At 33.5% G+C, this 143,210-nt stretch overlaps 12 protein-coding genes, 1 long non-coding RNA gene and 1 pseudogene across 23 annotated transcripts; 8 read left to right on the top strand and 6 right to left on the bottom strand.

Moving 5' to 3' along the window:
- Positions 1-735: 735 nt before the first annotated feature.
- On the bottom strand, positions 736-2,486 carry LOC112705729 (peroxidase 42). The gene is made up of 4 exons (XM_025756657.3): positions 2,100-2,486; positions 1,841-2,029; positions 1,579-1,744; positions 736-1,491 (listed from the first exon to the last, which is right to left on the bottom strand). The coding sequence occupies exons 1-4, from the start codon at positions 2,322-2,324 to the stop codon at positions 1,064-1,066; spliced, it is 1,008 nt and encodes a 335-aa protein (XP_025612442.1). The 5' UTR covers positions 2,325-2,486; the 3' UTR covers positions 736-1,063.
- A 2,901-nt stretch (positions 2,487-5,387) lies between these two features.
- Positions 5,388-11,699, bottom strand: LOC112705737 (tRNA wybutosine-synthesizing protein 2/3/4). 4 transcript variants are annotated; one of them, XR_003811171.2, is made up of 9 exons: positions 10,895-11,699; positions 10,266-10,662; positions 8,688-9,884; positions 8,426-8,555; positions 7,783-8,028; positions 7,459-7,594; positions 6,853-6,929; positions 6,146-6,252; positions 5,388-6,022 (listed from the first exon to the last, which is right to left on the bottom strand). XR_003811171.2 is itself a non-coding variant. In XM_072209127.1 (9 exons), exons 1-9 carry the CDS (start codon positions 11,643-11,645, stop codon positions 5,916-5,918), a joined length of 3,174 nt encoding a protein of 1,057 aa, XP_072065228.1. In that variant the 5' UTR covers positions 11,646-11,698; the 3' UTR covers positions 5,388-5,915. The 4 variants fall into 4 exon arrangements, 2 of the variants coding, with proteins under 2 accessions (XP_072065228.1, XP_025612454.1); XR_011868481.1 differs by having other exon boundaries at positions 6,110-6,252; XM_072209127.1 differs by having other exon boundaries at positions 6,110-6,252; positions 7,783-8,018; positions 10,895-11,698.
- Positions 11,700-11,858: 159 nt separating this feature from the next.
- LOC112705746 (uncharacterized) lies at positions 11,859-14,289 on the top strand (annotated as a pseudogene).
- A 3,152-nt stretch (positions 14,290-17,441) lies between these two features.
- Positions 17,442-28,319, top strand: LOC112705751 (starch synthase 3, chloroplastic/amyloplastic). Its single transcript, XM_025756694.3, has 16 exons — positions 17,442-17,886; positions 18,075-18,132; positions 18,223-19,404; positions 20,026-20,240; positions 20,981-21,251; positions 21,743-21,918; positions 22,339-22,446; positions 22,779-22,888; positions 23,911-24,016; positions 24,438-24,608; positions 25,083-25,211; positions 25,682-25,864; positions 26,570-26,701; positions 26,791-26,902; positions 27,187-27,310; positions 27,682-28,319. Exons 1-16 carry the CDS (start codon positions 17,749-17,751, stop codon positions 27,836-27,838), a joined length of 3,372 nt encoding a protein of 1,123 aa, XP_025612479.1. The 5' UTR covers positions 17,442-17,748; the 3' UTR covers positions 27,839-28,319.
- A 5,282-nt stretch (positions 28,320-33,601) lies between these two features.
- On the bottom strand, positions 33,602-38,892 carry LOC112705757 (putative pentatricopeptide repeat-containing protein At1g69350, mitochondrial). Of its 2 annotated transcripts, none has more exons than XM_025756708.3 (3): positions 38,434-38,892; positions 36,817-36,910; positions 33,602-36,569 (listed from the first exon to the last, which is right to left on the bottom strand). In XM_025756708.3, the coding sequence occupies exon 3, from the start codon at positions 36,314-36,316 to the stop codon at positions 33,890-33,892; it is 2,427 nt and encodes an 808-aa protein (XP_025612493.1). In that variant the 5' UTR covers positions 36,317-36,569; positions 36,817-36,910; positions 38,434-38,892; the 3' UTR covers positions 33,602-33,889. The 2 variants fall into 2 exon arrangements, with proteins under 2 accessions (XP_025612493.1, XP_025612503.1); XM_025756718.3 differs by having other exon boundaries at positions 36,817-36,974; positions 38,434-38,842.
- Positions 38,893-41,658: 2,766 nt separating this feature from the next.
- On the top strand, positions 41,659-44,931 carry LOC112705765 (uncharacterized). The gene is made up of 3 exons (XM_025756727.3): positions 41,659-41,998; positions 42,186-44,599; positions 44,711-44,931. Exons 1-3 carry the CDS (start codon positions 41,815-41,817, stop codon positions 44,786-44,788), a joined length of 2,676 nt encoding a protein of 891 aa, XP_025612512.1. The 5' UTR covers positions 41,659-41,814; the 3' UTR covers positions 44,789-44,931.
- Positions 44,932-52,454: 7,523 nt separating this feature from the next.
- Positions 52,455-54,792, top strand: LOC112705771 (protein S40-4). 3 transcript variants are annotated; one of them, XM_025756743.3, is made up of 3 exons: positions 52,455-53,069; positions 53,310-53,385; positions 53,807-54,792. In XM_025756743.3, exon 3 carries the CDS (start codon positions 53,827-53,829, stop codon positions 54,355-54,357), a length of 531 nt encoding a protein of 176 aa, XP_025612528.1. In that variant the 5' UTR covers positions 52,455-53,069; positions 53,310-53,385; positions 53,807-53,826; the 3' UTR covers positions 54,358-54,792. The 3 variants fall into 3 exon arrangements, with proteins under 3 accessions (XP_025612528.1, XP_025612519.1, XP_025612537.1); XM_025756734.3 differs by having other exon boundaries at positions 52,459-53,069; positions 53,310-53,510; XM_025756752.3 differs by lacking the exons at positions 52,455-53,069; positions 53,310-53,385 and adding an exon at positions 53,543-53,719.
- Positions 54,793-55,958: 1,166 nt separating this feature from the next.
- LOC112705790 (probable beta-1,3-galactosyltransferase 2) lies at positions 55,959-60,741 on the top strand. 4 transcript variants are annotated; one of them, XM_072201605.1, is made up of 12 exons: positions 55,959-56,785; positions 56,923-57,064; positions 57,552-57,645; positions 58,135-58,196; positions 58,379-58,498; positions 58,587-58,650; positions 59,045-59,117; positions 59,217-59,337; positions 59,576-59,663; positions 59,740-59,865; positions 59,994-60,103; positions 60,293-60,741. In XM_072201605.1, the coding sequence occupies exons 4-12, from the start codon at positions 58,187-58,189 to the stop codon at positions 60,439-60,441; spliced, it is 861 nt and encodes a 286-aa protein (XP_072057706.1). In that variant the 5' UTR covers positions 55,959-56,785; positions 56,923-57,064; positions 57,552-57,645; positions 58,135-58,186; the 3' UTR covers positions 60,442-60,741. The 4 variants fall into 4 exon arrangements, with proteins under 4 accessions (XP_072057706.1, XP_072057705.1, XP_029143836.2 ...); XM_072201604.1 differs by having other exon boundaries at positions 56,316-56,785; positions 58,135-58,205; XM_029288003.2 differs by lacking the exons at positions 55,959-56,785; positions 56,923-57,064; positions 57,552-57,645; positions 58,135-58,196 and adding an exon at positions 58,290-58,294.
- An 18,869-nt stretch (positions 60,742-79,610) lies between these two features.
- LOC112705799 (autophagy-related protein 8C) lies at positions 79,611-81,796 on the top strand. The gene is made up of 6 exons (XM_025756768.3): positions 79,611-79,847; positions 79,958-80,014; positions 80,460-80,515; positions 80,607-80,659; positions 81,284-81,402; positions 81,483-81,796. Exons 2-6 carry the CDS (start codon positions 79,978-79,980, stop codon positions 81,575-81,577), a joined length of 360 nt encoding a protein of 119 aa, XP_025612553.1. The 5' UTR covers positions 79,611-79,847; positions 79,958-79,977; the 3' UTR covers positions 81,578-81,796.
- Positions 81,797-82,446: 650 nt separating this feature from the next.
- Positions 82,447-83,786, bottom strand: LOC112705810 (uncharacterized). Its single transcript, XR_003155574.3, has 2 exons — positions 83,299-83,786; positions 82,447-82,973 (listed from the first exon to the last, which is right to left on the bottom strand). It is a non-coding gene; the product is annotated as an uncharacterized lncRNA (long non-coding RNA).
- Positions 83,787-87,461: 3,675 nt separating this feature from the next.
- LOC112705817 (uncharacterized) lies at positions 87,462-90,581 on the bottom strand. The gene is made up of 2 exons (XM_025756783.3): positions 88,775-90,581; positions 87,462-88,166 (listed from the first exon to the last, which is right to left on the bottom strand). Exons 1-2 carry the CDS (start codon positions 90,164-90,166, stop codon positions 87,804-87,806), a joined length of 1,755 nt encoding a protein of 584 aa, XP_025612568.1. The 5' UTR covers positions 90,167-90,581; the 3' UTR covers positions 87,462-87,803.
- Positions 90,582-124,360: 33,779 nt separating this feature from the next.
- Positions 124,361-129,701, top strand: LOC112705832 (arogenate dehydratase/prephenate dehydratase 1, chloroplastic). Of its 2 annotated transcripts, none has more exons than XM_025756810.3 (11): positions 124,361-125,064; positions 126,128-126,195; positions 126,277-126,369; positions 126,477-126,677; positions 126,829-126,909; positions 126,992-127,087; positions 127,630-127,707; positions 127,780-127,869; positions 127,948-128,015; positions 128,390-128,471; positions 129,244-129,701. In XM_025756810.3, the coding sequence occupies exons 1-11, from the start codon at positions 124,773-124,775 to the stop codon at positions 129,298-129,300; spliced, it is 1,206 nt and encodes a 401-aa protein (XP_025612595.1). In that variant the 5' UTR covers positions 124,361-124,772; the 3' UTR covers positions 129,301-129,701. The 2 variants fall into 2 exon arrangements, with proteins under 2 accessions (XP_025612595.1, XP_072065684.1); XM_072209583.1 differs by having other exon boundaries at positions 124,417-125,064; positions 126,477-126,662.
- A 286-nt stretch (positions 129,702-129,987) lies between these two features.
- Positions 129,988-132,030, bottom strand: LOC112705844 (lactoylglutathione lyase GLX1). The gene is made up of 7 exons (XM_025756821.2): positions 131,702-132,030; positions 131,496-131,620; positions 131,351-131,415; positions 131,049-131,261; positions 130,921-130,968; positions 130,424-130,684; positions 129,988-130,261 (listed from the first exon to the last, which is right to left on the bottom strand). Exons 1-7 carry the CDS (start codon positions 131,788-131,790, stop codon positions 130,220-130,222), a joined length of 843 nt encoding a protein of 280 aa, XP_025612606.1. The 5' UTR covers positions 131,791-132,030; the 3' UTR covers positions 129,988-130,219.
- A 1,457-nt stretch (positions 132,031-133,487) lies between these two features.
- On the top strand, positions 133,488-136,041 carry LOC112705822 (5'-adenylylsulfate reductase 3, chloroplastic). Its single transcript, XM_025756792.2, has 5 exons — positions 133,488-133,894; positions 133,985-134,143; positions 134,243-134,366; positions 134,547-135,348; positions 135,468-136,041. The coding sequence occupies exons 1-5, from the start codon at positions 133,813-133,815 to the stop codon at positions 135,696-135,698; spliced, it is 1,398 nt and encodes a 465-aa protein (XP_025612577.1). The 5' UTR covers positions 133,488-133,812; the 3' UTR covers positions 135,699-136,041.
- Positions 136,042-143,210: the final 7,169 nt, after the last annotated feature.

Raw genomic sequence — 143,210 nt, forward strand, 5'->3', positions numbered from 1 at the left:
CCTGACCCAACAAAGAAAATACGAAGTTATGTATACTTCGTAAAAATTGAACATTAGACAGAGTCAGACAGCTATGTAATTTAACGGAAATGAAAGGATTTCTTTTAGTAGTAATGTTAATTTGATGTTATGAGTTGAACAGTGGAATGTTGGGCCACCTGAACGATGATGGTGATTCCATTTTCTTGCTTGCACAGCTCTCCTAAGTCCTAAGTCACTTTCGAGTTTTGATTAATGCATTTAGCAGTGGGTCCACTACACAGTTCAAGGTAGGAAGATTCTTCATCTGTGATGTATCCCATTTTGCTTGTTTTCTTTCCTTAGTTTCCTACCAACTGCCAATAATGTAGTTCACTCCTAACTTTAAATAAACTGAAAATATGCATTTATTATTTTAATACATTCAAGTTTTTTTTTTATGAATCAAATTTAATCAAATTAAATAATAAAATTTAGAATAACATTAGTTATAATTAATTTTTGTTCTGTTAAATCAATGTATTTAGACTTAATTAACACAAATTTAAATGCAGAGCATTAATGCATCATATTAAATATTTTAAGCAAATAACCACTGTTGATTATTCTACCCGCCCTTGATTTCTGGTGCATTTAATACTGTTAATTAAAACTTGCTGAATTTTATGAACTTCAAATATAAGCAACAAATTTGGAATCTTATGCTTCTTTTGCCCCTTTTACCCGTACGTCTTTTTCTTCGTCCTTATCCGCATATAACAATGGAAGCTACGCTTGTATACTACAATAATGAATAAGCATGAATGGGAGCGAGAACTGATAGCACATACATTGAACTGTGACTGCCACGCACCCATGCCATGCCATGCATCATCACATACATACACATACACATACACGACAGGCCCCACATCACATGCGTACATTATCATCATCATCATCATTCATAAGCATCAACATAGCTATTACCCACTATCCTTATTGCATAAAGAAAGAAAAAAGAAAAGCATCTAATTTGTGCAGAGATCTTGAGACACAGCAGCAACAGCAGCTTATTATTTTCGCAGAATTAGGCTTAAGAAAGCTAAGGCTCGTCGTCGGTGGTACGGATCTTGTTGGCAAGATTGCACTGCTTTCTAATCTCACCTTTAGAGCCAGTGAGAGGGTTGTTCTCAGACAGAATGGTAATGGCTCTGGAGAATTCCTTGAAGAAATAGTCCTGACTCTTAGCCATTTTCTTCACAAAAGGCTTAGTCCTTTTGTCATGGGCCAATTGGTGATCCACCAGCAAGAGCCCCTTGTTGTCCAAGATGTTCCTGTAGTAGTTGTTGTCCAGAACCATGGGGGTACCACGGTCATTTCTCACATACTGTACGGCCTTTGGGTCCGGAATGGAGTCCGGGCACTTCTTCAGCATGTGCGGCACATGCTCTGGGTTCAGCGCTGAGTCTACCTCCGGGTACAAACGGTGCACCAACTTCACGCAGTGGGTTCGCCCAACGCTGTGTGCTCCTGTCTCACGTTTAACACAATAATAATGAACCATAATAATGGACTATTAACTCAACCCTCAACATAATAAAATAGAGCATAGTATACCAAGTAATGCAACTACGCCGGGAGTGTCGATTCCCATGGCGCCAAACTTGTCGAGAACGGAAGAAATGGATTCATTGTGGTCTGGAAGGTACTGTTCAACGACCTCAGCTCTGCTCCTTCTACCATCCCTTCTTCCTGTTTTTAGAGGGATGTAAGGACCTCCTAGCTGCAAAGATTTGTAACTTGGATGTAACTAACAAAAACGAAGCAAGAATGACAAAGAAAGAAAGAAAGAAGAAAGAAAGAATTAAAGAATTGTTACAGAAACAATGCCATCTCTGGCAGAAAGGACAAGGATATCAGCACAGGAAACAACTCCAGGGCACTCTCTCTCCACAGCTTCCTTGATGGTCTCAATGTACCTGAAGTTCCTCAGCCCGAAGCTTCGGTCAGTCTCCTTCTCAGACAAGGTTCTTCTTGTGGAGTCCAAAAGCAGCGATGCATCACACCTCTGCTCTCATAAAACAAGTGTAATTAGTTATGGAAATTGGAAAGGCTGATTATTGATGAGCGATTATTACCTGAACAGCACAGTCATGGAAAATGTTCCTGAGCCAGGAGAATGCAGTGTTCTTGTGGCGCTTGTAGAGAAGCTTCACTTGTTCTTTGATGATGTCTTCAGCCTGAGGGCATGTCTCCTTGTAGAAGTTCATAACAAGGCCAGGATCATCTTCTTCCGCAAAAGCCAGTACTGCTGAAAAGGATACTAAAGCTAAGAAGAAGAGGAAACAAGTTTTGGGAGCCATTACTCTTCACTCTCCACTCTTTCCGATCCCACTAAAGAGTAGTGACCTACTTTCACTGCTTTCTCTTCTCCTTCTTAAATAACAATAAGACAGATAAATCTGCTAATAAAATACACTACTCTGTCAAGGCTTTAATGAGTTTTTTATTTATTTATTATTACGGTAATATTAGAAAGATAAACAAATAAATAAAATTTATTTTATTTAATATTTGTTAATTATTATAATAATAAATAAATACTAAATAAAATAAATTTTAATTATTATTTATTAATTTTTTGTTGTTAAATATTAATTATTGAACAATGCTAGGAGACCAACAATATTTGTAATTGATAATCATCAACTAGTCATCAATGATGATTTAATGGTATGAAATTGGTGTGAGATTTTATCCAATGGCTCACATTTCTCTGCTGGTTACATGCTGGTCAAAATGTAATAAAATTAGTGGCTCCTAAATTTTTTCTTAATTATTATTATATGAAAGATGCCTTGGCTTTTGAATTTTCATTATAAGAAGTGTTAGGGAGCAACAATTTTTATGTTTTATAATTATTAATTAATTATTAATAATATTTTTAATAATATGAAATTACATTTAATAATAAAAGATATTTTTTTAATAATTAAGTACTAACTATAAAATACAAAAATTATTGGCCTAAACTTTCCCATTCCGTTATTATTATTTATGAAAGGTGCCTCGGCTTGTGAATTTGATGCCATGTAATAATGATCAAACGCTCGGTGGGACTTCTTATCCTATTTTCGGGTTTGGGTTTAGTTAATAAATGCTTTAAAAATATATGTTAAAGTTATTATTAAGGTTTATTTAGTTAAGATATTAAATAAAAATATTTTTATTAAAAATATAAAAGAGTTTAAATTGTATTTATTCTGTATCTATTAAATAAAAATATTTAAAATTTTTTATTAATGATAAGTTTATTCTGTGTCTTAAGAGCACATATTAACTAAATTTTTATTATTAATAAGAATTTTTATATTTTTATCTTAATAAATGAATAATAAATATATTAAATTTAAATTTTACATTCTTTTTGTACAAACTCTTTTAATTAATAATGCTTTGAAGTTATACTGATATTTTGGAAACTTAAAAAAAATGCTCCAGTGGGTTTTTGTGAAGCACTTACACTGTTACACAAAGGGCTGAAAACAATGGCTCATGAATGATGTGAAGAGTTTACTGTACCTTATTATTACTATTATGGGTTTTTGTGAAGTAGTATAAATAAATAAGGTGAATTTTATGGTGTTTTTGTCTAATTTCTCTTTTAAAATAAAAAATAAAATGTTTAAAGTAAAAAATAAATCATATAAAATTTATTAAATATTATTTATTTACCTTTTTTAGTAACTTAGGTATAAAGTAATAGGCACTATAGTATTCACCAATAAATAAAGTCAATTCTGTAATATAGACTATAGTGTTTAAATTGTCTAAATTATCTTTTAAAGTAAAAAAATTAAATATTTAAGATTTATTAAATATTAACTAGTTATTTATTTTGGCAAATTAGATACCATTTGTAAAGTACCATAACAATCATCAGTAAATAAATAGCATGAAGCTGTTTTCATGCATTCAAAATCTATATATATATAAAACTTATTTTGGTAAAAAAGTTGTTTTCAATCGACAAAGTGCAACCAACAAAGCCGAGAAATTACAAAATTATTTCTGATTTAGTGAGACCATGTTATTCCTTACCATTATTGCTTAAAAAATAGGTGACTCAATGCAAGCACATTCAGTTTTCAAATGCATAGTATTGGATTTACTTTACACGCTACGCGGGTGATGGTGTCTTTATTTTAATTGGGATCTTGGGACAAGGAATCAACTAGTATTATTTTAAGCCACAGTAAGATTCAACTGGATGATTAAGATATGAGCAAGGACATGGATGTAAATACAAGAGCTCAGAACAGAGGAGCCTTTATCCCAGTTCCAATGGCAAGCTCATAGAAGACGTGAGGACTGAAGAACCATCTAAAAATGGAAGCAGAAGAAAAGTGTCATCACTCCTAACTCCTAGGCCTGTAAGCCACCCATAACGCGATCACGTTGACAAAAAGATGGGATTCCCAGAATAGGAGGCGGCTAAATTTGGTGGCTGATGGCGCAGGTTTAGCTTGCTGGCTGCGAAGCCGTAGCAGTAAGCCGTTTTGATCACCGACAATCTCTGTGCAAATAATCAATGGTGTGGGACACCTCATCACATTCATCACCAAAAGTCGCTATTTCCACTTCCACACTGCCTTTCAACTTGGGAAAATGCCACTGTATGCTCTTTAATTTCAAACGATAAAAAACGTCTTTGTCAGATAACTTGACCTTATATGCTCGTATCCTATATAATGTTGGAAGAATTTTAAATATAAACATTATTTAATCGTTTTAATCGTTAATTTCAAATATAAAAATTATATATAATATATATTAATTAAAATTAATGGTTAAAAATTTAAAACTACGGAAATATAATCATTTGAAATTTTTTTATATTGTATACTTTATGCAGTTTTCAGTTTTGTGACATATGAATATGATGAAACGAAAATTGCAAGATAAGGTTATTCGTGGACTGACTTAATTGGATCCACGTTTTGTTATTCAATTATTCATTGACAAAATGTAAAGAAGGTGTTGTGTCTAAAATCAGGGCCCCAAACTTACATGCACAAGTAGACAACTCATTCATTGCAGGGAAGGGAGATAAGCCAAAAATATGAGCTAAGAATACTGCCATCAGACGTAACTACTAACTACGGAAACCTTACTCTTAAGTCTTAACAGTTAACACATCACAATTCACAGCTTTTGAGGACTATCTTCTATACCTAAAAACATGGTTATATATTGAGCCTAGTCGAGCTCCGAAGGAATACCAAACCTTACACGGAAAATTTATCACCGAGGGCTACGAGTGTTACAACGAAGTTATGGATAATTGGATAGCGTTCTACCTTTTTTTTTTCCTTTTGATCCGAGATACCGCTAGTTTTGGTTGCATACTGAGATACTATTGGCGATTTGACGTTATACCACTTATTGGACCCATTGTCCAACTTTATTGTACAGACATGAATGAATTATGTTGCAACAAAATCTTGGCCCTAACAACGGAACTTTGGGCTTTAACATGGGCCAAACTCTGCAGTGGAAACAGTTTTGATGTACTACCAGAGAATCCAGACCAAATGAAAAAAAAATTAACACAAACCTTATATCAATAAACCCCACAAACCAAAAACAAAGAAAACGGTACATCAATTTGGTGCAGAAAAAGATTCCCTCCCCTCTTCTCCCTCCTTTGATGGATAGGATTAACTATTCTAGAACAACAAACTGTATACTGAGAACAAGATGAATAACAGTTACAACATCAACTGTAACTCTGTAAGTATGCAGAACCTGGAATGAGACACAAGTATGCCAATGCATGCAACATCTGCCAGTCTGATAATTGTTGAAGTTGAACATATTATAGCAATTGCTTTTGCTATCCGCACTGATTGCATGAAGAAGGCAGTTTTAAACCTCAGACCACGTCCCAATAGCTATCTTCTGATCTGTCTGCATCTTACATCTGCAACGACATGGCGAATGTGCGGAGCATACCATTTCACCCTCTCTACATGTTCTATTGAAACCTCCCAACAATAACCTGTGGAAAATCATAATGGTGTTGGGTAATCAATATTAGTTCCAGAAATTACATCATCATTTTTGCATTGAGACAAGCTCACTGTACATTTATTTTCCTTTTTGTAATGAAGAAAGCTGCTACCTTCAGATCTAGCAATTTCATCTATGGACTTCAACACATGATCAGTCCACTGACGTTCTTCAGTGTCCTTTGTATTCCCATGGACGTGTAATATTCCACCCTCTCTCCTGCAACATTGATTTCACGAGAAAGAGTGGAATTAGTTACCAATGGCCCACAAGTAAATCTGAGCTGAATTAAGCTAGCTATTTATGCAATGTAAAGATTTTTCTTGATTGTTCTATACAAATTTTATTACCCCACAGCACAAGTAAAACAGAAATTCTATATGTTTTTAGCTAAATGCAATTTTCCAGATGCATAAGTTTCAATCATGCAATTGATAAGATGACAGATGAACCTAAACTTTAGTATCATTATGAATAGAGTTGGTGAATAAGAACGGCTTGGGAATCAGGACGTGCATACATCATCTCAGATAATTTGTATTCATACAATAATTTATTTATTGGATAAGAACGATAAAGTATTTCATAATCAAATTCAAGCTGAATGAATAACTTAGCAGCTAATTAGACAGTTTCTCCCTCATTTCATTCATACCTTGATACATAAATAATATGGCAATATTTTAGAGAAATATCAGCAACTTAAGAAAATTAAGTTTAAGAGCAGGGAACATAGTCCCACGGTCATTTCAATTTCAACCATCCTGGATAATCATTTTGTGAGAAGAATCAAGGCAAAGAAAGCAATCATGCAATTACCTTAAAGCCCTGACAGCTGTGACCCAGCTACACTCGCTAGATGGAAGGAGACCAAGAGACACTCTATCAGCCATGTTCTGTAAGCAAAAAAATAGTGAAAGAGTGTTTACAGTGACTCATTGAGAAAGGTAAACAGTCAATGGACCGCTAGCCACATGTTTTGTTCCTTTGATTAATCTTTTCATCCCGCAAAGCTGATTTTACTAAATCTTTTCAAGTAAAAAAGAGAAGATACTTTTGATATGTAAAAATAAAATTAAAGTTACTGTAACAATCATCCCCTGGTTTCCTCTGCACAATTTTCTTCCCTTCATCTTCATTCAGAAGAGTATCTCTGATAATATGTCAAAGAAGTGCTTATTTTTTCTTTTTCTCAAGCTAACTATAAATTATCTTCACCGCTAAACAAAAAACAGATCCTCTCTTGTTTTTTGGTCATTAGACATGCGATTCTTAGAATAAAGCAAACTATTATAGAAGATTTTTTCAGTTGCTTGTCTTTATTTCCAAATTTGATCCTCACTTGATGTAGTGAGTTGAGACTCTAGTATTGAATTATCAGGAGAAGAAAAAATAAAACGAAAAATAAAATAAAATACTATATACCTTGGGGGCCATAATTCGATTATCTCCCTCAAGCACAATACAACGGTCAGCTACAGAGTTAGCTTGTAGATTATGTTTGAGTGCTTCTACCGCATGGGGATTCCACTCACACGCATATACAAGTTTTGCATGGGCCCTGCATAAGACCATGCAATCACACTATAAATAAACACAGGTTAACAAAAATAATATTAGAGGGAATAAAAAGAACCCAAGGAGGTTAAATAGTATTTTTCTCAAATAATACCCCAAATCCTAAGACAGCAAATATTAGAAGAGATTCTGTATAAAACAATGGCATGCCAGTACCAAAACACAGAATACCTGACAAGAAAAGGCAGCACAAAGTAGCCAATGCCAGCAAAGAGATCTACTATAACCTCATCTTTACAATCTAGCCTGGCCATCCGGAGCTTCTCGGATAGATTGCCCCATGAGAACATGCACTTTGTAGCATCAAAAGAATAAAGTATTCCATTTTCTCGATGATTGACCCAACCATTATCTCCAACAAGAATTTGCAATTTGCTATCTCTTGTACCAGTAGCAGCAACAGGGCCCTATCATACACTATTTACTAGTCATTTCAAGATATTTTTTTCCCATTCCAAAGATCAATCACTACATAGATATTTAATAATAAGGACTGAAAATTCACTACCCTTAACTGAAACTACATACAATGATGATTTAATACATTTTTTAAGAGAAAAATGCCACATTTAGCCTTTATAATCCATTTTCTGTTGGTAATTTCAGTGTTTTCTATATCTGTCAAAGTCATATCAGGAAATCCTTATCCTTGACATAAATTTTATGCATGCCACTTCAAGAAGATATCTTTACAAAAAGGGAAAATAGAAGAAAGGATCATGTGCATGGAAAACAATAAATCAGTAGGATGAAGTTCGTGGAGGAAAAGGCAAGAATATAATATTTATGCATTTTTCATGCATGTATGATTTACTTGGCGAGCAAGACGATGGGCCTTAAGTGATTTGGCAACAATGGGCCAAAGCTCCTCTGCGATGGAGTCCCACAAGGAATCCTTGAAAGAAGCCACTGGAACTATGACAATATCTCCAAGCCGATCCCACCTATAAGTCATAAAAGATTACTAAATAAAATATACAAAATTAGAGGAAGCACATACAAGAACAAAAGACATAAAAGCACAAAAATAACTGTGAAGATAGCAATCATTAGAGAAACAATTTTAATGAAAGAACCTTGTTGGCAATTCCTCTAGAAGCAATTCCGGTAGGCCTTTATGTTTAATCAAAGATGTTACAGCTTCATTCATCACTTTCAAAGGGGACTTGGCAGCTTTTCTTACTTCAACAACCTCGTCTACCAACATAATTGCACCATATTCAACGAGAAGATTCAATCCTTCAGAACAGGACAACTCATTTAACGAGTATCCATCTCGATTATGTGGTTTTGAGAAGATAAGTTCATTATTTCCATTAATTGCATCAGCTGAATGATGAATCCTTTTATTAAATAAAGTAACAAATTCCTTACGAACAGGAAAACGGATATGCATTCCACCCTCTTCAGAGCATGCCTTCCTCCCCAAGTCTAACCATCCAAATTTCTTCAATATGTCCTTCCCTGATTTGGCATATTTCTTTTCTAGTTGCAGGACATAATGTGATGCAATCTTCTGACTTTGGTTACTTAAACAAAGTAAGGCACCATTAACATCTGATTTTTCATTTTCCAATACATTTGGTGCATGTACAGGTTGGGATCCTTTAGAATGTTCAATCATATTCCCGTTTGTCCGTTCCCTCTGTATATTCATATGGTTGTCCTGATTCTTGATGGGCAAAGGATCATCACGTGAACATGTTACATGGAGCAAGTTGACTTTTGCTGGCTCACTAAACTTGGTTCCAAATGCATAGCATGCTGCACCACCACCAACAATAACAAGGTCATTACCAACAACGTTAGCTGTACTACGCACAAACAAATCTTTACCAACAGAATTAAGGGTAACATGCTTCCATAGACAAAGCTTCAAATCAAGTAAAGCTAACTCCTGACAATTTTGTCTGACTGGGCAACCACCAATAATGCCAAGAAAATTTTTATTCACAAACATTGAGTGTGAGAACCTAGCATGTGGAATCCTTCCAGCAGTCTTTTCCTTCTTCCACTGACACTTCTGAACATCAAACCTATATAAATCTCCAAGTGCTTTCCCACCAGTGTATCCACCAAACATATAAATCTGAGAATCAGATGCCACCATTGCATGAGAGTGGCGTGCACAAGGCCAGTCCCCACTAACTGGTATCTCTTTCCATTGTAAATTTTGTGTGTCAAGAATATAAAAGGAAGAAAATATAATATCGGTGTCAAGTCCTCCAAATACATAGATATTTGAACCCACCACAGCTGCAGCATGACGATGTCTATACAAAAAAACATTAACCTTACACTGTTAAAATACACAGAAAATATTGTTGCCAAATCAAGCTACAGCAAAAATGTTGCTATACAACTTAGAGATTCAATAAGTTGTAAGCATTTATGGACAGAATTATAATGTATGATTCCATAACATATAAACCATAAACAATTATCCTGAATAATCTATCCCCCCCCCCCCCCAAGCATTTATGGACAGAATTATAATATATGATTCAATAACATATAAACCATAAACATTTATCCTGAATAATCTATCCCCCCCCCCCCCCTCCCCCAAAAAAAAAAAAACTAGACAGTTGCATCATAACTGGCTTTCGTTTGAACTGGAGAAGGTACAATAAAAGAAAACTGTAAATCATTACCTGGGAGGAAAGACACTACCGCCGCATTGATGCAACCTCCAATAATTCTTAGTTGTATCAAGGATCCATACATCACTCAGAATTTTATCAGGACCAGTCCGACCTCCAATCACAAACATGCAATCTCCAACCAAGGAAGCTGTATGGCCTAGTCGTGGGGATGGAGACTCACATGCAGGAGTGCTGATCATTTCAAGATTGCCAGAACATGGATCAAGCAGCAACAAATCATCTCTTCTTGCATGTCTCCCTGGCCCTCCAAAGCCACCAAATACAACCACCTTGCCATTATCCAATGCACAAGCTGAATGGCCCCATAGAAAAAGTTTCTCCACTGGTTCACCAACAACTTCAACATGTGTAATTGGCACATTACAAACAGGAGAACCAACAAATCCTGCCAACCATTCAAAGATTCAGACTTTTTGATTGATATTAAATGGAAAGTTGTCCTGCAATCAGATACATATCAATATGTATCAGTATAATTACCCACGCATTTCATTACCGTATGATATTAATCATAAAGTTAATATATCTATAAATGTGGTGCTACAAAACATAAGCAAACAGCAGCAGCAACATGATATTCTAATCATCAAATACCATCATACTGAAATATCAAATACCTGAATAGGTGTCTCCATTCTCGTTTCCTGACCGAGACTCATTCTCAACTTCATAATGATCACAATTTGGCAGTAAATGGTTACCGATATCCGCAACCACAGATCCCCCTCCAAAACCATTGGAATGCTGCAACACTGCAAGGAACCTCTCAGTTCTCTTCCTATTAGCTTCCATCTTGTCGTTTGCGACCTGAACAAGATACCTAACATACTCAGGGTTCACCATAATCTTGCCAGTGTCCCCTAACGGCACCTCCAACCGTATCGAACAGCGAATCGCTATGATTACACGCTTGCTGGCGTTAGTGATGCCAGATTCCCTGAAACCACATGATATTGCGAGCCACACCAGCGACTGAGCAGAAGAGAGATCTTTGCACTCGACGGCGATGATGAGGGGCTCGAATCTGAAGACGAGTTCGGAGGGAACGGGTGAGGACTGAGTTGACTCGGAGGTGGGGAAGAGGAGGGAAAGGACGGAATCGGTATCGGCAGGATCGTGGGAAACGAAGAGCCAGGTGCCGCCTCTGGCTTTCTTCTTGGGAAGCGTTGAAACGGCATCGTTTTGAAGAGGCTGAGAGAGGATTGAGATTCTGCCGGAGCAGGAGCTTGTAGTGAAGTAGAAAGGGTGGTTGTTGAGTGCATTGATGAGAGGTATTATTGGAATGTCCAAACTGCCCTTTGGAGACTTGTCGTGCTCGGTTGAGTTCAACGATGATAGTGTTGCCGCTTTTCTCTTCTCAAACTCCATGCTTGCTGCTCAGTCTTCAGCTGTAACTGTAAAGTGTAAAGTAAACCCACCAAAAACCTCTTATGAGGAAGATTGAATAAGCTCTTTATTGGGCTCAGTTTATGGGCTTCATTATCCAAGGCCCAATAAAAGAGAGAACTCTAGACTCTAGTCAATAACGTTGTTCTGAAATTGTTATGGACTCTTGGGTTTTCGCTTGATGCTTCCTGCCATCAATCATCTACAGTTTGGTTATGGGGTACTCCTTTCTTCCACTGTGCTGGCCACTTGTGACGGCATCTGCCGATTCTCTTTCGCGTAGCGTCTTCTTTCGTCTGGAACTATTTCCGGTGGAGTGGGTGTGCCCAACCCATTTCCTTGACCAAAAGAAAAAAAAGGAGAGCTCACTCTTTTTTGGCGGCAGAAGGAGCTTCTCAAGGTAATTCCTCAGCTAAAATTTAAACTTTTACTTCTTCCCTATTTTATATTCCTTAGTTTTATCCATTATGTATTTTCTCTTTAAAGATTTTTTTATAATTATTTTAATAAACAGTGTACGTAGTATTTGGCTGGCTATTCGATGAAGTGGTATGATTTTGAGTTTCTTTTCATCCAAAAGTCGTAACCATTTGGCTCGAGCTTTTCATTCTGGTAAGCGTTTCTTAAACCCAAGTTCTGGAGATATTGTTTTCAGAGCTATTTGTGTTAACTTGAAGCATAGGAGATGGAGTGTGTTGGAGCGACTATCCCCCAAGCTCACCAGCTCCTTGGTGAGCCGAGTTGTTTGCGAGTTCCAGAACTCGCCACAGTTGGCTTTAGATTTTTATAACTGGGTTGGAGGGTTGTTCTCTCACTCATTAGATTCCTGTTGCACTTTGGTTCATGTGCTGGTGAAGTCAAGAAGATTTGATGAGGCATTATTTCTTCTGAAAAACTTGATTACTGAAGAGGGCACTCCTCCATTGGTGTTGTTGGAAGTATTGATAGAGAGTTATCGAAGATGTTGCTCTAGTATTGCGGCTTTTGATGCATTGGTGAGGGCTTGTACTCAGGTTGGGGCTACTGAAGGTGCTTATGATGTCATCTATAATTTAAGGAGCCGGGATTGTTTCATTACTATTCATGCTTGGAACAATGTCCTAAATTACTTGTTGCAATTGAATGAAATCGATAGGTTTTGGAATTTGTATAGAGGAATGGGTTCTTTTGGTTACATGGAAAATGTGAATACTTTTAGTTTGGTTATCTATGCTCTGTGTAAGGAATGCCGACTAGTGGAAGCTATTTCAGTGTTATATAGGATGATGAAGGGTGGAATTTTCCCTAATGTAGCCTCGTTTAACATAATCATAGACGCGGCGTGCAAGATTGGCAACTTGGGTCTTTCCTTGAAACTTTTTAAAAAGATGACCATGATGTCAGGGGATTTTGTTTGGCCCAATTCTGTTACTTACAACTCCATAATCAACGGATTCTGCAAAAATGGGAAATTATTACTTGCAGAAGAGATGCTTCGTAAAATGGTCAAGGCAAGTAGAAAGCCGAGTGTTCGAACATATGCTACTTTGATAGATGGTTATGCTAGGTGGGGAAGTTTGGAGGAAGCACTGAGGCTCTGTGATGTAATGGTGGAAAGGGGATTGGTCCCTAATAATGTTGTTTACAATTCGATTTTACATTGGCTTTATCGTGAAGGAGGTATTGAGGAAGCTTCTTTGCTACTAGCTGACATGATTGATAAGCATATATGCCCTGATCAGTACTCTTATGCAATCCTTACCAAAGGTCTTTGCAGAAATGGATATCTGACTGAAGCTCTTAAGCTTCATAGTCAGATTTTAGAATATAATCTAATACAAGATTCTTTTTCTCACAACATACTTCTTAACTATATATGCAAAAGAAAAAATATGGCAGTAGCCAAGCAACTATTGGGCAGCATGATTACCCGTGGCCTGGCTCCTGATGTTTATACATACGGAACTGTGATTGATGGATACTATAAACTAGGTAACACAAATGACGCGCTTCAAGTTTTTTATTGGATGATAAAGATGGATGAGAAGCCTAACTTGACAATATACAATTCTGTCATTAATGGTCTGTGTAAAATAGCCTCAACAGATGCTGCAGAATACATAGTTGATGAATTACGAAAGATAAGATTATTTGATGCGATGACCTTAATACCTTAATTAGTGGATATTGCACTGGCGAACAGATTGATAAAGTGTTTAATTTGACTATGGAAATGAAGAGCTTGGGAATTTCTGCGAATAGAGTCACGTATAATACACTGATAAACCTTCTCTGCAAGTGTGATTGCGAGGAAGAAGCAAAAGAATTGATGAAGATGATGATTGTCCAGGGTATTCGTCCTAATTTTGTAACATACACTACACTTGTTACTCACTTCATCAAGACATGTAGTCCTGATGAGGTGATTGCATTGCATAACTACATGATTCTAAAGGGAGTAGTCCCTCACCAGAAAACATATGATACCATTGTAGCACCACTTCTTTTAGAAGAAGGAAGAAAGAAAAAGTCATAATACATATATAGCAGTGTAAAAGGTTGTTCGGTCTCACAGTTTGTGACTTTTCCTGTTTTCCATTTTTTTTAAATACTAACAGATCATACCATTCATTCTTTGGTGTACCAACCACATGCATTTCTGTTAATTCATATTATTTCATTTTAATTTTGATGTCCTACATTAGCTTATCTTCTCTTAATTATATATTAACTATTGTACATTGGAAGTGCATTTTGCTAATTTTTGATACATAAATTGATATGCAGCTTGATTTATTATGTATGATTTATAAATAAAAATATATTTTTTGAATAGTCTTAACAAACCAATTGAGGTAACATAGCTCTTATTGCTGGATTTTGATTCTTGAATAACATAATTTTTTTTTGTTTTAGCCATTTATTTATGTAAAGAACCTTCTATATTTATGCACTTAGCTGGAGGATTGTGAGCCACTGTATTTTCTATGGGAAAAATATATCTATATTCTTTAATGTTAGAATATTTACTCGATAAAGTAGAATGTAACAATGATGAGGGATTTAAATAATTTATACAAGTATGATTTTTTTTTTATAAATTTATCAAAAGGAATAGGTCAAATTCCAGATAATAAAATTATAATATATGTTAATATAATTATAGCTGATAGCAGTTATTGTAACATTTAGGCATTTTTGAGATAGGATAAAATTATAGAAAAATAAAAATTAGTCAATAATTAGTCAACATGAATTTTGGATGTACAGTTCTAAAAATTCGAATGTGTAGTTTTTGAAATTTTTGGATGTGCAAACTTTACATAAATAATTATAAACTAATAACTATGCATAATAGAATAAAATGACAATTATAACTGACTCAGACATAATCACATTCTGAAATGTAGTAATTCTAAAAATAATCGCCGCATATTTATTTTTGACCTCGTAATAATAGGAAAGTATAAATTGCTCAGAGCCTTTGAATAAAATCACACAGATCTCATGTAAACCAAAATAAGAGCACAGATTCGATTTCACTTATTTTTTTTCCAGTTAATTTAAGTGAATCTTTATGAAGCATAAAGTTTTAGTGCTAAATTTTAATTTTGTTTTTAATATCTGTATTTTTTTATTTCAAACATCTTATTTTATTTAATTTTAGTTTTGTTAAAATTAATTTTTTCCCAACATATTCATTTTTCTATTATTATTTTCTTTTAAATAACAGCAACAATCATAATTATAGGAACCATAATGGTAATTAGTGTTTAATAGTAAAAATAATAGAAGAATAAAAAAGAATAATAAAAGAAAAAAATAATATTCCGAAAAAAGATTTAAAAAATAAAAAATGTTTGAAAAAATATTTAATTTTGATTAAAATATAAAAATATGGCAATAAAATCTAGAAACAAAATAAAACTTAACCCAAAACTAACAAAAGGACAACAAAGAATAGTTTACCCATAAATTAATGCAAATAGGGAATTAATACATGTCTGGATTCGGCAATTGGCACAAACCTCGTGTGAAGTTCCCTACATAGCAAGCCTCCATTTGATGACATGAATCTAAATGACGATTTAATACTCAAAGTGATCTTTAAACTTTTAAACAAATTTTAATTTTTAGTTTTTAAATTTTATAAATATGATTCACATTTAAAAATGACAATAAAATTTTACAGGAGAAAATTCTTTCTCTCTTCTATTTTATTTAGTAAAATATTTTTTATTTTTATCTTACCTTATTATAGATTTTCGTTTATTTTCTTTCTGTAGAGGAAGCGAATACTCACAGGTATATAAAAATATTTTTTAATTTTTTTTTTGAAAAAAAATAACACAATCATAATTTATAGGTTTAGCTAACCTGTGTTCTAAAAACACCTAATAAACTTATTATTAGTGAAAAATTTCAAAGTTTTCATTTAACGAATATAAAATAAATACATTAAAAATTTAAATTTTTTATATTTTTAACAAAAAAAATTTTATTTTGTAGTCTTAACATATGTCTTTAGGATAAATAGTAGATACATCCTAGAATCAAATATTATTCAACTAAATATATCAAATTAGAATATAATCCAAACAAAAATTCAACATAATTAATATACACAAAATTTCCAACATACAAATTAAAATAAAATATAATAGAAAATTTTTTATTATAGTTTGATGATAGTATTCTCCTCTTGTAATAACACAAATTTAAATAATTAGCTATGATAAATTTAAATATTATATATATCATTAATTTATTTCTTAAAAAAACTTTAAAAAAAATAAAGGTCATTAAATATAAACTTATATAAAAATATTTAAGATTTTTTTTCGTGAGAATTGTATGGATCTCTTATGAAGTGAATATTTCAATCCTCACTTCGGTCTCCATTTATTTGCGGAATAAGTTTCCATCTTTATAGAGATTTGTAAATCTCATTACTTCCTGTTGGGTTTTTTTTTTTTGGCCATTCTTACTCACATTATCCCAAAAATGATATGTATCATATGTTTTCGTATTTTTTAATTTTGATTTTGGATTTATAGCAGTCTTTTTTAATAATGTGTAAAATTTGGTATTTTTTAATATGAAAATCACAAATCTAACCATTTGATTTATAAAGTTTAACTTTTTAAAAATTTAAAACACAAAATCAACCGTTTGATTTATGAACTTACACAAATCTGATCTTTAAATTTATAAATTTCCAAAATTTGAATTAAGCTCTTCTCAAACTAGACTATCAATTTTTTCTTCTTTAGTTAGATATCTTTAATTTATATTTTGGAATTTTAAAAAAAATTGCTTCATATTAATTAAAAACATACAAACTCAATACATCATGAAAATTCATATCCAAAAAATGAGTCTTGCTTTGGAAATTTTTTTTTAATAAATACTATCTATAATATTAATTGTTTTAAGTTATTTAAGTACCAAAATTAAATAATAATTCTTTTATAGAGTCTAATATAATATCCAATTATCAATGTCAATATTCTTTTAATATTTATGCATCAAAAGTATTTTAAAATATAATACAAGTCAAATTCATAAAATGTAGAAATTAAATAAATAAATTAAGATTTCATAAATTAAATTGAAATTTACGTGCAAATCGCAAATTGAGACCAATTCCTTCTCACCGTTGCTTTCTCTCACCACGTCAGCCAATCTCTGGTCTCCTCTACTCTACATCCAACCCCACGTTAACACCAATCACGAGATCACCATCTACCGTCAATTTCATCAATACAACATAACTAATGAGAAATCAACGATCCCCTTAACGCTCCAAAATCAATACCATGTGGCTAACATACAGAGTATCATAATCAACGTATGGCCCAGATACTACACTCTTCTCCGCCGTTATCAGTACCACTACAACTATATATGATTTCGTTCCCTAATTCTTACAGCATTACATTAATTTATTATTTATAATACGAAAGATTAACTGTTTTGGTTGCACAGATTCAAAGAGAGAATGATTGCTGGATGAATAATTGCTCGTATATTTAAATTTACGTAATAGTGTAGTTGTTGTGAGGAAGAATTATTGGAAGGAATAGGAAGGCGCATACTAATAGGAATGGAGATGTCGCTGCAACTGCAAGTGCACTGCAAAACGACGGCGTTTGGTGATAGAAGAAGCTTTTTTCAGCAGAAGAAGACGACGCCATTTGGTGCTCCGGCCTTCTTTTTCTTCTCTCCTCACGGAGCATCAACTGTCAGTCACTCCTTATTCCCGCGATATATATATTTATATTATTTGTTTGGTTTCTGAAGTCATTCCAATTTCATGCTTTCTTAATGCTAATTTAATTTAATCATTACGAACGGTGGTTTGTTAGATCTCGATTTCATGCATTTGCTAAATATCTCCGAATCACACTTTATTTGTTTCGGTGTTCACAGTGGAGACGTGACTTCAAGGCTGGTTGTGTTTCTTCTTGCATTAACGCTAGTTCTTCAGGTTTGTTCTTTTGCTTCGTCATACTTATATAGTGATGATGTCCCAAACTACCCGTTTTCGTTTCTGTAATTGGCCTTTGTCTTTTGTTAGATTTTCCGCGTAGGAGACAGAAGAGAGCGTCCCCTGCAAGGCCTAAGGGTGGGCCTGGTTCAAAGGGTTTCACACCTAAATCACCAATTGAAACAAGCAATCGGAAGAGGGATAAAAAAAGTACTGGAATCAAGGGTGATTCTTTGACCCCAACAGTTAGTGAGGTGTCAGGGGATGATAAGAAAACCCTTGATGTTAACATTGATGCCGAGGAAGACGGCGCCGTTGGAGAACATGCAGAAGTTTCTGCAATTGATGAGGGGAATGTTGTAGACACTTCCATTGGGGATGTTGCGAATGGAAAAGATAAAGAGGCAAAGCCACTAGACTATGAAGAAATTCATGTTGATGATGAAGTAAACGAAGAAGAAGCTTCACATCTTTTCAAGTTAGGGTTGGAAGCAAATTATCGTAAACAAGAAATAGAGACGATTGCAGAGGATAACATTTCACGGGGGAACAAGCTGTTTGTATATCCTGCCGTAGTTAAGCCCAATCAAGATATAGAACTGTTCCTTAACAGGAGTCTTTCAATTTTAAGTAATGAGCCAGATGTTCTGATTATGGGTGCATTTAATGATTGGAAGTGGAAGCCTTTTACTATAAGGTTAAATAAAACACATATTAATGGTGATTGGTGGTCTTGCCAGGTGCATGTTCCAATGGAAGCTTATAAGGTAGACTTTGTGTTCTTCAATGGGCAAAGTGTGTATGACAATAATGACAAAAATGATTACTCGATACCTGTTGTTGGTGGAATGAATGCAAATGCATTTGAAGATTTCTTACTTGACGAGAAACGAAAAGAATCAGAAAGGCTGGCAAAGGAACAGGCTGAAAGGGAAAGACAGGAAGAAGAGCAGAGGCGAATTGAAGCAGAGAGAATTGCTCAAGAAGAGGACAGGTCACTGGCTAGGGGGGAGATCGCGAAAAGGAGAGAAGTGTTGCAGCAATTGATGCAAAAGGCTGCGAAATCCGTCGACTCAGTTTGGTATGTGGAACCTAATGAATTTGAAGGCAAGGACTCGGTCAGATTATGTTATAACAGAAGCTCTGGACCTCTTACACATTCAAATGAAGTATGGATTCATGGCGGGTATAATGATTGGAAGGATGGATTGTCAATTGCTGAAAGGCTTCTCAAATCAGGTTCAGAAGATGGTGATTGGTGGTATGCTGATGGTATGCTGACTTACATCTTCTATTCCTTATCTTCTGTTCTTTTATATCTTGTTCATTGAAATTAATTTTTTAATGGGTACAGAAAGTGTAGGAAGTTAGGAACAACCGCTATGTGAGATCTGTTTATCTTAGAAACAGATCTGTAGACGTAATTGAAGTTAAAAAAACTATATAAATGTGTTGTAATGTAATGCTATATTTTATGGTTCTGTTGATACATGATTGTGTTTGCAGAGTTTAGGGTTAGGAGATTTATGTAGTTATCCTCCATCTTATTCAAAATTTGAATTTTAAAAATTGTATTAGCATTTCTAACTCATTATTTTGGTTTCTATTGTCCGCATTCTTGCTGACAAAGAGAGATACAAATTTCTTTTGTGAGGTGTCAAAATGTGATACTTTTGGAAGTGGCTTAGAATAAGTTATCAATGTTCAAAGCAGGTCGGAGTCACCAAAAAAAAAAAAAAAAGCAGGTCGGGTCAATTACTTGTTAAGGCCATAAGAAAAGATAAACAGCTATTGCAATGATATCCTTAATATTAAAAATGGGAATCTTGAGCTTTTCCTTAGAATTATCTTGATGTTAAAGCAACTTCTTTAGTTCTCTCTCATTTGATGCAGTTGTTGTGCCTGATGAAGCCGTTGTCCTGGATTGGGTCTTTGCTAATGGTCCTCCTGGCAAAGCAAATGTGTATGATAACAATTGCCGTCAAGACTTCCATGCTAGTGTCACAAAGTTCACACCTGATGAAGAGTATTGGGCTGGGGAAGAGCAGTTGGTATACCAAAAACTCCAGCAGGAAAGGAGGCTAAGGGAGGAAGCTATACGTGCCAAGGTTAGTCTTTACATGAAATGACTTCCAGATTACCATAATGAGGCTCTAGCTAACATACCATGTTGGCATAAATAAAATATTTAGGCTGTCTGTTTCTGCTTATGTTCTTTTCTATTTGAAAATATGGAAAAATTAGTGGGGAATGTATGATTGTAATGTGGTATCTCATGTACAGTATATGAAATTCACCATGTTGGTTTTGGTAAGGCTGATACTTTGAATTCTTAAGCTGTGATGGCTGTGCTATGCTAGATTGATCCTTAATGCACTGTTTATCTGAAATATAGATGTCACGGACAAGAATTCTAGTTTCCAGGTTGTTTGGAGATCCCTGGAATTGAATTTTATAAAGAATTTGAATTCAATTCCCTGGCCTGTAATTAAAATGCAAAGAGAATTCAATTATGTAAAAACGTTCAAAAGTAAATTAGACCAAGATAGGTCTAATTTGTTTCAGTAAGACTTACAATTTAAATTAATATATCCAAAACACCCTTAAACATTATCTAGTATGTTGCCTCTTTTATTCATGAAGGATGAGATATTCAAAATAAAGAATTCAATTAATTTCATATACAGTCCAAACAATATGGAATTGAATTTAATTATGTAATTTACCGGTGTATTTCAAATATAAGAACTCATTCATAATACAATTGAATTCGGTTTTTAATAGAATTGAATTTGATGACATCTGTTCAAGCCAGTAATCTTAGTTATTGGACTTTTTCTTGTTGCAGGCTGAAAAAACAGCTCTCATGAAAGCTGAAACTAAGGAAAGAACTTTGAAAAGATTTTTGCTTTCTCAAAAGCATATTGTCTTTACTGAGCCTCTTGATGTTCAAGCAGGGAGCACAGTGACAGTATTTTATAACCCCTCTAACACAAATCTGAATGGAAAACCAGAGGTTTGGTTTAGAGGCTCATTTAATCGTTGGACCCATCGAAATGGTCCATTGCCACCTCAGAGAATGTTGCCTGCAGAGAATACTACTCATGTCAAAGCCTCTGGTGAGTCTGTTCCTACTTTACATTTGACACATAATTTGAACCTATTAAACTGTCACGTATTAGTATTGGGGATTTTAATGTTTCTTTAGTTGCTTGGTCGTTTTTTATTATCTCCTGCTAGAATTAGCTGGTACAATTGTGGTTAGCAGATTCCTGGTCTTTCTATTTAATGGATTGTGTTCGTAAGGTGTTTTCCAAGCTGTAGTCTAGCCATTGATCTACATGCTGAGTGTTTTCTTGTGAAAGGTTATGAAGAAAGCTCTAGGGCATTTGTGAAATGCATGAGTTACTATCTATTGTCAGAATGGTTGTCCATGAACATTGTATCATATTACAATAGCATATTAAGATGGACAATTTCATAATATTTTTACGGGTTTAGGTCCATGACTTAAAGGAAATAATGTATTTCTTTTAAAATAAAAAAATGGAAATAATGTATGTGTCTGCCTTACCCTTATTGCTGAATAAGTTCTATGATGCTTTTTCAGTTAGGGTTCCACAAGATGCATACATGATGGACTTTGTATTTTCTGAGAGACAAGATGGTGGAATTTTTGACAATAAATTTGGAATGGATTATCATGTACCTGTTTTTGGAGGTATTGCGAAGGAACCACCTATGCATATCATCCATATTGCTGTTGAGATGGCTCCAATTGCAAAGGTAAGTTAGCTTGTTCATGTTATGTCTATCTTATCATTCTATTGTCAAATTTTTTTTTTTTTTGGAATTTACAAGGAAGAAACCTTACCATTTATCCTGTGTGCGAAGCAGAAAACATTTTTGTCATAGAGAATTATGCTCTGAGCTCTTTATTAAAGAAATCTTCACACCAGTTGCAGATTGTTTTTACTGTCTGCATGCCTGTCTATGACAAAGGGGAATTTCAAATGTTGTGTGATTGAAAAATTCTCACTTTTGTTGAGTTAGCATCTGGAAAGTTTTAGACTTTTAGGTGTCAATATATATACATATATATACATATGTGTGTGTATATATATATATAATTTTTTTTTGGGGGTTGGGGGGGGGGGGGGGGGGATGATTTGAACATCTAATTTTGATGGTCTGTATCTTTTGCAGGTTGGAGGCCTTGGTGATGTTGTCACTAGTCTGTCCAGGGCAGTTCAGGATTTAAATCACAATGTCGACATTGTTCTTCCAAAGTATGATTGTTTGAACCTGAGCAATGTAAGCCTTTTTCTATTGCCTTGACACTTGTTACATCTTAAAACTCCACATTAGATATTTAAATTCTCATGAGTTTTCTGGTCTGTTCTTTTCAAAGAGTGATATAGCTTAAATGAAATTAATTGATAATCGGCGGGGGTGGGGGAGGGGAAGACAAATTTTATGAGTTGAGCATGCCTTGCGGTTGACCTTCAAGCATCTCTTTTAGTGGTTCTGTTCAAAGTTATAGATGGCTAGAGATTTCTCCATATTGGATTGAAATCTATATAGTGTAAGTGTGTTCATGTTATTTTTATTCCTGTAATAGCTGTAACTTGTTTCTTTTGATTCAGGTAAAAGACTTTAATTTTCACAAAACCTATTTTTGGAATGGGACTGAAATAAAAGTCTGGCATGGAAAAGTGGAAGGCCTTTCTGTCTACTTTCTCGAGCCTCAAAATGGGTAAGTGTTTTAGTTCTCCAGCCTTGAAATTCTTACTTTTTGTGGTTTATTGGTTCAACTCATGAGTAGTTTTATACATACAAACATTGAAATTCTAAAGAGCTAGCACCTTCGATGATTTTAATCAGAGCAAAGTAAACTATATTGAATTCTTATCTGCCCTGAAGATGTGGAACTGAAATTACTTTGTAATTTATTAACAATCAATGGTGTGTAACCTTTGTATTTACTTTTAAATCCAGTGATTGATGAATTTTTATGCTAGAGTAATGCTTGCTTTGAGGCTTGATATGACATGCAAAGATAAGCTGCACTTACTATATTTTGTAGTTGAACTTGATATTTATTTATTAATAAATTTCCTTGATAACAACCTAAGGTTTGGATTCCATTAGAGATCATTTGATTGCATGTAAATAATGTAATCTTCCTGTTGGATGTCCATTCCTTTGATAGGGTTGGCACCATCTTTTTAGAAAATTGGTAGGGTGATGGTGATCAAACCATGCTTATGAGAAATTCGCTTGGTACACTTTCAACAAACTTAGGGAGATCTAAGCTACTTAATACCAAAAATGGGGACTAAATACTTTCACGTATTAGAAGATTCTGCTATTTAGGTGTGTCTCATTATGGAGTAATTTTTACAGAAGTACTCTTGCAGACATTAAGCAGTACAATAGAAGGTTGAATGATAGTTTTTGGGGAGCACCAACCATGGCCAATGAGATAATCTCTATCACCACTTCAAAATCAGTTGAATGCAGGAAGATATTTTCTTCATGTGGAAACATATTAAATCACAAGGAAACATGAAAAAACTGAAAAAAAAAATCCAATGTGGCATTATCACTTGTGAAAACCTCAGAAGTCTATATTGATAATTGGTTTTAAGATTGTATCTGCAATGTTTATGCCTTTATAAACACATCCAGTAAGTATATCTTTTTGAAGCATTTGTTACCTTCATGATCGTTGTTTTTAAGATGATCATTAACAAGATTATATATTCTTTTCTGCAGATTCTTCAATACTGGCTGTGTATATGGTTGTCAGAATGATGCTGAAAGATTTGGTTTTTTTTGTCATGCTGCTCTTGAATTTCTACTTCAAAATGGATTTCAGCCTGTAAGATATATCATTTTAGTGACTCAACTGTATTATAGATAACTTCCATGACACGTTTCTTCTTGTCATAAGAGTGGGACTTAAAGTGCGCATTTTATTGATACTGACTACTGACTCAACATTCTCTCTCATTCCACTAAAGCCAAAAATTAAAGTGCGGGAAATTATTATCTGGTTCATTAGCAGCCCTGCAGAGAGATAGTAGCTGAAAAGTAGATTTATTTGCATTTATTTGTGTAATTGAAACCAAAAGCTTCCTATACATAAAATAAATACAATGAAAGAATATGTATTATATGAGCAACAACTGCTTTACCAAATATCAATCCTTTGTTTGTCATTTTTTTGGCAGAAGACTACACTAATTTAATTAATAGTTTGTTTCCTACTTTGTATTTAATTGTCTCTTGACAATGGGCAGGATATAATCCACTGTCACGATTGGTCAAGTGCACCAGTTGCATGGCTATCTAAAGAACAGTATACACATTATGGTCTAAGTAAAGCAAAGGTTGTCTTTACAATTCATAACCTTGAATTTGGAGCCCAACTCATTGGAAAAGCTATGGCTTATGCTGACAAGGCTACAACTGTAAGTACTTGTTTGCTAACTTTCATGTTGCACTATTATTCAGCTTTAATATTTCCTTTATTCATTCTGAATTTCATATTTCTTCTCTCAATATGTTAGAGGAATTTGCAAGCATATAGTAGTGATTTCCCCCCTCTACCCCTGTAATGTTTAGATATTTAAAGCTCAATTTAATGGAAAGGGGAAAAAAATTCGATTTAATGGAAAGGGAAAAAAAAATAAGTTGGTTAGGAAAATATTGTGGACATATATCATCTCATCTAGCTAGAATTTGTTGTATCTCACACTTACAAATCTATGCTATGAAACGAAAATCTTTTCCACCTCATAATATACCTTCAATATAAATCTTGCCAACAGATGCACATTTGAATGTTAACACTAAAGAACCAGTAGTATTGGAAGGTAGGATAAGCTTGATTATTATTTTCCATCTTTTTGGTAATCTGATATTCTTAATGAACATATTGGCAGGTATCCCCCACTTACTCTAGGGAGGTTGCTGGAAATCCTGCAGTTGCTCCACATCTTCACAAGTTCCATGGTATAATAAATGGAATTGACCCAGATATATGGGATCCATATAATGATGATTTCATTCCTGTAAGTAAAAATCAGAGTTTCTTGTCTGTTTTTGTTTTATTTTATTTATGTCAAGTTTAAATCCAAACCCCAAAACTTTCTCCTTGATGTTTTGAAAGATTGTATAGATGTATGGATACTCAAATCTGTATACATATGCAACATAGGTGCTGAATAACCATCTGTTCTTCCTGTCTTTTTGTTTGTCTTAGATTAGATTGATGACTCCTATCTTATATTAGTTATTATCCGTGTCCCGAAAACAATGCAAACGGTCGTCATCTTATGTAACTCAAATGGACTGATGAAATAGTGTGTGCTGTTGAGTTCGGTAACAACCGCAATTAGTTGATAGCAATAACGTTAGTGTACCCCTTGTACCTGACCTGTACTAATTTTCTAGTTGGTTGTTTTATTAATTTTATGAGGATATTTACAGTTTCAATTATCTAGTTTTGAATAGTTCCAGTTCCAATATAACTTTTTTGCAGGTACCATATACATCAGAAAATGTTGTTGAAGGCAAAAAAGCTGCTAAAGAAGCCTTGCAACAAAGGCTTGGCTTGAAAAGAGGTGATCTTCCTTTAGTGGGAGTTATTTCCCGGTTAACTCATCAGAAAGGAATCCATCTCATCAAGCATGCCATGTGGCGCACCCTAGAACGTGGTGGACAGGTTGTCTCCTTTTTCTGTTTTATATCAACAGGCAACTATCATGTACACATGATGTCTGCATGATGGCAGAATGTTGACTTGCAACAATATTATTTTTGCTAGAATATAGTCAAGCTTTAAGATCAAGTAGTTCTTTGATAATTGACAAGGTATTAGTCGAAGCTTCTTTGACTAGGTTGTGTTAGGTTCATTCCTCATCATCCTATCACATATATAAGAAGCCAGTTTCGGGTTGTCTCGTAAGAGATCCAGATTTTAAACAGTTTAGGTTAGAGATGCTAACTGTAGATGATGAGTGGTATCTTCCCCTCAGACATCTTTCTGCATTGGGTATGTGATTATTTTGTTGTGATATTGATTATAACTTATAAGCCAAATGGGGGTAAGTCTTGTGGCAGTGGTTAACCTGGTAACTTAGAAGCTGTGGGTTTATTTCCCAGAACAGGCTCTTTGATTGTGGGGATAAAGTTGCATATATTTATCCTCTTTAAGAGTTAAGAGTTAAGGCTTAGGGCCTGACGAGATGAGAATCTACTAGGCCATCCTTGTTATTGATTATAATCAAAGGATTGATTTGAAAGCAAGGAATACTAATGTTTATTTAGCTTTCTACTTCAATGCTTTACCTTGGGATATGGAAAATTTTTTTATTTTGCTTTCTACTTCAAATGCTTTACCATGGGTTGTGAAAATAATTGAATGCAGGTTGTATTACTTGGTTCAGCTCCAGATCCTCGTATTCAACGCGAATTTGAGGATTTAGCCAGTCAATTGCAATCCGCTCATCATGACCATGCTAGATTCTGTCTTTCTTACAATGAGCCTCTGTCACACTTGGTAATTGAAAATCTTCGATAACATTTTACCTTGTTTTTATGTACGGCCTAATGGGGGCATTGATGCTCATTTGAACATTTTTGTTCTAGATATATGCTGGTGCAGATTTCATTCTAGTTCCTTCAATTTTTGAGCCATGTGGTCTTACTCAGCTCACAGCAATGAGATATGGCTCAATACCTGTAGTACGAAAAACTGGAGGTTTGTTCGTGTTTTATTATTATTATTCAGCTAAATAATAATTTTTCTTGTTGGCGTACCATCATTTTATATAACTTATGTGTGGTTGGTTTACGAGGTCCATATATCTTAACATGTGATATACAGTTTCATTTTTTCCTTGGTAATGCATCTGATAGTCTAGTTTTGCTTCTTTCAAGCAGTGATGTCCATCATATGAACAAATAGAAATGAATCTGTATTCAGCTTTCATGTTCTTTCCACTATGGTTTGGTACAGTTACACATCTGAATATAATTTTGCAGGACTTTACGATACTGTATTTGACGTTGATCATGACAAGGATAGAGCAGAGGCACAGGGTCATGAACCAAATGGGTTTAGTTTTGATGGAGCTGATGTTGGAGGTGTTGATTATGCTCTTAATAGGTGAGTTATATGCTGTACTGTGTGACCTGGCATCTGTATTTCAACTTGAGAAAACCAAATTTTTCAACAGTACAACTCCAATAGTTGACATTTCATTGTCAGAATTTTCAGAAGTAAAATCATCGCCATCATAATCCGTGATGGATTCTAAATTCTTTCAGGGCAAAACACTTGTAGGGACAAGGTCCTTATGTTATGCATGTCAAGCTCAATTATACACTTTCCTTGTTACATGCGTACAATTCATTCTTACTAAGAAATGGAATTTCCTTTTTTCTAATTACATTATTCGCGCAAACACACAGACACCTGCTTTCTAGTCCTATATTTTTTTGTGGTTGCAATATAAATTTTACAATGGATTATTTCAGGGCAATATCAGCTTGGTATGAGGCTCGTGATTGGTTTAACAGTTTATGCAAGGCAGTGATGGAGCAAGACTGGTCGTGGAACCGACCTGCTCTTGACTATCTGGAGCTTTATCATTCCGCATGCAAGTTAGTAGACGGAAAGGGAGGTGCAAATTAAGTTTCTTCTGTTTGTACAGGTTTCTAGTAAGTGGCAGTAGATAAATTGATTGCATATGGTGAATCCCACTCGAAAATAATTAAGAGGTGACGTGCTTTTACGGATGAGCTTCAAATGGTTCATTTTTATTAGCTTGCAATAAAATAAGTTTTCTTCTATGCCTTTAGACAAATTAGATTATTGAACCCCTGAATTGTGATGTAATAGTTTTACAGGTATAAGGTGTTCAAATTTTGCTTGAGCTTAAATAATGTCTATTGGCAACGAATAATGTTGTGTAGAGTAAAAAATTTTGACCGATACTTGCCATTCGACACTTGATCTGGAAGATCGAGCTATGCCTATACATTGTTAGAATGAGAGACTCCTATAAGTTGTGTAGTCTGTAGTGATTGCAATTATTTGGAGAATAAGACAATTATTCAGATGTTAACATTGAAATTGGGAAATTGCATGAATTCTTGTTGTTGCTGAATGTTAATTTGGAAGCTTTGTGATTCTCCTTTTTTTGGATTTGTAATGCAATTGTGACCCGTAACAAATTGTAACTATAAAATGGATTGCCTGAAGTCCAGCATGGATTCTCGATGTATGTTGAAAACTTTAAGGGGTTTCTATTATAAATAAATAAAATTTTATATTTACACTTATATACATTTTTGAAACTATTTATATTTTTACACTCTATTATCAACTTATTGCCATTGCAAATAAAATAGGTATATATGATAAAGGAGATATATGTATGTCTATATCGTTTGCACTTTGCAATGACAACTAAATAAGTAATAGAGTGTAGAAATATGAAAATTCTAAAAATATGTATGTAAATATAAATTTTAATCTCTTTTTTTTTAATCCAAGTTTAAGTGAATACCAAAAAATGGCTGTAATAAAAATAGTTGACACTTAGGATCTGTCTCAAGAAAGAAAAATTACATGTGTAACCTATGATTGCTTGTTATAAAATATAGTAAAAATACTCTTGTACTACGTGTACAGAAATTAAATCCATGTTAAAGAAGTCACCCAAAAAAAATTCATGTTAAAGAATATTGGATGCTAAATTATAATAATATTTAGAATTTAGTTAATATATGTTTTAAAGATATACGTTAAAATTATTCTTTAAGAAAATATTTATAAAATTATATAAAATTTAAGTTTTTAATATATTTATTATGCATATATCAAAATAAAAACTTTACACACTTTTATCAATATTAATTTTGGTACATGAGGACACATGTTAACTAAATTTTAATATTTATTATCTAATATTTGGGTGTCCGAAGCACAAACATGAATGATGCAACAACTGGGTTATAAGTTATAACCAACTCAGTTCTAAACTTTTATTTGCAATAGTTCTTACTTAAAGGGAAATATAGGACGAAATAGGTATAAAAATTTTGATAGGCAGTGAATACAAATTAAATTTTTATTTAAATCTACATTATTATTTATTATAATAATTTGACGATGATGCCAGTAATATTGCGTCCTTAGCAAATTACAATTTTATTTATTTTTTTTTTATCTAAGGTGAAAATTAACATGTAATTATATAAGATGGATCACTAGTTAAGTTCATAGAAATTACTTAGGATTAATTGTTAAATTGATTCTTAAAAAGATTATTTATTCTTTAAATTAATCTTTAAAAGTTTATCAATTAAATTGATTTTTTTAAAATTATAAATTAATTATTTTTGTCATTCGATCACTCACTTAACAATTTTCTTAATGATTAATTATATGAAATGTTCACATCATACATGACACCTAGGTTATACTAGGAATAAGGATAAGGTTTATTTAATTGAAAAAATAAACTAAATTGATAGATTTTTATAAAAACATTTGTTTAGCCTCTAATTAAACATATTAGGTCACCGTTAGTTAATGATTTATAATATCAATGAATCGTTCATAGAACTATTAACTTAGTAACATAAAGATAAAAATGATTAATTTATAATGTTTAAGAACTAATTTGATTGATAAAATTTTTTAAAATAAATTTAGATAATAACTCATTTTTTAAAAACTAATTTAAACATTATTTTAAATTACTTAATTAATTAAGATTATAAAAAAATAATTATTATTGTATTTAAAAAATTAATAAATTAATAATAAACTTAGTTCAATTTAAAATTTTTCTTCCTCACTCAAAAAGAATATTGATATTGATCCAGTGAGTACTAACATTGTACTCTCATTGAGAGTCATGACATTCAATTTATCGGAATGAAATTTTCATGTGCTTTGAACAACTGTAATTCGAACCTCTTTTAGACACAAGTTAATTATGTATCTGCTTTACTCCGATTGGGTCATTTCAAATTCACCGTGCTTATTTCATCTAATATATATTGGCCGCTTTTATTTGACTGGGTCGTTTAAGATTCACTTGTGCTTCAAGCCTTCAACTCAAGTGAAAAAAATTTCACCTTTTAGAGCATAAACTCTGGATATTAGAGATTGACTTATGCAATTCAGCTACTGTACTCATGCTAGGTTAGTTGTGTGACACATGTCTTCCTAATTTGTCTCACAAAGCTCCTCCACTAGCAAATGAATATGCTCGGATATTTGAGTTTGGCAATATTAATTAGTTTTGACTTTTGAATGAGAACATTGCCATGTTAAATATACCGTTGAATTTGAAAAGAAGTTTTTGGGTGGGAAAAATAAAAAAAATAAAGATGCATTTTATTCATTGATTTGTTCAAAGGAAAAGTATTACCAACCTGAAAGTCTTATAACATTGGTTTCACTCTTTTATTTTGTATCTATTTTTTTTGTCAGTATTATATTTTGATATTATAATATAAGGAGAAAAAATAGAACATGTATCAGAAAAACATTAATATCAGTACTTCCTCATCTTCAGATAATTTTAAATTGAACAAAATTTAATATCAATAATTTTTTTCCCAAATATAATGATAGAAAATGAGTCACTTTATTTTCTCAAAACAACTCAAGTAGTCTGTTACCAAATTTTGTGACTCACTATTATTCTTCATATCCAAATCAAATTTTTGTAAGGGCAACATCCACCTAATTAATTTAAGTTTTGATTTTCTGATAGATACTTTAGAATATATCACTATTTTGGAGCTTAATAAATATAATTTAAATTTGTCAAGAGCAAAAACAATAGGTAAAAACTCTTTTTTTTAGTGGTATAGTTGAATTAAGTCACATCTAAAAGTTTTGGAAGCATAAGTTATGGAATAAGAGATGCTACAATCATCCATGATAAAGTTTGAGGCATCACACATGATCTTAGAAGAAAGATTCCAATCCGAACTACTTGGAGCAGTGGTGAGTGCTTTCTTGAGCTTGTTGAATGCTTTCTTACAATCCTTTTTAAATTCAAATTCCACATTTTTTTTGAACAATTTTGAAGACAGTAGAACAATCTTGCTAAAGTCCTTAACGAACTTCCTATAAAAACGTATGTAATCAAAAAAAGAGAAAATTTCCACACCGTAGCAGAGTAAGACAAGCTAAAAATCACTTCAATCTTAGTCGGATTAACGAAAATTCCGCCACTAGATAAAAGATGAGAAGATTTTCCAAGGTTTGTCTGGTTATTTCTTCTCTTAATCGGATCTCTAATTTCCACAAGTTAGAACAAGTGTTTATGCCTTCTTATGTTTGCAAGGGATTGAATGAATATGATACTTTCCTTGTTGTAGGATTAAGAGAAGGATAATTAATAAATCATTACTCGAATATTACCAGGTTTATGTTTTCTTTAGTTATATTAATACTAAGCATAAATTTTGTCACAGGCTCTGAATTTTGATTATGCCTGGAAGCAAAGGTATTCCAGATTGGAATCAATTATCTTTTCCAAAAGAAGAAACCGTGAGCTTAAGGGTGTTATTTGTGCCGGTGTACCTAGGACAAATGAAAATTGATTCACACTTTTCTTTTTCTAGGGGGAAAAATATGGATGTGAGAAACTAACATAGTGGAATATACATCTGTAACAATCCTAGGCTGCCTCTCAATAAAAAACCAAAACTACGGTCAATGTACAAGCATCTTCCTCCAAGTTTCTTTGTTGTCTGATTACTTATGTCCAATCTTTGGCCGAGATTTCATGCTAGCACGTCTTGCAACATCTCATGCCTTTGTTGGAGCAAATACACCAAGTAGTGTGGCAAAAAATTACTCGCCACCAGGTGAATCGAAAGCAAACCCAGTATGCTTTTCTTTTCAGTTGTCGGCTTCCTTATTAGTCCACTCATACCACAGATGCAAGTGTCCATTAATAAAATGGGACACAGAAAAAATAAAAAGGTTATGTTGTGAAAGTGATTATCCTTAAAGCAAATGCAGCAAAGACTATCACGAATATAGTAAAATGTATATAGTTTTTGAAAGTGGAAATTGATAATAACATCGATATTTTGATTAAAGGACTCTTTTTTGTGACAATCAATGTATGTAATGTTTCATGCCAAAGTGATGCATCCTTATGTAAACTAGTCATGTATCCCCAATGGAGGAATGATACCTCCCACAAATAGCATGCATAGACAAGATATGAACAGAGAAAAAAGGCCATATAGCCACAACTCTCCACTTAAAAACTCATTTCTTGTTCCCTCCATGTATAGTTCAGGATACTTCTTGGACAGAGAAGCGCTGACATCCTGGCAAAGGTACAAGTAAATAATCAAAGCATGAAATTACGGGTTTACCGTAAAGCTGATACTAGTCAAACACTTAAGGCAATGGGAACAAGCAAATGGTGTGTGTTTCTACACAAGACAGTGCTACTAAAATTCTATTGCTTTATTTCCTGAAAGTTGTGTTGTTATCAGAAATAATGAGGGAGATAATATGCCACCTTGTCAAATAGTCCAACAATGATCACAGGCAGTGCTGTGAAGATGACATTATATGATGACTGAAACCAATCGTCATAGAATCTCTGGCCAGAAAACCCAGCTTGAAATGTAAACCAAAATTGGGTTAGAGTGAATGTGAGATTCACCTGAAACAACCAAATTCAAGGGTGTTAGAAACACTGAAACAGGAGAAAAAAGTCACATAAACAACTGTATAATTAGCAAAAATGTAACGCCTTGCATATTCGAAGATATGACCACCGGCCATGAACTAGAAGCAAGTCGGCAAGATATCGAAACTGGGCAATAGCAAAATCACTGGCCATCACAGCTTGCATCCCTCTAAGCCACTTATGCCAACACCAAGGTGAGCAGCTTGAATGATGCTAACATCATTGGCCCCATCGCCAATACTAAGTGTTATTTTCTGAGCACCTTTCTTGACCAAACAACTGACCTGTAAAGCACCATAATTGAAATCCAAACACCACCAATCCTACTGAGGCAAGTTACCCCAACCAGTACCTACTAACTAGACCCAAAATTGACTATCATGCTAAACAAAAGCTCTTAGCATAACGAAAATAAGGATTGCAAAATGACTTTAATTGCCTTCAGGCATAAGTTTACCTTAGTTTATTTTTAATATATTATAAATAGAAGCAGAATACTAGAAAAAAAAAATAAAAAAAAAACTTGCAGTAACATTCACATAAAATAGTTGGTGATGAAATTTGTCCAAGTAACATCTTTCATGTGACAAAAGCTTTAGCATGATGCAGCAGGAGATTGGTTCAAGTTTAGGGTTTCTCCATCTTATGAGGCATAATACTAACTGGTGCTAACCTCGTTTGAGTTAGGCGATAATACATATGCTACCTCTCTATTTGTAAATATATCTCATATCTTATTTAAATTATAGAACACTGTATTCTTGTATTTTATAGAATGTCACACTAAACATTACATTGGCCTCTTTTTTGGGGTGATCAATATAGGCATGAGCAATCAACGCATGTTGAGTGTAATGTTTCTTAACAAGGGAGCTTAATGTAATTTACCTAGGTATGATCAAGCAAGCATCAATCATTAACAATAACAAAAGGTTAAATTTGACTCTACTTCTAAAAGGTTTTGGAAAAGGTCCTTAAGTTTTTAAAGTATGCCATTATTTCTAAAGTGTGACCAATTTATTGCAAATATAACTACTAGCTTTTCTCTGCAAGCTCTTAACAGTATAATCCTCAGAAAATATACTATTATATCCTTCTATGTCACATAGTTGTCCCAAACTTCGTAAGTGTTCTTCAAACATGTAAATTTCTCTACATTCAGAAGCATCCCCAGCTCCAAATCTGTAGATTTTCCTATTAACCTCAACGGTGCTATACCCAGGAACCTTCTTTAGTCCCATCCCTTCCATCTTTGTTCTCACCGCTCTGGATTCTTGGAGGTATCCTCCTTCGGCATATATATTAGATAACAACGTATAGTACCCTGTATCATCTGTGCTTATTTCTTGAAGGTCTTTGTTGATTTGTCGAATCAGGTCTTTCCTACCGTGAATTCGGCATCCGTTAAGTAGAGCTCCCCATATGCTAGAATCTATAGGGAAGAGCATTGATTTAATTATTTTGTGCGCTCCATCAAGATCGCCAGCGCGGCTTAGGAGGTCGACTATAGAGGCAAAATGTTCTATGTTAGGCTCTATGCCATAATCCCTCATCGAGTTGAAATAGAATTTTCCAGCCTCCATTGATCCAGCATGCCTGCATGCAGATAAGATATTCATGAAGGTTACTTCATTTGGTCTGATGCCTGACTCTACCATTTTTGTGAAGAGTGAACCAGCCGCAATCATTTGACCGTGTACACCATAAGCAGCAATCATGGCACTCCATGTCACCACGCTTTTCTCTGGCATGATATCGAAAACTTGTTTGGCTGTTTGAAGGTCTCCAGATTTGGCATACATATCAATCAAAGCTGTATTAATATAAAGGTCACTCTGTACACCAAATACAATGATCTTATGATGAATCCATTTTCCCTCCTCAAGATAGCCCAAATTGGAACAAGCTTGAATTGCACATAACAAGGTTACTTCATCAATTTTCAGACAATTGAAGTACATCTGATCAAATAGTTTGAGTGCTGCTACCGAAAGCCCATTCTGAGAAAGCCCAGAAATCATGCAGTTCCATGTCACAATGCTTTTTTCTGTAATCTTGTCAAAAACCAGGTATGCCAAGTCTGCAAAGCCGCATTTTAAATACATGTCTATCAAGGAGTTCTGAACAAATTCATCTATGAAGCCTCTTTTCAAGGCATGGTTGTGTATCTGCTGTCCGAATTCTATCGAACCAATGCCCGCACTTGCTGAAATAGAACTTGCTAGGCTATATGAGTCCGGCATTAACCCCTTACCCAACATATTAGCAAAGAGTACCATTGCATTGTCATGTAAACCCTCCCTAGCATAAAACGATATAAGTATATTCCATGACACAATATTTTCAGTTATATAAAGAAGTTTATGACAACTACTTGGTTCCCAACATGCAGCATAAAACTCCACTAGCGGAGGACCGAGATCAAGATCTCCTAAATCCATTGCTTTTCTTAAAATAAAGCAATGAACTGACTTCCCCTCTTTCAACCGGCCTAATCTAGCACATGAATACAGAGCATTAATCATTGTCACTGCATTTGGTTCCACTTGTGACTCCTGCATCAGGATAAAACTCGCAAGTGCTTCTCTAAAGCACTCATTTCGATTATAGGACGAAATCATAGAAGTCCAACAGGCAGTACTTCGATCAGCGAGGAATTTAAAGAGCCCTTCTGCTCTTCGCAAGTGACCGCATTGGCCATACATAATGATAAGTGCATTACTCAAACTGGCATCACCAACCATGTCACTTCTGATTGCATACCCGTGGATTGATTTCACCAGCCTCAGGCAACCAACTTTAGCACAACCTTCGGCTACACTAAGCAAAGTGATCTTGTCAGGACTAATTTGCTCCGAAACCATCCCGCGAAACATCTTCAACCCTTCACTGGGCCTTCCATTCTCAACATAACAAGAGATAACAGAACTCCACGAAACCAAGTCCCTCTCAGGCATTTCATCGAACACCTTCTGGGCATCACCCAAACAGCACAATTCACCATACATACACAACAACGAGGTTCCAATTACAGCATCTGCTTCGAGGCCGGACTTAATCACCGTACCATGGACCTTTCTTCCGGTAACCAAGTCCCCAACACCAGAGACAGCCTTCAGAACAGAAGGGTACACAAAAACGAAGCTACCCATGTGAATGTGACTATGGTAGAGTGAAACCACTTGGTGAAAAAGGTGGTTCCAGAGATAACACTTGATGAGGACACCTAACATGAAGGAATCAGGAGATGGGTGGGTGTCAAAAACGAGCCTTGATGAATGGAGGGAACCCATTTGAGAATATGACTCAATGAGCTTTGTGGAGGGAAGTGGGTCGTTGTGGAGTCCAGTTACGATAAGGTGGGCATGGAGCTGGGTGAGTGATCTTAATGTAGAACATGTCCTGAACAATGGCATGTAGAGTGTCATCTTATATTTGTGTTATTTGGTTGCTAAAGTTAGAAGGTGAAGATAGAAAGAGAAACTAGAAAAGAAAGTGAAGAGGAAGAAGAACATCATAGAAGATGAGGTGAAAGGGGCTACAAGCTAGTGAGGCTAATGTGTTGTGCGCGCGAACTAAAAAAGCCTCCAATGGAGAGTGTGATTCGAAAACCAAAATTACTTCCATAATATCAATCTATTCTGGAAGTTGCTTAATATCAACCTCAAACAGGGACTGAACCTGAAATAAAAAAAAAAAGGAAATTAGTAACCTCGACTGTGATAAGGATGGCGGATCACAGCTCAGGGTAAAAATCCAAACGTCCACTAAAGTTACAATTAACCATTCTAGTTGATAACTCTATTATTCAGCAGCTGCAAATTTTTAAACACACATAATGCATTCTACTCTTATGGGGAAAAAAACTGCATTTTTGAACTATGTAGTAGTAAGAATCAACCAACCAAATTAGAACTCAATACTTAACTGTTATTGATGGCTGTTGTTGAACTGCTCATTGTTGCTGAAAGATTTGACAATGCTTGACTCTCTTGATGATTTTCTCTGGATTGCTTGTTTTGCTGAAATTGTTGATACTTAGATGTATTTATTTTGAATATTTGACACTTATGCATGCCAGTAGGGCTGTGCAAAAAATTTCAGATTTTGGATTTTAAACCCAATCCAAACCAGACCATTAAAAAAAACTCATATTAAATGAAAGAAATTCAAACTAAACAAAGTTCTAAGAACAGGACCGGTCATCAAACTGCTCTAGTCACTAGTTTACTGGTTCATTGGTCCAACCGATCCAACCGTGATTTAACTAAAAAAAACGTTTTAGAATAAAATAATAAATAAATTATATGCTGGACAGTGATAGTTCATAGTTAACTGAATATATCTTGTGATGCTGCATTATTTTAGAGCCTTTGTTTTAAATTATAGATGCAACTTTTGACAAGATAGTCGTTCTTCAGCATATGGATTAGTTTCAATTGCTTCAACATATCGGCTCCTGTGACATGGTTCTCGTTACTTTTAGTGCTTAATTGAGTTTATAAGTGTGCTGCAATTGCTACTTTACATGTTCCTTTCTCATAATAACAAAAGAATATTAGAATTAAGTGCAAAAAATTGTCAATTTCCAGAGTCATAACTTTGCCTACACAGACATTTCTTTCACTTTCATTACAATAAGTACAACAGAATGAAAAACTGTATCTAATTTATCTATGAAACCACATCAAAATGATATCAGAAGCATTTGTTTACTTCTGGATTCACCAATAATTTCTGCAAGAACATTCACCCTCTTTAAATATGTGAAATCATGCTCTATCACGCACAATGATCTCCCTACTATAAATTTTGGATATATTTTTAGCACAGCATGACAATCTACACATATTCTAAGGTTATTTCCAGCATTCAAAGGACAGCAAGAACAGAGTAGTCACAATCTAGGCATAATTAAGTCACAAAACAGAAACACAAAGCAGCACATCACCAGCAGCATATCACTACCCAAAAAATCATAAACCACACAACAACAGCAGAACAAAGCAGTCAGAGCTAATCAATAATCATTCAATAAAAACAAAACATTCAATGATTTCTGAAAAGACCATTAAAAAAAAACGAATAAGAAGCGACCACTGACTGCGGCGGACGAAGACTCAAATAAATCATCAACAAAAACCCTGAATCCCAAGTATGTAGCAGTACAAAATCTCAGCACAACAACACAGTACAATTTTTTCTACTCATCAAGATTTTCAGAACAATTTTAACAAAACCTCAGTGCATTATAACTAGTTGTAGGAATGTATTTAGCATGAGATAGAGTAATTTCACATTGTATGTGTACAGCAACCAGTGATGAATCCCCCCCCCCCCCCAGAAAAACACATTCAGAAACAGAGACACAAATTTTAACTGTGTAGTCATCTAAACCATGGGGTGACTAAGTAATTTCTGATCATGGGTTGCCAAGTTTCTAAACTGGCATGCATTTAGAATAATTTCTTTATTTGGTTCCAAATCTAGAACCACAAATCCGCCAAAAACATTTGCATTGAATCAAGATGAGTAAAGTTGTTACCTAAATTCCAAACTTGAAATTTAATGTTGACGAGACGACGAGGGACGGCGGGCGAAGCGCGAGTGAGCAGGAAGAGGGATTGGAGACTTGGAGCACACCGACTCAACGAGCACGACGAAGAAGCTGGAGATTGGCGAATGAGGAGAGAGGCTGGAGCATGAATAACAGACAAAGATTTTGAGCGCGATGGACAGCAGCAGTAAGAAGAACAGCGGCGGCGGTGGAGGAGGCTAGGGTTACTTTTGAGGGACGAGCTCTGAAGGTTTATTGAAGGTGAGGTGAGATTGTCACGATCGATACCTTCCGTTAGCGTTTATTGTCTCCGCCGCAGCCGGCACCGGAGTAACGGGGGTGAGGACTGAGGAGAACCTAGCGCGTTCTTTTTCTTTACAACGCGCAAAATGACGTCGCTTCACGAGAACCAGTTGGATCCCGGTTCAGTCTAACTAGCTGGTTCTTGGCCGGTTCATCAATTTTAGCCAGTTTTAAGGACATCAGTTTTTGACGTTGAGCCGAATAACATTGATGTCTGGTTTGTGATTAGACCGGTCAGCCAGTCCAATTTTTAGAATTATGGTTTTTTATCATTGTTGATTACTTGATTATTAGAAGTTATTATTGAAAATTTTTTTATTCTAAATTTTTATTGCTGATGTGATGAATATTATTGTTAATTACACAATTAAAATTTAGAAGTTAATTAGAAATTTTTTATTTTGTAAATTTTTAATGATAAAATATGAATAAGTCATTAAGTGAAATTGTAATTTTAAATTTTATTAGTTTAAAAATCATTGAATTTGAATATTTAAAATTATATATTGAATTTTTAATAATTTTATTGTATATTTAATTAAATCGGTTCAACTAAGTTCGACTCTAATTAGACCATTAAACTCAGTTCAATGAACGGTTCAATTCTCTTAACCTTGGTTTTCACACTAACCAAGGTCTCACTGCACAAAAGGGCCACGCATGCACGATTTTGCTTCTAACTAGCCTTGCGCGCGCATAAAAAGGTTGTGCAAGCAACGATTCGCTACTGACCGTTTTTTTTTTAAATAGGGAATAAGAAACATTCTAACATATTCTAACACATGTATACACTCTAAAACAAATTCTAACAGATTAAGCAAATTAAACCTATAACCAAGCAAATGAAAATTAAAGTGGTTCAAAAATTAAAGAAATCTATGAACATAAAAAGATTGAAAGATATTACCATAATGAGATGTCTTTCACTTAACACTTTTGTTTATTATTCTTAAGTTGGACATCCATAAATTTCAATGCATCTCCTTAGATGTATTTTTCAAAAAAAACACCTCAACTTCCTTATTGTGATGTTGTTTGTAGTAGAGTTTCACCGGAAGTCCAATGATTAAGAAAGTTGTTTCACTTGAAGGTGGTTCAATTCTATCACTCCATAAGGCGTGACCTTCTCCACCTTATATGGCCTGTCCCATATTGATCTCAATTTACTCGACATCAACCAAAATCTTAAATTATAGAGCAACACTCTATCACTAACCGAAAAATATTTTCTCTAAATGTTAAGATCATAAAATATCTTGGCTTTATCTTTGTAAAGTCTAGCATTTTTATAGGCTTCTAGCCTTGGGCATGCCAATTCCTTCCATTGAAGCTTCCTGTCAATGCCCACCTTCTTTAAGTCTATATTTCACTCTTTTACCGTTTAATAGATCTTGTGCTCTATTTTTAGTGAACAATGACAAGCTTTGCCATAAATAATCCAGAATGAGCTCATTTCAGTTGGTATTTTGTAAGTAGTTTAGTATGTCTATGGAGCATCTTTTAACTCTTGATTTTTCTATTTGATATCTCCGCTTGGCCATTTGTTTGAGGTGATAGAGTGGTTCACATGCCTCTATTTTTCTATTACAAAAGTCGATTTCTTAATCACTCATAATTACTCGTGGTGATTCAGAACGACAAATAACATTGTTTCTTACAAAAGATACAACGATGTTAGCATCATCACTGTGGATTGAAATTAGTTCCACCCACTTTAAAATATAGTCAACAAATGACATTGTTTCTTACAAAAGATACAACGATGTTAGCATCATCATTGTTGATTGAAATTAGTTCCACCCACTTTAAAATATAGTCAACCATTAACAAGATGTAAAAAAATCCATTTGAACTAAAAAATGGTCCCATGAAATCAATTTTTTAAATATCAAAGATTTCACAAACCAACATAGGTTGTTGGGACATTTTATCATTTTAGGATGTATTTTCAAATTTTTGACATTAATGCAAAATTAACAAAAGTGGTTTGCATCTTTGAATAGTTTGAGCCACCAAAATTTACAATCTAATATCTTTCTAGTAGTTCTTTGAGGTCAAAGTGGTCTCCAATCTCAAATGAATGACGAAATTGAAGAATGAATTGGAATTTGATTTTTGACGCACACTTTTGAATTATTTGATCTGTTCTACATCTCCGCAAGTAAGATCATTATTACTCTTCAACTTATCTTTTTAATGTTTTGAAAATTTTGGAGGAAAGATATGAGATATAAAATAATTTGTAAAAGGTGCAAACTATGGAGTATTATGAGAATTGCATACAAATTATAAAAGACGGACTAAATCAATTAACACGTTGTCTGTAAAATCGATAATTAAAAGTCGTTAGATAATAATTTAGTTAAATATGTTAAATTATCTAACGATTTTTAAATAAAAAATTATATTATTTTTATTAGGATAAAGTATTTTTTTGTCTTTAAAATTTGTTAAAAATCTAAAAAATGCCCCTAAATTTTATTTTGTTTCAATTTTGTCTCAGAAATTTTCGATTTACATCAAATATATTTCTGGTGACTAATTTTTCAAAAAAAAAACTAGGATGAATTTAGTAACAACTTCACAAGAATAACTTTTTATACAAGCAAATTAGACATAGATATCATGTATTATTGTTGAATTAATCCTAAATTTTTTAAAATTTTTAAAAATTTAGTTGTCAATAGTATATTTAGTACAAATAAAAAATTTTAAGGACAAAATTAAAATAGAATAAAAAAATATACTTTTTTACTATTATTATTATTATTATTATTATTATTATTAATTTGGAAGGAATTGCAATATTATTTGCATGTGCAACGGCTGCATTGTCAGTGTATAAGCCCAGCCCATATGAAAAAGTTAGCCTCTACCCTCTATTCCTTCAACGGCTAGCTTATTCCAACCGTTCAGATTTGTTGACCGTTTAAATTTCCAGAGTCAAATTTAAATTCTCGTTTGGAAAATATAGACGTTACAATTATATCCCAGTCGAGAATTTCTCAAATCCTCCTCCTCCTTCTTCGTCGTCACTATCATTCTGTTCCTACTCAATTCGTGGCCATGCCTTCTAACAACAAGTCCTTGCCATCAGTGGCATCAAATTCAAGCCCTAGAAGAAGTTCAGAAATCAGCAACCCTATCAGGAAGAGTTTTATCGGAAACCCATTCTCTAAGCCCTCCCTAGTCGCAAACCCTACTAGTTCTAGATCCGTTTTCCCCAACACTCCCGCCAACAGTCCTTCAGGTTCCTTTCCTTTTTTCCTTTCCTCTTTTATTTTTTCCCCCTCCTATTTACTTATTACTGGTTATTTGAAATCTGCTTAGATTTATGTTCAAAAGATTTTAGCTTTCTCAAAAGTCAAAACATTTTAGGGTTTCCGATTCACTACTTAATCTTCAATTTGTGGTTTTGGACTTTTGGTATCCTGTAGATTTTCAGGTAAGGAACAGTGTTGCGGGCAGAGAAAGTGGGGGGTCTTTGCGGTACGTTGATGACAAAGAAAATGGGAAAGATCAGACATTGAAGCCCGGGAAGGTTCGATCACCAGCTGCTTGCTTGAAGGGCTCAAAGAATTTCATGTCTCCTACCATCTCTGCTTCCTGCAAGATTATTGAATCTCCGAGGAAAAAAGTGCTGTTTGAGAGGAATGGGCCAGTTCCAGATTCTGTTCCATCTGCAGAGGCCAAAAGCAACGTTCGCAAGGTAACTTTTGCAGAACCCTTGGAATGTGGTGGCTTGCAATCAGACCACCTTGATCTAGTAGAAGAGAGAAAACTAGATTCTATATTTGACGTGGTTCCAAATTTTGAGGAATCACATAGTAGCCGCTCTAGTTTGACATCTGAGGAAGATTTGAGTGATGAAAGTGAAACTGTCCATGATATCAGTGTTCCTTTGGTTCCAAATAATGACACTGATGTGTCATTTGAGGCTGAACATGATCTGAATGTTCCTTTGGTTCTAGAGGATGATAACATTGAGACAGAACCTTCATTTGAAACTGTTTCCCTCGATCATGATTGTGTTAACCTTGACCCAACTTTCAAGCTTAGTCCTACCCCACCTCCAGCTTCATCCACAGCAACCATCTTAGCTCCTCTTGATGCCGATCCCTTGATGCCACCTTACGATCCTAAAACAAACTATCTCTCCCCTAGACCGAAGTTTCTTCATTACAAACCTAGACCAAGGATGGAACTTTGCAGTGAGAGTATCATATCTGGTAGCTTCTCTGATACAGAAGTTACAGAGGATTCTCAGTCCGAAGGTTCACAGAAGGAAGCAGAGGAGGTCTCTTCGGATGAGGCAGTTATGGAGGAAGAAGAAAGCCAAGGTTCTGATGAACCAAGTCCTGCTGAGGGAACCATTGAAGCCAACCCTAAGCGCCGCTTCTCTATGAAATCATTGGCTTTTGGTCTGATTATTCTCCTCTCATTTGCTGTTCTCTCCATCTCAGTCATCAATTCTCCGGTGGTTCATCATACAGTGTTTGAAGACATGTATGAGGCTTATGAAGCGTCTCAACTTTCAGATTTTGCAAGGGCCAACTTTGATCAATTCACCCAGTTTGCAAAAGCAAAATTCGATTGGTTAGCTCAGAATCTCCATATCCGGTTTATTAAGTCCTTAACATCAATATCTGAGCTGATATCCAAAGTTAGAGGACTACAAATTCATAGTTTGGCCCAGTTGCAATACTACAACTTGACCGTTGTGCCGGATCATGTTGTGGTTAATCAGTACCATGTATTTCGTAGGGGCAAAAATGAAGTTGTTGATGCCGAAATCCAATCAACAGTACTTCACATTCAAGAAAGTGAAGTCATCTCAGACATTGATGCTGATGATGAGGATGATAGTGAAGATATTTCAGAAGAGCATTATGAGATATATGAAGAACAAGTTCAGCAAGAACTGGAAGTAATTACTGAAGCTGAAAGTGCTTTAGATGCTCCACAACCAGAGCAGTCTTTGCAACTTACTGAAGCCGGAAATTCAGATGCAAAGCAAGAACAAGAAGGCAACGTTTATTTCAATGTTGAAGGTGTTTCAGAATTGGATGACGTACTTAAGGGCCAAGCAGGAATTATACCAGAGCAGGCTTTGCAACTGGCTGAAGCAGAAATTTCAGAAGCAATGCATGCACAAGAAGAGGATGCTCACTTCTTCAATGTTGAATCTGATATCCATATTGATGTGAAGCAGACACTAGGAGATGGTGCCAGGTTTTTCAATATTGAAAAACCAAGTAACGAAGGTCTAGAGAATTTGCCTAGTTTAGGCTCAGAAGTTGAAAAAATTCATGCTGAAGTCTATGATGAAGAAGCAGAGGCAAATTATGCAACAGTAGATGCTGCAATCACCAGGAATGAAAAGAGATCTGAAACAACTGACATAACTCCACGTATGATGCTATATTTGCTGCTCTGTGGAGGTGCACTTATAATTGCTCTTGTATCTTTCAACTTTTCAAGGAAAGGTAAAATCGGAAGCAAAAGGGTCACCAGCTCTGTGGAGCAACCTTTGATTGGTAAGGAGTTGCATGCCAACAACTCATTGCAAACTCTGAACAAAAAGCAAATTTCTCCAGAGAAGTCATCTCTCAGGAATGGACCCACAGAAATGGACGTGCTTGAAGAGCATTGCCCTTCAGAAATGAGCAGCTTTCAGCAGGGTTCATCCCAAGGTGATAAAGCAATAAACCAGTCGGATGAAGATCATAGCGTAGAGAAGAAGAGCAAGAAGCACTATAGGAGAGAATCTTGGGCCTCTTCAGACTATTCCATGGGTTCGACATCATCCTATGGAAGCTTAACAGTGTACGAGAAAATTCCAAGCAAGCAGGTATGTATTTTATTTCCCTTTATTTTATTGTCACAATCTAACAAAACAATATATCTTTCATCCACTATAAATTTGTTTCTTATGTGTTTTTTCATTGCATTGTTTTTGCAGGGAGATGGGGATGTGGGAATAGTAACTCCTGTTAGGCGTTCAAGTAGGATCAGAAATCTTGCTACTTCTCCTTCATGAACCTTGTGATACCTTTTTTAAGTTCTCTTTTGTATTGTTAGTTTGTAAGCAGAAGTGTCCTATCTTCTGAATCTCATGTTCTTGACTCTGTAGCTTAACAAGTTTGTTGTTGAATGACTATTGTCAATGAGTTATATTATTAATCTTTGTGTTGCTTCCTTTTGTAACTTTTATCTATTTAAACTCTCCATTAGATTACAACTATTTTGGCCGCTGATCATATGGCACTATACGATTACCAACATCGTTTTCAAGCTATACTATATCTGTATCATGCATGTAGACAAAGGAGGGAAGTGAGTGGGTGATATCTTTTATGTGGAAACATATTACATGGGACACGTCAATGACCTAAATTTCTAATCGGATAGGTGGCATCTAAGTTAATTGTTTAGGAAGGTCCCCTATCTTGCCACTTACCACTAAAGTTTGTTCATATTTGGGAGTGCATTGAAGCGACAAAAGGCTATGTGGAAATGATAGATGTGTGACTAACAGGGACGGCTTGCTATGTATATAGTCTGAGAGCAAATTAAATGGAGGATCTTCAATTGCTTATTATTGGTTTCTGCTTTTGAGCTGCCACTTTTCCTCCGTTTATTTATTAGGTAGTGCTCGTCAATAAAATGAGAAAAAAAAGTTGGACCAGTCACAGTTGTGCTTCATTATCAAATATTGTATATTATAATATTATATATATGGGAAATCATGGAACTAAGGAACGGTTTACCATGATTAGAAATGAGCTTACTTATCAAATATTAGAGGATTCGTTAGTGGTGGTTAAGTCAGAAGTGGTTAATTGGCCCACTTGGTAAGTGATTTCAAATAATTATAAGTGACCTCAAAATGCATTAGAACTGTGAAGTTTGTGGCCCGTAAACTTTCTTTCCACTTGAGCTGTTATTTAAAAAAAAATAGAGTTAAACTAAAAAGATAAGTTTTTTCTGTTAACATCAGTTTATTTTTAAAAATTTTAAATTTTAAATTTTAAATTTTATTTTTAAATTTTCTAAAAAATAAGAATTAAAAAATAATTTTATAATAAAAAATTAATTAATATTAACTACTTAAAAATACCCATATTACCCAAATTAGTTTCGAAAAATTATAAAAGCATACATTTTAGTTTTCAAAAAAAATTAATATACAAAAACATTTTTAAAATTTTACTCCGGCACAAATCAGTCCTCGATCATTTTTTGGCAGAATAATTATCCAAAAATTATAAAATCGATCATTTTAGTCCCTAAAAAAAATTAATATACAGATCAATTCCAATATTTTTTTCCGTCAAATATAACAATCTGCCATCCCATTCTTTAGCAATCTGCCGTCCCATTCTTTTGCATGACTTAATAAATTTTTCAAATATTTATTAGAAAAAAATATTAATAGATATTATAATCAAATTAACTTTTAAGGGTTAAATTAAACTTATTTGATTTCTAATATGGTATTTTTCAAAAAACTTATTATTGAATCATCTTCACTACAAATACAATTTCAAATTCAACAAAAAGAGATGTACAAAGTCTCATATTATCTTAAACTAAAAGCATATTATTATGGTTTGTTTAGTTTTATGTCTTGTTGTTTGTATGTTTTATTTTGTTATGTTGAGAAGTGGTCTGAACATAGATTATATACATGTGTATGCACTATATAAAATTGTAAGTAGATATGCTCATACAATCATCATCACCAAATACACATTCAATAACATTTATTAGTATCAATTACACCACATAAAAAAATAAAATAAAACAAAATAATTATTATTAATTATATATTAATACTGTACCATTATTTTTTGTATGTTTTTTGACAAAAAATAATAATTCATTTATTCATTAGATATATATATATATATATATATATATATAGGGATAAGTACTTTTTTCGTCCCCAAGATCTGGGGTCAAAATCAAAATCGTCCCGATCTTTTTTTTCTTATTAAAATTATCCTTAACGTTACAAAACGTTATAAAATCGTCCTTTTCAACTTCAATTTTTTTTACCAAATTACCTTTCATTATTAAAAAATTATAAAATAAAATAAATATAAAATAAATAAAAAACAGAAAAAAGGGGGTGGGGAGAAAAAGAAAGGGGGGCGCGAGAAAAAAAGGGGGGAGGAGGGGGGAGAGAAGGGGGACCGCCGCCCTGCCCTGCCGCTTTGCCGTCCTGTCGCACAGCTGCCCTGCCGTCCTGCCCCACCGCACCGCACCACCGCACGACCTTCTTCTTCTTCTTCTTATCCATACCGCCGCACCACCGCACCGCCATCCTGCCACCCTGTCGCCCTACCGCACCGCACCACCGCTTCTTCTTCTTTTTCTTCTTCTTCTTCTGCGAACTGAATTTTTTGTGAAATTTCTGAATTTTTGATGAAATTTGTTGTTGCTGAAATTTGAATTTCTAGATTTTTGATAAAATTTGTTGTTGTTGATAAAATTTGTTGATGATGATGATGATGACCATGAAGAGAGGGGCATGAGGAAGGGGGGTGGGGGGGTTACAGTGAGGGAGTAGGGTGAGGGGGTGGGGGGTTACGGTGAGGGAGTGGGGTGAGGGATGGGGGTTACTTCTTTCTAGCTTTCTGTTTCTGCTTCTTGGTTTGGTGTTGTTGCTGTTGTTTGGTGGTGGTGGTGGTGGTGGTGGTGTTGGTGTTGGTGTTCGTGAGTGAGGAAGGTGAAGAGGAGAATGATGATGATGAGGGTATTTTGGTCCAAGAATTCGAAAAAAGACGATTTTATAACGTTTTGTAATGTTGAGGATGATTTTAATAAGAAAAAAGGTCGGAAAAGATTTTGATTTTGACCCCAGATCTTAGAGATGAAAAAAGTACTTATCCCTATAATAATAATAATAATAATAATAATAATAATAATAATAATAATAATAATGGTTAAGTATGATTTTGGTTCCTAAGGTAGGGATTGAAAAGTTATTTCATCCCCAGTCTTTTTTTCGCTATAAAATGGTCCCAAATATTTAACTTAGTATTAAAATCGTCTTTCGGACAAAAGTACCCTCCCCTTCTTCCCCAAAATCACCCAGAAATAGAACAGAAGCTGAAGCTGAACTAGAACCCACCACCACCACCATCTTCATCGAAGCATGAGTAACAACAACAATCCAACAATATAATAAACATTAAAAAAAAACAACCAGAAGTAGAAGCAGAAATAATGGAATTAGAATCAAAACTAAAACCAGAAGTACAAACAACCAGAAGCAGGTGCATAATGAAATTGAATTAGAAGCAAAATCAGAACCAAAAGCACAAGCAACCAGAACTATAAACACAAGCAACCAGAAGCAGAACCAGAACTAGAAGCAGAATGAAATTAGAAATATAATCAGCAGAAATTAACAAAATCAACAAACGGCGAGGAGCATAATCAGAAATCAATGTAATTAACAAAATCCACAAATCAAACAAATTCAACAATATAAATAACAAAAACGGTGAGTAGCAGAAACGGGGAGGAGAAGAAACGGCCAAGGAGAAGAAACGGACGGTGAGGAGCAACGATGACCGGCGACTGAGCGAGGAGGAGCAGCAAAAATGGTGAGAGGCGCGCGACATCCAACCTCTCGGATCTGCTGGCGTCGACGGCGAACAAGGGAGAGGAGCAGCGACGAGATCTGGCGGTGAGATCTAGCGACGATCGAGGACCGAACGACAAGGAACAACGGCAGCGAAGGCGGCGAGGAGCAGCAGCGGCGGCGAGGATTCCCCTTCCCTTCCCCTCTTCTTCCCTGACCCTTTCCCCCTCTCCCTCCCGTTCGTGATTCTCTTTAACCTTTTTTTATTTTTTATTTTTTTTAGTTAGGGGTAGTTTGGTAATAAAAATAAATATTTTAGTAAAAAGGATAATTTTAAAACAAATTAAAATTTTTGGGACCATTTTGTAGTTAAAAAAGGCTGGAGACGAAAACAATTTTCAATCCATACCTTAGGGACCAAAATCATACTTAACCCTAATAATAATAATAATAATAATAATAATAATAATAATAATAATAATAATAATAATAATGTTGTTTAATAAAGTTATTAGAGATTATTCTTAAAAAAAAAACTCAGTTTGAAATCATTTGATATTTTTGTATTTAATATAATTTGACTTGGTGTGATAGTTAAGAATGAAGTATAATTAAAGTTATTCTTCTATTTTTATTTGAATCTCAACTTGATCTATCATCAAATTATCAATTAACTCAAAAAGTTAACTAAATTTCTACTTCATAATTAGACTAACTTAACATATACATGTGGCACATACATATTATTTTTCTTTGATTTATAAATGTGCAAAAATCATGTTAACAAAAAAAGTGTGTCAAATTTGCATTCTCCGTTAGTGAGTTATGCGGAACAATGGATGGGAGATTGTTATGTGACAAAAAAAGTCTAGAATTAATTTGTGTAATAATTTTTTTAGAGACTAAAATATTTGCTTTTAAATTTTTCGAAACTAATTTGGATAATTACTCTATCAAAAAATAGACTGAAGACTGATTTGTCTACCAAAATAAAACCTTAAAAATATTTTTGTGTATTAATATTTTTAGAGACTAAAGTATTTATTTTTAGGGTAAAATATACTTTTTGTCCCTAAAGTTTAGCAAGTTTAAAAAATACCCCTAAATTTTATTTTGTTTCAATTTTGTCTAAGAAATTTTCAATTTGCATCAAATATACTAAATTTTCAAAAAATTTAAAACTAATTTAACAATAATACATACAAATTATGCTTGATTTGCTTGTATTGAGAGTTGTTCTTATGAAATTGTTGTTAAATTGGTCTTAAATTTTTTAAAAATGAGCCGTTAGAAGTATATTTGATGCAAATTAAAAACTTTTGAGACAAAACTGAAACAAAATAAAATTTAGGAATATTTTTAAAAAAATTTTCAAACTTCAAAAATAAAAAATACTTTACTCTTATTTTTAAAATTTAGAGACAGACTCAAAAAATTATTTTATGATTCTAGTATTTAAGAATGAGGAATGCTAGGGGCCAGTACTTTTAGGTAGCGTTTGGTAGAGAGACAGAGACGGAAAGACTGAGACTGAGAGACAGAGACTAAGAGACATTGATTGAAATAAATCTCAGTATTCTGTTTAGTGCAAAATAGGAGACAGGAATTGAAACAAAAATGAAACTCTAATTTATTTTGCACAAAGGGTAAAATTGAAATTAATTAATTAAAATGAAAGTATTTTAGGTATAAAATGTTATTAAAGTTTCAGTCTCCATCTCTAAACTGAAACTTTAGAGACAAAGACAAAAATTTTAGTACTAGTTTTTGAACTAACAAACACGATACTGAGTCTTAATCTCTCAGTTTCAGTCTCAGTACCTCAAAACAAACACTACCTTAGTATTTTGTAACTATTAATTGGTCATCAATAATGTTTTTAATAGTAAAAAATCACTCACTTTTATTTTGATGGTTAAATATTAACCAGAAAATATAAGAATTGCTGACCACTTAAACTTTTCCTTTAAGAATTATGTTTCTAGTCCTACGCATTTTATCTCGTTTTTTGGAATTCTACTCTTCCTAGTATTGAAATTGTAAATAAATTCATGTTAGTATATTGTTGTTAAAAATAAAAATTATTAAAAAAATTAATTATTATTAATATATTGATAAAAATAGTCATTAATTTAAAAAAATTAAATTTCAAAAATGTTTTCTACTATTTTCTTTGATCTAATATTAATATTTCTAAGACTTCAGTCTTAAATATTATAATATCAATGCATTCTTTGATTAACTACAATATTTAAATACATTAATATAAATCGATAAAAAATTAAAAAATAAATATTAGTTAAATAAAATTGATAATTTGATACCTTCAACATTTGATATATTTAGACATAATTTTAATTTGTACTCAAATAGTTTTTAAAAATATTTGACACCAATCAATACCAAAAGAGAACAGCTTTACTTTTTAAAATATTAAAATATTAGCAATTTAATATTTTTAAAAATATTATTATTATTATTTTACTAAAATGAAATTGACGTTATTTGAAAAAAAAAAGTTAAAAATATATATATCCAAGTTGATAAAATAAAAGTACTAAACCTGTTTAAAGTTTAGATTTAGGTCTCTGAAATAAATTAAAGTCTTTAATAAAAAAATTTATGAACAAAATTAAATTTTTGAAGTTTTTAAGATATTTATAATAATATTTTATTAAAAAATTAATTTTTTTTGTTAATAATAATTTTAATGTCCTAAAAACAATTTTTTCAGTAGTAATAGAATGTGGTTTTTTGTGCAAGATAGCTGGCAATGCTAGCAAAACTGCTTGTAACAAATCCTAGGTAATAAATGTAAATTGATAGACGTGCATAATCGCCAACTGGATTATAAAATAGTACTACTCCTACCATCCTAGCAGAATATACTAGAATGGAATTGCATTAAAGAATATTTATGAGTGGATAAGAACATCACTTTGCCGAACACAAGAAAACGGTAAAGGAAAATAAATAATGGCTGTTCACTAGAAAATGTTCACATTTCCAAGTTGAATATTATTTTTTCAATAAAGAAGTGAAAAATATAATTAGTTTAAAAAATTAAATATAAAAATGATTTTATTACAACAAAGATTTGTGTTCTAAAATAAAATAAAAAGACTTTACTTAAAAGACTAAATTATTGTGTATGAATAATTTTTTATTTTTATTTTAAAAAATATCTAAAAAAATTAAAGAATTTAAATATTTTAAAATAAAAAATTATTAAAATAATAAAATAAAAATTAATAATCATCAAATTTATAATTTTTATAAAATATATAATTTGTTATTCTAATTATAAATTAATTTTTTATTGTATTAATTGATTTTATTTAAAAGATCTTAGTCCAAAATTAAGTATTAGAATCATCTTAAAATTGAATGATATTTTTTTTTATTTAAATAATGACAGAGGATTAGATCGTATATTGTTTGTGTGAGGGGAAATAGTACTGATTTAATGAAATAACAAGTAATAATTAGATATGTAGAGGATACGACAAAAAAAAAATATTGAGTAGCCCATACTGTACGAAAATAAAGTGAGAAAATTAAAATACATAGTAAAATAGAATTTAACAAAAAAAAATTGAGTTGAGTACTTGATGTACTCAAATTAATTTTGTAAAATATTTAGTGTGTAAATACTTGTAAATAAATAGTCAACAATATCAGATCAAATTAACTTTAATATCCTATTAAAACTAAAATTAAGTGAATTTATCTTAATTTTTAATTTAAAAAATATCTTTATATTTATAAATTATTTTAAAATAATAACAAAAAATATAACTATCTAAATTCTAAACATAATATAAATAAAAAAATGTTAGAAGGTCAGTAAATTTTATAATTTATTGTTATTATTAGTATTTTTAATAGTGTAAAATTATATTTAATAGTATAAAATTATTTATTTTTTTTTGCTGGTTAAGTGTGGTCAAATTTTAATAAAACTACTAGCTCATAAACTTAATAAACTATGAATTTATAACAATACTCTCCTAATTACCATAATACGTACCACATTCAATCAATTCTGGGTTCTATAGTTAATTAATGTGCAAGCCAGGAAGCATTGAATAATGAATATTACTACCATAGCAAGTGACTGAGTAGTGGTGGAAGTCTGATTTTCATTCGCTAGCAATACCCCGCTACATATATCGATGTAAGTTTTTCACTGTGTGTGTTATATTAACACCCAACCAAATAGCATTTCTACTTGCATTCTCTCCTCAGCCACCAACACAATAGTAGTATTTGGCTAGGCTCACACTTTCAAGTTTCACAGTTACTCTAATACAATAATACTATTACTACCTCAGTCACCTACCTCAATGAGTTCTCTTGTGCTTCAACTTCTGCTGTTTGTTGCATTGGACTAGGAGGGGAAGAGGATAAGGTTGGAGGTACATTGGAGCCAATCAAGATGCAGCTTTTCAGAGATTATGTCTATTGAGAAAAGAAAACAATTAAGTTTTTTGTGGCCTGCAACAGCAACTGCTGAGTGATAAATTCGGCAGCATACAGCCACACAGCTATAGTAGTGTTCTCTTTCTTTCCCTCTTCTTTAATGGGGCTATGATGGGACTTGCTCTCTTCTCTTCTTTCATTGCTGCATGCCGCTATCCCCACCTCCTTATTGTCCTTCATCTCTGTCCCTTTTGGACTCTTGCAATTAAAACCACACCCCCTTTTTCTCTTATGCTCAGCTCAGGTAAACTACTATTATAGAGAGGTAGAGAGATCAATCAATAACTGTAACTCACTACAAGACCCATCATTTTCTTTTTGCTTTCTTTACTGTGCATGTGGTTCTTTTATGGGCCAAACTATAAATACAACCTTTTCTCATTCATATGCATGTGTGTATATGCATACGCATACACATCTTTCTGCTGCTTTAATCTGTTGTCTTTTTCTGCCCTCTATCTTGTCTTTTATTTCATTTTTTCAGGTACTATTCTGTGAGAGACTGATCTCTTGAAACCTGTGATCTTTCTTTGGAGGCATCTACTATCTACTATTATAAGGTCAGTGGAAGGGATTTTCAAGGCTTCTTCCCTTTGTCCTGGTTGGTTTTTTTAAGGCTTCATCATCAGTGTGTTCCCCATTTGAGATAAATCTCTTCAAAGGTCTTTCCTTTTGGAGGCCAAAGGCAAGTTAGATTCCTCTTATTATTCTCTTACACCTTTCTGATCTGTTTTTTAATTCCCGAGGAAGAAAAAGAGAGAGAGAAAGAAAAGAGAGCATCTTATCTCACTAGCAGCTATGATAATATATATTGATGTCTTTAGGTGAAAAAAGAAACAAGGTTTCTACTTTTCTAGTGTCATCAATGTCTATAAATGCTGAAAATAGATGAATGTATGTGTCATCATATCACAGTTGTTAATCCATTTCCCTTGTTCTGTTCTGTTTTTCTCATAACCACCTAGCCATTTGCATTTACAGGAGGCAGAACAAACACAACAATGGCTGATTGGGGTGAAGAGTTTGATGAGCAAGATGTGTGGGGAACTGCTATGATCACCAAGGACAAGAAGGATTATTCAACCACAAAAACAATGGTGTCTAAGTCTAAGAAGTACTCATCATCATCATCTGGATATTCTTCTTGTTCTGCATGGCACAATGCTACCTCTACAAGAAAGATACCAAGGGCTAATAATGGAGTCTTATTACCCTCTTCTGATGAAGATCATGATGGGCAAGCAAGTCTTAGAGGGTCCTCAGCACCAATGGACATCCCTGACTGGTCAAAGATTTATGGCAAGAAAAAGGATGATGGGTTTGATGATGATAATAATGATGATGATGATGAGAATGAGGATGATGATGAAGATGGTATGATCATTCCACCACATGAATTGATTGCTAGGAAGCTTGCAAGGAGCCAGATCTCTTCATTCTCTGTGTGTGAAGGCATTGGAAGAACACTCAAAGGAAGAGATCTTAGCAAAGTGAGGAATGCCATTTTGACCAAAACCGGCTTCATTGAGTAATGTTAGTGTTGTCATGTTCTATGGTCATGTCATTATCAGCTTCATAATCATATGTTATATGTTATGGTTTTGGAGTCACCACTATCTATAGTTATAGCACAATAGTAGTAGTATTCATCATTATTGTTAGACCCAGATTCGGATCAAATCCCATGCAATCTTTTATATTTGATTATCCGTACTAATATTATAGCATTAATTTATTGTGAGGTGCTGCTACAACCCCAAGAGCTTCAAACTTGAAATAGTGTCCCATCATAAACCTTTTAATTTTCTTTTGTTTATTTCTTGTTCTACATTTTCTGGGAGTAGGGAGTTTCTTGTTCTCTGTTTTGTATTTTGTATTTATGATTTATGATTTAAGCTTTCTATTGTAGTTGGTTTTTTTAATCATTTGATTAAATATTTATGCTTATTTAATTTGTATGTCCTCCTCTAATCATTGTTTTTGGCCTTGTAGTTGTATGTTATGTCCTTCTGCTAATAAAATTTAAACCTTTTAGAACCAAATTAGAATACATATTCTATTAGACTAAAAAATTATACCTGAAACAAAATCTTTCTCTTCTGTGTATGGTAACATACAGCCTCAACACTCTTTATTTTTTCACTTTTAGATCAAGATAAATGGACAAAAAAACCAAGTTTTTGTGCAGAAGGTGTTAATATTATACACAGTAATAAGATAACGGTAACAAAAAATGTATTATAATTACTTAATTAGAGAAAGAAAAGGTATCAAGACCCAAAAAATGGTTAAAAAAATTTAAATAATTTTATTGGGAGGTGAAATTTTAAAAAATGGGAATGTTAGTGATTTTCAGAAATATCAAGACCAATAGAATTCGTTCGGGATTGATGATAAATTTTGTTTATAAAAGAGCAAAAACAAATTCACTCGCCATGACTAATTCTTTTTCTTTTTATATATATATTTTTATTTTCAAAAAATGAATTCGTCAAGAGCAAATTGTTTTTCTTGAGCATCATATATCAGTAAATAATATTATACTATTTTTTGAAAATTATTATATTGAAAATCATATACAAACTAAAAACACTTTTTATTTTTATTATTGAGATTGTGGTGGTGTTTTTATTTTTTTTTTTTTTTTGGTTTACCCAAACGGTATCCCTCAACCCGACAGGTTAAAGACTAATTCGTCGCAAATCTCAGTTCCATTTAAAGGTCTGCCGCTGGCCAATGAGTTTATCATTTTTGAGGGTCAGATTTGTGGTTTATCATTTTTTTTCCACAAAACTGACCCACAAATTTGTTTATCCTTTAAAAAAATTTTCAGCTCATACAAATCTGAGGTTTAAATTTTTCTATTACCCCAAATCTGACACTAAGTTTTCTTTCCAAAAACAAAACTGAGCCTCCTATTTGTAAGTTTCAATTTAATAAAAAAATTATTTCCATATCTATAAAAAACACACCATTTTTTCATAATTGAGCATAACACATTTTAAAATTTCATAACTAAAAAAATTAGCCAACTAAAAAATACAAAAAAAAGTTTTCTTGAAGTTATTATTTCCTACAAAATTCAATAATTTTTATTTTTCTAATTTAAATATTATCTGCTGCTTTGTCTGCCATTCATTCACGATGACACCAACTAGTGTGTGCATATAAATTTAGATAATGAAGATTAGATTATGTAACATCGTGAATCTTGATTTATCATATCATAAATCATATTGCTATTCCTGCTAAGTGCTAAACAAAAGTAACTTTTTTCTAAGAAACGTGATCCCTTTTTTGGGCTCATTGTCTTCAATAAGATCAACCATAGCTTACTTTTACCTTTTCAGACAGAAATTATGATAGTGCAAAGCTTACAAATTAAATAGATACTAATTAGCAGATAAGATAACTCATAATTATATAGTTAGACTTCAAATATAGCATACATGGTTTACATAAAAAAGACTCGAGTGGGATCCCACTTCACATCCCAACTGGATTCAACAAATTTATGTTCTCTTGATAAATATTTGCAGTGATAATTACTTTACCGACACTTTCCCTAGGCAAATTATAAGCAAAATAAATAACTCTTTTTTTCTCGTATGACAATTCTAATTACTGCATGCAAAAGAAAAAAAAAAGAAAAAAAGAAACTTTTTTTTTTAATGTGAACTATATAGCATATACACCGAGTTGAGCTGAAAAAAGAAAAAATGTTGAAGGAAACATACAGCAGATTTTTCAGGTGAAAACAAAAACTGAAGGTAGAGAGAGAACAAGATCTGATAAAACCGTGTTAAGCACTTAACTGTTACCTTTATATGTTACAAGTTAATTCTTCAAATTTTATTGATGATGAAGAGCAGTTTCGGTTCTTTTTCATTGAAAGAATAAGAAGGGTTTCTAACTTAGTCTTCTTCACTTACCCCAAAGGCACTCTGTGCCACACGACCTGTAAAGTTTCCATCTTTCTTTTTTCCTCTCTTTTTTTTTTTTTTTTTTTTTTTTTTTTAACATTTTGCGGTTTGTTTAATCTTTGTTTCTTCTTGTGCATTTTCTTTCCTTGCCTGATTTATTTATTTATTTGATAGTGAGGTAAGCAAAGAAGAGAAAAATGAGTATGAAGAGCAAGGGCGGAGCTGTGGAAGTGAATGCAAGGGGTGTCCTTCATAGAAAATGGGCTCTTTTTCTTTGTGTGGGAAGCTTCTGTGCTGGAATGTTCTTCTCCAATAGGTACTTGAGCTTCTGGGTATCTACATTTGAGCATCAAGTTTTAATTTTTAGGGACTGAGAGTTTCTATATCTTATGGTGCAAATGGGTTAAGCTTCTAATATGAGAATTCGCCATGTTTGCCATAAAAATAATCACTTTTTTTTTGTTTCCTGGTTGCAAGGATATTTTTAGGGAAATTGCATTATTGATTTAGAGAAGCTTGCTCTGAATCAGTGTCGGTTGTGTTTTCTGTTTCTAATGTATGAATATAATCTATGGTATCTGAACTGCATTGTCAATGTCATGGATCATACACCTAGTGCATTCAATATGTTGAGCTTTGATTGGTTTACCAAAAGAAATAATATGGATATTTGTTCATCTCCTTTGATTTTGGTCTTGCATTCTTGTTTTAGATTGTTCAATTTAATCTATTTGTATTAGTACATTGCACCTCAAGTAAACTAATCACTACATATATAATGCTAACCACTAATTTCGCAACAGGATGTGGTTGACGCCAGAATTTAAAGAAATATCAAGAACTTCTAGTGAGTTTGATCAGCTAAAATTAAACTCTGAGGATTGTAATGTAAATCTAGTAAGTCTGTCAGTCTTACCTCTTCCCTAGTCTCTAATCCTGTCATTACCTACCTGTGCTGCTTACATCTCATATAATTCAATGGTTAAAATGTTATTAATGGATCTTAGTTTTCTAGATTTGTATATAGTAGTAGGGGGTGAACTTGATTTGGTTTGTTATAATATTCCATCATGTTAAAGCCCTTTGGGCTTGAAGCTATTCATTGCAGAGTGCTTAATTTTGATACAAGATTGTGCCACAAGGGTTGACCTGTCGCTTTGTCGACAGTCTAATGTCATGTAATGGCTCTACCTTTGTTTTAAATATTAAGTCTGCGATGAAAGTCAAGATTAGTTCAAGTAGAATTTTTTTCTCTGCCATATGTAACTCTAGATTTCTATACTCAAGTCTCAGGCTTTATGAATTCTTGCTGCATCTTTTGTTATTTAGGGGGAAAAATCTGTGATGGTGACACTTTTCTTTCATAACATTTGTCTTTGTTCAAAGGTTGTAAAGCCTAACTCCAATTACAGTCAAGTCGAAGTTTCAAATACACAACATGTCATCAGGTAAGCTAAGCCCATTCTTGTTTGCTGTGAATTTTCTTACATACCTATCAAAAGTAATCTGATGCTAAACCTACTGCTTACGAATTGCAGGAAACAGAGTAAGACAATATCGGCTTTGGAGTGAATATTTAGTTACCTTTGGTAGAGTTCTGAATTTTTTATGCATGGTTCTCATGTACCAGGAAACACACAAACAGTTGAATCAACTTCAAGGAAAAAATGTTTCATGGTTATAGGAATCAATACAGCTTTTAGTAGCAGAAAGCGAAGAGATTCTGTTCGTGCAACTTGGATGCCACAAGGTGATCAAGTGACATTTTAGCCCATTTTCTAGTTTTTCCTTTCTTATTCATTGTATCTGATTCATGGTTTGAAATGGAACGTCATCAGTTGAGGAAAGAAAGAAGTTGGAGGATGAAAAGGGCATAGTCATACGTTTTGTTATAGGTCACAGGTCAGATTCAGTGTGTCCTAATATTCAGTGTCATATGGCTTTAACCTATTTATGATTATTCCATTGCCGTTATGTTCTTATGTGTTTGCTCCTTAGAACTTTGTTTTGTTGCCTTAGCATCAACTTATTTCAAACTGAACTGTTTCTTTCTCATTCTGATGCATTGGTGTCTATTTAATATCTAACGTGATTGCTTTGTATTTTATGGATTGGTAGTATGCATATAATATGAGAACATTGTGTTAAATGAAGAAATCGATAAGTAATTATTGTCAAATCGATGACAAATCTTGAAACCTTTGGGATAATGTATATGATGAATTCCTATGTGGTTAGTTGAAAATATTCCTTCTGCTGTTAAATAATCAACCACACTTGGCCATTTTATCTATAGTTCTACATCAGGTGGCATTCTTGATAGAGCTATAGAAGCAGAGGAGAAGCTTCATGGCGACTTTTTGAGGCTGGTGATCTATTTCTCCTATCTTTTTTCATTTAAATGTATAAGGCTATAATTTGTGCCGACTTATTTTTACTAACAAAAAAATGCATCCATATTTATGCAGAACCATGTTGAGGGCTACCTTGAACTATCAGCAAAGACAAAGACCTATTTTTCAACTGCTGTTGCTCTGTGGGATGCAGATTTTTATGTCAAAGTTGATGATGATGTCCATGTGAATTTAGGTAAATACTAAATAGTCCTATAGAACTTTGAATTTGCAATTTTACTTTAGGAACATTTGCCTTAATTTTATCAAATTAAGACTAGATATGGAAATTTCTATTCTGCATTTTATTTTTTAGAAGCTTTTAGAAAGTGGAAAAAAATAAAAATCAAAGGGCATTCTATGGGAATATCTGAGAATTCTTATAACCATGAATCATTTTCCTAATTTTCCTTATCTTGTTCCTCTCTTCACAGCAACACTTGGATTGACTCTGAGTATGCACCGTATGAAACCTCGAGTGTATATTGGGTGCATGAAATCTGGCCCTGTGCTTGCTCAGAAGTAAGAAAAGCTTCGCTTTTACTTTTCAGATAAATTAAATTCAAATCCATTTCCTAGTGTAACTGTTTTACCACAGGGGAGTGAAATATCATGAACCTGAATACTGGAAGTTTGGTGAGGTAGGAAACAAGTACTTCCGTCATGCTACCGGACAACTATATGCCATTTCACAAGATTTGGCTACTTATATATCAACTAATCAGTAAGTTTTGCTTTCGTCACCGAGAACTGTTAAAAGTGGAATCAAGATCCTCATTGTGTATAAACAAGGACAAGCTTGCAATTTGGGATAACTAACTAGCATAGGAAATGATTGGCTTATAATGGCAGGGACGTGCTGCATAAATACGCAAATGAAGATGTTTCTTTGGGATCTTGGTTCATTGGTTTAGACGTGGAGCATATCGATGACAGGAGAATGTGCTGCGGCACACCCCCGGGTATGCTATTTTAATTGTTATTATAATCACATTTTATTTTTAATAAAAATTGTGACAGATAGCACCATATATCATCATTGATCCTCTGCTATTCGGAAAGCACCAGAAGAACTAATGAAAACTTTGAATCTGAATGTTGTTAGACAGTTTGAAATAATGTAATAATTGCAGTAGTGGTGGTTGATGCAGATTGTGAGTGGAAAGCACAGGCAGGCAACATGTGTATAGCTACTTTCGATTGGAGATGCAGTGGGATTTGCAGGTCTGTGGAGAGAATAAAGGTGGTTCACCAGCGCTGCGGCGAGGATGAAAATGCACTGTGGACTGCAACATTTTGATATGAAACCTTAAGGGGAAGAAGATATGAATGAAGCATGCAGATACTTATACATAATATGTGTGCTAGTAGTAGAAGGTTCAATAGTCAACACTTGCAGCTTAGTATTTTGGAGAAGAGAATAGAAGAGAATGAAAGAGTATAGTTGTATGACCAACCAACCCAACCCACATTCTTTTAGTAATGGCCGGAGGACTTTATATATATATTTCTTGTTCTCTGCCATCTCTAACTCTAAATAATAATTGCTTCTCACCAATAAATCACTATAGTCTACATATATGTGTTATTGTTATTATTATTATTTTTTTTGGTCGATTATTGTTATTATTGTTATTATTATTATTATAGTCTACAAGAGAAGGACTTGCTATCAGATCCTTAATTCTTCTAGTATGAACTAAAGTACTAAACCCTGAAAAAGAAAAGAGACTCCAAAAAGAAATAATCACTGGTTAAACAGAGATGATCACTGGTTAACAACTCAGGTTAGAGAATTGATTATAGGAGCACCCAATTTATAACACGTTATACGTAGAGATCTCTTTTAAGGACCTTTCCGGAGGAAATATTTCCAAAGAGATTTTAACATTGTCCTTAACCTGTTTTAAAGTAACTAAAAAGCAGTTAAGAGGAAGATCAGCTGCTATAATTCAATCTGAACTATGCTATGTCTACGTAAAAAAGAAATTATCAAATGAGTTAATTGAATAAACTTATATTAAAATTATATAAAATAATATATGTATTTATACACATAAAGACTAATTTTAGTATGCACATAATATTTTTTATTCAACTGTCCAAAAAGAGAAGAAAAGAAAGTTCTACTAAATTGCCACTTGATCTGCCCTCCATAGAAGTCCCTACCAGCAGTACCATCCACAAAGAAGCAAGAAAAAAAAAAAAGAAAAAATAGAAGCAATATTTGTGCACCGAAATTGATGATTTTGCTTATCTGCTAAGAATAGTTTTCCGCCTAAACCAAATTGCTAAAGATAAAATCTGCACAGGAAATGAATCAATCAGTGGTAGTCTACTCACTACTGTCGTTCATTGACGTACGTACGTTCACATCTCATGTGGATTTTCACTCCTGCTCATGAACTCAAATTAAATTAAAGCATATGATTCAATAATATGTATACCGTAAACAAAAAACAAAAGCTAAAACCACCTTTCATCGTGAGCTCGATCGCCAATTTGCCATGGATACAAGAAACTGAGTTGGCAGAGATCAGTTACATACTTACATGTGATATTGGCACGGCTCAATCAAATAACACGGAGCTTTTGTATTACAAAGTGCCGCCTTTTGATTGAACCGTACCAATATCCCAAGTTATTAATAATTACTGCATGCAACTCGAATCCAATCCGATCCGATCCGCCAATGATCCTGCTCTTTCTCGAATGAAAACTTTAATTATTAATCTGTGACGAGAAAAAACTTACCTTAAATATGTCCAATACAATGCAAGGGAAGATCCAGGAAGAAGGAGGAGGAAAAGGTTTAAAGTTTTACGTGAGTGGTTGCATTATGAGTGAGGAGAAGGAAAAGAAAGAGTGGTGAAGAAGCTAAGGCTTGATGGGTGTGTCCATTCTTAAGAGAGAGATTCTAAGGGAGGCATTTAATGTGGCAACGACCAAGCAGCGAATAGGAAGGGAGCACATTAAATTGTGAGATTGGAGAAAGGCATATTTTGAATAATCAAAAGAAAATAAAAGGCAGTTATGTTAGACAAGACATTGAGTTTAGGTTCCAGGTTTTCATATTTATGAGCCTCCCTCCCGGCCCTCACAGTCACAGGGGGTTATATCAATTTTCAAAATAGCTTTTGCCTTTTTGCAAAATTAGTCAGTGGTTGGTTGGTGCCAAAAAATTTGTGAGTCTCAGTAATTGTTGTGTGTTGATTGAGTATGCCTGCATGTCACGGATTTTCTGTTGAACCATTAGGTTGAGTTCCATCAATTTTCAATAGAATATAAAACACCTCACAACTTTCTTCCACATTTAAAGGAAGTTAGATACATCACTAAGTGGAGTTAGTTACCATAAATCCATTAAAGGAGAAGGAAGGAAGAGAAGAAGAGAGAGAAAGGGGGGGGGGCTGCACTGCATGTTAATTTTTCATGATGTTTATTGATTGGTGCTTTTTTCTACATCCAAAAATAAATAAAAAAATAAAAGAATATACAAGAATCATATGGAAGGGGTGATCTGTCACTGTTACTAACATTCCTAAGAATATCAAGTTTTCTGGCTCTTTTTGTTCTTTGGATTTTTATTACATAAATCAGGTAATCATGATTACGGTACGTTTTAGTTGTTACCCCCCTCCCCACAAAATAAAATAACTAAAGTCCGTCCCGTTTCCGTAATCAATCAATGAAAGCTCTGTTGGTTGGAGGTACATATAATTTATTCATCAGTAATGTTATATGCCAACATATTTTATGATTTATAATCGTTAATTAATTATTATTAATATTTTCAATGGTAACTCCGCCTATGTTACACTTGCAGTACATAGCCGGTCTCAAGCCCGGATAAAGGAGGAGAGTTGTGTTAGGTCTTCGGCAACCAACGTAAAAATATAGCCGAACCCCCCATGACATGAATCAAAGACATTATTGCGCTAAAGTTAGGTCGTTACCCGGAAGTAACGCGCCGTATGGCTCGAGTACGGTGTCAAAGCAAGAGCCGCTGCATCGGTGCCCGGATGTAGTGTTAAATGAGCAAGGATTCTCGCGTTTTCGTGAACGGACGAGGGTAAATAAGCTAGTTCACAAAGGAAAAGGTAAAGGTCGAAGCGACAAAAGGTTGAGATTTGGGACATGGAACATAGGCACTCTAACAGGAAAGTCCATGGAGGTGGTGGACACCATGACAAGGAGGAAGATTAACATTATGTGCCTACAAGAAACGAAATGGGTTGGTGCAAAGGCTAGGGAGTTGGATTCTTCTGGTTTCAAACTTTGGTATACAGGAAAGGTGAAGAATAGGAATGGAGTTGGAATAATTGTGGATAAGCAGTGGAAGAATGACGTAGTTGATGTCAAGAGGGTGGGAGATCGGATCATCTCTATCAAACTTGTGGTGGAGGGAGGTGCTTTCCATGTGATTAGCGCCTATGCACCGCAAGTGGGTTCGGACGAACAACACAAGATAAGGTTTTGGGAGGATCTAGAGAGTTTGGTTCAAGGCATATCTTTGGGAGATAAGATTTTCTTAGGAGGAGATTTAAATGGCCATGTTGGGAGAGAAGTGACTGGATATGGGAGTATTCACGGAGGCCATGGTTTCGGGGTGATCAATGCTGAGGGTAAAACTATTTTGGACTTTTCCTCAACTTTTGATCTTCTCATCACAAATACATGTTTTAAAAAGAGAGACGAACATCTTATAACCTATAAGAGTGGCATGACAAGCTCTCAAATCGACTTCTTCTTGTTGAGGAGAGTCGACCGGAAATTTTGCATTAACTGTAAAATTATCCCGGGAGAGAGTTTGACAACACAACATAGGGTGCTCGTCATGGATTTTCGCGTTGAGCAAAAGTTGAGGAAAAGACATCATACGAAGAACCCAAGGACGAGGTGGTGGCGAATGAAAGGTGAGGAACAAAGAAGCTTCCTAAGACGGGTAGGAGAAGAGGCAAAGTGGGATGGGAATGGAAGCGCGGAAGAAATGTGGAGGGAGATGGCAGAAGTTATTAGAAGAACAGCAAAAGAAAGTTTTGGTGAATCTAAAGGAATAGGACCAAGAGACAAGGAGTCCTGGTGGTGGAATGCGAGTATACAAGAAAAGATAAAGATAAAAAGAGAATGCTTTAAAGAGTGGTCTTTATGCCGCAATGCAGATAACTGGGAAAAATATAAGGCGGCTAAGAAAGAGACAAAAGTGGCTATAAGTGAAGCAAGAACAAGAGCATATGAGGGTCTCTACCAGTCTTTAGGCACGAAAGAAGGAGAAAAATGTATATATAGAATTGCAAAGAGCCGGGAAAGAAGAACGAGAGATTTAGATCAGGTTAAGTGCATAAAGGATAAGGATGGAGAGGTGTTGGCTCAAGAGGAGAAGATTAATGAAAGGTGGAAGAGCTACTTCTACGAGTTATTTAATGAGGGACAGAAGACTATTCCGAGCCTTGGTCGATTATGCACAAGCGAAGAAGATCAAAACTTTGACTACTATCGAAGGATTCGAGACTTCGAGGTAAAAGAGGCTCTAAAGCAGATGAAAAATGGCAGGGCAGTAGGACCTGATAATATCCCGATTGAGGTTTGGAAGGGTCTTGAAGGAAAAGGCATCAACTGGTTAACCAAGCTTTTTAATGAGATTTTAAGGTCAAAGAAGATGCCTGATGAGTGGAGAAAGAGCACCTTGGTACCTATCTACAAGAATAAGGGGGATATACAAAGTTGCGAAAATTATAGAGGGATTAAGCTTATGAGTCATACTATGAAGTTATGGGAAAGGGTGATAGAACGGAGGTTGAGAAAAGAGACACAAGTAACAGAGAACCAATTTGGATTTATGCCAGGCAGATCTACCACTGAAGCGATATACCTATTAAGAAGGATGATGGAGAGGTATCGTAGTAATAAAAGGGATCTACACATGGTGTTTATTGATTTGGAAAAAGCGTATGATAGGGTACCAAGGGAGGTCTTATGGAAGGTTTTAGGAAAGAGGAGAGTAAGGATCGCATATATTCGGGCAATTAAAGACATGTATGATGGGGCCACAACTAGTGTGAAGACTCAAGGTGGTGTGACAGAGGAATTCCCTATTGGTATAGGATTACACCAGGGATCATCCTTAAGTCCATACCTTTTCACATTAGTCTTGGAAGTACTCACAGAGCACATCCAAGAGCCTGTGCCATGGTGCATGCTTTTTGCCGATGATATCGTCCTTATGGGAGAGTCAAGGGAAGACCTAAATAAGAAATTGGAGTTATGGAGAGAAGCTCTAGAAGTGTATGGTCTGCGCATAAGCCGTAGCAAGACGGAATATATGGAATGTAAGTTCAGTCTAAGAAGGGAAAACTCCAATATAGAGGTGAAAATTGGAGAGAACACCTTACGAAAAGTTAAAAGTTTTAAGTATCTCGGGTGCATCATACAGGATAATGGAGAGATTGAACATGATGTAAATCATAGGATCCAAGCAGGTTGGTCAAAATGGCGGAGTGCATCTGGTTTTATATGCGACAAAAAAGTGCCTTTAAAACTTAAAGGTAAATTCTATCGCACCGCTATAAGACCGGCGATGCTGTATGGTACGGAGTGTTGGGCGGCTAAAGGGGAGCACGAACATAAGCTGAGTGTGGCAGAGATGAAGATGTTGAGATGGATGAGTGGTCATACGCGATTGGATAAAATAAGGAATGAAGATATAAGGGAGAGAGTTGGAGTAGCACCCATTGTGGAAAAGATGGTTGAATCGCGTCTCAGGTGGTTTGGACATGTGAGAAGAAGACCGATAGAACATCCAGTCAGGAGGGTGGATGAGATGGAAGATGGACAAAGGGCGAAAGGCAAAGGAAGACCTAAGAAGACCATCCATGAGGTGGTCAGACGAGATCTACATGTAAACGGTCTCACTGTAGACATGATACATGACAGAGCACAATGGCGTCGTTTGATTCATGTAGCCGACCCCACTTAGTGGGACAAGGCTTTGTTGTTGTTGTTGTTGTTGTTATTTTCAATGGTACGAGATTATATATTCTATGACTTTTTCTTTATTCATTGAGGTACCTACATTTTGGTTCAACATATCTTACATGTTACTAATCTTTTGTATTATTTTTTTTTGGGTAAAAATCGAAGATTAAAGTGAAAAATGTACTCTTAAAATATCATTTTCCAAACAAAAGATTATAAATGGACACACTTACTCTTAAAAAAAATGATATAGTATTTTTAAAACTTTGGTATGAAAGATAAATTTATCCATGAAATTGTCAATTTTTGTGAGTAATTTTAGTTTTCAATATTTTGAGAATTTGGATTTTTTTTAAGGAGATGCTCTTATAAAGACGCTTAAAACGTCTTTTTGTAAAGACATTTACGTCTCGCATTATTATTACACGTATTAATGAATTGATTATTTTAAATTTCTTAATAACTTAGAATAAAACTTATTTTTTTTATAATAATAACAATAAACTCATTTTTTTAGAGATTTAATTATATTTTTAAACTTTTAGAAATTTAAATATTCACAAAATAAAAAAATCATTTTTAAACTCATTTTTAAACTTTTAGGATATATTTGTCTTTTTAAAAAAGATTAAAAATATTCGGTTCAGATTGTGTAATTTGATCGGATCAAATTTATCGTGTCTAATAATTATGATGCAAATAATTGGGTTTATTATTATTATTATAATAAACCGATTTTGTTCTAGTTTATCAAAAAATAAATTATTAATCAATTTAATAAAAATATCTAATAATAACATGACACATATAAATATTTTTAAAAAAATATTTTTAGTATCTTTATTAAAATGGTCTCTTTTCTTATTTTGAATTTTTTACTTAAAAAATATATAATTTTTTATTATTTTTTTCATAAATAAAATAAAAAAAATATAAAAAAAATTATTTAAAAATAAAAGATCATACTTCATCCTATAAAATAAACATTCAAAATTTAGAGGATCTTTTGGGTGGTAGCAGAATAGATTCCCGGTGTGAGCGTTAATTAGTTGAGATTTGAGAATCTGATAGATGAAGTGGGACCTCCTTGTGATTAGTTGGTTGTAGTTGTATTTTTCCCCGCAAGCAGTGCCCATAAATAAGGCCACGATTTCTATGTTTACGACTTTTACTTCGTCAACACGTTCCCATACAGTCACAATTTTGTACAATTAATAATGAAATAAATTAACCTTTGGTTAGCCAAATTAATTGAGTTTAATTTGAAGAATTTGCTATAAGCATGATCAATCAAGTAATGGTTAACCAAAGAAGCAGCATCACTATGCTCTGTCCTGTTTCATCTTATAAGTTGGTCCAATCCGAAATATAACAGTCTGCATTGATGTTCACAAAATGGAATTTTCTAATCCAAGGTGGAAGCATGGAATTCGAAATTAGACAAGAGGGTTGGCCGAATGTCAAATCCAAATAAATACAGAGAGACAAGGGTACAGCAATCGTCGAGTACGTATTTATGTTTTAATAATATTGGTCCATAGAGCATGGAGGAACAACATATGTTAGATTAGATTTGATGTGTTAGATGAGGTTTTTCTAAATTACTCGCACTTAATATTTCAAGCATCAACTTTATATTTTCTTTAAAGAAAATTAATAATGAAAAAGAATAAAGAAATTTTGGAATTGGAAGGACAAAAGAGAAGATGGTTGATGATGATAGCAAAGGCGAATGGAAAGTGTAAGAAAATTAAAGACGAAGCTTCTTAATTGAATTGAAAGCAGCTTTTATACATGCAAATGTTATTATTATAACTGGCAAAAAGTAAGCAGAAAACTGGGCAAGCCTTATTCTTGTCCAAAACTACCTCTGTACTTGTCCCTATCCTCATGTGAAATGGTGTCTATTCCTTTCAAGTTTCATCTTCTTTTACACTAAAAAACAACCTCAATTCACTGTTGCCTCTTTTACCAGAGTAAAGTTCCTTCAAACCCTGCCTCTCATCATTCTACTTAATAATAATCCTAGTATATTAATTTGAACAAACATAGTATGTTCTTTAATATGCCGAAGATGCATATATGGTCACGGGATCTAGCTATAGGCAGCTAGCTAGGTAGCCAAGAGATGATTATGATTCATTAATTAACAGAACCCCCCATAGTAATTAATTACACATAACATTGTGATTGCTACATACATATACTAACAAACTTGAAGGGGTTACCTTAAGTAGTAAATACAGTGGGGTTGGTGTGTATTAATAATGATGGTATCCATCATCACCTGCTAAAAGTATAGATTGAGATATAATATAAAGTTATACTTATACACTTATATATATATACTACTACTGCTCGTACTTGTGCCAACACAGTAACATAATAATACACCTCTTTAGTATGTAGAGCCTTGACCTTTGTTCCTTAGAAGCCTTCAAGAACTTCTTCTTCATGCTTGAAGCTGCTTTTGTGGAGGAAGTAGTAGTAGAGTAAGTATTCTCATTATCCATTGTTGGTAGATATTTATGTCCTTTTTGTTTTTGTGAACTCAAGTTAGGTAAGTGTTAGACTCAAAGAGACTTCTACTACTACTACTATGAGCACTATAGCTTCTAGACACAGATGATGAGACATGTGAAGAGAATTTGAAAGAAAGGGGGATGGCTAAGGCTAAGTGAGAAGGAAGAGATTGAAAGTTGAAAGTGGGTAGTAATGTGAATGTGAGAGACAGAGAGAGGAATAATGAAGTTATTGCAATGGGAGCCACTGTGCAGGGACATTGTGGTCCTGTTGGTACTATCTGACTCAACACTCTGGCCCTCCAACTCCTCTCTGGCTTCTGGGTTTTGGGTTTTGGAGCCCCCTCTAACTTCTCACCAAACCAACCATATCTAGCGGATACCAACTAGCTACGATTACTCCATTTATATTAACTTCATCCACTCTTAAAAGTAATAGAAATTACTATTTTAACTTGTTGCGTTTATTGATGTATATGCATCAAATGGAGCTTATATACGAGGATATATATGCTGTACGTCTATATAGACTTTTAACAATGCTTTAGACGTTTATTTATGGTACCATAAATGTTTATGCATCCTTGTAACTCGGACAATCTTTTTAATATAAGATAGTGGTATTTCCTATCGAAAATATTAGAGCATGATTTGCTGCACGGGATTGAAGTGTGCCAATTTTTGTGTGAAACTGGGAGCCAATTAGGGAAGGCAATGAGCCGATAAAGATGGATTTTGGCATTACTCAATTTCATTCTCTTCTATTTTATTCAGAATACACCTCACGCTTATTTGCAGTGTTAAAAATATAAAAAAATACTATGAATTGCCATAATTTATTATTTTTGGCCATTATTTAGGCTGTATTTGATAAGATAAGATACTAATAATAATATACAGATTAGAAATACAAAAATTAGTGTTTTTATATTTTGAGAGGTAATAAACTAGAACAAATTATGATTTTAATTTATTCTTATTATTTCATTTAAAAATTTTGAAAAGAAAAATATAATAATAAAAAACATCGTCGTCCAAGTTTAAAAATTTTGCTCTATCACTTCGTGTTCAAGTTGCGGCAACACTTCCACTTTCTTCACGTCGTCCATGAGAGGCTCTTCAATACCACCATCGTCATCACCTTCAAGTTGAAGGAGCATAAAATGGAGATTAGGAAACTTGTGACTGGGTGTGAATTTATCATCGCACCAAAAACATAATCTCTTTTTTCGACGGTTCTGAATATTAGCCGGAGACAACTTCTTGATGGGGTTCTGATTTGCATTAATGGGCTATTTTTGTGTAGGCGTGAGGAGTAAAGGGGAAGTAGGGTACGAGAGGAAGGTCGGAGTTGATGGTTGTAGGGAGGAGTGGCGAATTGAGAGCGATAAGAACCAGGACTCATATAGTTTTCTGGCTTGTTGCAAACTTATCTTTGTAAAGCATAGCAAAACTCACATTCTGCATGAGTGAAGGAGGGTACTGAGCTTTGACTTTCTGTTTGATATCAGCCTTCAACCCACTAATAAAACAATCATGGAGGGCATCCGTCGGTTTGATATATTTGTTCGATTTGCCAGTGCCACAAACTCAGAGTAGTATTCAGTAATGGTTCCCTACTGTTGAAGCTTAAACAAGAGCTCTCTTGGGGACTCAAACATGGACGGTCCAAATTCAATCTTGATGGCACGCTGTAACTGCGTCCGTGAGCGAAATTGAGTAGAGCGCTAAGACAAAATCGGCTAGAGAGGCAATCCGCTCCGATGCGGGGAGGATAATTACCCACCCCCGATGAGGTTGGGGTGCGGCTGGTTCCCTCAAATTCTGATGGTGTTGTCACTTACCATCCCTAGAGTCAATAATTAATCTGACTTCTATGTTGATTGGATAGACCCACTAGACTTCCATCAGTTATATATATTGGTATAATTTTATGCTTGAAGAATATCATTATTTCATATCTCTTTTTCCATGTGAATGGGTTTTTTTTGCCATGGCATGTGAGTGGCTTTAATAAGCATTTTATGGAATTAGTCTTGTAACACCCTAATTACCCTAAGCCTTGCCTCTAGCCGTAAAGCAAAGGTTAATCAGAGGTTACGACACTTCTAAGGCTTATACATATTTATATAGAAGGAAATAATATATTCTAGAAGCCCGATGAAGGATTAAGCTCAAAAACAGAATTATAAAAAGCGAGAAACGTTCACACGAAGCTAACGTACAAGACACAAGGTATAGATGTAAGAGAATAGAACACACACGCACACGCACACGCACAGACACAAGGTATAGATTTAAGAGAATAGAACACACACACGCACGCACGCACGCGTGCGTGCGCGCGCGCGCGCACACACACACACATATATATATATATATATATATATATATATATATATATATATATAAGAGTATAATAATCATAGAGAACTAGCCGCAACTTGCGGAGTTTAAGCTAACTAGTTACAAATAAAAAAATACAGAGTTTTGGAGTTAAAACAGTTTATACAACTTATCTCTCATGTAAGCCTCTAAGGCCATAAAGATAAATATACAAAGAGATGTGAGAGTAACTATGACAAAGTCAAATAGAAATAAACCAAGGAGGAACCATACTCCGCTCTGTCACCATATCCGCAATCTCACCGAAGTGGATTTGTAACCTGTGTCTGAAAAACAACAATAAAGTATGGAATGAGAACCAGAGGTTCTCAGTATGGTAACAGTGCCCAATATGTAAGTTGTAAGGCTCTGGGACGCCAAAGGCAATCCTAGAACTTCATATCGCATACAGATATTCAAGCTTAGAATAAAGTAAATAAATAAAGAACTTAAACCATAAACCGGGTTATCTCAACTTAGGAAAATTCTAACTAATACAAATCACACTGATGTATTCCACATCTTTCGCCAACCTAACTTCCGTGCGATCCCATCGCCACCACCTACCTAACATCCTCAGCACCAAACAATCACAATTAATGCAAACAAGTAATACACAGGTAATAATCATATATCACAATTAATTCAAGAAGCAAGTAGGCATATTATACAATTAGGCAAACTCAAGTAATTAAAGCAAACAAGCACATAAAAGATGCATATGATGAATGCCTGTCCTATTGGCTCATGATATCACTTGTCGGTCCGTAAATACCAACTCGACACATCCTCTCGGATGTGGCCTTTTCTGCCACGCCAGGGATATAGTGCCTGCACACTCATGTAGCAACGAATCTGCTACGTCAGAGATATAGTGCCCTGCACACTCATGTAGTAGGGAGTCTACTATGCCAGGGATATAGGCCTCGCACACTTCATGCAGTAGAGAAGGAAATAACAACAACAAGTCTTGTAGCAGAAAAATCTACCACGCCAGGAATATAGGCCTTGCACACTCTCAACAACATCTACTCATGCAGCAGAGAAACCTGCTACGCCAGGGATATAGGCCATGCACACTCTCAACAACATTTACTCATGCAGCAGAGGAATCTGCTACGCCAGGGATATAGGCCCTGCACACTCTCATATAATCCAATAATTTTATCATTACAGCTCCGATTCCTCGACTCATCTCAACCACTGTCCATCGACCTCAAATCATCACCAGTCATCACCATTTCTCATCTTAAATCATTTTCAATTATCAATTCTCAACATTCCAAGGATATAGTGTCTGACACACTTTCCTTCAATATCCATCAATCTCATAATAACCATCATCAGTTCTTAATTCCATCCCGAACTCATTGGTTCATAAATTTCTCAACTCATTGTCAATAATCACCAAGTTCACTACTTTTCCTTCTCTCTCAACCAAACTCATCCTCAGTACACCAGAAACCTAAACCTTCGTTCTCTAACTTTTCAAAATGAAACCTAAATTAAACCTCCTAGGACCCTTCCCATGCGTTGATACCCGAAAATAAGCCAAAGAGTCTTAAAAAAGTGTCACAGAAGTTTACAAGCTTGTTGGGAAGGTGATATAGTTTAAAAACAAAATTTTAGTTGTAAAACAGGGCATGTGCGTGCGCACGTCCAAAGAGATTTTCAAAACGTGTGCTTACGCATAGAGGTGCGCGTACGCACAAGTGCAAATTTCCACAATTCTGTTTGCTCCCACAAAGTGTGCTAGCGCCCTCAACAGACTGCCTTTCCCAATGTGTGCGTGCGCACAGGTTGTAAAATTTCATTGGCTATGTGCGCGCACAGGTTATGCTAGCGCCGCCAACCGAAGGCCTTCCCCTGTGTGTGTGTACGCACAAGGCTGTGCGTTCGCACAGGTTTGAAAAATCATAAGAGTGTGCGTACGCACAAAGCTGTGCGTGCGCACATACCAGAAATCACAAAAATTTTGCAACATTGCAGAATTTTAGATTTTGACACCAAACTTTGAATGATCATAACTTCCTCTACAAAAGTTCAAATTTTACAAATTTTATATCAATTTGAAGAGGTCTCAATGGAATCTAATTCTAAACAATTTCAATAACTTTTGAAAACTGAGGCTCAAGTTATGATTCGTCAAAGTTCACCAAAAATCCATTTTTACCAAAAACCTTAAAAACTTATTTTTACCAAAACTCTCATTTCAAAACCAAACTACTCATAATCCAATTACTACCAAAACAACACAAAGTCCATACCACTCATTCCTCAAACTCAACCATCAATAACCTCTCATTTAGACTAATCCACACCATCAAAATCATTAATCTCCAACATATAAAATCATCATAATTATCATCCACCATCAATCATAGCTCAACATCAATAATGCATCCTCATACAATATTAACTCAAAATCAACATAATTCAATATCATCACCAACCACAAGATTGAAAATCCACATTCATCATCATAATATATCATCACACATCATAATCATCAATATCTTTTATTCCAACCCACCACACACATTTACATTAACTGATTACCTTAAATTCTCATAATCATCATTATTCACCAATATAACTAATCACCATAAATACTCATCAATACCAATAATTCCCAACAATCATCATCAACCACAATAATCCAATACAACCAACAATTTAACGTCAATTCACATATAATTATTCATACGCCAACAATATTCGATTCTATCTTAGGGCAACTAGCCTAAGTGTCCAGAAACATTACATATTACATAAAAGAAATCGAAACCATACCTTGGTCGATTCGCAAACACACCAAACACCAAAACGAAGCCACCAAGCTTGATCCAAAGCCTCAACCAACTCCAACAAACACCAAAACTCAATCTAACATCATATATATATCAAAATCAAAATCTAAGATACACAAAACAACTAAACAGAAGGGTTTAGTAAAACCTTATCTTACCCAATGAGATTAGGGGTAAAATATAACAATTATCTGCTACTAGAGATCACATAAACAAGCAAAACCACAAAATCTACTCAAAAACCAAACCCAAAAATGCAAAAACTCTAGAGCTGGAAACTGGAGCACGAGTTGAGAGATCTTACCAACATAACCTAGATAGAAACTAAGAGCTCATCGAGAGCTTTGTGTGTCCGTAAACGACATGTCAATCGGAGTTCCGTAGCTCAAATTATGGCTCTCGAAAGATGGAGGTGAATAGTGCTCCCATGGTTTTTCTTCTCTCTTCTCTCATAACCGAACTCCCTCTCTCTTTTTAATGAAAATGAGTTGAATGACTCATGTATGAGGGGTATTAGGGTTGTGTTATGGGCCTTGGGTCCAAGTGTGGCCCAACTCCAATTTTTTATGTGTTCGGCCCAACTTTGAGCCAAAACTTTTAAGATTAGTGCCCGATTTTCAATTCTAAATTATTTTTGTCCTTTCAAAATAATAAATCAATTTTTCAAAACCTTATTTTCCAAAATACGCGATATTAGACAGACTAGAGCCGGTACTGCCAGCTTAAGCGCCAGTACGCATTTTTTACAAAAACTTTTCGCAAAAGATACATTTTCCAATTTAGAAAAATCCATTGAAATCGAATTTCATCTTTATATTTTTAAATTAAAACTTCTAAATTTTGATTCTATCTCGAGCAATTAAAATTATTATTATTATTATTAAAACGGTTTTACGGAAAAACTCTAGTTCTTACAAGTCTCGCTATACATCCAAGTCTTTTTTGACAACTAAGTTCAATTAAATTGACCCAAACCTAACAAAAATTAATTTCATTAGTGAGAGTATGTTAGACACACTCTAACTCCCCATTAACGCGTATCCCGCACTCTTTAATATATTTTTCTTTTTCTTCTTCGCGTTCCTTCTTCTTTTTCGCTTGTATTCTCATCATTGTTGTTCTTTTATTGTTGCTATGTTTTTTTTTTCTTTTCTTCCTCCTCTTTCTAGTGGCTTTGCAGTATTATGTATTTCTTTATTTGATTTTTTTTATTCTTGTTAAGAGGGTAAAATACAAAGAATCACGAGATGGTGAAACAAGATAGAGAATGTGAACAAGAAAAGAAGAAGAAGAAAAAGAAGAGTTGTTGTTTTGAGTTATGCAAAATTTATCATAAAATAGTACCGAAATTTTTTAACTATAACACAAGAAGTTTCTCAATTTTGACACCAAAATTTCCTAACTGTTATACAAATTCTTGTTAAGAGGGCGAAATAAGAACGATGAGAATGTGAAAGAAGAAGAAAAAAATTATTTTGAATTTTGCAAAATTTATTAGAAATGAAGAAAATTATGGATTCTGATGCATAATTTATTAGAAAATAACACCAAAACTTTTTAATCATAACATAAAAAGTCTTTTAATTTTGATACCAGAATTTCTTAACTATGACATACAAATTTTTTAACCATATCATTTTCAACTAAATAATGTACTTTTCTTATCATTAAACTAGTTGGGTGATATTGAATTCATATATATAAGAGATTTAGCCATTTTTATGTTATTTATAATAAATTGATGTATTTTTTTTAAAACATATTTGAATGTATTTTGTTGGTTGAGTGAGTTAAGATTTTGGACTTGTGATTCTTTACAAAATTTTTTGTGTCATTTACTAAAAAATTAAAAATGATCGCGTATCTTATTAATTAAAATTAATTCTTTTAAAAATTTTAAAAAATTAAAAATAAAGTATAAATTATTACTTATTTAAAAGACACATTACCCTTATAGAATACAAGATATAAGATATCTTTATAAAATTTTTTTAACAACGTAAATTAAAAAAAAAATAAGTGTTTTTTACAAAAAAAATATTTAAAATACATAATGTGATTACTAAAATATAACTATTTAAGTTATTATCAATATAATAATATAAATGTTAAATATGTTAATATAAAAAAACAAGTGATTTTTTTAAAAATAAATATAGAGATTATTGTATAAAAACTAATTTGAAAGGTATAAAGACTTGAGGGTATGATATTAAATTAGTTAAGTGAAAAATATTAGTGAATTAAACAATTAAAATATACAACCATCACATAGTGAAAAATAATACATATAAAACTACTAAATTACTTTTTTTAAGTACATATCTCATATATAAGTATAGTTTTTTAAAATTTAGGGGGCCGAGACCACTACTCGCCCCCTCTAGGTCCGTTCATGAGTCTGATACACATATTTTTATTAAGAGGGTGAAACAAGAATTATGAGAATGTGAAAAAAGAAAAATTTTGAATTGTGTAAAATTTATTAGAAAAACAACATCAAAATTTTTTAAACGTGATACATAAAATTTCTTAATTTTGACATTAAAATTTCTTAACTGTGTCATTTATAACTAAATGAATCGTTAAATTAATTGTGTGATATTTAATTAAAAAGATTATGATAAAAGAGAAAAAGAAAAAAAAAAGAATAAATCAAATGAAAAAAAAAAGGAAGAGAAGGAAGAGGATGCGGTAATTATTAGCTCTAATAATTGGAATACTTGTAAGTTAGGATATGAGAACAATATTACAGAAATAACAATAAAAAAATATTAGAGAATAGAATAACTAACAACGTAACTCTTCAAGGCATATGTTACAAACTTTCCTTTACTATGGTGTTGTAAAATGGATCAGAGACAAATTTTTATTATGATACAACAAGAACACTTAACTTGTTTCTATACTCACATAGTCAAGTTTTTACATCAAATGATAATTTATAAAATAATATTTTTTTATTTTTTTTATTGTGCATAACAAAAGTATTGAAATAGATTATTCAAAAATAATAAAATGAAGAGGAGAATTTATAAACACGGAGTACATACATACAACTAGGTACATATAACATGTAATTACGGACTCGTAAATAAAAGTATTTATTTTAAAAGATATAATTATTCAATGAATTATAATTTTTTAACAAGTTATAACTTTTGAATAAGTACAATTTCACAAAGAAATATAATTTTTAAATATAAATTTTTACATATTTTAAAAATATATCTTGCAGTAATAGCAGTAACTACGATGATAACAAAAATAAAAAATAAAAAACAATAAAATAAAAGAAACAATAGTAAAAGTATAAATAAAAGAAAAAATACACGACTACACGCATAATATTTAATTAGACTTATTAAGAATTTTAGTTGATAATAAATTTTTTTTTTCATTATGAAATAGATTATTTACTAATAATGTACGTAAAATAAGTAATAATATGCATTAAGAGAAGGGAGGAGTCACGAGACTCTAGCCCCCACACCACTTTTTCTCTTCTTTGTTTGCATTATCTCCCTTGGCAAGAAATTTTATAAATATATTTTCAATTTTTAAATTCTTATTTATAGATTAAAATTTTAAGGTGAAATGAAAGCTTGTCCAAGTATAAAGTTAATGTGTTTCCATTATCAAGTCTTAATTAATTGAAGCTCTCTCCTTTTTTTTTTCTTTTTTTTCCTTTGATTTAAGTTCTTAAATAAAAAATATTTATTTTTTCCATTATGATTTAAGATTTCTTTCGTGCTTCTTAAGAGAAATTGGTTAACTTCGAATTATCATATATTAATATTTTTTTTGGTCAATTGTTTATTTTGCTCAACCTTTTATTTATTTATAAAAACTATTACTTGTACAATAAAATTCAATTTTTATTCATCTTTTAAATTTAATATTTTATTTTTTTAATTAATCATATTTTCTATTTTTAAGGAATCATTCTTATTTTTAATACTTATCACCATAAAATTTGTAACCATTTTTAATATATTTTTTTTTTCAAACCAAACCATAAAACTTTCAACAATTTTTCGTGTACTAATTTTTAAAAAATTAGTGAATTTATCGAAATCAATTAAACTCACTTCAATTATTTTTTTTATTCAAAATATTCAAAACTCGTGTCAAAAACACATCTAAAATTAAATAAATAACATAAACATATTTAAAATTATGTATTAACACATCTAAATTATTGTCATTGTAGTTCTAAATTATATATTGAACACATAAAAAATTAAACTCAAATACACATCCAAAATTTTAAGAATGCACTCTAAATATTTTATCAACACATCTAAAACTCATGTAAAAAAATTTATATATGTACATAAGAACATAATAAACAACATATACATATCTAAAATTATAAGAATGCACTCTGAATATTTTATCAGCACATCCAAAACTCATGTAAAAAACTTAAACTCAGAGAACCCGCAAAAAAAAACTTTATGAATAGAAACTCATCCAAACCTTAGATACGTTTTCGGCGGATGAACGACGCTGATGTAGACGAATGGCGAGGAGGAGAAAGGCATATTAAAGACGCGAGGAAATAATCAAAATATAACGCAATGAAAGTTACGAGACAAGAACTTATTGAGTGCACAATAAAATTGAGTTGCTAGTGCGTATATATTTTAACAAATTATATTATTCTTTTTCTATGCAGCACAGAGAATTAGATAAAAATAGATCACTAGAAAAAAAATAGAAGAATTATATTTTGTGATTAAAAAAAAATAGGATTTAGATCTTCTAAAGTTTGAATTTCACTCTAGAGAATAAAGTGTGATCTCTTACCATTTATTTCATAGGTGGGATCAAGAATAAATATGAAAGAGAAACTAATAAAGGGTAGAAGATCACACTTTATTCTTTAAAGTAAAATTCAAATTTTAAAGGATCCAAATCCAAAAAAATAAGGCAGCAATCATATACACACAGTGAAAAATTCATCGGAAAAAGAAATATTCAGGAAAAAGTGCGCCTCTAATAATTATGATATGCAGTAAATACTTCTTTTAAGGTTTTGTATGATATTAATTAATAATCAGATGGTTTAAGATTTATTTTAGAATTTTAAAATCAAAATTTTGAATTTTAACTAATTTGATTTTTGGATGTATATTTAAATTATAATTTATTAATAATTAAATATATTAAATCTGAAATAGAAATTTAAAATTAAAATTTAAATTTTAAACTTTAATTTTATTTAATTTGTATTTTAAATATATATTTAATTTTAAAAAGACATAAAATCTTTTTATAATTTTTAGATGTGTTTATTTTATTTTTTTAATTATTATAATAAAATTTGAATATTGTACAACTTTTAAAAAATATCTAATTGAATTGTTTATTTATTTAATAATTTTTTTTGTCATAACTCCCATTTAATTTTAAATTCAAATATTTAGATATAACTTTATTTTTTATTTTTCACAATATTTTTTAAGTCTCACGTTGACAGATTAATAAATAATTTATCAAAATTTTATTTAAAAATTTGTCACAAGCTAATAAATTGCTGGGTGCATAAGCATATATAACCTTGTTTTTGGTCATCAAATATTTAGGTATAATGTTGGGCTTCAGTAACAGAGACATGGAAAACTAATCCAAATCCTAAAGTCCAAAAAGAGGTTGATTGAAAGCCCAATACAATAGTGTTCAAAAGTTCTGTTATTCCTAACCCCAACAGAAAGAGAGAGAGAGAGAATCACAGCTAAGGTTACTAACTTGGTTTAGAAGCGATCCAATCCGTTTCAAAAATAAATAAATTAAATAATAATAAAATAAGGAGGTTATCTTATTTCTTATGCTCTGTTTCTGTTCCTTTCTCTTTTCCGTGTTCCACTCGAAAACAAAACAAACACCATACTCAGTCGCCATTATTGATTATTATTATTTATTATTAATCATAATAGTTTTCTTCTGCATCTCGCTTCCTTCCTTTTAATCCCAATCAAATTCCTCAATAATCCATCTCTTCCTCTTTGGTATGTTAATTTCTTCTTCCCAAACCTTACACATTACACGTGTCATGACTTCCTTCTTCGCTTTCGTGCTCTCTCAACTCATCTCATCTGATTTTTTCGCTGTTTTTCAGATCGCACTTCCAATTTCACCATGGCCAAAAGTTCCTTCAAGCTCGAACATCCATTAGGTACTTTTCCGATTTTTTTTTTTGGAGAAAGAAATTAATTATCATTATCTGTGACGTATTGCAGAAGTAGTGTTTCTGGTGCTGTTTATGATCTTTGTGAAAAATTGTGGTTCATCGTTGGAAAACTTTGGCTTAGCTGCAATATTTATCAGCTAAACATTGGGCTAATAGAGTTGTGAATTGTGATAGCTGTTTTAATTGAAAATTAAGAGCTTTTTGTTGGATCTGAAATTATTTTATTCATCAAATTCAAAGTCAATAGTTTTTGGATTGTAGAATATGAAATAGATTATTTTTCTCTTTGGAGATGTATGACACCGGTTACTAATATGAGTCAATTGAGAAGGATCTTTAGGTTTCTTTCTTTATTTCTTTCGGATAGAATAATGAATATGGTTATTTCATTGGTTCATAATTTCACTTTTTTTTTTTTTTGAAATATCAGAAAGAAGGCAGGCTGAAGCTGGCCGCATTAGAGAGAAGTATCCTGACAGAATTCCAGTAAGATAGTTTGCATATAGACTATTTGCTTGATTTTGTATTTTCTTGGAGCACTCCTAATCAACTGGTGAAATGGAACAATTTTGTGCAGGTGATTGTGGAGAAAGCCGAAAGAAGTGACATTCCTGACATTGATAAGAAGAAGTATGCGATTCATAATTTGTGACTTATACTATTTCTCCTTTTTATTTATTTTTGTTGTCTGATGATTATACTTTGCTTTGTGTTTTTTGTGAAGATTTTGGGGCTATATTTTTCTTTTAGTAATGTACATTAGTTTCAGGCTGTGAATGTAGATGAATATGAAACAGATCAACCATGTGGAGTTGGTGTTGATGGAAGTGCTGGAAGTAGTTAGTGCACATATCTACTTCACTAGCATTCAGTAGAAGTGTAGATTAATAATGAATCATCCCTTTATTAGGATGTGCAGTACTTTCTGTAAAAATTAGGTTGTGTCAATCACGTGTTTGTAGAAGTTGTGCCACTCTGCCTTAGTCAGCTGCTTCTCTTTATCCTCAAAGCATGTACTTTATGTTTGTGTGAAGTATGTTTCTTTACTTCTGTTCTGGTTCATACTAGTTAGCTCAATTGCTAAAGGTGCTAAGCACCTTTCTTAAATGATGATTTTATAAACAACTCGACATTTGCGTCGTTACTTCTAGATAATGCTTGCAGTGTTTACAAACAGTTAGGCCAAAATGCATCGAGTTATGATTCTTTGCATTATTGAATACTAACTTGGTTTCATTATAATACTCAATGTAGGTACCTAGTTCCAGCTGATTTGACTGTTGGTCAGTTTGTTTATGTTGTTCGTAAAAGGATTAAGCTCAGTGCAGAGAAGGCTATATTTGTTTTCATCAATAATACTCTACCCCCAACTGGTAAGTAGCCACATCAAATGATGAATTGTTAGTTTTGCACTACTGATTGTGCTTAATAACTAATACTCTTGTTGCTGCAGCTGCCTTGATGTCTGCTATTTATGAGGAAAACAAGGATGATGATGGCTTTCTTTACATGACTTACAGTGGAGAGAACACCTTTGGATCTCACTAGGCCAATTTATTTTAACCTCTGTAAATATCTGCAAGATGTAAATTCTCTGCCTGTCTATGGTTTAATGCCCTTTTCCTCTATAATCCTGCACTTTGGTTATTTAAACTATCTATAATGTCTGAACTTCAATGGATGAAGTTAGATTTATGATCTTACAGTTTGTTCTCATCTTTGCTTGTTAAGAGTCCAAAACTAGTGATATTTAACTTCATTTGAATATTTGGATTTTCTCGTGTTCATAGTCATATTAAAAAAACAGAACATAATCTTATCACATTTTAGATTGATTACTGTAAAAAATTAAAAGATAATATAAATAATTAATGGCAGAAATGTGAACTTGATAAGGTTATGTTTATGGTTTAGGTTCGTTTTCCTTTTAACACGAGAGGATTCTTAGCCAATATCTGTCTGGTTTGGTTGACAGTTTGACACTACTACTTTGCTTTCTGATGCTTATTTTCCTTTGAAAACTGAAAAGTAGAGAGGAGCAACTCACTGGCTTGTATATATTTCATGTCTTCTGTAACTTCTAAAATAAATAAATAAAATAAAATCACGTTTTCTCAATTTCTTATCATTTCAGCCAAAAGGAACAAACTGCTTCTTAACGTGTTTTAACATTAGTAGGTTATTTCAAAATTGCTCACAAAACTCGGCCTATGTTTATTGTAGCTGGACCCAAGACCGGAAAAATAAGGAGATTGTATTATGTAGCAGTTTACGTAAAATTTTGTTGCATTCTTAATTTCTTATACATGGCTATGACCAATGACGTTTTTAGTTTCACGTAGGTATGTGTTAGACCTACAATAGACAATATAAAACGTTGTCGCATTCTAATGCATGGATAGCAATGGCATTTTGAATTTATGTAGCTCGGGAAAAGGCTTTTTCAGGTTGATGTTTTTACATGAGACACATCATTTTACGGCATCATAAATCATGGATTCTTAAGCAAAACACTGACCCACACTATCCTAAAGAGCGTTTTATCAAGTAATCAAGCAAGCTGTGTTAGGCAGATCCTGATCCACTAATTTATATTCTTCCTTCCTAAGCAACGTGCTTTATTAACTCTCAAGCAAACTCAGTTCATTAAGATTGGAAATAAATTACAAAATTGATATCTCCAATTAGAAGTGCATAGAGAGAGGAGTTAGTTGTTGCGTGCTCTCATTACTTGGATGCTTTCTTTCTCTTGCAAAGGCTTTTCATCCATTTCACACAATTTGAAGCGGTTGCTTTGACTCTACCAAAACCACCCTTAGAACCAGACTTCTTGTTCTTTCCAGTGTCTTTTTGGAATGTTGTGGCATCATCTTCCATGGCACCAATACCACCAGCACCCCATTGATCAGCCCAACTTGGTGCTTCGCTTGCCATCTCTCTATTCCTATATCGCCACCATAAAAAAACAAGCATTCACTTAATCAAACTTTGCCATACTATTTCATAATAAGCTTTTCACATTTGAGACATTTAGATACATGTCATCAATCGGGCATTGTAGATGAAAATGTAGACTCGTATGTATTTGTCTTCATATGAAATTAATAGTTAATCACTGTTACATGATTTAATATATTTAATTAAATTATAATTTACGTAAATATAACTACACATGAATTTCTAGCAAAATGAAACACAATACAAATAGAAAGTGTATTGGCGTTGAAAACTTGAATTAGAAATTAAACGCTTTGAGACATGAGAAGTACCTTCAATTCAATATGATCCAACTGTAGTTGGTTGAAATGCAGGAAATTTAATTTGATGAGGAGGAGCTTGAAAGAGGAGCTAAAAAAGATGCAGAACGAATGGGGAAGCTAAGCGAGTTGTTAATTATAGCTATATAGAGCCATGTTAGATGGAGTAGTGGCTTATCTATCACCCTCCTCCCTCTCTGTTACATTGCTTTTTCTTTTTCTAATTCATATCTTTTTTCTTTTTTTTTTTATCTTTTTTATAATAGGACTTGACAGCTCACCTATTTTGAGTATTTCCATCTGGTTAAGCAAGCTATGTGCGGCATCTTTCATTTATTGCTTATTTAATTTTGAATACTTAACCTTGTCACACAGTAGTGGATGCATATACTTTCTTCTTCTTCTTTTCTCTTAATCTAGCCTTTAATTATATATTACTTGTGAGTTACCTGTCCCACTAAGTCATTTGGTAAGGTTGTGAGCCACTCTCATAGAAGGCCAAATGTTTTTGTCATTCAAATACAATATTTATGCCCAACTTAATGTTACTTAGTTGTTACTAAGTACCATCTAGTGCTATCTATGCTACTGTATGCTTTATTAACCACCATGCATGCATTATTGCTTTGGTGGCAAAAAGAGAAACAACTTGAATGCATCATACTCAGATAAATATAACACTTTTGAAGGAAAAATAGACATCAGTGTCTTATTATCGTTAGACTATTAATTGGTTCTATCAATTTACTTTATTGGTATTCTTTGTTATTAAGTTGTTGGAACCCATCGTAAAATTTCCTTGAAGGAAAGAAAGCAATTAACAAACTCTGTTGCAATAGTACTATACTATTATAGTAGTAGCATCCATAACAACTGTTACTGCTTCTAGTGGAACCTTGTGTGTATGAAAATAGTGGAAAGTTGTGTACATGAACAGCGGTAAGAAAGAGGGGCGAAAATGGAATTGTCACTTTATAATAACTAGTTTCGTTCCCCATACGCCCATACCTTGCACGGAATTTAAATTATAATTTTAAATAAATATTATTTGATATGAAATTATGAATATAAATTAATTCAGTTTAAAATGATTAGTACGTAAATAATAATATATAATATGTAATTTATTGAAAGTTGATTTACTACTTAAATCTTTTTTTTTATAAAATTTATAGTATGTAAAATTTGTGATTTTATTTTTTATTATTTAAAAGATTGCCCATAATCTTTTAATTATATAATTATCTTATTTAATAACTTTTATTATTGTTTTTCTATTAAAAAATATTTATTTGTATATTTTTTCAATAATAATAAGTAAAAAATAATATTTGGTATGAAAAATAATATTAATAATATCTTAATGTACCCATACGAAAAGAAAAATATTATACAATAGATCATATCTTATAAAGATTAGATAATTTATGCATAAATTAATTATATGGTCATTATAAAAATATCAAAAAAATTATTTATCATATATAATAATTCTAGATATATATAATGTTATGTATGTAGTAATATGATCTATTTTAATTATGTGAGTGATTATTGTTATTTTATTTTTTTATAAATTAATAAATAATATTTAAAACAAAAAGAGAGAAAAAATAATTAAAAAATGTTTGTTAAACTTGAATTAAAATTCTTTTGTAAATACATATATATATATATATGGTTATAATATTAAATAAAATAATATTTGTTGTAACAATACCTCAAAACACTAATATCTAATATATCTGCACACATGATAAAAGAGAGTATAGAAAACATGTAGTAAAATTATTTAAAAACATAGTAAGGAAGACATCTTTTTTCTTAATTAGAAACTAGAAGAAAAAAAGTATGTGCCTAATAAGCAATTAAAATATATAAAAATCTTAAAAAATATAAAAAGAATGAAATGTATAAGTAAAAATAGAAAGAAAAAAAATAAATGAATTATAAAAATTATACCCTAAATACAAGCTAAGAGTGAGAAAAGACAGCGAATAAATAAAAAATATGTTCTGATTTCATATAAATAGATAATATTAAAAAATTATACTAATTAAATTAATTCATGCATTTTGTTTCATATTTTTTAGTTATTAAATAATTTGATATTTATTCAAATAATTAATTAAATTAATTAATTTATCTAAATTATAATAAATTATGAAATTTAAATGTATAATTAAATTAAATAATTAATATTATTAATTAGTTATAATTGATTAACTTTAAAGAATGTGAAAATTTGATTTTAATATAATATAATACATAATAGATTAATATTGTCCGGGATTCATGAGGGAACCAGGGGTTTTAATTTATTGGATGTAAAGATCTGGTTCAATGCTACAATCAGAAAACTTTAAAAAGAAAAAAAAAAGGAAGTGTTGTCCAAAGAAGGGGAAAAGGAATAAAGATTAGAGGGAGGAAATGTTTGTTGTACATGGATAATTATGCAGAAATAAAGTAGAGATGTTGATATTTGAACTCATAATTTTTTGTTAAAATATAGATAAAACTTTAGCACAAAAATGTTTTCGTATATCATTATTATTATTGTTATTTTAAAGTAAAGTCCGGTAGTGGAGCCTCCTGATTTGATTCAAATGACCACCACCACTACAACAACAATTATGATAATAAAGAATGATGAATCTACCCTACACTTTGTACGCTATTTGGAGTCAAATAACAAAGGGACAAAAACACCGTTGTCTCATTGCCCAAAAACATTACAATCCTAACAAAAAAGGTTGCCTCTCTTAATTCTGAACTATCTCGTTTTCCAAGGTACAACGGAAACTGGAAAGGTCGGACATTTGTTAATGTTGCTACGGAAAATTCACAAAAATACAAAATACCCTTCTTCCATAACTGGATTCAACCGTATTGTGATTGAAAAGAAAACTTGCTGAGTCCTTTTTTTACTACAAACCACACAGATGCCTAGGTTATGGCTTCGTTAGAGTTAGGACTTGAGACATGTTTTTACTGGAAATTCTACTTTGACCAGAGGTATTCTTTTTGCTCCTTTGTCCTTTTGTTTGCTCCCTCAGCATTCACTTTATTTTGAGCCTTGACTGCAATCTCCTAAACATAAAATGAAAATATTATATGGAAGTTAAGTATATGTTAATTGGGGTATATACCTAACGTCAAGTTCGTCACACAATCTTGAAGATATCTGAGATTGAGTTAAGGATTGATAAATGTAAGATGGAAGCTGATCAAGGAGATGACTATAATATGGGGCACTGAGGTTGAGATGAACGGTTCCTTGCATTGGCTGCTTCATACTAATTAAGAATTGATATGGATACCATTAGATTTTCTTTGGAATGAGTATGGGGGATTAGCGTGGCAGCTGGATGGATTCCAAATATTGATGTCCAAAATTTATCTCCAAATAAATGGATCTTAGTAATTTTGAAAATTAGAGTTAGCTAAGCATTCGACCGTATCCAAATCCATATGTGGGCTCTGCTTATTAGTTACTATTACAGTAATAGCAAGATTTCTGTTTTTATATAACAAAAACATAAGTTTAACTAAAATGCATGTTAAGAATATTTTTATAAAAAATATATAAGTTTAAAATTTTAATATATTTATTAAAAATTTAAAATGTTCACTAATAGTAATAGTTGCTTTAATATACACCTCTAAACTAATGGTGACAGAAGTATCAAATGAACATAGTAGTGCCTCTATCATTACTCATTAGTTCCCATGCATCTGCTAAAATCCATCTTGACCTTATAAAATATAAAGGTTTTATACCAGAACCTTAGAGATGAAGAAAAGAAGAGAAGAATCAGAAAATAGTAAAGGAATTTGAACAAACAGTAACTTATAGCAAAAGAAATTAGTGGCAGAGCACTCTAATGCATAAGTATCTCTTTGAATCTTATCAATTACAATTGAATGAGTATGTATCTCACTAATATATGCTAGATTCTCTTACACCAGTGACAACCAATTCTTGAACTAATCTTTACACTCATTCTCTATCTTGGAGTTGACTTCTGCCTTAATAATGATGGGTTATATCACCTTATTTTAAATATAAATAACATTAACCTCACGTCAAGAAAGGAATAATTGTGATTGCAACTTAGCCGAAAATAAGCTTAACTCTTTCCATTCCCCCAAGCTCCGAATGCAGAATTGACATATTGAAAGAAAAGAATGTATATATATAATTGCAGTTCAATAGAGAGACAAAACAAAACTTCTAGAAATGTAGGTCTACTTAATTTTAATTGCCCGCCAAATCCACCATCTATTAACAGAAACACCATCCCCCAACCGCCACACCCAAGTTGATTAAAGGTAAAAGAATTAGACGGGTTATCTACAATTTGAAGGCAACAAGGGCGTTATAAGCACCTAATTAACTAAATAATTAGGATATATACCACCTACGTATTCATTCATGTCCCCGGCCTCTTCGGATCCATCTTCCAGCCTAGTAGAATTGTATTGTGTTTGTATGTTTTGTCGTTTTCCCCTTAGGGTTACTTGGACTTCCTCACAGACTTGGACTTGTTCATTTTCCGCGATTTGTCATCCACGCTGGTCCATGTGTATCCTGAGGGAATGGCAAAAGGGTCCGAATCTAATGCCGACGAAGAACAATTTCGTTGCTGCTGCTTACTACCCGAATGGCTATTATTTCGTCTCAGCCACGCGGTTGCTGCCGATGAGGAGGAGGAGAATGACTTGCGGCTTTCTTGTTTCTGATGTTGATCATCTTTTTCCGCACTCACCAAATGCCTAGGACTCGAGAACGGAGTGTAGAATTGCTCCAAAGGTTGAAGCTCCACGAACTTTGTGAACGTTATCACCACCCTCACCGTAGGGACAACCGGTATAGCCACCTGACCCCACAGAAAACCCAGTCAAATAAAATCAAACACCATAATATTCATTCTTAAGCTAGGTGCATGCGAAACAGTGAAAGTATTTAATCAAAGATGGTCAACCACCCGACATTGACATGGCCCTCCTTAACGTAGAATATTGAATTACAAGTTACAATATGCTAAACAAAAGGAAGAGACACCAAACAACAAAAACTAAGCATTTTCATGTCATATTCTCATTCCATGACATACTTTGGCGCGGGACCATTGCGCCATTGACCCTGGAATGGAAGGAACCATGCAACCATGCACCCTTGGATGATAGGGTCCCACACGATCCGTGACCGTTGATTCAAAAGAGAGTCATCACCGACCACACTTGGTCCCACCAAAGCTTCTCTTCAGAAGTTCAGATTTCATATATTATAATGGTGCTCATGTCAAGTCAAGTCGTTGCTTGATACCATCAAAAGACCCACCCAGGCTCAGTAATAAAGACTAAAGAGGAAATACTAAAAAATAATAATATAACAAAAGGGAAAAAAATCCAAAACAGAATCTGATTTGTCTAAAAAGACTGATTTGGACATGAACAACGCATCAAATTCAAATAATGCCCTTACCTTTACGGGGAACGTTCCCGGTGGAAACTTGGTTGTGAGTAAATCCCTGAGCCTTCTCACCGCTTTGACTTTGTTGGCCAGAATGTCCAGCAACGGCAGCAGCTCCTCCGTCTTCAACGGAAACTGCTCCGTCAGCCACAATGAAGGCCGCAGACTCCTCACCGTCTCTTTCTCCTTAGTCTGAGGCGGCGCCGCTACGCTCAAACTCGACGATGTCCTTCTTGGAGGAGGAGCCGCCAGCGATGGTAGGTCCACGCTTTTCCTCCCGAGGGGAACCCACTCCCTCTCTTCACGAACGAAGCTACTGTGCCTTCTCTTGTCCGGCATTGGGAACCCGAAGCTTGGATTCTCTGCAACTAGAAAACCGTCTTCATCTTCGTCCAGCTCCAATGGCAGCACCTGTTCACTCCCTGCAACGTCAGAGTCTACGCCGGCAACTTTCCGTGACCGGAAACTGAAGATGACGTTGTGCACTTCGTACACCTTAGCCTTCCACTCTCCAACGCTCTCCGTCTTCTCCTGTCGCCTCCAATTCGTTCTTCCTACCAGCTCTGCCCTCGTGACGTCCATGCCGGGACGGTAAACGCTAGTCTGCGCGCAGAATCCAGCTACTTCGGACTCATTCATCGGTCCTCCTGCGTTCTCGAATGCGTCGAAGATCTTGCGTTCGTCGCGGTTCAGAACGAGAAGCGATCCACATGGAACTTCGTGCGCGTGATCGCCATCGCCGAGGAAGAGGAAGCTCTGATCGGCGCGCTGGATCTTGAGGCCGTCGAAGCCAGCAAGGGAGGTATCCGCGCGGAGGTTTCCGTCGCGCTTCCAGATCTTGTAGGTATCGGATGGAGCAATCTTGCCTACGAAGGGAATAACAGAACTCTCGAAGTGAAAAGAGATCTCCATGTAGAAGTCACGCATGCGGCGGAGAGCGGCGATGACACGGGGGAGGCGGCGGCGCCACTTGGACCACGCGTTACGGTGATGTAGGCGGAGGAGAACGAGCGCGATCTCGGAGGCGCGGCGACAGAGCGCTTCCTGGAGTGCGTTCCAGCCAGATGAATTCTGGAGCGAAACATCGGCGCCAGCGGTGGCGAGTGCGCGGGCAGCGTAGAGGTCATTGAGGCGAACTGCTAGGTGTAGAGGCGTTTCACGGTTGGGGACGTCGCGGCGGTCTAGAACGGCGGCAATCTGGTCGGCGACTCGTTCCTGAGCAAGCGAGTCAGATTCAGTGTGAATTAGGGAAGGATCGGGGAGGCGTGGAAGGTTTGAGATGATTCTAGAAAGTGTGATGTGGTCGCCCAAAGCGACGGCGTAGTGGACTGGACTGTGTGCGTAGAGTTCCGGTTTGATCACTTGAAACGACGTCGTTGCATTAGGAGTAGTGGTCTTCGCCATCTCTCCCTTTCCCTCGCAGCTCTAACTAACAGTAGCGAGCGCCTATGTCTTTGCTCGTGTTAATGTTCCTTACAAAAGAGAAGAGGAGAGACGAATAGGGGTATTTTGGTCTCAGAGAAGATGGGGGGCATTGGGATTGATTGGATAGAATTGAAGGCACGACGAATCGAGGAAGAGGCACGCCTTTTTGTAAATTAAAAAGTCGCCAGTCATTACTGTACAAAGGGCCAAAGCCTACTGCTTCTGCTCCCACCACAGGCAGCATCCCTCTATTTGAGTTGAAGCCTCATCGCTGCGCACTTCGCTTTATTCCCCTAGGGTACTTTCGTCATTTTAATCCGTCTTCAGTTTCGCTACCCTTAACGATAACGCGTTCTTTGTTTATGTTTAACGAAAATAATAATGCCTCGTTCATTCAAAGTGCAGTTGGCATTTGGTATTTGGTGTTGCTATGATGTTGTCATGACTATGATTATTATTAATTGGTATTTACTAATGGTAATGAATGGCGTAACGTGGCTATGGTAATGTATTGCTAACTGACAAGGATTGCCATCCTCGTCATTTATTATTTTTCTGATAAAAATAGATCCAACAGTAGTTTCTGCTCTGTCTAGGAATGTAGCACTCTGCCTCACGAAACCTGGCTCTAGCTTTTTCCAGAATGCAGCAGATGAGCAGAGTACCTCTTTTTCTAAAATAATAAATATATTCATATGACATAGTCATGATCCTGTCAAACAATTTCCTTTTGCTAAATAAGAAAAAAAATTGCAAAAGATAATAATTGGGATGAATTTACATAACATAGTAAAAGATAATCAATGAATTACATAACTCATTAACTATCACATAGCCACATTATTTCATCAGCTGCATCTATAGAATGCAATGCATTATGCATATAATTGGAGCGGTGTGAGACTGTGAGCTGCGTTTTTAAGCAGCTATCATACTAATCCCAGGCACTTAAGGCAAGAATAATTGGAAGCAAGATGTTAAATATTTTGTTATTTTTCTCCCAATGTTATACTTTAGACAATTAATCACCGCTGCTTCCAACCTCACAACTGACTAGGCGTCTCTTCTCTCATGCTTTTTTCTTTTTAATTTATACATTTTAATTAAAAAATTATGGACAAGACTCCTTGCAGTCTTGCACGATTCAAAGCAATGCGATTCTTATATTAGTAACAATAAAAAATTAATGTGTAATATCAAAGACAAATGGAAGGAATGTACCTCTAATCCGTGCAATGGATTTTGATTTGTCGCTTGTGAGTTGTGACCCTCTTGGCTAACCTTAGAGTACAGTATACTGGTGAGTACACGTGATTGTCCATCATAGACTCGTAGTTTTGTTTTATTTAAGAGAACTAATATTTATATTATTTTTTACGTATATTTGTTTTATATTAAAAAATAATTTTTTAAATCATAATTTAAATAGTATAAATTTTTTATATTTATTTTGATATTGTAAATTCAAATTTCACTTTTAATTTTAGAAAAAAAATAATTTTTTAGTTTTATTTTATATTTTTTATGATTTAATATTAAAATTAAAAAGAAAATATAAATGAAAATTACATATAGCATCTCTCTTGAGAGTGGATCATTTTTAGTGAGAAAAAAATGGATAATATCCATTATTTAATCTTATTATTCATTGTTTTCTCTTATTAATTTCTGGTCCCATTTATAAAATTAAAAGTGAAAAATCATACTTTAATTTATTCTGTCTAATAAGAAAAAAAATACAAATGATCCATTTCCATATCTCTTTATTTAAATATCCTATCCACGAAATAATTGAGTCATGAGATGCATTTGTCCATTTTGTAGAATAAAATGTTCCCCAACACCAAAACAAGTTACTTCCTGGTTCGTCTATCATATTTTGCGCCAAAATCTAAGTTTTGTTGTCATGTCCTACTTTTACTTATATAGCATGTTAACATTGATCATTGATGGTTTTATTCTTATTTAGTTATTTCACTTAATTCAGATGATTCTTCTAAATTTTTAGGGTTTTTTATTTAAATAAAATAAAAGGAAAAAAAAATTACTAAATTCTCTTAAATCATAATTTAAGACGTAAATATCCTATTTCTATTATTATATAAATCGTTCTAGGGGATTGGAGATTGTATAATATGTTAGTCTTATCACCCTATAACGTTTTATGCATGAATGAGCATTTGGAAAGAGGCATAAATCGTGCCAGGACTCCAGAGGGGATTAGAAGTGGAATTAAATCGTCTTAGGTTAGAGTGAATCACATGTTGACAGGCTGAAACTCACCAAGGAGGCAAGATTTACGTGCAAAAGAGGACACCCAGCACCCTAGAGCGATTTACGCTCATTTCCACTAACCCTCACTATCCTAGAGCGATTAACGTTCAATATAGTAACCTAACAAGGCTAGAACGATTTATGATGACAAATTCCATATAAATAAATGAGTGTGGTGCCAACCGAATCACATTGAAGTTGATTCAGATTTGAGAGATGAGTGATACAATATTTTTGTTAGTTCATCATCAAGGGAAGATCGATGAAAACGCAAGTGAGGGTGTCACGTTTTCTAGTAAAAAGCAGATTAGTGAGTTCGTAAATCCATCAACGACATTGATGGAATTACAAAGTAGTATATATTACAGAAGATAGGAAAATCTAGAAAGAAATGTGTAAAGCAATTATTTTTTCGAATTCCTATCTCATTGAGACAAGGTTATGTTAAGTTTGGAAAGTACGAGATGCTTGGCGATGACGATATTCGAGTTATATTTTACAGCCAAACAAGATTTTTCGACTTGGGCGCTATGGAGTTATTTGCCAGAATGGTTGATGTCGAGGGCAGTTTCGGTGGATCTGCTCCGAATCCGCCAACCGACGTGATGGAAGGGAGTTCCAGCGCCATTCCAGCAAGACAACCAGTGACTCCCTTTGTTTCATCTCCATCATTTGCGGCTGATTTGTCCGCTCAGTCAGCTGACTTGGGTGACGGCCATACCTTTGGAGAGCTTGCAGTTGCAATGGGAGCAGCACTTGTAGTAGACGGTACACCAGTATTCATCGAGGTAAGAGAGAGAGAGAGAGAGAGAGAGAGAAAGAGAGAGAGAGAGAGAGAGAGAGATCCATTTGCGGAGGCTATAGGCGATGATGGGTCGGATTCGGAGCCACCGATTATTGGTGATGAAAGCGATGGTGAGGAAAACACCATACATGCTGGGGATCCACAAAACCAGTCAAGCAACCAGACATAGCAGTACCCTCGCCACTTCTCAACGTTGGATTTTGATGCAATGACTCAACCTGCATTTCCAGATCAGCAGCACCCAATTATCTAAGGAGACAGGCCTAGTATGCTTGGCACAGATGAGTTTGAAATCGAGCAACAGTTTAACACCAAAGAAGAAGCTGTACTAACAGTCAAAGGTTACAATATTCGTCGTGGTATAGAGTATAAAGTGTTTGAATTTGACCAATTGAAGTATTATGGAAAGTGTGTACAATTCAAGAACGGATGTAACTGGCTGATACGTGTGACTATGCGACAGAGGAAAGGGTACTGGGAAGTTAGAAAGTACAACGAACGTCACACATATATGGCAACAAAGATATCGACATATCACAGGAAGCTCGATTATCATGTCATATGTGCTTCGATTCTATTATTGGTCATGGCAAATGCATCAGTCTCGGTAAAGGTGTTGCACAACGCGGTCTCGTCAAGTTTGGTTTCAAGCCCAGCTACAGGAAGGTTTGGATGGCCAAGCAGAAGGCGGTTGCTCATATATATGGAGATTTGGAAGAGTTTTACAACCATATACCAAGGTGGATCATCGAGGTTCAGTTGTATCTGCCTAGCACGATAGCCATGTTGCGTACTTCTCAAGTGAGGGCAGGTAATACGGTGGATGGAGCGAGGGTTTTCTTTCATCGATTATTTTGGATGTTTCCTCCCTGTGTTGAGGCATTCAAGTATTTCAAGCCACTGATTTCTATCGATGGTACCCATTTATATGGGAAGTATGGTGGTACTCTGCTGATGGCGATCGCACAGGATGGAAACTCCAACATTCTCCCAGTTGCATTCGGTTTAGTCGAGGGTGAGAACCCTGGCACCAGACTTGTCCGCAAAAAGCGCAGTTAATAGTAACATCATAATATAATCGCGTGCATAGATCTGTACCGTATGCTCTGACGCATTAGGTGGCAATGCTCTGAACTTGTTTTGGAACCACCCAAAGGAAACCATGAAATCATCGATACAATCATCCAGTGGAAGTTCACCGAATAACTCTCCAAACCACACCCAGGCAGGCTTCCCCCCTCCATCAACTGCTCGAAATCACTCAAACACCCACTCACTGCATGACTGTCAATAGGGAGGCCAAACTAGTATGTCACATCCTGTAGCATGATCGTGCATTTTCCAAACGGCATATCAAAAGTATGGGTCTCAAGACGCCACCGCTCGACGAATACACTAATCAGTGGCTCATCAAGCTTGAACCAATAATCATTCAACCTTGCAACATGCAGCAAATTTGCACGATCTAAGTAGGGCAGGATACAATCATGCATTACTATCTTCTGTTGCCTATGAATGCTCCTAATGCATCGAGTTGGTTGGCAAAATATAAATTTTAAACCCACAATTAAACAGTGATATATTTATATAAATACAAAAATCTCAAAGCAATCCACAATAAAACCATGTTCAACAGGCTCAGAACCCACAAAAGTCACTAGTTATATGTCGATCATAAAAATATCAGAAGATTAACATCACAAGCCTAACTTTATCACATGTGTAACATCAAAAAAACAAAAATTGATCATAAACAAATTTTTCTCCATCATTAAAAAACTCGACGTATAACATGTCGTGCACCAACCAAGAACCTACGAGATCACTAGACAACGCATCCTACAACATGCTGAGACCCAATGTTCTAACGTCCATATTCAAACTATATTTAACTCATCAACATACCAATGTAACTAACAGAAGAACTATAACATCAACCAACTCAACTAAATATGGATTCCAATAACAAACCTCTTGGTCGATAAATATGCGACATACGCAATGCCATTCAAGCGGTACATGTCTCCTAGGTTGGCAGTCATCCTCGCACACCTCGCCGCTCTCTGCCTCACTACACCGGACAGTGGCTACTCCGTCCTATCCGCCACCGCACCGCCGCCGGATAATGCCGACCACCTTAGCTCACTGCCACCCCTCCCTTCGCTGCTGGCTATCTTTCTCACCCACCTTCTCTCCCAAAGCTTTTGGCAAGGAAGGAAATGGAGGCTGGTGGTCCAATTCATGAATCGCCGCAAGGTCTACAGGGGTCCAAATGAGCTTACATCGTTGCAGCCTCCTTAGGGTTTCCTCCCTCATACATTAATCACGCCAGGGCTTCGAGGGTCTCATAAATGAGCATAAATTGCTCTAGAATACTGGGTGTTCTCTTTTGCACGTAAATTGTGTCTCCCTAGTGAGTTTCAGCTTGCCAACATGTGACTCACTCTAGCCTAGGACGATTTATGTCAACTCCTAATCTCCTGAGCCCTGGCATGATTTATGCCTCCTTCCAAATCCCCATTCATGCATAAATCGTCCTAGGGTGGCAAGACTAACATATTATATAAACCCCAGCCCCCTAAGACGATTTATATAATAGTGGAAATAGGGTATTCATGTTTCAAATTATGATTTAGGGGAGTAATTTCTTTCTCCCTTTATTTTATTTAAGTAAAAAATCCAAATTTTTAGACGCGCTCTTTTTTTCTGCATTTAATTTTTGGTTTTGTTAGGTAGACAATGATTTTTGTAAATAATGTGAACAATAGATTTTAAAATTGATCCAATAAAGTAAAAAAAAACACTCTACCCCCAAATTACCTCATAAATCTTAACATTAGGATAATTATCTACACACCTAGTGAGTTAAACATCCAGTCATTGTTAATTGTGCATGAATAAATGGAATCAAAAGAAATAACCATCCAATTAAAAATAAAGAACATAATCATTTACATATCTATTGAATTGAATATCCGACATATCCATTGTTCACATTGTTTAGTATTCTTATTGTCTACCTATACTTTTTCTTTAATTTTTCCTTCAAATTTTAGGAAATCTTACACAATAGTTAAAAGCAACAATTTTACATCCACTGGTTAAGATGTTTTTCTTAATATACCAAGAGGACACTCTACTATATCGATTAAAATTGTATAGAGAGAAAGTATAAATTTTTTTGTAGTTATTTTTTATTATATTATTACTATTCAAAATGTGGGTCCTAGTTTCTTAAGTACTATTTTATTTCATAAAAAAAACTGTAAACTTACATCTTTATCCTATAATTCATCTATATCAAGACTTAGAAACCCATTTCACAACCTTAACAAGAAAAACTTATGAGGATATTTTACTTAATATATAGTAGAAATTTTGAACCCCAAGAATTGGTTATAAAGGGGAGTTCCTTTTATTAATTAGACTACGAATTTTTAACCTCAGTCCATAGTTATGATTTGAATAGTTTGGATTCAAGAATCGTGTAACTTATAAAAACATGCATGTACTGCATGGTAGCGTTTTGCTGAGTGCTAACCATTAATACGTTCCAAAGTTCATTTCAAAGCTTCTTATATTGCTTGAGGAGTTAGATGACCCTAGTTAGAAAGTAGAAACAAATTAAAGTTGCAGACATACATCTTGCTGCAGAAAAATATAAGAAAATGAAGCAGCTATAAATTACAAATAATAGCACATGAAATCATTTAATTTGAGGGAGAGGGAGTATTAATTATTCCCTTGCTTTAGTTGTGTAAAAACTAAAAAGATCGTAGCAAATTTGTTTTAAACATAAAAATTTTGTTGAATCAGTTAAATTTTTATTGAGAAAATTGTTAAAAATTATATATTTTAGGACAAGTTACATAAATAAATAAATTGGACTTTAAACTTATATAATTACTGAAACTGATTACATTTTTGTCCTGTTTTAATTTTATGTAAATCGCTACAAGATGTATAGTTTGTATTTTGCACGTAATCCGCTACAAAGTAGCACAGATTATGTTAAAATTTGTGCCATGCAGAAACTATTAGAAGGTGTCATGGTTTCTAAAGAACCTGGACCATGCATAAACCGTTACGGGGTCTAGCAATTTATAAAGAAACATGGGTAGTGTAATTCGTTGCACCTTGTAGCGGATTATGTATACGTAGATTCTCTATATATACTAGTGGAAGGTAATTGTGAAGAAGTAGAGTGTCATTTTTAGGATGCTACCTCTCAACGAATGCATTTACCATAGATTCATCCAACCAGAAGCAATGAATGTTTAGTGTAGTCAAGTAATATAAACCAGCCCTTTTTAAATAAAGTATAATCTGCTCATGTAGAGACATATTCTATTGTCTCCAAATACTGTAAATACACCTATTTAACTGCATCATATGATAAAAATAAAGGTAAAACACGTGAAGAAACCAAGTACATACCAATATTACATGAAAGTCTCAAAACAAATAACATTACATGCATATCCATTTGTCTATTTATATGTAAATCGAATTTATTATATTCGATTTAGGCCTAGTCAATATAATTCGAATCAATATGATTCGATTTAGTAGGTAAAGTGTTAAATTGACTTATATAGCTTCAATTTTCTTGGTTAGAAACGTTGTTTTAACTAGCACATGGTAACTCAAATCAATAGACTTCGAATTGAACTCATAATAAATCGAAACAAGTGGTTTCGATTTACGTCCCTACTAAATCAAATGTGATGGCTTCGATTTATAGTCATTGAATAGCATAGGTAAATCAAAGCCAATAGAATCACTTTACTAATATTACGCCTATATATAGAATTCGAATTTAGTTATTTCGAATTATAAATCACTTTCTCCCCCACCACCAAAAACCAATGTGATAAAAAACTTTGACAATAACCCTACCAAATTCAAATCTGAACACATAGAGAACGACTCAGACTGTATCTATCAGTTAGATAGAGTTGTGCATATTGCTAGTGTCATCCATAAAGAGATTAGTGAATGAAAAAAAATTTTTCAACATAAGGTAGTAATGCTAGTAATGTTAACATGCTTCTTCTAGTTAGGAATTAGAAAATTAATTTTAAAATATAAACAGTAGTTAGAAGTAGTGATTTAGTAGTTAGTTAGATTTTAAAATTCGAAATGTTATTTATAAATATTAGTTAGAGTAGTGACTGAAGGTTCTGTTAGTATTTTTAAGTTATTAATTTTATATTGTATTGTATAGTGAGAATTAGTTTAGTTATGATTCACTTTAACTCAACAGTCGCACTCATAATAGTGATTGAAGATTGCGATATGTTTTATACATTAAAGTTAAATTTTTATTAGAGTTTTTCGTATTAGGCCTATTTAGATTTAGTATTTTATCTTTTGGTTGAACATGTAAGATTATATATTTGGGTTTAGGATTTTTTTTAATTTGGTCATGCATTATTTAATATTCCTTTAGTGACACTATTTTGTTATGGTTCTTATAAATAATTTTTTATCGTTGTGCAACCCACCGCTGTATCACCTACATGAGAAGGCAACACACTATGTCCTTGGATGACAGGATCGTGTTGTACTTGCAGATGGCCAGTATATACCATCTTGCGAGGCTGAATGAGACTTGATTTAGGTTAAATGAGTCATTAGTAAGTGCATTTATGGAGAGATGACGTTCGGAGACGCACACGTTTTACATGTCATTCGGAGAGTACATGATTACATTGTAGGATGTAGCGTACCTGTTAGGGCTCCTGATCGACTGTTAGTATGTCAGTGGATGCCTCACGGACTTTGAGAGATACATCGACGGTAGAGTTAGATGCATCAACAGGTTTACGGTGAAGTGCAGTTAGATGCAACAGGAATGATATTGGAATTGTCGTCCTGAGCAACTGCCACGAGCAGTATACCCCCGTCTTTGCCGTATAAGTGGGTCTCGTCAACATTAACCAACGAATTACAATGCCAGAAGGCCTTGATACACGGTGGGCATGTCCAAAAAAGCAAATGGAAATAAGTTGATGACTCATCAACTTGTCCATCAACTTGCACAAGACTCGTCCTCAGCACTGCAACACTACCTAGCATCGTGATCTTTACACCCAGTACTCATCGCGGGAACTCATTATATAATTCCTCCCAATCTCTGTAAATCTGTTCCACGGCCTTCTGCTTAGCCAACCAAACTTTCCTATAAGTCGGTCTAAAACCGAAATGTGTATTTGTCTCATTCTATAATACCTTGATCCACACGCCAACATTAACTCTAATCATAGGCAGTATGAAAGCCGATGTATCATGGTAATCAAGCATCCTGTGATCAATAGATATCAAGGTGGCCAGACAAGTATGGGGTTCATTGTACCATCTTATCTCCCAAATACCCATGCGCTAGCGAAGAATGATCTAAATCAACTATGTACACCCGTTGCCAAAATCCTTACACTTTCCATGGCACTTGCGATGATCGGATTCCAACACTTTGTACTCAACCCCACAGCGGATGCTATAAGTCTTTACGCTTAACACGACCTCCTCTTTATCCTAAAATTGCTGCCTAACTTGAAACTCAGTCGGAGCTCCTGTATCCTAAGCATCTCTTACCCCAAATTCAGAAAGTACTCCCGGTAACCCCTGCTGTGTCATGACATCGAAGTCCAGAGTTGAAAAGTGCACCGGGGGGTACTAATGAGTTTCTAAACTAGATGCTCCACCACCCTCGACTGGAGTACTCCTCGCGATGTCATCATCACTATCATCGGCAATCGTGGCGGGCTCCATATCGTCATCATCATCCCGCAGTACATCCTCGACTCTGTTCGGTGCTCCACCTTCTCCGAAAACCAGGACCATAACAGGTGTACTGGCCATGGCAATAGCAAACTCACTAAAGGATCAATCATCACCTACTTCTCCATCACGATTGCAGCTAAGATTAACTACGAAGTACGCAGATGCAACCAAAATTGCTTCAGGTGCAATTATAGACACAAATGATGAAGCACCAAATGGTCTCGAACTGGAGTCGGCTGGCATTGCTGAAAATTGACGATTCTGGTTTGAACCTCCTAAACTATAGACCACATCTACAAACTTGGCCAATAACTCAGGGGTCCTCACCTCAAAAAACTGGCAATGACAATAGAATATAACTTTTAAATCTTCGTTACTGTCTATAATGAATGAATCGTACTTCACACCATCACACAACATAAAAATCAGAATTCTATAGAATAACTTTCCCACTCGTTTCATGACATGCAGTCCCAATTTTTTTTATTATAGTATTCTGAAACTCGTAGAATGATTGAGAAAAATACTTAGCAGATCCTTATCAATAAATTTTATTCCAAATTACGTTGTTTTCTTAATCGATCCTCTGTAGTAAAGCAGAACTAAAAAGCTATCATCACTAGTAATTGTGAGTCCCCACTATGATGAAAAATTCACATTCAACTCCTATTTATATATGTTAGTATCCTAATAAATCGAATTAATTCAGCTCGATTTATACACATAGACATAACTTCATAGTAAATTGAATCTAGTGGATTCGATTTACCACCTGGCACCATTGCTTATAAATCAAATTCGTTACATTTGATTTACTAGTTGACTGTAAATCGAATTGATTTCATTCGATTTACTAGGGTTCATTGCAAATCGATACAAGTTGATTTGATTTAGCGCCATGATGGCTAATTCGAATTCAGTTACTTTGAGTTATATAGATTTATGAAACACTACTAATTCGTATATTTTTAATTCGATTTAGTACTACAAGACCTAATTTGAATTCAATGAATTCGATTTATATAAATATATGAATGAAGACCTGCATGTAACATTTTTTATTTTGAGACTTTTATGTAATATTGGTATGTGTTTGGTTTATGCATGTGCTTTACCCTAAAAATAACCACATCCTAACTAAATTCTAATACATACAAGCCTAAACCATAAAATATTACTAAAAATGTCTTAATTTGGTGCAAAAAAATACATAGCTTTATCTAACTATCTTTTAGAAGTGAGAATAAAAACATAAAAATTCTAATATATTAAAGTCTAATCAATAAAGTATTGATAAAAAAATTCTAATCAAAGTTTACCTATACGAATGTGTGTTATCTATCCAATCTAAAAATACACAAAAACTCCAAAAATGTTACATAACAAAAAATATTTAATTTCACTTACATATTTAATAATTGTGTAAAAAATATTTTAATCCGGTGCAAAAACTACATAGTTGTTATCTAATTAATCTTTTAGAAGTGATAATAAATAATATAAAAATTTTAATATATTAAAGCCTAATCAATAAATTACTGATAAAAAATCTAATCAAAGTTCACATACACGAATGTGTATTATTTATCCCATCTTTTAAATAAACAAAATTCTAAAAATGTTATGTAACAAAAAATATTTAATTCCACTTACATATTTAGACAGTTCCAACTTTTATAGTTAAAAGAAAACAAACTAATCTCTTTATTGATGCTTCCGATAACGTGAGCAACGCCATTAATGTAAACTCTGGATAATTAATAAATAATTAGTCAATAAATTAATTAGTATTTAAAAAAATTAGAAAGTTATTATAGTTTAATGAGGTAGAAATAATTAAAATATGAATTTTGACACTAATTTAAAAGTTTTGGCTCAAAATTAGGCCAATGAGTCGAACTGATTGGACTGGACCCAAGGCCCAATATATATAAATCCACACTTAGTGATTCAGCCACACAACCCCTCCCTTTTGTGTGAAACACGCTGAGGAAGAAGGAAATATTTCAAAAACACCCAAACCCTTGTCCCCAAATATTCAATCATCCATAACTTTCAATCCGAAGTTTCGAATGACAAGCCGTTTGTGACCACACGTTCGTCTTGGAATTATCTACAAAATTTACTGAACAATTTGGTAAGAAAATCACATTTTCTTACCCAATTCTCCCCTTTTCAGTTTCGAAATCTTGGGTCTTGGTATTGAGAAATTGAATGATTTTAATTGTTTATGTAAACTCTAGCAGCGGATAATCATTGGGTTTTGCCTGCATGACTCGTGGGTAAGGTAAGAACTTATTAACCCTAATGAATTATTGGATTAGTGAGCCATATAATGATTATAATGATGTTGTGTGAGGTAGATTAAATTCTTGTTGAATTGAAGTTCAATTTGGCGGTTTGGCACGACCTTCGAGTGTTTGGGCTTGCGAAATTGGAAATTGTGGCTTGGAGCTTGTGAAGGAGAGGCAATTTAAGGTATTTTGGCTAGGGAAGAATCGGTCAAGATATGGTTTTGGTTTCTCGTAAATAACGTATGATGTAACGTAAAAATTTAGGCTAGTTGAATGTAGGATAAGTTGAACTACGTGCATATGTTGAGGCTTTGTGATTTCTCGTGAAAATGTTGAGTTATTATGAGAATATGTTGATTGATGATGTTGATAGAGATTGTTGATGATTATTGATAATTGTGATGATTTATGATGACAATAAGTAGTGATGATGATGGCTTCAATGATAATGACTTGTGTAATTTTGATTTTTGATTAATTGGAATGAAAGTGGTAAATTGAGTTTAGGCATGTGAAAATGGTATGGAATTGTATTGAATACATTTGGTGCTGATTTGGGTGTAATAACCATGATTTTGGATTGAGAATTTGGAAAGAATAGATGTTTTGGTGTTTTTGGTAAAAGTACATTTTTGACCAACTTCGGTGAGATATAACTTGACTTCTGGTCCCTAATTTATATGAAACTTATTTCAAATGAAAATTGGGTCCGTGACGTTTATGTCGTTAGAAGAACAGATGGAAAATATTTCAAAACGAAAAAGTTGTGCGCGTTTAAAGTTTGATGCAAAAATCTTATTTTTCTGCAACTTAGTCATTTTGATTAAAAATGGAGGCTTCTGTATGCGAGATCCTGCATGCGACGCGGGAATTGGGCACTGTCCAGGCGTCCCGCATATGCGGAGCAAGGTCTGCATAGGTGGAACCCTAATTTTAAAAGTTTACGTACGCAAAATTGAGCACGCGACGCGAATAAGATTTGCTGTTTTCCTGACTCGCGCACGTGGACATAGTCTCGTGTACGCGGAACCCCTGTTTAGCAGAAATGTGATTTTTTTCAAAGTTTGTCCAATCCTCTAACTTTTTATACCTCTGTAACTATACTCTATGGTACGATGCCTATTTTTTAAGCCTAGAAAAGAGAGTGAACCTATAGGAGATGTTAAATAGCAGATAATGAGGTTACGGAGGATGGAATTCTAATTGAAAAAATGTAGACGTGCTGATTATGATGTTAATGAGAACTAAAAAGATATTGATTAATCGAGAGTGATAAAGTATTGATGAAATATGATTAATGATTGAGTTAATGTGGATTATTTGGAAAGGTGCAGAAATGTTATGAATGCATGAATGATGAATTGAACTGATATTGAGAATGACTTTTTTTTAAATGAGATACCTGGATAGTAGCAAAGATTGTGGTTCATGCCGCTTGCTCCAGGTCAATGAATGAGAATCCCGGATAGTAGCAAGGATTGTAGTTCATCCTGCTTGCTCCGGCTCAGTGATTAAGATACTTGGGCAGTAGTAAGGATTGTGGTTCGTCACGCTTGCTCTAGGTCAGTGATTGTGACACTTGAGTAGTAGCAGCAATAGTGGATTATTCCACTTACTCTAGGTTGAGTCTTTAAACACCCACCTGGGTAGTAGCAGCAGTAGTGGTTTATTCCACTTGCTCTAGGTTAAGCGGGTAGTAGCAAGGGGGTTGTGACTCAAACCCACTTGCTCCGCGATGGGGTGTTTCTGTCCAATGTTACCTACCAGGACATGTCGGGTTGATTATATAATGACAGATGATATCATCAACCATAAGACAGACATGCATAATGTGCATTTGTGTGATTTGTTTGAGTATGCATTTGTATTGGTTTGTCGAATTTCTTAGCTGTAATAACTGCTACTTGTCCTATATGCTATACTTGCTATCCATAATTGGCTTTCCTTGTATGCTTTGTATGAGTGTGCAACTGAGAGATCTCTCGTGTGGTGAAGGCATGACGAGGGTTGTTCCACCGGTGACTCGGACGGTTTGGAGGAGACAGAAGGCGGGATGTCGGGTTAAAGATGGATTTAGGACCTAAATACCTTAGACAACACCCTAACTTATGGTTTAGTATATTTCATTAAGTTTTAATTTGAGTGTCGAAATTCTATGATTGCCCCTGGATTTTTCGGGATCTTATACATTATGTACTTGGACACCTTTACCATATTGAGAACCCCTGATTCTCATTCCATACATGTATTGTTATTTTTAGATGCAGGAACCGAGGCACCGCATTGAGCATTTTGGAGACTCTTGGAAGCGAAGAAATGTCTTAGGACTCAGTGTTAGTATTTTGTTTATGTTTAAATATGTACATAGATTCTCCATCTTGTATATATTATGTTTTGACCCTCTTAGAGGCTAACTTGGAGAAACATGTGTTTTGTCATATATTTTGGGATGCTCTTTGGAGTTGTATATATGTATATGTATACTCTGGTCTGTCTTTGCTTTGCAGATCAAGCTTAGAGCTTGTTATTTGTATCTTTGGAACTTTGATCTTATATATACATTATCTTTTTTCTGCTCGATCTTATCTACCTTTCTACGTTTACCCAATCGTGAGTGATGTGCTCTTCTGTTTATTTTTTGTTTTAACTTTTTCTTCAAGACTTCTACATAACTCCCTTTTTCAATATATCTATATATGTATTTTATTTTTAGAGGTCGTAGAGTCTTGCCACCTATGATTTACATCCTAGGCGTAAAGCTCTGTATGGTAGGGTGTTACAATTGAACTAGTACAAGCGATTTTCGTCTGTTATGGTCCCACTTGAATATGGTCTCTCCAAGTAAGCCCCTCTTTAGTCTCTCAGATTGGCGAGTTGTACTGATCTAGTTCTTGACTTTTCAATTGTTACAATTTGGTCTCCCAGATTAAAAAAGTGCATTAATGTAGCCTATTGTGTATTTTTCGTCGTCAAAGCTCAACACCGTTAGTGACGTAGCTCAAGCTTTGCCACGCTAAACATATTAAAACGATGTAGTACGCATTTTAGCGCTAAAGAAGGCAATATACGACACCATTTGAGAGTTTGAACAATTATTAATGTTCAAAAGGGAGGGGTGTAGCATTTTAATGTTGTTCAAACCCTCAAACGACGTCGTTTAGTTCCTTCTTTAGCGTTAAAACGTGTATGACGTCATTTTAATATGTCTAGCATGGCAAGGTTTGAGCCACGCCACTAACAGCGTTGAGTTCCAACAACTGAAAATACACAAGGGACTACATTAGTGTACTTTTTTTAATATGGGGGGGGGGGATCAAATTGTGGCAATTAGAAAGTCAAGGACTAAATCAGTGTAACTCGCAAATCTCAACGATCAGAGTAGGGCTTAACTCTGGTCTCTCCAAATTTCCCAAATTCTCTCCCAGCCCCTTCCTCCCTCTCTCAAGCCACAATTTTCTCTCTCAAATCAAATGTTTCTTTTCTCTACTAAATGAAGAATCCATTGCTGGCTATCACGGTTTTATAGCCAAGCTATATGTAAACTGCAGCACCCTCTAGTAAATTAGGGTAGCCGTTATTTCTACATAAACCGCTAAACTCTATAGCCGTATAGCGGTTTATGCATTGTGAAATTTCTTCAAAAATCGCAATACTTTTCATCATTTTTTATATGACACGAATTTTGATGTAATTCATGCTATCCTACAGTGGATTACGTGTAAACTACAAACTGCTACAACATAAAATTAAAACATGATAAAAATATAATCTGATTCAAAAAGTTGTAATTACTAATATCCAAAATCAATTTAATTTATTTAGGTAACTTGTCCAAAAAAAATATATTATTTACTATATTTAAATTTTTATTGAATCTCGGATAAACCTGATCTCACCAACTCAATGAGCGATTGGACTGTTTCTTGTGTTAATTTAGAGCATGAAAATTTGGTCCAAAGCTAAGTTTGATGATCTCAATGCAAACATCACAACTTGCAATTTGCTTATTTTGTGTGCTTGAACTGAGAGAGTTTAATGAATGGGACCCTTCTCGATCCACATGTTTCCATTCCACCAAACACAGACGCCATTTCCTATTGCCTTTCGTCTCCAAGCTGCTGAAAGTGACTACGTAAAACCCTTTCATGGGTGGGTCGCTGGGTCCCAATGTTCCAAGCAATCATAATTATTATCACTCAAATTAGCCTTCTCTATTTTTGTATTGTAATTTAGGAGCTGTCACGGACCATACTTTCAAGTAATGCTACGGTGTTTGAATGCTACAAGTGCAAGATGGTGCTAAAGAAACCGTTATATGCCACTGAATGAATGAAATATGTCTGTTACTTTCTTCCTTACTTTTATCCTTTGGGTAATTTAATGGGGTGGGGAAGAAAGAGATACAATAAAAGGCATGGGGATCAAAACATAAACTTTAATTGTGAGAGCTGGTGTTGAGTTATTTTTTGTTTTGTTTTCGTTACCTTTGGTGAAGGCCAGCCTGACATGGTAAAAATGATCAAAGGGAAGAAAGGTTGTTGGGGAAGTGTGCTATTTCTAGCTCCCATAATCCCTGCTTTTTTTAAAGGTTGTTGGTGAAGAAAGGTTCCACTCACTCACAAGGCACACATTTTTTTTACTGTTTATCCATTCATGGCTAATTTTTTTAAATATAAAAAAGATTGTGTGTAATTTATTGTAACGGTTAATTGGTATGTTTTTTCATTTGATACAATTTTTTTTTAATTTTAAATAACAAATCAAATTTTTATATTAAAAATAATAAATTTTATAAAAAAATTTGAGAGTCAAATTTCATAATGTAAAATTTAAAAAATTTAATTTATGTTAAAATAAAATTCTTTTTATCATAAAACAAATCAAAATTAGAAAGTCCGATTTATATTTTTTAAAAAATATTAATACTAAAATACAAATCTAAAAATTATATTTAAAATAAAAAAAAATTAAATCTTACTCACAATTTTATAATCTCTACATAAAAAACACATCAAATTTCAACTTATTAAAATACAGCTCTGAAAATACCACCCCAAAATTAAAAAGCGTCCATTCATCCATTGTCTCTATTACACGTGCATATACAAAATATTGAATAGTTTTATGTCCAAATTTTTATATTAAAATATACTTCTTTATTTATTCTTTCTTGAATAACATAAAAAACCTACCTACGACCTAAATATTCTATTATTGTTACAATTCTTATCTCCATCTTAACCCAAAACATCTTATCGACCCAGACACACCATTTTCAACAGAAATTTAGTATAGATAATTTTCTGAATTTATAACGGATATACTATAAATACTAAGTGAAGTACTAATCTTATTATCTATTCTAATTTTAACATCACTTAAATAATAATTAACTTGATCATCGAAGTCCTTTACAAGTCTCATTTTTTATCCGGTTTAAAAATTGCAGCTAATTGAAAGTCTTTGTTCATCCAAAATTCAACCCAAATAATTATTATTGAACAATTATATAATTATTTTTTGGATAAATAATTAAATTTATTTTTAAAATATCACTCATTTTTTAAATTAATTCTTAAAAAATTAAATTAATTATATTAGTTCCTAAAAATTAAATCGTAAGTCAAATTAGTCTTTTATAAATTAGATAATAATATGCCACGTTAAATAACACGTGACAAGTTAATACCATATGTCCCAAGATAATTGGTTAGCTTTTATATTAATAACGTGTCATCTAACATGTCATATATTTATTTAGAGTCAAAATAGTCCCTAAAAATATATATGTAAGTCATTTTTATCCCTAAAATTTTAAAAATTGATCAAATTAATTCTTATATAAATCTCTCTTATTTTTTTTAATATTAAATTTTTTATTTTTTTAATACTAATAATTTTAATGATCCTGCTATACATTCAAACTTTTTTGTCAACCAAACCCAATTAAATTGGCCAAAATTCAACAAAAACCACACATGCAACCTGCACATGAATCACATACTCCTTTTCCGTGATCCTTCTTTTTCTTTGTGCTTATGTCATTTTTTTGTTGTTGCTTTTTTTATTTTTTATTTCTTCTCTTCTTTCTCCTCTTGTTAGTTATTGCATTATTTTTTTATTTAATTTTTTTATTTTCATTATTGTTAAGAGAATAAAATAAAGAAAATTATGAATAGGGGAAACAAAAAAGATAAGATGAAGAAGAAAAAAAAGAAGATGACGAAAAGAAAAGAAGAGGAGAAGAAGGATATAGAACTTTGAATTGTGTAAAATTTATCCAAAAAAATAGCACTAAAATTTTTTAATTGTGACACCAAAAGTTTTCTTTATTTTGACATTAAAAATTTTTAGCTGTAACACATGTTTTTTATTAAAAGGGTGAATAAGAAGAATTTGAGAATGTGAAATAATAAGAAAAAAGAAGAAAAAGAGGAAGAAGAAGAGGAGGTTTTAATTGTGTAAAATTTATTAGAAAAATAATATCAAAAATTTTTAACTGTGACACAGAAAATTTTTTTGACATCAAAATTTTATAATCGTACGTAATATAGAAATTTTTTTATCGTTGAATTAATTGATGGTATTTAACTCATATATAAAAAATCTAGTCATTCCTATATCATTTTTAATAAATTATTGTATTATTTTTTATTCCAAAACACATTTAAATGTATTTTTACTATTTTATTAATTGAGTGAGTTAAGATTTTGGATATGCAGTTCTTTAAAGATGAACACTTTTAATATATAATTAATAAATTTGATAAAATTATTTAATAAAAAAATTCACTACCAAAAAAAATTTTAAAATATAAAATAAAAATTCAAATAAAAAAATAACTTTGTGATAATTTGATTATTTTTATTATTTTATCTGAAAAAAAATTATTTGTTAAAGTGTGAAAAATGAGATAAAATTAGTAGCATTAAGAAAATAAAAAATTTAATATTATAAAGAAAAATAAGAAAAATTTATATAAATATTAATTTAATTAATTTTTTTAAATTTTAGGAATAAAAAATAATTTAGTGTATATATTTTTGGGATTAATTTGATTCTAAATAAATTTTTGACATCAAATAACATGTGGTACATGTGGTATGTCACGCGTCATTGATTTAATACGTTAACCAATCATCTTGTGACAAGTGGTATTAATCTACTATAATATCATACCACATGATTATTTAACTAATAAAATGATTTATTTAACTTATATTTTATTTTTTAGTGACTAATGTAACTGATTTAATTTTTTAAAGATCAATTTAAAAAATAAAAGATCTTTTAACGATAAATTTGGCTATTAACTGTCATAAAAAGACTTTATTTTTTCCTATTGTAACGTGGCTAAAGCCCAAACATTTTCCATATAAGATGGTTGATTAATAAACTAGTAACAACTAAAAGTTGTTCCAAGGCCACAAAGAACAGTTTTTGGGCTCTAAAGCCTACAAGATCTTCAACAGGTACAAACCCAGTACAATGTTGTCGAACATAAATTGTGGGCCATTAAAAAAGACATGAACTTGATGCCAGTTTGTAACACAGTACATGATTCAAGACAAAAAAATAAAAGGGTGAATACTCGTCCCCAACTCCTGGTAATTTTTTCGAAGATCATGAGACCCTCACAAAAAAAAATTTCCTAACCTGTGATCTGATTAACTCTTCTGTCAGCATGTTTACATAGTACGTTAATCAATTGATCTATCCATTAAATATTAATTAAGATTGACATATTTTTTTTGTTGAGAATTTCGTTGTCTTTAGAGATAATTGTCTTAAACTATTTATAATTTTTCTTTATTTTTTATTAATTCTTTTTTATATACATTAGCTAAATTTATTGTGTAAGAATATACATTTGTGTAAGAATATACTGAGAAATATTTGTGAATTTTTCTTTTTACTTATAGAAATTGATAAAGAATATACATTTTAATAAAAATGATATTACTAATTGTTATTATTAATCTTATCTATTTGTTACTAGTTATTTCAAAATGTTAAATTTAAATTTTTTATATTTTATCTAAATAATTACTTAACATAAATATTTTCATTTGTTTTATTTATTTTAGATAAAATATTGTATCAATTTTTTTATTATTTATTATAAAATAAAATATGCACTTCTAATAATAATAAATTGTGTGAATTATAATAATTAATTTAAATTGAGTAACCTAAAATTTAACATAATTCGAATAATATAATGTCTTAACAATTTTTTTAAACAATAATGAGAAGATTAAAAAATATATTCTTTGTTTAATTTCTACAACTAAAAAGAATTTAAATTCACTAATATTCTATGTTCTTACACAACAAATTAAATTTAGTCAATATATATAAAAAGGTAACAAAATACTAATTCTTGATATTTATCTCTAAAAGACATCAATCTTAATTGATACTTAATAAATAAATTAATAATTTAACGTAACATATAACTATATTTTGTTAATAAAAAAATATTAACAAAAAATTAACTAATTTCATGAAAATAAAAATCAAGAGTCAAAAAGATTTTTTTTTTATATCGAAGGCCTTAGTAATTATAAAAAACTGTTTAAGAATTAAAAAAGAAAAAAGAAAGAAAATACGTACAAGGATTGGGTTGACTTTACTTGAGATTTCTTCAGCCACCTGCCAACACAACCACCACTAAATGAAAAATTTACTGCATCAACCAAACAATGACTTGCTACAGCGTCATACTCTCTCTTTCCATTGTGTTTATTTGCTTTTAGAATTCGGTCTTACCGTCTTACCATGTTTTGAGATTCAACCCAAAAACAAATGAGTTTAGTCATGGTTTCACTTTCATCCCTGGACTAGATGACGATATCTACAATATGATTAAGAGTGCACGTTCGTAATTTGGCCCGCAGAATTAGACAATTAGTAGTTGTTGATACTTGATTACTTGGTTGGTAGGTATTTCCACATCCCTGACCAACTTATTTTCCAAGTGAAAGCAAGCAATTGAGAGTCAAAGCACCATAATTATTTAACATTATCTTAATTGCTAGATGCCATCTTATTATTTCTTTTTCTTCCAAGAGAAGTGAAAAACTTTGCTATGATCTGTGTCAAACAGATAAAAATTGAGAAATTAAAGTAGAATAAAAAACTAACAACATAATACCGATAATTATAGTAAAATAAAAAGTATACAGTAATTTTAAGGGAAAAAAAATTAACATACACGTTTTTATATTTATATAATATGATATGATATATGATTTGCATTAGCAGTTAGATAAAGTTGGCATCAATGTGACACCGACCCCATAAAATATACAAAATATATTATCTTAAATTTTATCCGCCAAAATAATCACAGATACAAACAGTGATATAATAGATAATATCAGTAAAATCTAAAAATACGTTCAAAATGGGGATTATCCACTCTGAAAAACATTATAAGTACACTATAAATTAAATACTAATTTAGTTATTATATATTTATATATTTGAGTAAATCATCAATCACGCATCCAAATTATCAGAACGTTTTTATTTTTATTAACAACAAAAGTATTTTTTTAATATTTTAAAATATAACAAAAATATCTAACATTAACTCGCTAAAAATATATTCTCAAAAAATATTTTAAAAATTATATTTTAATATAATTTTTAACAAGTTAATATACAGTCTGATTATACTCTAAAAGTATGATTGAGATTTATTATCTATTGCTTCTTCAACTAAATATTAATACTTCTGATTAAATTGTTTGGATGCTCATTCAATGTCTTCTCTTTTATGGTTGTTTTATAAGCAACCCTTAAATCTACATCATCGAGTTTCACTCTTCTAAATTTTAGATCCCATGTTATTTATTTGAAGAATGTTAGATAAACAATAATTATTTTGAATAACATGAATAACTATTAATTAAATAAAATATATTATATCCTAATTTAAAATTATTAATTAAATTTAAGGTTAATTTATTTTTTTAACCATATTAATTCATATTGTTCATGCATTGTTAAAAAATGTTATTGATTACTTATACTTTTTCTATTTTCAATACATAATAGATTTTCTGTAATTTAGCGTGATAAGCAAAATAGAGTTCCAAGTTAACTGTGAATCTAGCAACCCATGCATCTCTCTGAATGATTTTTTTGGTGACCGAAATAAATTAAACAAAGAAAAACAAAACAAATAAAATAATGAATTGTTTAAATAGAGGGACAGTCTCGTGTAAGACTACTCTTAAACTCCTCTCAAGGTGAAAGAAGCTCCACATACGAAAGTTGTAACTTCATCGCCATCTTTGCCATAGTATCTGCCACCGTGTTTGCATCTCTCATAATCAAACGAAAGTCAACACGCCAATTCCAATGCATGATATCTCTTATTTTGAGCACCAATGGATCAATAACATCTCGTTGACCCACATCCCAAGTTAAGAGATATCCTCTCCAAACAGTAAACAATTCTCCTTGAAGAATACTATCACTCTCAATCATTCTCAAACACCTCATTTGCCAGCTCCCATTACAATCTCTGATAACACAAGCAAAACCAATACTATCACCCGAACCAAAATAACTAGCATCACAATTAATCTTAAAAGTACCAATGGATGGGGATTCCAAAAACCATTTAGAGTAGAGGGAATGGACATACGTTGTAATTCAAAAATATTCCTAAACTCCTTTTCTGAAGTTAATACCAGACAAATCACTTTTTTCGGAGGCCAAGTTTCATAGGGATTAAATATGTCATTATTCCTTGATTGCCATATCCACCAAAGTCCCGAAAAGAACTTAAACAGATGCTCTCTGCTATGATACAAGAACCAGTTCTTCAAATCCAAAGGATGACAAGAAATATCCAACCTATGCCAGACAAGCTGAGCTTTTGGACAATCCCTAATACAATGTAAAACTGATTCCTGGTTAGAAAGACATCTTGGACACCTATCCGATGACGACATCCCTCTTCTAAAGCGAAAATTTGCAGTAGGAAGAGCCTCCTTAAGACACAACCAAGCCAAAAACTTATGCTCTTACAATCCAAATGAACAAGCAGGTCCGGAAGTGTGTTGGTATTGGAGTGGGTTTGCTGCCAAAGTCTATAACTCACGCAATAGTTACTTGTGGTTGTGTAAGCAGCTGTTTGATTGGGAAGAGCGGGAGAATCTCTCTAAATGATTTATTGTCAATTTGTTGCATCGTGCAATTTCAGAATTTCCATTAGACACATTATCAGAGATAAATTTTATCCAGCTTTTTTTACGGAAGATTTGAAGCAACTTCAATCTCCACTGTTATTCTTCTTTTGACAAAAAAAAAACTCATATTTTTTAAAGACTTCATCTATGGAATCAATCATTTAAAAAATTGTTGCTGTAACATTAATCGACCATTTGTAGGGTGGTGAGAATATTTTACAATTATACCACTTCCAAAACCACCAGCAGATAACTGAGAATTTTGTGATTTATGAAATTTGGTTATTATGTCTTAACTCTGATAATAAATTCTACCAGATTCAAATATGGAAGGGAACTCTAGAAAAACTTTGAATGTTATAAAGATTAATTATGTAAGTCTATATGCGTGAGACAGTAACAGGACATGATTTTGATCTTTAGTCAAACCATTACAACGATGACAATCATTTCCCCTTCAAATAGTCTTCTTCTAGCAGCTGTCACCAATTTTCTATGCAAAATTAGCCACATAAAGAGTATACAGTTAATTTTGAGAAACACAATTTTAAAACACTTATATATTTATATAATAGGGCAATTTACATATTTAAATAAAACTAGAGAAACCTTTATCCAAATACACAAATCAAAAAGTTGTTACGTGCTTGTGCAAAATGCATTATTATGTAAACTGTGGGAGCTCACCACGGTTTCTGATTTGTACATAAACCGTGGTTGGCAGGGACAGATTACATGTTGAAACAAAATGACCATAAACCGTGGTAGGCTACTACGGTTTATGAATGCAAGAAAATCTTCATAAAAACTTGTTGCCAGCAACGGTTTATGAAGGAATGGTAATTGGCATAAATCTTTGTAGCCTCCAACGGTTTATGAGGAGGGAATATCTATATATATGTGGGTGAGATTCAACCTGCATGGGAGATACATTTTTACATATATTTTTAAGATATAATATAGATACATTTTTAATTATATTAATATAGATACATTTTTTTTGAACGCCAACTTGATTCTGCATCCCAAAAGCTCGTTCATTAGAAGCAAAAAATTATAGCTTCTGCATTTACTCAACCCACGTTTAGGTTGTTGCTTGTTATTATTGGTTTTTCCATAATTTTTTCTAAATAAATGCTAAGAATATTAAAATAATTATTCTAATTTTTATGCACTGTTTACTATTTTAATTTTTTATAATATGTATTATTACTCCTATTAAAAATGATAAATTAAATAAAAAATTAATTATAAATAATAACAAAAATCTAACTTGTAAAAATTAGAACCTAAAATAATAATAAAAATAAAATTATTAAGAGTACTTAAAAAGAGTACTAAAATATGTTATTTTATATATTATTTTTAATTTAATAAATAAATATTACTTTTTACTATAAAAAAATACTTAAAAAGTTGTCTATTTTTATATGTTATTTTTAATTTTATCAATAAATATTAATTTTTATTATAATAATAAAAAATTATAATATACTAAAATAGAGTACTATAAAAAAATACTATATAAAAGATACTAAAAAATATAAAAAAATTAAATATATTTAAAAAAATAATATTATAATTTAATATTATATTTTTTTAATAATTAATTAATTATTTATCTAGAAGTGATTTTAATTAATATTATCCAAACAATATTTATTTTATCAAAATCAATTTTAGTAAAATTTGCGAAACATAAATCATGTTGGCACAAACTCACTTCTATTCAAAATCAATTCTACAAAATCACTTCCATCCAAACTCCAGTTTTCCCAATGTGAATCCAAACACACACTTAAAAATTACTGTTGATGGAAAAATATTTTTGATGAAAGTAAATTGATTCGGAGTAAGTTAGAAACAAATTTTAATGCATTTTGTATTAAAAATTGATTCTGACTTACTCCGAATCAATTTACTTTCATCAAAAATATTTTTCGATCAACAGTAACTTTTAAATGTGTGTTTGGATTCACGTTGGGAAAACTAGAGTTTGAATGGAAGTGATTTTGTAGAATTGATTTTGGGTAGAAGTGAATTTGTGCCAACATGATTTATGTTTGACAAATTTTACTAAAATTGATTTTACGTTGCAAAATTCCTCATAAACCGTAGTAGCCACCCACGGTTTATGCCTAACACTTTTCCTTCCTAATCCGTGGTTGGTGGCCACGGTTTACAGCCAAATTTTTCCTTCCATAAAACCTTTCTGCCAGCCACGGTTTATGTACAAATCAAAAACCGTGATTGACTCTCACGGTTTACATAATAATACATTTTGCACAAATACGTAACAACTTTCTGAGTTGTGTATTTGGGTAAAAAATTTTCTGATTTTATTTAAATATGTAAATTGCCCTATATAATAATATGATATGATATATGATTCGCATTAGTAGCTAGATAAAGTTGGCATGAATGTGATACATATTATTATCCCATAAAATATACAAAATATACTATCTTAAGTTTTATTCTCCAAAGTAATCACAAATGTAAAGAGTGACATCATAGATAATACTATTAAAGTCTAAAAATATGTTTAAAATGGGATTGTCTACTCTTAAAAACATTATCACTGCACTAAAAATTAGACATTAATTTAGTTATTACATATTTATATATAATTTTGAGTAAACCACCCATTTTGCATATGAATTATAAGAACGTTGTCAAAAATAACTTTTACAGTTCTATTTTATTAATAACAAAAATATTTTAAAATATTTTAAAACATAACATATATTTTCAAAAAATACTTTAAAAATTATATTTTAATATAATTTTTTATATATATTATTAATAAAATAAGATAACTTTATTTTTAAAATTTAATAATTTTATTCTAGTTTTTTTTTTATTTTTTTTTATCATTGACTAAGAATATTTTTAAAAAATAAAAAATTCTAGAAGTTGATTTTTATTTGATTTTGTATATATTCTTTTTAAATAGTTATTCAATTATTTTTATAAAAATGTAGATCAAATGCATCAACGATTTATTGAATACAAAAATTATTTGTCACCTATAACAAAAGTAATATTAAAAAAATATAAGAGTTATTTTTTTGATATTTTCAAAAATCGAGTACATTTTTAGTAGTTTATCCTATTATTTTATTTACTTATATATTTTATAAAAATAATTAATTAATGACTAATTTTTTACGTATAAATAATAACAAATAATCAATTCTATAATCATTCTTCTACAAATGACACCATCTTTCTTTTCATGCTGTCCTTCTCATCCAATACCATAATACAGAGCCTAGCCTATCATGTGTAGTTATTCAACAAATATTTATATTACAGTGTTGTTATACATTTAAATTTTTTGATAACCAAATTCAATTAAATTGGTTCAAATCTAGCAAAAATCACTTTTATTATACGCAGCATGTACAGACGCATGCTTTACTAATGCAAACGAAACATCCGCTTCACTGAGATTGCTATCTTCGTACATCTCTTTCTCTTTCTTCTATTGGTGCTACTGTTATATTGTTGCATTTTATTTTTCTTTCTTTTTCTCCTCCTCTTTTTTATGTTATTGCAGTCAGTTATTCTTTTCTTTTTTTTCTCTTTTACTTAATTTTATATATCTCAAGAGAGTAAAATAAGAAGAATTATGAGAAGATGAAATAAAAAAAAAGATGAAAAAGAAATCAGAAGATGAGAAGGAGGAGGAAGAAGAGTTTTAAACTGTATAGAAGAGGTAAATACCAAATCAATACTCGAAAAATTCTAACGCTGACAAAATGGTACCTGATCTTTGTTATTGACAAAATAATCCCCGAAAGATTTTAAAATTTGACAAAAGTGACCAACCTTCAATTGAGTTACCTGGAGCTAAAGTTTAAGGGTAACGTGTCAGTTAATAATTTTTATAATTACAAAATTTACTACTTTTGACTTTTATAATTTTAAAAATGTCCCAATTTTAACTTTTAAAAATCCCTAATCCCCTTTCTTTGAAACTCTCGTCTCTTCTTCTAAATCATCATCATTTTCAAAAAAAAATCCTAATATCTTTTCTTCATATCAAATATTTTAGGCAAGATGCTTATGAAAATTGGGAATAGAGACAAGTTGATAGGAAAAATCTGATTTTTTTAGGGCAGATCAAAAGATTGAACGTGAGTTGAACCACGCTATCAAGGCGTCAGTTTTCTTGGATGATAATGGTAATGAAAATACAAACTTTCTGAGTAAAAAATTGATGGAGTTTGGTTACTTTTGCTGCTACTAATTTTGCTAAAAATTCCTTACTGGACATATGTGAAACTGTCTTGATTGACAAAGAAGAAGAAGAATCGCTAAAGTGTTAGGGCTGAGTCTGAGAGAGATGCCACTTCTTGGACGGTGTTCTCTTCAGTCTTGGAAGTGGCGAAGTCACTGCTGCTGTTGTTGTTTCTATAACCACCCATCATGAGCTCAACAGCCATAGTAGCATCACAACCACTGGGTCAAAAAAAAGAGAAATAAAAAAGGAGTTGAGTCTTGAAAATAAGGAGTTGAGTCTCGGATAAGCATCTTTAATTAGAAGAGAGTGAAGAAGAAGGAAGGAGGAAGGTGGCGCTGTTGTAGTAAGTCAGAGCCAGAGGTTGGTCGAAGGAAGGAGGAGGAAGGTAGAGGCGGTGATGAACGAAAATGAAAAGGAGTTTATTGGGGAAGAAGAAGAAAATTGGAGGAGGATGCAGAGGAAGAGGAAGGGACGAGGTTCCAGAAGAGAGGGGATTAGGGTTTTAAAAAATTGAAATTTGGGTGTTTTTAAATTATAAAAATTAAAAGTGGTAAATTTTATAATTATAAAAATTGTTAACTGCGCGCACTTTTAAACCTTAACTCCAGGTAATTCAATTGAAGGTTGGTCACTTTTGTCAAATTTTAAAATTTTTCGAAGATCATTTTATCAATAACAAAGATCAGGTACCATTTTGTCAGCGTTAAAATCCTTCGGACACCAATTTGGTATTTACCTCTTGTACAAAATTTATCAGAAAGATAACACCGAAAATTCTTAACAATAACACATAAATGTATTAATTTTTATACTAAAATTTTTGCTACAAAACACAAAAATATCTTCTTTAATGTTGCATTTTTTCTTTTTTTAATTCTTCATTCTTTTTTTTCTTTTTTGTGTTGTGCATACTTCTTCTTTTAGTAACATTACTTCTTATATTAGACTTGAATGGACATTTTTGTACTGTATTACAATCTTATTTAGTTGAATGAATGTAGATTCACACTTATTAGATTGAATTCTTAGCAAAAATAGACCGAAATTTATTCTTTTTTTTTCTCTTTTTCCTAGTTTTATTCATTTTAAGAAAGTAAAACAAGAATAATTATGAAAAATAAAATAAAGAAGGAGAAGATGAAAAAAATGAAAAAGAAGAAGACGAAGTAGAAGATGAGAAGGAGGAGGAAGAAGAGATTTACGTTGTGTGTACCTTATTTAAATTTAGAATACACCAAAATTTCTTAGTGATGACGAAACATAAACAAACTCAATTTAAAACAAGCTCAAAACAGAATGCGCCGAAATTAAACTCATAATGCACCTTATTTACAAATATGCTAGGTGTCCAAGACTTTTGAGTAATCAAATTTAACCTAATTGTTAAAAATAAAAACTATTCACGTGCCCGCCACTTTCTTTTTTAACGATCATTGCTTCTTCTTCTTTTTCTTCTTGATGTTATTGTTGTTTAATTTTTTCTTCTTATTTTTTTCCTCTTCCTTCTTTATCATTATTATTGTCGTCTTCTTCTTCTATAAATATTTAGAAAACTAAAGCACAAAAATTTTGTCGCACAACATATAAATTTTGGTGTAGTAAAAAATTATATACTATATTTTAAAAAATTTATGTACTATATACAAAAAATTGTATACTAAACCAATTAAATATGTGTAGTATACAAGATATATATATATATATATATATATATATATATATATATATATATATATATATATATATATATATATATATAATCAACAAGTTACAAACTTAAAAATTCAAGAAATTTAAAGCGGCTTCTTAGTTTCTTAGGTAGTTAAATTTTATTGAGGTTTCTTAGTTTCTTAGGTAGTTAAATTCTATTGAAGTTGTAGTTAATTTTTTGACTTAGTCTTAGATAAACTTGTATATATAAGTGTTTTTAGTTGTAGAGAATACAATAGTTTATTTTCATAACTCAATTTCATCTAATTTTCTTCTAGTATAATCCTTCCCTGCATCTATTGTACAATTTTATTTTTTTCTATAATCTAAATGCACTATTATTCATAGTACAAAATTTTGATTTGTACCTCAGAAATTTTTAGAGGATTACATAACTGGAACATTAACTCATTTAACTAACAAAATACATTTATAGCAAAAATTTGTGTGCTATATGCAAAAACTTGTGAGTTATGTTTCGAAAATTTGTGTACTATGTGCAAAAATATTTGTACTATATCGATAAGTTTGTGTTATGTACAAAATTTTATATGTTATGTTTCGAAAATTTGTGTGCTATATCAATAAGTTCTTGTGTTATATAACAAAAATTTGTGTGCTGCAGAAAGTGCGAAAAAAAAGGAGTAGTGATGTATAACATTTTTTTTCGCTGGGCTTTACACCAATTTGGTTAAACTTGGTTACAAAAAGACTTGTATACATAGTATCACTCCCTTATTTAAATCCAAAATGCACCAAAATTACTTAATAATGATGACGCACAAGCAAATTCCTTCTCCTCCTCCTCCTCCTTCTTCTTCATCATTATTATCATCTTCTTTTTTGTTCATCTTCTCTTACTTGTTTTATCTTCTCATGATTCTTGTTATTTTATTCCCTTAACAAGAATAAATACAAGAAAAAATCAAATAAAGAAGAAGAAAAAATACATAATGATGAAAAGATGCCTACAATAAAGGAGGAGAAAGAACTTTGGTCAACTCTTGACGTTATGGTTCTATAGTAAATTTACGCTACTATATCGCATGATCTTTTACATACAATTCTTGAACCCGACACCACGGCAATGGAAGCTTGGAATAAACTGCGTGACATATTTCAGGATAACAGACACTCTCGTGCCGTCACCCTTGAGTAGGACTTTACTCATGTAGACATGGCAGATTTTCCAAATATCTCTGCTTATTGTCAACATCTCAAATCTCTATCGGACCAATTCAAGAATGTTGGCTCTCCCGTCGACAATAATAGACTTGTTCTTCAACTGGTTTTTGGCCTCACCGAGCCCTACAAAAGTGTAGCCACTCTTATTAGTCAAAATGATCCTTTACCCCAGTTTTATCAAGCCCGTTCAATGCTCACTCTTGAAGAGGCCGACCTTGTTAAGAAGGTGGCACATAGCTCCTCATCAGCCATGGTTGCCCGTTATTCCAATGGGCCTCATGATATTTCTGATCATGCATCTTCCAACTGCAATAATACTGGTGGAAAGAGAAACCAAAATCGCAGTTATAATGGAAGAAAAAATCGCAGCAACAATGGTGGTCGTGGAGGCGAAAAGGGGGTATACGCACAAGCAACAACCGTGGTATTGGGCAGCAGCTAACAGGTCAGCAACCTCCAATCAATACTCCATGGTATGGCGGGCAGCCATGGCCCTGGATGGCACCTTGGGCTCCTTGGCCTATACCTCCTTGTCCATATCCTTCTAATGCATGGACCAAACCCACTCATGAACAGCAGCATCAACCATACCATGGTATACTTGGGACCAGACCCCAACAGGCCTACATGGCAGTCCAACTCCAACAGACATTGAAGCTGCAATGCATACTCTTGGTATCACTCCTCCAGATGCAAATTGGTACATGAACACCGGTGCCACTTCTCACATGACATCCGCACAAGGTAACCTCGCGTCTTATTTCAATATGTGCAATAAACATGGTATCATCGTTGGTAATGGTCAATCAATTCCAATTCATGGCTACGGTCACACTAAATTGTCTTTCTCGTGTCCTCCTTTACAATTACATAATGTCCTTCATGCTCCTTACCTTGTTAAAAATTTGTTATTCGTAAAAAAATTTACAACTGACAACTCTGTCTCTGTTGAATTTGATCTATTTGGGTTTTCTATGAAGGATCTTCATACGGGAAGGCCGGTAATGCGGTGTAAAAGTCGGGGTGAACTTTATCCCATCACAAATTCAGTCCCTTCTCAATCTACTTTTGCTGTTTTAGCACCATCTCTTTGGCATGACCGTTTGGGTCACCCGGGAGCATCTGTTTTGAGCTCTCTCAGGAAGAATAAATTTATTGAATGTCATCCAATTAAAGACACTCGTATTTGTCATTCTTGTCCTCTTGAAAAATATATTAAATTGTCATTTTATGCTTCAAATTCTAGCACTATTATGCCATTTGATATTATACATAGTGACCTTTGGACATCACCTATTTTGAGTTCATCGGGTCATAGATATTATGTCCTGTTTGTGGATGATTATTCAAAATTTTTGTGGACATTTCTTTTATCGCAAAAATCACAAATTCTTTCCACATTTTTGAATTTCAAAACCTTTATTCAAACCCAATTTGAGCGGGACATAAAGAATATGCAATATGACAATGGAACAGAATTTGATAATGGCCCCTTTTGGGACTTTTGTAAAGTTTTGTCTTTCATGTCCTCATACATTCCCTCAAAATGAAAAAGTCAAAAGACAAATTCGTACAATTAACAATATTGTTCGAACCTTATTGGCCCATGCTTCCCTTCCTCCTTCCTTTTGGCATCATGCTTTGCAAATAGCAACTTATCTTTTCAATATTCTTCCTCATAAACTATTACACTATCAATCTCCTCTTCGGATTCTTTATCAAAAGGATGCAACTTATTCCCATATTCGGGTGTTTGGGTGTTTATGTTATCCTCTTATTCCCTCTACAACCATAAATAAATTTCAACCACGCTCAACTCCTTGTATTTTTTTTTTGGGTATCTTTCACATCATCGTGGGTATAAATGCCTTGATTTGTCATCTAAAAATATCATCATTAGCCGTCACGTCTTATTTGATGAGACACAATTTTTCTTTGCAAAGGTACATACTCCTCAAAATCATACTTATCGATTTTTGGATGATGGGCCATCTCCCTACGTGGTCCATCATCTCACTACTCCAACAAACTCTCCGGTCGCACCCTTTTTTACCTCTCCTGAGCCCATCTTACCGAGCCCAACTTCTACTCTCCCACCTATCTTTCTTCCTCGCCCAACTCCAATCTCTCAATCTAGTCTACCCACAGGACCTGTTACTAGGAGTCAACATGAGATTTCTAAGCCAAAAAAGCAACCTTCTTGTATCAGTGTCTAAATCCTCTTTACCCTGTAATCCTGTGTCTGCTCTTCGTGACCCGAATTGGAAATTGGCTATGGATGATGAATATAATGCTCTTATTGAGAATAAGACGTGGGAGTTAGTGCTCTGTCCTCCAAATGTTAATGTCATTCAGTCTATGTGAATTTTTGCTCATAAAGAAAAATCTGATGGTTCTTTTGAGAGGCATAAAGCTCGTCTTGTAGGTGACGATAAAACTCAACAGGTGGGCGTGGATTGTGGTGAGACGTTTAGTCCAGTAGTCACACCAGCGACTATTCGCACGGTTTTTAGTTTGTCTCTTTCTAAGACTTGGCCGATTCATCAATTTGATGTCAAAAAATACGCAATAATGATAATAATAATAACGGTGATGATGATGATGATGATGATGATGATGATGATGATGATGATGATGATGATGAGGAGGAGGAGGAATGGAAGGAGAAGAGAAAATTCAAATGAGAAAAGAAGGAGGAAGAGGAGGAGGAGGAGGTGGTGGTGGTGGTGGTGACGCGACGATAACGGAAATGAAAACGAAAGATGACGAAGAAAAAGAAGGAGGAGAATGTGCGCGACATGGGTGAAGAAGAAGAAGAAGAAGAGGAGCGACAGGGTGAAGAATGTGCGCGCGTGAATTTAAAATATTACTTAATTAAGTATTTTGTTTGGTTGTAAAATTTTATTATTTATATTATCTGAATAATTTTTTAATAAATTAAAAATGTGTAAAAAAATAAATTTGAATTTAGTCATGATGAGAATTTTCATACATTCTAAAAGAAAATTATTAAGTTCAAGTTTTACAAATAGTAAAATAAATTTTTTTATGAATTATATGAGCATTCTAGGAATAAAATCTGTATGTCAAACTCTTTTTTTAATCTCTACTATATGTAGTAAATATTATTATTGTTAGATGGCAGTCTAATCTTATATACATTTTTAAGTTTTTCAGTCATATATTTATTATTCTGTTTTCTTCTTAATTTTTGCATACTATAGTTACAGTTAAAATAATATATAGTATCTAAGAAGAAAATTAAGCTAAAGCAAAATGTTATTTTGCCTCTACCTAATTTCAGTAATTTGACTCCCCTCTTGGATCCAAATACTACGTTATATACAATTATTATTGAATTGAAAATTTAAAGACAGTTATTATTATTATAATGAAGAGAAGAAAATCTTAAATAAAATTTCAATCTAATTCTTATTTGATCGGGATGAAAAATATAGTGAGAAACCAAAATGAAAAGAAATTATTATTCTAAGAATTTTGTTAACAAATATGTTAAGATACTAAAAACGAAAAAGCTGCTTTTATTGAAAAACTCAAAAACAATTTTATTATTGCCTAATTAAAAAGTATTCTTAAAAGTTAAAACACATTGTAGGAAAATCTAGTTAAGTATTGTTTATTTTTTGTTAACACAAAGGCTCAACAAATGGCAGACATGCGTTCCTGTTAATACAATCCTAAGACTTGACTAGAAAACGTGTGTGTGTGTAGGTGGTCACCGTTCAGTTCACCTACCTGTTTCAATTTCTTTCTCTTTGTAAATTCCTGTGTTTCTCAGACTCTACCATTCTTCATTGTTGAATTAACTAACATTCACATTCTTCAATCCACAGAACAGAACTTGTGATATCTCTTCATACATTGCCGGGTTGAGGTCATAGTTTTGTGTGGGGTCCAGAGGCGCCAACCATCATCAACAATGTATTTGTCTATTTGATGCTGTGAATCACCAAAACTCACCAACCCCCTAAACACACCATTCTGATTCTCATGGGTCCTCTTCCTCTCTCTATCTCTGTCTCCTGACCCTCCAAGCTTTCTTCTTTCATTTTGATGGCTCTTAAGGCCTCTGCTTCCATCTGTCCTTCTTCTTCTTCTTATCCTCAATTGGGTTCTCATGATTCCAATTGTGGCCTTATTAGGGGCCTGAATTTAAGGTATGACCTTGACAAGTGCTGCAATTGGAAATGTTGTTGTACTAGTTTGGGTCTTGTGGCTCAGAGAGCTCTAACTCCTGTTGAAGATGAGAAGCCAACTGTGCCCTTGGTTGACTCATCTCTTGCTGCTGATGCTTCTCACTACAATGACTCTAAGGCCTTTCACAAGGATGTAAACCTCCTTCCTAGTGAGTTTCAAGTTTTTAACTTTTTGTCTCCCTCTTTTTCAAGTTTGTCTTTTTGTCTTTTAATAGAATTCTTTTGTTCTGCCACCATTGAGTTGTAACTGTAATCAAATTGTGATTATTGGCTGCTATGTCTTAATTTGGGGTAATGGCTTGAAAGATTACTTTGTTTCTCATAGAATTGTCTTGCTTATTAACTACATGATACCAGCATTGAGCAAAGTTTTCTATTTTATGTTTATTATGATCACAAATTAGGCTCCAGTATTTTATTTCAATATACTTGAGATCCCCAATTTATGTTGGATGCACAGTTGCACATGATTGTTGTAATGTCTCTTGTTTCTGTTAATGGATTTGGTGTTTCTTGAAGAGCTTATTGTAATTTCCTACTATGCTACTCGCAGTTGAATGATATTCATATGCTATTGAATTATTCTTTGTTAAAATTTGTGGAGAGCTTAAGGGGTATGGTTGGTAGAGGGGTAATTGGATAAGAGATGACATGCCATATTATGAACTTTTCAGTTTACTTTATCCCCCCAAGGCATCTCTCTCAGCTGCATTTCTGTTTTTGATGCTCTCTTCCCTTTTAAACACATGGTGTTTTGGTGCAAGTCTGACATTTGTGATTGAACATTATGTACAAAAGGGATAAATTAAGTGTGTCATAGAATTCCAAAGTTTCTTAATGGTTAACCATGATCATTTCATCTAGTGTCATTTTGGTGAGTAATAGAAGACTTGTGCTGACAATCTAACATATTGACTCAGCATAATGATATGAAGAACAAATATTTCTCATATGATATATAATAAATAGTTAAGTATAACTTTGATCTTGCTTTCTAAAGTAGAGTAATTAAGCTTAAATTTGATACTTTTAACTATAACATTGTACATCCGTTAAGAAACACTTTAAAGCATGCACCCATGGTTATGCATGTACAGGCAAACACAACTTCATAGTATAATGGATGCAACTAATGTTTTATCCTATCAGTAAAATCTTCTTTCCTGTCTTACTCTTACTTTCAGCATAGTTATATGACTTTCTTTACTGCAGGGCCATTGACAGCAATTGATGTTTCTTCTTCTCCAAGAGATGGATCAAAGGTGCGAGTGGCTTATCAGGTATAATTCTGTATAGCTTATTTTCAAGTAAAATGTTCATGGCAACATTAAATTTATTAACCTGTTAATTGCTTGATACAGGGTCTTCCAGGAGCATATAGTGAGGACGCAGCATTGAAAGCATATCCAAAATGTGAGACTGTGCCATGTGACGAATTTGAAGCTGCATTCAAGGTTCTATTTCTTGTTTTATTATGTCTTCTCTCTCTAGCCCCACATTTGATGTATTAACTTTTAACCGCTGCAAAGCTGCATTGATATACTTGTGTTCTTCTCTGTAGGCAGTTGAATTGTGGTTGGTGGATAAAGCTGTTCTACCCATCGAAAATTCTGTTGGTGGAAGCATCCACCGTAACTATGACCTACTTCTTCGTCATAGGCTGCATATTGTTGGGGAGGTGCAGTTGCAAGTTAGCCACTGCCTCTTAGGATTGCCCGGTGTAAGAAAGGAGGAGCTCAAAGCTGTTGTGAGTCATCCTCAGGTTGGCTATATTACATATGGTTCTTTTTTATCTTTAAGATCAAATGGAGTTTATGCACTAGGTCGCCTATTCCGAGTAACAGAATGGAGTACGCATGGTTATGCTTTAAGCAGCCAGACAGTTTATCTTAGAGAAATAATTTTATGTGCAGGCTCTAGCACAATGTGAGAATATGCTTAATGATTTAGGTGTCGTTAAAATTGGTTCGCCTGATACTGCAGCTGCAGCTAAGGTATATTGTAAAATTTCCTTGGTCAGCATTGATCATGATCATTTATAGTACCATGTCCTAACAAGTAGGATCTTGTGGACAGACAGTGGCCTTGGATTGTGTAAGAGATACTGGAGCTATTGCAAGTTGCCGAGCAGCAAATATATATGGCCTTGATGTGCTTGTAGAAGGAATTCAGGTAGGACTTCGTGAAATATTTAGCACAGAAAACATGAGGCCTCAGCTTTTTGCTTTCTTAAATCACATGGTTCTTATTGCATGGAATTTGAGTCAACGGTTATTTTCACTATGGTTAGGAGTAGCTTTTCCTATCTGAGCTGAGATTGGACAATGTTTATTTACTGTTTTATCAGTATTACTTTGTCCTAATATTTAAAAATGACAGATAATCATTTCCCTTTGATTGATGTATAGGACTTGGACCATTTTTTCCGATAATTGATAGTGTTCCAAGAATAAAATTAATAAGGCAGCAGTTTGCTTCGTGATAGCAGTTGAAGTGTTGACAAAAGGAACTATAACTCGTTCACAAAATTGCTTAATTATTACAGTGTTCATTAAGGATACTTTAAAATGATTTGTTATGGTCACTCCTTACTTTTTATCTCTTATTGCAAAGCATAGTTTGTTGTAACCACAAGAAAGGAGAAAAAAAAATGTCTGTTGTTACTATCAAATGAAGAGTTTTAGGTTGAGCTGATTCATTTGCCATCTTGATAGGATGATGATGTAAATATTACTCGTTTCTTGATCCTTGCAAGGGATCCTATAATCCCAGGAACTGACAGGCCCTACAAGGTAAAAATAGTTTATCTTTTTATAGTTATTTAGTTATAAATTTTGCTGATATATTCGTGAGTTTTGTCTCAGACTAGCATTGTGTTCAGTCTCGAAGAAGGCCCTGGTGTACTTTTCAAAGCCTTGGCAGTTTTTTCTATGAGGAATATTAATTTGTCAAAGGTGAACTATATTAACTGATTTTTGAAAATCTGAAATTAAGACACAGCCATTGCTCTTATTTCTCTGTTCCAAATACAGATAGAGAGTCGCCCGCTAAAGCAGCGTCCACTTCGGGTTGTTGATGATTCAAATGAAGGGAGTGCTAAGTGAGTAGTGGATTTTGTTTCCTAACTGATGTTTGACGTAGTATAATTCAGTATGTAAACTTTTAAGTTTAGATGCAAATTGACCAGTAGTGCATACATATCTTGCCAACATTATGAAGATAGTGGGAGTATGTGAATGATATGCAAAAACCTCTTTGTCAGTCCAAATCACTAAATTATCAAATATGGTATAGCTTTATTCTGAAATGCCTATTTCCCTAGTCATTGATTAAAAAATTGAAAAGAAAATGTTTAGAGATTGGTGTTTAGTTATTTAGTTTTATTTTGTGGTTACCATATTATGATTCTGGTAATACAAATATCTTGTGAAACTAGGCCCAACAGTTTTTTTATTTTTACTTTTTTTACCCCAGATACTTTGACTACCTCTTCTACATTGATTTTGAAGCCTCGATGGCAGACCCCCGATCACAATATGCCCTAGGACATTTGCAGGTATCTAAACAACTCAAGTTGTGTTCCTTGCCAAATTAATCTTCTCTCCAATTCTAAATAGGGGTATATATATATTCAATTATTGATAATGAATAAGTTAACAAGAAATGCAAATTTTGCAAAAAGTATATTGATTAGATGTCAAGTGAAAGAAAAGAAATAATAAATAAATGAATGTCACACTTCAGTAGTTAAGTAAAATAACTATGATAATTATTTGCTAACAAATTATCACTATCTATTACTCTTTAGATATATGAATAGACATCTTTGTCATTTTTAATTGCAAATTCCCAAAAGAGTGATGTATATTTCTCCTTAGGGAGCAATGTGTAGTAGAAAAATCACCATCATATATCCTTCCACCAAAGAATCACTATCACACGTCCGCAATTGGTCGTAGTTTATTAATTTCTTGACTTGCCTGATCCAACAGCAAATACTACAACGCTGCTACTTGCTAGTTGCTAGGAAAGCTCCATCTATTGGCCCTTTATTTTGGTTAGGTAGCATATCAGTTTGACAAATTTGCACTGCTAACTTCAACTCTCTTTCCACATCAAATTGCATGAATGATACATTGTTAAAATTCCTACTGTACACTGCATCCATGCTTGATTACAAAACTTGTATGTCCCACCTGTCCTCACTATGCCTTGGCAAAAGGTATAATATTGACATGTTTTCTGTGTTGACTTTATCTATCTTCAAAGGTAATTTTCAAAGGGAAACTCAAGTTATCAGTAACATCATCTTTTTTTTTTTTTCCCAGGAATTTGCAAGATTTCTTCGTGTTCTTGGTTGTTATCCAATGGATACAGTTTTATAGAATCATAAATGGCTTAACTAGGAGCAACTGTGCATGCTGTACATTTCAGAGTGTCATTGATCTTGGCATAAGCGGCTACTGGCAGAGTTAGTTTCATCTTGAATCAGAGAGACATGGGGAGAAAGTATCCATCATTTAAGAGCATTTCCACTATCAAAATTCTTTTTTCATCTCCTAAGGAGGTGCTTTGGAGTATCATAAAGTGAGTTTTCAAGAGCAGATTGGATAAGGCATCTTGAAAGATCAAAGTTTGTCACCTTTAACACCTAACTCCTCAAACCCTCTTTTTCATTTACATTTTTTTGGATCCCTTTATATTATTTTATATTTATGATATTAATAGCGAACATCATGATGGCAAATAAATGAATGGCCAAGCCGCCCCCAAGATTTTCTTCTTCCTTTGCTTCTTTGGTTAGAGTTAAGCCTTGAACCAGCAATTATATATACATTTTATTTTATTGCTTACATGATGACAATAAAATTTTAACCTAAAATTCCATACTCGTTGACCATCTTGGAGTCAAAAGTTGAATAGTTTACTTAAAAAGAAAAACGCATCAGGTTAGTGGAACTCTTTCCAGCTTGATTGAGAGTTGATCTAAATCATGCTATGGAGAATCCCATTGAGAGCTATTTGGAATGTTCATTACAAATGTTTTACAAGTCTTGAACAGAAGCAAAGGATTTTGATTTTCGTATCAGATTGGGACCATTTGATTATAATCATAAATAGCTTGGAAATATTGATAGCAATGTGCTTTTTGGGTCAATTATTACAGAACAAGCTAAATAGCAAGCATACTAAAGAGTGAAGACAAGACAAGTACACTGATACACACGATGTTCACTGATCAATACTAACAACTTATTCATAGAAAAAGCACAAGGAGTTCTCATTTGGACTAAAGCACGATCTTCAGTTCAGTTCCTTCAGGAAATCTTCATTGTCAACTAAGACCTACAAAATTTCATTCAAAATGAATCATAATGGAAGCAAACACAGAACAAGAAAATGTGGACAGCTAAGAAGAACCTCACTTCTTTGATCACATGTTAAGGAAGAGAGCATATTACAGCTGAACTCAATCCAAGGAAAATTAAAAAAAGAACATGAACTTACAGTTTTCCATCCATCAGGATCCAAGAAAGAAGTAATTTTCGTGTTAATGCCGGGAATTGGACCCGGTGGCCGAGTAATCTTGCCTCCAAGCTCTTGTGCAATGGCGCTAACAACTTCTGCGCTCTTGTATACATCGTCGGTACCAATAGCAATCTGTGCATAAGCATTTCCCTTAGAGTATTCAGTGACACCATAGTTGTATGTCAACTCCAACACAGTTGTTTCGTGCTCCTCTCCATACCCAAGAAGTGCTGCAGTGTACTGTAGTGACATTACACAATACATCACTTAACTAGAGACTTTAAGTTGCTTAGACTTGAAGCTACGATGAATGTTATCTTCGTGTGAAGTTGATAGTTGATAACTATTATATAAGAATTTAGTGAAATATATCAAATCATATAACGATTCTTAATATCAATTTCACATGAAAACAACTATATGAATCTCCACTCATCATTGCTAATATCAATTCCAAGAACAAGAAGCGCCCTCACCTTGTACTCAGGCTTGTCAACCTTCCTCAGCAACTTAAGGCCCACAGCCTGCACCAATAATAAGCATTTTGGTTAATATTGAAGCATATTATTATTATTATTATCACATACAGCATTTTGACTAATACCTTTTCATAAAACTGAATTGAGCGCTCCAAGTCACCAACACGAAGCATTATTTGGCAAAAAGGGTCATGGATGGTAGGTCTTTGGATGAGACCAAAAGTGTAACCGTCAGGATCTTTAACAAAGGCGATGACCGTGGTCCCTCCCTGAACCGGACCAGGCTCCCTTGTGATGTTTCCACCCTTGGACCGGATGTGTTCAGCCAATTTGTATACCTACAAAATTGAACACAAATGTGGCAACGTGACTCGTTCTCTTCACATCACAATGAAGAAATCAGTTGAAGATTTGGCTGGTAACTCACATCTTGTGTTGCAATAGCAAAATGTCCAAAGCCATCTCCAATGTCATATGAACTCACTCCATAATCTGAGAATAAACGATTTTAAAACAAGGTTACATATAGTGAGAGAACACAAGCTAGAAAAGGAAAAGATAGATTAGCATACTATATGTTAACTCCACAACAAAATGAGATTCTTCAGGGCCAAATCCGAGAAAAGCATTGGCGTATTTCTCCTCTGGAACATCCCTCTGCCTCAAAAGCTTCATTCCAAAGCATTCAGTATAAAACCTGAAAGACGGTGAAGAAATCTCATTCATCATTGTACTGTGACTAAGCAAGTTACATTACATATCAGAATAAAGAACCTACTTGATGGTGCGATCAAGATCACCAACACGGTAAACCACATGAAGTAAGCGGCGCTTATCTTGCTTCGGCCATTCCAACAAATCAGCCATATCAATTCAATTCAGCTTCTGTGCAGGACAAGCTAACCAGTAAGAGTGAGTGAGTAGTGAAACTACTATACTGGTCAATGGAAAGACCCTGCCGTTATTTATCTTCATAATTCACTGAATTAATGCCACGACACTTGGCAATCCATGATTTGCTAATTCGTATATACAATTCTAGCCAAGAATTCATCCGTTGAATGTTATGGACACATCGTGCCTGCCTCTCAACCCTTGGCCTTGCACATCCTTTTCAATCGCATTCAATTTTTTTGTACACGTGAATGACATGATGCTTATACATATATATTCTATACAATTAATATTGCTACATTGAACTTAAAATTTTTTGAAAAGTTAGTTGTTAAGAATATGCAAATTAAGTGCACAGCCATTATTTTGTAAAAAAAGATATTTTTTCAATGAAAAAAGATTTTTTTTTTATTTTTTAACGTGTTTGGCAAATTTCTAGTAGTAAAAGTAAAAGCACTAGTAAAATCAAAAAAGATCTTTTTTGAGAAGCTGTAATTTACATCTTTTTTTTAAAAGATATTTTTTTCTTAAAAAAAAGATGTTTTTCATGTAATAAATAAACAAAAAAGTACTTTTATATTGTTATACCCAAACATAATTGATAGATAAAAAGACCTTTTTACATGAGATATCCAAACATAAAATTATTTTTACTTCTCTATAAGATCTTTTAAAAAAAGATAACTTGAAAAAAGATATTTTCTTAAAAGTTCACCCAAACAAACCCTAAAAACTTATGAAACAAAATTAAAATAAAATATAATTTAAGAATATTTTAAAATTTTTGACAAATTTTAAAAATAAAAAATATATTTTATTCAAAAAAATATTAGAGGAACAATATTTTTTAGCAATGTTAAATATAACTAGTTCAACACCTTATTTCATATTCATTTTCAGTAAATAGATTCAACCGTTTTAACATATGATGCGGGTTTAACAATGTATGAAATGAATAAAGACTTGGCTTTTTTTTTTCTTTTTTGGGTCATGAGGACTTAGCTTGTTATAATGATAAATTGATAACAGTATTGTAGGGTAGATCTCAAAAACACTTTAGTTGGTGTATTGGTGACTTTATGTAAAGAAAATAAAGTTGCCTTTGTATTGTAGGTCAAGTCGTCAGGGAATATTGTTGCTTTTTAATTTTTATTTGTTGCATTGTGTTTGGACTGAAGTGTCTCAGAATATAAATCATTGCTGATGTTTCTAGTTTGGGCTACCTTTTATACATTTTAAGCCCATTTGATAGATGTGGGTAGGATTTATGAGCTGGGCTGAACAACAGTCCGCATACAGCCCAATTGAGGAAATTCATTCCGTTGACCAAAAACTCTGGCGTTTTGTAAGTGGTAAGCACTCATGTCAGCACTCAGCACACCACACTAATATAATCAGTAGTTAATAATTAATTAAGGCCGGGTCCGCAACATTAATTTGAATTGCCGAAGCAACTTGCACGTATAATCCAATAGAAAGAAGCTTTTCTACAAAGGAAGAAAGAAAGAAACATCCGAAGACTTTGCTTTGACCTTCCATCCAACTTAGAATGTAATCATTTTCCTTTTGAAAGTGATTCACTTGAATAATAATATGGATTTTGCTAGAGTAGTTATTAAGAATATAATATTAAGATATTAAAATAGGAGTATGGAGTATCTATCAAACACAGAATAAATAAACAAAAGAAGATCCTTGCGGAAGCTGACGGAAGGGATGAGTCATGCAGCGAAATGGAGGGTGCATGACACGTGCGCAAAATTCCCAAAAAAGCGTCCAGGTTCAATGAACCTGAAAGGCCGCCACCCATTTCTAACATTGTTTCCATTCATTTATAAATACGGTAAAGACCAGCTAACGAACTTCCCAACACAACACAAAATTAAAACTAATCCAACGATTAAACGAAACCAATTGGATCAGAATAAGAGATTAAGATATATCACTAATTACATTACATTACATTCCATTCTCTGATCTCTAATCTATAATCTAATGGCTTTCTCTCTTGCTGCTGCTCCTTCTTCTTCTTCCACTGCCATTTCTACTTCTTCCTTTCCATGCTCCGACTTCAAAGGTAATCCAATCTCTCATTTAAATTTCTGTCTTTTTTTCTTTGTTTTTTTCTTTTCAAATTGAATTGAATTGAATTGAATTGTAAATTCAGCTCCGCAAATCGGTTCGATTAGGATTTTGGAGAGGCCTCAACCACGCCCCAATGGAGTTCTTAATTTGTCCCAAAAACAGAGATTGCTGAAACCCCTCAACGCTGAACCTAATCGCAATGACTCTATTGTCCCTCTCGCTGCAACTATCGTTGATTCCGGTACCCGCCCTTGTTTCTAAATGCTAAATTAATTTTTGTTTTCAGCACCCCACTTATGTTGTTTATCATTGAATTTTTGCTTCCCCGTGAACTTTGCAGAGGTTACCCACACTGAAGAGGAGGATTATGAACGATTGGCATTCGACCTTGAGAATGCTTCTCCTCTTGAAATAATGGATAAAGCCCTCCAAAGATTTGGCAATGATATTGCTATTGCCTTCAGGTAAGCACTTTTTGTTCCCACAAATTATTTATTCGAATGGTCTTGTTATTGAATATAGCTTAATTTGTGTTGGACTTTGAAGTTCTTGTTCCTGAAAGTTGTAAATTTGAAATGCATTGTTTTGTATTCAAATATAATGGTGCTATCTAGGATTTTAATTGAGGGGCTTTGATCTTGTAGTGGTGCTGAAGATGTTGCTTTGATTGAGTATGCGCATTTGACGGGTCGACCCTTTAGGGTGTTCAGTCTTGACACTGGCAGACTCAACCCAGAAACTTACAGATTATTTGATGCTGTTGAGAAGCATTATGGAATCCACATCGAGTACATGTTCCCGGACGCAGTTGAGGTTCAGGCCCTGGTGAGAAGCAAGGGGCTCTTCTCATTCTATGAGGATGGGCATCAAGAGTGCTGCAGAGTGAGGAAGGTGAGGCCCTTAAGGAGGGCTCTCAAGGGCCTTAAAGCATGGATAACTGGGCAGAGAAAAGATCAGTCACCCGGTACTCGGTCTGAAATACCTGTTGTTCAGGTTGATCCTGTTTTTGAGGGATTGGATGGTGGAATTGGCAGCCTTGTAAAGTGGAACCCTGTTGCAAATGTCAAAGGGCATGACATATGGAACTTCCTTAGGACCATGAATGTGCCTGTTAATTCCTTGCATTCAGAAGGGTATATTTCCATTGGCTGTGAGCCGTGCACAAGGGCGGTTTTACCCGGACAGCATGAAAGGGAGGGGAGGTGGTGGTGGGAGGATGCCAAGGCTAAAGAGTGTGGTCTTCACAAAGGAAATTTGAAACAGGATGATGCTGCCCAGCTTAATGGAGTTGCCAATGCAAATGACACTTCCACTGTTGTTGACATTTTCAACACCCCAAATGTGATCAACTTGAGCAGGACTGGAATTGAGAATTTGGTGAAAATGGAGATCCGTAAAGAGCCGTGGCTTCTTGTGCTTTATGCGCCATGGTGCCCCTTCTGCCAGGTAATCAAGATTTCCTCTTATTGAATATTGAATACTGTTACTGAAGATTATTTCTGTTTTGGCTTCTTTGGCTTTAACTTTTCATTGTATAACGGGATGTTTCTACCAAATTGCAACAGGCTATGGAGGAGTCTTATATTGATTTGGCAGAGAAATTATCAGGATCAGGGGTGAAGGTTGGAAAATTCAATGCAGATGGAGACCAGAAAGCATTTGCAAAGCGTGAACTGCAGTTAGGAAGCTTCCCTACAATATTATTTTTCCCCAAGTATTCATCTCGGCCAATAAAGTATACCTCGGAGAAAAGAGATGTTGATTCGTTGATGGCATTCGTCAATGCCTTGCGATGAGTGTTGATCAAGAAATTATTATTTGTCTTGGTTGTAATTCAACTTAGTTGTATAGGTTCAAAGTTCCTTCCTGAAATAAGATTATCATTCATTCTAAGATTCAGGTAATTCGTTGGAGTTGGAATGGCAAGCTTTGACTCTAGTTTAGCAGAATAAGATCCCCTCAGTTTTGAAAGTGTGATGTATTTGAATAGTTTTAGTTCTCAGTCAAAGTAAGGTTGTAGCAATATAATAGTCTTTTGTAGTGGGAGTTGTTGATTACTGGCTTGTTTTAGGTAAAGTGATTTATAGGTATGCGTTGTACTCTCTAAACTAATAAAGTTTATTGAAATTTTGGACGGCACTTTATTGCTCTTAAATTTTCCGAAATTATCTTTATAATAGCAATTAAATAAGTAATTTACTCAAACGAATGTTTATGACATTGCTATTGTGATGTGCCTTTCAATTTCTTTTTTCGCAATTCGAGGTGATAGTGTGTTGAATTGGAAGTCCTTTTATAGCACAAGGTATTTCATTTCATTAGACAAAGATCAAGATAGAGGAGATAATAAACCAACTTTACAGCGGTCCATCGTCCACAACAAAATATTAAGAAAACAAACCAATAGTATTTGATTATCATGACCCAAAAAATGGTATTAGATTGTGCGTTAAAAAACTAGTTTGCCCATATTATTTTATTTCTTGTGCTAGTTACTGACCAATTTTCGGTAGGGCATGTATCATATCCTGGATTTATAGACACACAAAATTAACATTACACTAAATCGACCCAACCAACATTGATTGTGAGAGGGAAAGTTGCAGTTCTTTTCATCAAAGCTTATAAACCCAAATATTTGGACTTCTTGTTACATAAGAGTCTCAGCTTCTCTAGAAAGATGGCAACCTAAACTTGAAAAAAAAAATTGAGTTTTTTCCTAAATTTTTTCCTAAATTTAGACCCTTTTTAGTTTTTACAGTGCCAGCTAGAAGATTGCATCTGGCATTTCAGCAGTTCATAGTTGGATGCACAAATAGCAGTGTGGTGTCAGAAATACCATATGCACATCCTGTGTATGATGTTTCACGGTTTTGCTCACTTTCTCCAACTAACACTTGTTACCCACAGCCATTATTAGTCTCCCTTTACGGTTTTACATCCAATTAGCACAAATCTGCTGCTCACGAACAAGAAAATAATGCAGAATATCAAAATAACCAATGTTTTGGGTCTTGGCATTTCTTGTCACTTATGGAGCGGGACCCAGACCCAGATCAGTGTTGGGTAATATAAAATTGATCCAACAAAGTGCTGCATTATATTTAGTTATTTACTTATTTACATGCTGTATATGCTACTGGTTTTACACATCGCTAGTGGAATCCACTTCTTTTGGCTCCTAGGATCCCATTATTTCAGATTTTAATCGGAAACAGCTCATGACAATTTGTACTTTAATAGTGTTGGGAAAACTCACTAAAGATTTAAAAACAAGAACCTGTCTAATAGTGGAAGTATCAAAAATAATTTTTTTACGATCTGTGCAATTAAATGGGCAACACCAAAGATACTCTAAACATCAAATATAATGGTAGAAATTAAATAATCAGACACCAGAATTTTAATGTGGGAAAACCCCCAAAAGAGGGACAAAAAACCCACGGGACCTAATCCAGAAAAAACTTCCACTATCAGAATAATGGGTACACAAACAGTCTTCCTAGTGACACTAGGGCATCTCAACAATCAACAAAATACATCACCAAAACTGGTGGAATCAACATAAACCCTCCACAAAAGTGGGTATCTCAAATCAGGCAACAGAGAAGGCAATACAACAAATAAGTTATATCCTAATATTCATCTCTACACCAAGAATAACATACTAAAATTTCATAAGAAATGGAACAAGTTTACCAAATCAATGTGATCAAGGTTGGCTTGCCCTTTTTCCCAATTTTCTTCTTCCCTTCGGCGCTGCTTCGTGTTTCTTTCTTCATTCAAAGGAATGAATCTTCTCTCTCTCACCTCCCGTGGCTTATGCCACTTTCTTTTATTTATTTGTTTTTCTATTTTTTTTTGTTTTAAAAGGTTGTGGGTCCCACTTGAGGTTGGAGACCCACCAACAAATCTCTCGCTCACCAACTCAAGTGGGGATAAGCTGCTCTACCAAACCCGCTTTCTCTTTGCAGGAATCAAACTTCACTGCAGGTAAATTCTTAGTCATCATATCTGAACCATTATCATCAGTATGGATCTTCTCAAGTGCATATGACTTCATCTCAAGCGTTTGACGTATCCAATGATACCTCACCTCTATATGTTTCGATCTAGAATGAAACGTCAGATTCTTGCTGAGATGGATAGCACTCTGACTATCACAAAATAACACAAACTTCTCTTGATTGATACCTAACTCTTGTAGAAATTTCTTCATCCACAAGAGTTCCTTAGAAGCTTCAACAACAGCAATGTATTCTGCCTCTGTAGTAGACAAAGCAACACATTTCTGAAGTCGGGATTGCCACGATACAGCTCCCCCTGCAAAAGTCATCATATAACCAGAAGTAGACTTCCTTGAATCAAGATCCCCAGCCATATCCGCATCTGTGTAACCATCCAACACAGGTTGGCCACTTCCAAAGCATAAACAAACTCTGGAAGTACCATTAAGGTATCTGAGAATCCACTTCACTGCTTGCCAGTGTTCCTTGCCAGGATTAGAGAGAAACCGACTAACAACTCCAACGGCATGAGCAATATCCGGCCTGGTGCAAACCATAGCATACATCAAACTGCCAACTGTAGATACATATGGAATCTTCTTCATTTTCGCTTTCTCTTTCTCACTTGTAGGACATTGCTGCAAACTTAGTTTGAAATGACTAGCAAATGGAGTACTAACAGGTTTGGAATTACTCATGCTAAACCTCTCTAAAACCTTCTCAATGTACTTCTGCTGTGACAACCACAGTTTTCCATTCTTCCTGTCATGAGTGATACTCATGCCAAGGATTTTCTTTGCAGGACCCAAATCCTTCATAGCAAAGGATCTGTTCAAGTCTTTCTTAAGACTTTCAATCTTCTTAGTGTCATGACCAACAATCAACATGTCATCAACATAAAGCAAGAGAATTATAAAATCACCATCAGAGAATTTCTTAACATAGACACAATGATCAGAAGAAGTCTTACTATACCCATGACCTTCCATGAAGGAATCAAACTTCGTGTACCACTACCTTGGCGCTTGCTTCAACCCATATAAGCTCTTCTTCAACTTGCATACAAGGTGCTTCTTTCCTTTAACCTCGAAACCCTCTGGTTGATCCATATAGATTTCTTTATCTATGTCACCGTGAAGGAATGCAGTCTTCACATCAAGCTGCTCAACCTCTAAATTCAAGCTAGCCGCCAATCCAAGCACAACTCGAATAGAGGACATCTTCACAACTGGAGAGAAAATATCCTCAAAATCAATACCTTTCTTTTGCTCAAAGCCTTTCACAACTAATCGAGCTTTGTACCTTGGCCGTGAGACATTTTCATCTGCTTTCAACTTGAACACCCATTTATTCTTGAATGCTCTCTTACCCTTCGGCAACTTCACCAATTCAAAAGTATGATTCTCATGCAAGGATTTTATTTCTTCTTGCATGGCCTTCAACCAATCTTCCTTATGCTCATCAGACATAGCTTCCTGGTAGCTCTTCGGCTCTCCAGTCTCAGTGTTCATCACATACTCATGAGGAGAGTATTTCTGAGAAGGATGACGCTCTCTAGTAGATCTTCTCAATTCAAGCTCAATTGGTAGTTCAGGTGGAACTTCAACATCTGGCACCTCAGGTTGAGGTGTAGGTTCATCATGCAAATCATCACCAACATTATCAACTTGTACATCTCCCCCATCAACAGGAGGTCTAGTGGAAGGACCATGTTCATCATCAACAGAACGCCTAACAGTTATTGACTTATCTGTCTTCTCAAGATCTTCAATAGTTTGGTCTTCAAGAAAAATCACATCTCGACTTCTAATTATCTTCTTGCTCACCGGATCCCATAATCTGTAACCAAAGTCTTTGTGACCATAACCCATGAAGATACACTGCTTTGACTTCCCATCAAATTTAGACCTTTCATCTCTTGGAATGTGAACAAAAGCCCTGCAGCCAAACACTCGCAAGTGGCTATAGGAGACATCTGTCCCTCTCCAAACTTTCTCTAGAACATCACCATTTAGTGGAACTGAAGGAGAAAGGTTGATCAAATCTACTGCAGTCCTCATTGCTTCACCCCAAAAGGATTTAGGCAACTTTGCATGAGAGAGCATACTCCTGACTCTATCATTGATAGTACGATTCATTCTCTCAGCAACTCTATTGTGTTGAGGAGTCTTAGGAACCGTCTTCTCAAGCTTGATCCCATGTCCTTTACAATACTCTTCAAACGGACCCCTGTATTCACCACCATTATCTTCTCGAACACATTTCAATTTTCTTCCTGTTTCTCTTTCAACACTTGCATGAAAGTGTTTGAAGATACCGAGCACCTGGTCTTTTAGATTTCAAAACAAAAGCCCACACTTTTCGAGAATAATCATCAATAAAAGTGACAAAATATGATGCACCACCTAGTGTCTTAGCATCCATAGTGCAAACATCAGTGTGAACTAAATCTAGAACATGTGATCTCCTATGAGGTCCAGAATTATGAAATGATACTCTAGCATGCTTTCCAACAAAACAATGAGTGCAAGTATTTAAAGTTGTACCTTTCACGGGAAGTGAGTGCTTCTTGGCTAAGACGCTTAGTCCTTTCTCGCTCAAGTGACCAAGACGTATATACCACAAATCAGAAGAGGAATCATCAGCTACATTCACATCTTCTTTGCACAACTTTGCTTGCAATCGGTAGAGAGTAGTAAGATATTGTCTTCTCTAGCAATAATGAGAGCCCCTTTGTTAATCTTGCATTTTCCGCTACCAAAGAAAGTGCAATACCCCTCTTGATCCAATGCCTTCACTGAAATAAGATTGAACCACATATATGGCGCATGCCTAACATTCTTCAAGCCATATATCACCCATACCAATGATATCACACACTTCTTTATCTCCCAATTTAATCTTGCCAAAATTTCCAGCAGTATAGGAAGTGAAAAATTCACGTTTCGGAGTGACATGACATGAGGCACCAGAGTCCATAATCCAAGTGGAATCATCACAGACAAGATTCACATAATTTTCATCATATGTGATAAGAACATCTTCATAAACAATAGCAGCAGTTTCTTTATCACTATCTTTACCTTTGTCTTCATTTCTTCTCCTTGATTGTTCTCTTTTCAAAAACCTACAATACCTCTTGATATGCCCCGACTTGCCACAATGGTGACAAATGAACTCCTTTCTTGACTTGTACTTTCCTCTTGACTTGCTTCGACTCTCTGACCTATCAGAACTGTGAGGTTTTCTACTTTGACTTCTCCCCCATGACTCTGAAACAAGTGTTTCTGATTGGGAGGAGGCATTAGTCAAACCTCGCTCTCTTCTTCTGGCTTCTTCATTCAACATGCTCTCTTTAACCATTGCTAATGTCAACTTTCCTTTTGGAGCTGAGTTAGTCAATGTCACAACCAGAACTTCCCAACTATCAGGCAAAGAGCTCAACAACAACAAGGCTTGCAACTCATCATTCAAAGTGATCTCATTATTTGTCAGTTGGTTCACCGTTTCCTGAAAAATGCTCAAGTGTTCCGGCATTGATTTACCTTCAACATACTTCATATTGACAAGCTTCCTAATCAAGAATGCTTTGTTTTGCATATTCTTCCTCTCATATAACTCCTTCAATTTCTTCCACATATTCTCAGCATTCGTTTCGGTGTCAACATGTAGATACACACTAAGATCAAGCCATTGCCTAATCAAAGCAACTGCCTTCCGATTCAGTTTCTTCCATTCAGCATCGGATTTAGTACCTTTGAATTTATCTCCCTCCACAGGATCATACAAGTCCTTGCTATACAACATATCTTCCATGAGGGTCTTTCAAATTGAATAATTTTGAGAATTCAGTTTGACCATATTCGGTCCATGAGTATTTTCCTCTATTTAATCAGCACAGAGATAACCAATCAAAGCTCTAGATACCACTTTGTTGGGAGAACTCAATAAAGGTTCAAAAACAAGAACCTGTCTAACAGCGGAAGCACCAAAAATAATTTTCCCACAACCTGTGCAATTAAATGGGCAACACCAAAGATACTCCAAACATCAAATATAATGGCAGAAATTAAATAATCAGACACCAGAATTTTAATGTGGGAAAACCCCAAAAGAGGGACAAAAAACCCACGGGACCTAGTCCAGAAAAAATATCCACTATCAGAATAATGGGTACACAAACAGTCTTCCTAGTGACACTAGGGCATCTCAACAATCAATAAAATACATCACCAAAACTGGTGGAATCAACATAAACCCTCCACAAAAGTGGGTATCTCAAATCAGGCAACAGAGAAGGCAATACAACAAATAAGTTATATTCTAATGTTCATCTCTACACCAAGAATAATATACTAAAATTTCATAAGAAATGGAACAAGTTTACCAAATAAATGTGATCAAAGTTGGCTTGCCCTTTTCCTCAATTTTCTTCTTCCCTTCGGCGCTGCTTCGTGTTTCTTTCTTCATTCAAAGGAATGAATCTTCTCTCTCTCACCTCCCGTGGCTTATGCCACTTTCTTTTATTTATTTGTTTTTTTATTTTTTTGTTTTAAAAGGTTGTGGGTCCCACTTGAGGTTGGGGACCCACCAACTAATAACAACCTTGACTTTCATCGTACTTAATGTAATTATTATGACATTCTAGCATTATGCTCCTTTTTGGTAGATGATAGATTTGAGGTGACAGTAGTAAAAATATGGATTAATGATAATTTTGATCCTTATGAATTAGTCTAAATATCGAAACCGTTCTTAATATTATTTTCTTAAGTTTAAAATCATTTTTAACATTTAATCTAATTTTAAAATTGTCTTTATTAGTCACAAATTTTTTTAAAGACAAAATTACCTCTCTTTTCTCTTTTGCATTTTCCTTTCTTTCAACACCAACAACAATAACAGCAACAGAATAAACATTTTTATCACAATCACCTCCTCCTTTTTCCTTTTTATTCTTCTTTTTGTTCATCTTTTTCTGTAATCACCCCTTCTTTTTGTAAGCGCTCATTTGTAACTCCTCTTCTATCCCTGTTTTTCTTGTTTTTCATTATTGTTGCATTTAGGTCTGTGTACGGGGGGAGAGTTTTTTTGTTTAGGAATTTTTTTTATGCTTTTCATTTATGAGGTAATAATCGGTTTCATCTTTTGGCGTTTTTTTTTATTTTCAGGTAAGAGGAAAGGGAGGAATTTAGACATAATTGTTAGAATTTAATCGGTGATAGAATCGATCATATTACTAGAGATTATTGGATCCTTAGTTTAATCGATGGTTCACTGGTTGAACCTGTTAATTTGACT

This window comes from Arachis hypogaea, chromosome 1, assembly GCF_003086295.3.
Source record: "Arachis hypogaea cultivar Tifrunner chromosome 1, arahy.Tifrunner.gnm2.J5K5, whole genome shotgun sequence".
NCBI classification, from domain to species: domain Eukaryota; kingdom Viridiplantae; phylum Streptophyta; class Magnoliopsida; order Fabales; family Fabaceae; genus Arachis; species Arachis hypogaea.

What these genes read in the sequence shown, in the direction of transcription:
- LOC112705844 (XM_025756821.2), bottom strand. Translation starts at nt 131,790, where the DNA reads ATGGCTGATTTGTTGGAATGGCCGAAGCAAGATAAGCGCCGCTTACTT. An exon ending in TGTTGTGGAGTTAACATATA is followed by an intron (nt 131,416 to 131,495) that starts GTATGCTAATCT and finishes GTTTATTCTCAG; the next exon opens with ATTATGGAGTGAGTTCATAT. An exon ending in CAATTCAGTTTTATGAAAAG is followed by an intron (nt 130,969 to 131,048) that starts GTATTAGTCAAA and finishes TTATTGGTGCAG; the next exon opens with GCTGTGGGCCTTAAGTTGCT.
- LOC112705729 (XM_025756657.3), bottom strand. Translation starts at nt 2,324, where the DNA reads ATGGCTCCCAAAACTTGTTTCCTCTTCTTCTTAGCTTTAGTATCCTTT. An exon ending in CCAGAGATGGCATTGTTTCT is followed by an intron (nt 1,745 to 1,840) that starts GTAACAATTCTT and finishes AAATCTTTGCAG; the next exon opens with CTAGGAGGTCCTTACATCCC. An exon ending in CGGCGTAGTTGCATTACTTG is followed by an intron (nt 1,492 to 1,578) that starts GTATACTATGCT and finishes AACGTGAGACAG; the next exon opens with GAGCACACAGCGTTGGGCGA.
- LOC112705817 (XM_025756783.3), bottom strand. Translation starts at nt 90,166, where the DNA reads ATGGCGAAGACCACTACTCCTAATGCAACGACGTCGTTTCAAGTGATC. An exon ending in CGGGAACGTTCCCCGTAAAG is followed by an intron (nt 88,167 to 88,774) that starts GTAAGGGCATTA and finishes CTGTGGGGTCAG; the next exon opens with GTGGCTATACCGGTTGTCCC.
- LOC112705757 (XM_025756708.3), bottom strand. Translation starts at nt 36,316, where the DNA reads ATGACACTCTACATGCCATTGTTCAGGACATGTTCTACATTAAGATCA.
- LOC112705790 (XM_072201603.1), top strand. Translation starts at nt 58,357, where the DNA reads ATGCATGGTTCTCATGTACCAGGAAACACACAAACAGTTGAATCAACT. An exon ending in ATGGCGACTTTTTGAGGCTG is followed by an intron (nt 59,118 to 59,216) that starts GTGATCTATTTC and finishes ATATTTATGCAG; the next exon opens with AACCATGTTGAGGGCTACCT. An exon ending in GTGCTGCGGCACACCCCCGG is followed by an intron (nt 60,104 to 60,292) that starts GTATGCTATTTT and finishes TGGTTGATGCAG; the next exon opens with ATTGTGAGTGGAAAGCACAG.
- LOC112705832 (XM_025756810.3), top strand. Translation starts at nt 124,773, where the DNA reads ATGGCTCTTAAGGCCTCTGCTTCCATCTGTCCTTCTTCTTCTTCTTAT. An exon ending in GAACTGACAGGCCCTACAAG is followed by an intron (nt 127,708 to 127,779) that starts GTAAAAATAGTT and finishes GTTTTGTCTCAG; the next exon opens with ACTAGCATTGTGTTCAGTCT. An exon ending in TCAAATGAAGGGAGTGCTAA is followed by an intron (nt 128,016 to 128,389) that starts GTGAGTAGTGGA and finishes TTTTTACCCCAG; the next exon opens with ATACTTTGACTACCTCTTCT.
- LOC112705737 (XM_072209127.1), bottom strand. Translation starts at nt 11,645, where the DNA reads ATGGAGTTTGAGAAGAGAAAAGCGGCAACACTATCATCGTTGAACTCA. An exon ending in GAATGGAGACACCTATTCAG is followed by an intron (nt 10,663 to 10,894) that starts GTATTTGATATT and finishes AATGGTTGGCAG; the next exon opens with GATTTGTTGGTTCTCCTGTT. An exon ending in GGTAGTGTCTTTCCTCCCAG is followed by an intron (nt 9,885 to 10,265) that starts GTAATGATTTAC and finishes TTTTTTGTATAG; the next exon opens with ACATCGTCATGCTGCAGCTG.
- LOC112705751 (XM_025756694.3), top strand. Translation starts at nt 17,749, where the DNA reads ATGGAGATGTCGCTGCAACTGCAAGTGCACTGCAAAACGACGGCGTTT. An exon ending in AGGAAGCTATACGTGCCAAG is followed by an intron (nt 20,241 to 20,980) that starts GTTAGTCTTTAC and finishes TTCTTGTTGCAG; the next exon opens with GCTGAAAAAACAGCTCTCAT. An exon ending in ATGCTGACAAGGCTACAACT is followed by an intron (nt 24,609 to 25,082) that starts GTAAGTACTTGT and finishes ACATATTGGCAG; the next exon opens with GTATCCCCCACTTACTCTAG.
- LOC112705822 (XM_025756792.2), top strand. Translation starts at nt 133,813, where the DNA reads ATGGCTTTCTCTCTTGCTGCTGCTCCTTCTTCTTCTTCCACTGCCATT. An exon ending in TCCATGCTCCGACTTCAAAG is followed by an intron (nt 133,895 to 133,984) that starts GTAATCCAATCT and finishes TTGTAAATTCAG; the next exon opens with CTCCGCAAATCGGTTCGATT. An exon ending in CATGGTGCCCCTTCTGCCAG is followed by an intron (nt 135,349 to 135,467) that starts GTAATCAAGATT and finishes AAATTGCAACAG; the next exon opens with GCTATGGAGGAGTCTTATAT.
- LOC112705799 (XM_025756768.3), top strand. Translation starts at nt 79,978, where the DNA reads ATGGCCAAAAGTTCCTTCAAGCTCGAACATCCATTAG. An exon ending in CAAGCTCGAACATCCATTAG is followed by an intron (nt 80,015 to 80,459) that starts GTACTTTTCCGA and finishes TTGAAATATCAG; the next exon opens with AAAGAAGGCAGGCTGAAGCT. An exon ending in AGTATCCTGACAGAATTCCA is followed by an intron (nt 80,516 to 80,606) that starts GTAAGATAGTTT and finishes AATTTTGTGCAG; the next exon opens with GTGATTGTGGAGAAAGCCGA.
- LOC112705771 (XM_025756743.3), top strand. Translation starts at nt 53,827, where the DNA reads ATGGCTGATTGGGGTGAAGAGTTTGATGAGCAAGATGTGTGGGGAACT.
- LOC112705765 (XM_025756727.3), top strand. Translation starts at nt 41,815, where the DNA reads ATGCCTTCTAACAACAAGTCCTTGCCATCAGTGGCATCAAATTCAAGC. An exon ending in TCCCGCCAACAGTCCTTCAG is followed by an intron (nt 41,999 to 42,185) that starts GTTCCTTTCCTT and finishes GGTATCCTGTAG; the next exon opens with ATTTTCAGGTAAGGAACAGT. An exon ending in AGAAAATTCCAAGCAAGCAG is followed by an intron (nt 44,600 to 44,710) that starts GTATGTATTTTA and finishes TTGTTTTTGCAG; the next exon opens with GGAGATGGGGATGTGGGAAT.